General features: G+C 28.1%; 33 protein-coding genes across 33 annotated transcripts in view; 19 read left to right on the top strand and 14 right to left on the bottom strand.

Annotated features, from left to right (window-relative positions):
• Positions 1-15,555: 15,555 nt before the first annotated feature.
• GO595_003815 (Splicing factor U2AF 23 kDa subunit) lies at positions 15,556-16,050 on the bottom strand (the record flags this gene model as incomplete). The annotated part of the gene is made up of 1 exon (XM_067916877.1): positions 15,556-16,050. The coding sequence occupies one exon, from the start codon at positions 16,048-16,050 to the stop codon at positions 15,556-15,558; it is 495 nt and encodes a 164-aa protein (XP_067776102.1).
• Positions 16,051-16,294: 244 nt separating this feature from the next.
• On the top strand, positions 16,295-18,214 carry GO595_003816 (putative E3 ubiquitin-protein ligase UBR7; the record flags this gene model as incomplete). Its single annotated transcript, XM_067916879.1, has 1 exon — positions 16,295-18,214. The coding sequence occupies one exon, from the start codon at positions 16,295-16,297 to the stop codon at positions 18,212-18,214; it is 1,920 nt and encodes a 639-aa protein (XP_067776103.1).
• Positions 18,215-18,623: 409 nt separating this feature from the next.
• Positions 18,624-23,263, top strand: GO595_003817 (TKL family protein kinase; the record flags this gene model as incomplete). Its single annotated transcript, XM_067916880.1, has 2 exons — positions 18,624-20,692; positions 21,604-23,263. The coding sequence occupies 2 exons, from the start codon at positions 18,624-18,626 to the stop codon at positions 23,261-23,263; spliced, it is 3,729 nt and encodes a 1,242-aa protein (XP_067776104.1).
• Positions 23,264-28,458: 5,195 nt separating this feature from the next.
• On the bottom strand, positions 28,459-29,415 carry GO595_003818 (peptidyl-prolyl cis-trans isomerase-like 4; the record flags this gene model as incomplete). Its single annotated transcript, XM_067916881.1, has 1 exon — positions 28,459-29,415. One exon carries the CDS (start codon positions 29,413-29,415, stop codon positions 28,459-28,461), a length of 957 nt encoding a protein of 318 aa, XP_067776105.1.
• Positions 29,416-29,906: 491 nt separating this feature from the next.
• On the top strand, positions 29,907-31,019 carry GO595_003819 (uncharacterized protein; the record flags this gene model as incomplete). The annotated part of the gene is made up of 1 exon (XM_067916882.1): positions 29,907-31,019. The coding sequence occupies one exon, from the start codon at positions 29,907-29,909 to the stop codon at positions 31,017-31,019; it is 1,113 nt and encodes a 370-aa protein (XP_067776106.1).
• Positions 31,020-36,254: 5,235 nt separating this feature from the next.
• GO595_003820 (Myb-like DNA-binding domain containing protein) lies at positions 36,255-36,914 on the top strand (the record flags this gene model as incomplete). The annotated part of the gene is made up of 1 exon (XM_067916883.1): positions 36,255-36,914. The coding sequence occupies one exon, from the start codon at positions 36,255-36,257 to the stop codon at positions 36,912-36,914; it is 660 nt and encodes a 219-aa protein (XP_067776107.1).
• A 3,845-nt stretch (positions 36,915-40,759) lies between these two features.
• Positions 40,760-41,890, bottom strand: GO595_003821 (actin; the record flags this gene model as incomplete). Its single annotated transcript, XM_067916884.1, has 1 exon — positions 40,760-41,890. One exon carries the CDS (start codon positions 41,888-41,890, stop codon positions 40,760-40,762), a length of 1,131 nt encoding a protein of 376 aa, XP_067776108.1.
• A 985-nt stretch (positions 41,891-42,875) lies between these two features.
• GO595_003822 (muscle-specific protein 20-like protein) lies at positions 42,876-43,484 on the top strand (the record flags this gene model as incomplete). The annotated part of the gene is made up of 1 exon (XM_067916885.1): positions 42,876-43,484. The coding sequence occupies one exon, from the start codon at positions 42,876-42,878 to the stop codon at positions 43,482-43,484; it is 609 nt and encodes a 202-aa protein (XP_067776109.1).
• A 112-nt stretch (positions 43,485-43,596) lies between these two features.
• Positions 43,597-45,240, bottom strand: GO595_003823 (uncharacterized protein; the record flags this gene model as incomplete). The annotated part of the gene is made up of 1 exon (XM_067916886.1): positions 43,597-45,240. The coding sequence occupies one exon, from the start codon at positions 45,238-45,240 to the stop codon at positions 43,597-43,599; it is 1,644 nt and encodes a 547-aa protein (XP_067776110.1).
• A 448-nt stretch (positions 45,241-45,688) lies between these two features.
• Positions 45,689-46,384, top strand: GO595_003824 (uncharacterized protein; the record flags this gene model as incomplete). The annotated part of the gene is made up of 1 exon (XM_067916887.1): positions 45,689-46,384. One exon carries the CDS (start codon positions 45,689-45,691, stop codon positions 46,382-46,384), a length of 696 nt encoding a protein of 231 aa, XP_067776111.1.
• Positions 46,385-46,939: 555 nt separating this feature from the next.
• Positions 46,940-48,598, bottom strand: GO595_003825 (TPR Domain containing protein; the record flags this gene model as incomplete). The annotated part of the gene is made up of 1 exon (XM_067916888.1): positions 46,940-48,598. One exon carries the CDS (start codon positions 48,596-48,598, stop codon positions 46,940-46,942), a length of 1,659 nt encoding a protein of 552 aa, XP_067776112.1.
• Positions 48,599-49,985: 1,387 nt separating this feature from the next.
• On the top strand, positions 49,986-50,588 carry GO595_003826 (Casein kinase II subunit beta; the record flags this gene model as incomplete). The annotated part of the gene is made up of 1 exon (XM_067916890.1): positions 49,986-50,588. One exon carries the CDS (start codon positions 49,986-49,988, stop codon positions 50,586-50,588), a length of 603 nt encoding a protein of 200 aa, XP_067776113.1.
• Positions 50,589-56,640: 6,052 nt separating this feature from the next.
• GO595_003827 (putative transposase) lies at positions 56,641-57,243 on the top strand (the record flags this gene model as incomplete). The annotated part of the gene is made up of 1 exon (XM_067916891.1): positions 56,641-57,243. One exon carries the CDS (start codon positions 56,641-56,643, stop codon positions 57,241-57,243), a length of 603 nt encoding a protein of 200 aa, XP_067776114.1.
• A 2,352-nt stretch (positions 57,244-59,595) lies between these two features.
• GO595_003828 (putative 60S ribosomal protein L5) lies at positions 59,596-60,438 on the top strand (the record flags this gene model as incomplete). The annotated part of the gene is made up of 1 exon (XM_067916892.1): positions 59,596-60,438. One exon carries the CDS (start codon positions 59,596-59,598, stop codon positions 60,436-60,438), a length of 843 nt encoding a protein of 280 aa, XP_067776115.1.
• A 3,389-nt stretch (positions 60,439-63,827) lies between these two features.
• On the bottom strand, positions 63,828-65,621 carry GO595_003829 (WD40 repeat-containing protein; the record flags this gene model as incomplete). Its single annotated transcript, XM_067916893.1, has 1 exon — positions 63,828-65,621. The coding sequence occupies one exon, from the start codon at positions 65,619-65,621 to the stop codon at positions 63,828-63,830; it is 1,794 nt and encodes a 597-aa protein (XP_067776116.1).
• A 104-nt stretch (positions 65,622-65,725) lies between these two features.
• Positions 65,726-67,378, top strand: GO595_003830 (jouberin; the record flags this gene model as incomplete). Its single annotated transcript, XM_067916894.1, has 1 exon — positions 65,726-67,378. One exon carries the CDS (start codon positions 65,726-65,728, stop codon positions 67,376-67,378), a length of 1,653 nt encoding a protein of 550 aa, XP_067776117.1.
• A 2,669-nt stretch (positions 67,379-70,047) lies between these two features.
• Positions 70,048-70,632, top strand: GO595_003831 (small GTP-binding protein; the record flags this gene model as incomplete). Its single annotated transcript, XM_067916895.1, has 1 exon — positions 70,048-70,632. One exon carries the CDS (start codon positions 70,048-70,050, stop codon positions 70,630-70,632), a length of 585 nt encoding a protein of 194 aa, XP_067776118.1.
• An 811-nt stretch (positions 70,633-71,443) lies between these two features.
• GO595_003832 (uncharacterized protein) lies at positions 71,444-71,926 on the bottom strand (the record flags this gene model as incomplete). The annotated part of the gene is made up of 1 exon (XM_067916896.1): positions 71,444-71,926. One exon carries the CDS (start codon positions 71,924-71,926, stop codon positions 71,444-71,446), a length of 483 nt encoding a protein of 160 aa, XP_067776119.1.
• Positions 71,927-72,115: 189 nt separating this feature from the next.
• On the bottom strand, positions 72,116-73,477 carry GO595_003833 (Clan SB, family S8, subtilisin-like serine peptidase; the record flags this gene model as incomplete). The annotated part of the gene is made up of 1 exon (XM_067916897.1): positions 72,116-73,477. The coding sequence occupies one exon, from the start codon at positions 73,475-73,477 to the stop codon at positions 72,116-72,118; it is 1,362 nt and encodes a 453-aa protein (XP_067776120.1).
• Positions 73,478-77,681: 4,204 nt separating this feature from the next.
• On the top strand, positions 77,682-79,532 carry GO595_003834 (luminal-binding protein 5; the record flags this gene model as incomplete). Its single annotated transcript, XM_067916898.1, has 1 exon — positions 77,682-79,532. The coding sequence occupies one exon, from the start codon at positions 77,682-77,684 to the stop codon at positions 79,530-79,532; it is 1,851 nt and encodes a 616-aa protein (XP_067776121.1).
• A 1,174-nt stretch (positions 79,533-80,706) lies between these two features.
• On the top strand, positions 80,707-82,416 carry GO595_003835 (TBC1 domain family member 5; the record flags this gene model as incomplete). Its single annotated transcript, XM_067916899.1, has 1 exon — positions 80,707-82,416. The coding sequence occupies one exon, from the start codon at positions 80,707-80,709 to the stop codon at positions 82,414-82,416; it is 1,710 nt and encodes a 569-aa protein (XP_067776122.1).
• Positions 82,417-82,922: 506 nt separating this feature from the next.
• GO595_003836 (Sec23/Sec24 trunk domain containing protein) lies at positions 82,923-85,085 on the top strand (the record flags this gene model as incomplete). Its single annotated transcript, XM_067916901.1, has 1 exon — positions 82,923-85,085. The coding sequence occupies one exon, from the start codon at positions 82,923-82,925 to the stop codon at positions 85,083-85,085; it is 2,163 nt and encodes a 720-aa protein (XP_067776123.1).
• A 586-nt stretch (positions 85,086-85,671) lies between these two features.
• GO595_003837 (bacterial Ig-like domain protein) lies at positions 85,672-86,391 on the top strand (the record flags this gene model as incomplete). The annotated part of the gene is made up of 1 exon (XM_067916902.1): positions 85,672-86,391. The coding sequence occupies one exon, from the start codon at positions 85,672-85,674 to the stop codon at positions 86,389-86,391; it is 720 nt and encodes a 239-aa protein (XP_067776124.1).
• Positions 86,392-97,194: 10,803 nt separating this feature from the next.
• Positions 97,195-99,216, top strand: GO595_003838 (DUF5057 domain-containing protein; the record flags this gene model as incomplete). Its single annotated transcript, XM_067916903.1, has 1 exon — positions 97,195-99,216. The coding sequence occupies one exon, from the start codon at positions 97,195-97,197 to the stop codon at positions 99,214-99,216; it is 2,022 nt and encodes a 673-aa protein (XP_067776125.1).
• A 611-nt stretch (positions 99,217-99,827) lies between these two features.
• On the bottom strand, positions 99,828-100,988 carry GO595_003839 (DDE superfamily endonuclease containing protein; the record flags this gene model as incomplete). The annotated part of the gene is made up of 1 exon (XM_067916904.1): positions 99,828-100,988. One exon carries the CDS (start codon positions 100,986-100,988, stop codon positions 99,828-99,830), a length of 1,161 nt encoding a protein of 386 aa, XP_067776126.1.
• A 992-nt stretch (positions 100,989-101,980) lies between these two features.
• GO595_003840 (Kinesin-like protein KIF18A) lies at positions 101,981-104,026 on the bottom strand (the record flags this gene model as incomplete). Its single annotated transcript, XM_067916905.1, has 1 exon — positions 101,981-104,026. One exon carries the CDS (start codon positions 104,024-104,026, stop codon positions 101,981-101,983), a length of 2,046 nt encoding a protein of 681 aa, XP_067776127.1.
• Positions 104,027-115,375: 11,349 nt separating this feature from the next.
• GO595_003841 (uncharacterized protein) lies at positions 115,376-116,230 on the top strand (the record flags this gene model as incomplete). The annotated part of the gene is made up of 1 exon (XM_067916906.1): positions 115,376-116,230. One exon carries the CDS (start codon positions 115,376-115,378, stop codon positions 116,228-116,230), a length of 855 nt encoding a protein of 284 aa, XP_067776128.1.
• A 303-nt stretch (positions 116,231-116,533) lies between these two features.
• Positions 116,534-117,160, top strand: GO595_003842 (ras-related protein RABA2a; the record flags this gene model as incomplete). The annotated part of the gene is made up of 1 exon (XM_067916907.1): positions 116,534-117,160. The coding sequence occupies one exon, from the start codon at positions 116,534-116,536 to the stop codon at positions 117,158-117,160; it is 627 nt and encodes a 208-aa protein (XP_067776129.1).
• A 454-nt stretch (positions 117,161-117,614) lies between these two features.
• GO595_003843 (CAMK family protein kinase) lies at positions 117,615-119,279 on the bottom strand (the record flags this gene model as incomplete). Its single annotated transcript, XM_067916908.1, has 1 exon — positions 117,615-119,279. The coding sequence occupies one exon, from the start codon at positions 119,277-119,279 to the stop codon at positions 117,615-117,617; it is 1,665 nt and encodes a 554-aa protein (XP_067776130.1).
• A 5,130-nt stretch (positions 119,280-124,409) lies between these two features.
• Positions 124,410-124,805, bottom strand: GO595_003844 (uncharacterized protein; the record flags this gene model as incomplete). Its single annotated transcript, XM_067916909.1, has 1 exon — positions 124,410-124,805. One exon carries the CDS (start codon positions 124,803-124,805, stop codon positions 124,410-124,412), a length of 396 nt encoding a protein of 131 aa, XP_067776131.1.
• Positions 124,806-140,905: 16,100 nt separating this feature from the next.
• On the top strand, positions 140,906-142,879 carry GO595_003845 (Mob1/phocein family protein; the record flags this gene model as incomplete). Its single annotated transcript, XM_067916910.1, has 2 exons — positions 140,906-141,930; positions 142,303-142,879. 2 exons carry the CDS (start codon positions 140,906-140,908, stop codon positions 142,877-142,879), a joined length of 1,602 nt encoding a protein of 533 aa, XP_067776132.1.
• A 241-nt stretch (positions 142,880-143,120) lies between these two features.
• GO595_003846 (arp2/3 complex 16 kDa subunit) lies at positions 143,121-143,558 on the bottom strand (the record flags this gene model as incomplete). Its single annotated transcript, XM_067916912.1, has 1 exon — positions 143,121-143,558. The coding sequence occupies one exon, from the start codon at positions 143,556-143,558 to the stop codon at positions 143,121-143,123; it is 438 nt and encodes a 145-aa protein (XP_067776133.1).
• A 241-nt stretch (positions 143,559-143,799) lies between these two features.
• The window catches only part of GO595_003847 (uncharacterized protein), a gene marked incomplete at both ends in the record, with an annotated part of 696 nt that continues 316 nt past the window's right edge, over positions 143,800-144,179 (bottom strand). Inside the window, one exon of the mRNA XM_067916913.1 lies at positions 143,800-144,179. This exon is cut by the window's right edge and continues 316 nt beyond it. Coding sequence (XP_067776134.1) covers positions 143,800-144,179 — 380 coding nt within the window.

Below are 144,179 nucleotides of genomic sequence, written 5' to 3' on the forward strand. Positions count from 1 at the left end.
GTTGGTTTTTTATTACAATTTCATTGCAATACCAGAGTCATTAGTTAGCTAACTATCTAAAAATAAAATCGAAATGACATAATGAAATAAATTTATGGTCCATACCTTAATTATATGATTGAAATCAAAGATAATGTTAAAACAATTGAAAAAACAGAGGAATTCTCAAATTTTTAAACACACTCGCATAAATGTTACAATGCGAAGGCAGAATCGAATTTCATATACTCAGACTTCGTAAACCAAAACAAATGCTTTTATTTATTATTGGTTTTTGTGATTGGTCATTGAGTTATTTCATAGAATTGGTTAAAGGTGCACACATAAGTGTTGTCCAAAACAATTTATATAATTTCCAAATATAATTTTGTGATTTCTATGTCATAGAAATTAATATCAGATAAAACAAATGAATATTTCTCTCATTAACATCAATATCTTTTCGCTCTAAAATATATTTAATTAGTTCAGGATTTTTTAACATTAAAGAAGAACTCAAAATATCTTTTGGAAGAGTATTATTTTGAAGGAAATGCGTAACAAGATATAATTTACTAGTTTTTTCAGCTAGGTTTATACCAGAATTATCAATTTTCATTTTGTTTTCTTCAAGATATGATAAGATTTCAAAATTTCCATACATAATACAAAAACATCTCAAACGATTTACATTTTATTAATACAACATCCTATGTATATAAAATCAAAAATATAATTATAACAATATAATTTTGAAAATAATAAATCATTTTTATTAACTATTTCCCATCTAAAATTGACATAATCTGTGGATTTACTGTTAATTGTAATGGTGTTTTATTCCAAACATAAAATAAACATCTAACATATAGAAAAAACTTTATTTCTAATATTAGTTTGTATCTTTGGATTTCCAATAAGTAATTTTACTGATAAAACATTTCCTCCTTTTGCTGCATAATGTAAAGGTGTCATTGAATTATTATCTTTCTTATTACAATCAATTTTAGTAGATTTTAATAGAATCTCAATAATCTCTGGATTTCCATATTCACATGCATAATGTAAAGCAGTTTTAAAAGCTAAAATCGATTTCCAAATATAAAAAGTTCACATAAAAAATATAAAACAAATCTCAATAATTCTTAAATAACATCAAACGCATTAACATCGACTCTTGAATCATTTATAAGTAATTGACAAATTTTAGGTTTTCGCATATGAGATGCACATATTAATGGTGTCATTTTAGAATGAGTATTAAATAAACATTATTCTTTGCATTTAAATCAATGTTTTTATATTTAAGTAATTCTTTTACAACTTCTTCACTTCCACTTTTAGCAGCCAAATGAAGAGGAAAATCGCCATTATTAAATGGTTTCGTTACATCAAATTTTCCTGTTCCAATTATGAAAAGTGCTGTTTGTTCATAACCCATTTGAAATGCCATTTGTAATACTGACCAACCATCGCTAGTTAAAGCATTTATATCAATTCCTGGATATTGACAAAGAAGTTTAATAATTTCGTAATATTGACATGCAAAATGTATTGCTCGTTTATGATAATTTCCTTCAGATGGAAGATTTACATCAATATTTTTTTTACTTAATAATAATCTCACAATTTCAACATTACCATTTTGGCATGCAAAATGAAGTGCTGTCATTTAAATAAATATAAAACACCAACAAAAAAATTTAAGAAACTGAATTCTTATAAATAATATAGAAACTGTTTTGATATTTATATCAATATCTTTTCTTTCTAATAGTAAAATTAAGATTTTTTCATTTGATCTAAGTGATGCAATATGTATTGGTGCAAGATAAATAATGAAAAAAACTTCAATTTATATAAATAAAGAATATAAACATAAAACAAACCTCAAAAAATATCAAAAAATATTAATATAATTCACATTAATATTTTCAAAAGACAAAAGCATTTTAACAATTTCATAATTATTAACATTATTACATGCAATATTTAGAAGTGATGAAAAAGAATTAAAAAAACATAATCAGTTTCATTTTCCTTAATATCATAAAATTTACATAACTCTTGAAATGAATGAAGTTTTTTCAATTCAAACAAATATTTTAATAAATAATAATTCCCATATATTATAGCATTATTAATAAGATTATTGAATTGATTTGGTTCAATCCCTTCTTGAATAAATTCTAAAAGCATTTCATTTGTATTTTCTTCAATACATTTGATTTCATATTCTTCTTTTTTCTCATAAATTTTCGAGAAGTTATTTTCAATTAGATAATTAAAGACATTTAATGAATGAAATTTAATTGAACTTGAAAAATAATCAACAAAATTGATTCCGTTTTGTTCACATATTTTTATGATTTCGATGTTTTCTCCTTTAATAGCAAATTCTGCTATTTTTGGTTCTAAAATTGATCCATTTATAAATAAAAACCGAAAGCATTTAATTGATCCATAAAATGCAGAATATTCAATTAAAGATGGACAAATATTTAAAAGTGAATTTCTTTCATATAAACTTCTTTCTATTCTTTGTTGGAAATCAAAATTAGATTGCGATGATAATTCTTGAAGTTTATCAACATTATCTTCACGAATTGTTTTAGCAATGAATGAAGGATTAACTCCTTCATGACAATAAATCTTATGAAGTTTCCAATTATCATTTCTTAATTCATCATTAAATGAAGGTTGGAAACTATTATGACGATTTGAATACATTAAACATGAAATATCATCACTAGAAAGCAAATGAGCAAAATACAAATCTTTATGCGTTTCGTTCATTAGTTTATTTACATCTATTAGTGAGTGCTCAGAAAGATGGAAAATCAAATATTTGATCTCGGATGAATTCTGATTTTCCTGATAATATTGACGTACGGCTTTAAGAAAAGATGTTAACATTTGTTCCATTATAGGATTGTTGCTTTTTTGACTGTCAAAATGTTCAAGCAAATCAATGTATAATGGAATATAATTCTGTTTAGTCAAACAACCAAAGAGTAAAAGTTGACTAACATTACCGAAGTTGATGTCCTCGTGTTCTATCATATTGAATATTTTGTCCCTATTTTCTGGTGTGATATCAAAAATGAGTTTTTCTATCTCTACTGAGTTTTTAAACCCTGTACTTTGATTTAGAACTATGATTGACTCTTTGATGTATTTTTGGAATAATATGGCTTTTTCGTATACTTGATCCATTTCAAGATATTTGGAAGCAGAAATAATAAATGATATATTGCTTTTTGAAAAACAAATAGAATTTCCATTTAATAGATTAACAATAAAAGGAAATTGATTTGATTCATCAGAAATTTCTAAATTTAATGTTGAAATATTTTGATCTTGAGTATTTTTTGCTATATATTTGCTAACATATGATGCAGTATCTCTTTTGCAAATGTATTCTTTGTTATCATTAATTAAGGTTAACATTTGGAAACAAAATTATTGTTGTTAACCTGCTGATGCACAAAATTGTTGGGAACCGTTAAAAGATTTTATGGTTCTTTCACCTCATGTTTTAAACGGTCGCGAATCACAAAAAAGTAAATTCAATTACAAACTTTTTCAGAGAAGGGTCAATAATTATCAACATGTTGATAATTAATATTGAAATCATTCAATATCTTTAATTAATATTGAAGTTTCTTGTTGATAATTAATATTAAAATTATTTAATATCTTTCATTTTATTTGTGTTTTGTCATTTATTTAAAATAAATATAAATGATAAATGAAATGGTTCATTGATATAATCATATGAATATGTAACAATATTAAAGAATTCTAAGTAAAAAGTAAAGTTAATAATATATGATGTTGATGATGATACAATACAATGAATCAAAATATTAATATTAAACATAAATTCCTATTCACGTAAAGAAACACTATGATCATTTATAATCTTTGATAGAGAAAAAGAGAAATTCTGAAATATTTGATACAATTAACCATAACAAGTCATTGAATTTCAAGTGAATAAAATTTTATTAACAACAAATCTTTACAGCTTTCGAATGAACTTTCATTATATTATTTAAAAGTGTCTTTAAAAGCATTTTATTCTTGTGATTTACTTGTACACTTTAAATATTGATTAAAAGATTCGATGATTGAATTAAAAAAAATTCAAGAAAACAATAGGCCAATTATCTTATAACCGTGTGAATTTTAACTTTTGTATAGGCCGATGTGTATTTGGTAAAGGTCTTCAATTATATTTCATCTTGAAAAATGAAAATCCTTCAAATTCTTCTCATTTTGCAGGTCTCAAAGCAATTTATAACTCATATGAATCTTAAATCTTCATTTTTCAAACATATAAAATTTTTACATATACCAAAAAGCAGGAACAAAGAAGAACTTGCTCATGCACACAACGTGGATGATCCAATCTTTGAAACCATCATCAAAAAAAAAATTAATTTTAAGCAATATATCCACAGAGCTCACCAAATGTCATTTTGATGCAAAATTCATCTTAAACAATATACTTGCGATGCCAATGAACCATGTTTTAACCCCCAAACAAAAACTTTTCGAATCAGATTTTACAAATTCTCATGAACAATCAAGTGAAATCAATACATTTGATCAATGTATCCTTCCTCTACAAATATTGGATCGATATTATGAATATGTATCATTATTACATTGGAAATTTTGTTTTTCTTTTTTGATGCACAACGTCAACAATTTTGAATCAGTTGCATTCAATTGTTTACTTCACATTAACACAATTTTTTCAATGCTGTTGATAGCGGTTTGTATCAAATTTTTTCAGAAAAATTCAATGGTTCAGAAAGAAGTTTATCAAAAAGATGATGAAATGAAAACAAAAGATAACAAAAACGAAAATATTTTTGTATATGTTTTTGTTCTTTTTTTCATGAATTCTTATCAAATAATTTTCAATTATGATAACTCAACGCTTTTAATCGAAAATGATAATGATTTTAATAATATAAATTCTTATGCAAATATAACTGAAAATATTATTATTGGTGAAAATATTACTATAATTCCGGGTAACGCTTTTATTGAATGGCCAATAGTTTGTGTTAATTTTAGTAATTCAGTAACAAACATTGGGTCCGCAGCATTTTTAAATTGTTATAATTTGACAATTTTGACATTTGGCACAGGATTAACAAGTTTTGGAGATAATTCATTTGCAAACTGTATATCACTAATAAATATTACAATTCCAAATTCAGTAACAAACATTGGATCCTCAGCATTTTCATGTTGTTATGGGTTAAAGATATTAACACTTGGCACAGGATTATCAGTGATTGCAAATGGTGCATTTTCGCAATGTTATAATCTTCAATGTATTTATTTTTATGGTATTTCACGACCATGGATTGGAGAAAGTGCATTTTTTTCAGTTAACGCAACAGTTCTTACATATCCAACATATGATGATGAAAGATTTGGTCCATTTACAGTGAATGATTATGAAGGAGGAGTCTGCATACCATCGTTTACACATTCATTTTCAAGTTCAAATACATATACACAATCAAACACATATACACAATGAAACACATATATTCAATCAAACTCATTCAGTAAATCATATACATTCACTAGGTCGAATACATTTATAAAATCACTTCAAAGTTATTTAACTTTATCATTTTCTTATATAATAACCATTTCAGTATCTATTACTCATTCATTAACGATTTATGAAACGCAAATAAAATCATTTTCATTATTTTTAAGTAATTCAATGTTTTCATATATTGAAACTAAATTTATTTATTATGATTACACAATTGTTATTTATACAACATATTATAATTATTATTCAAATTTCTATACATATATTAATATAAATGAATTCCTCAATAATGATAATAATATCACGACAATTATTATTATTGTTTGTGTTGTTATTATAATTATAATTATTATAACACTACTTGTCGTATTATTGATTCGAATTCGAAACAAAAAATCAGAAAATATTAAAAACGAAAGTTCAGAAGAAAATGAAAATAAAAACAAAAAAGAAACCACGAATACATTTGCAACAGGAATTTCTATATCAACAATTGAAGAAGATCCTTTTGCTGATGATTTCAAAGAAGATAAATTTATTGTGCAAATGTAATTTTGTTTAAACATAAAAAAGCAATAAAAGAAATATATGCGATATTAAAGCCATTTTCTATTTTTAGAATAAACATTAAATTTCTTTTAGATATGTTTTTATGTCATTAATTTTAATTTCAATAAAAAGAAATGCATTTTAAAAAACACTGAAAGAATAAAAAAAATTGCGTTTCTTTTTTTCTTGTAATGATTAGAAATATTTGATTCATAGTTAGACATAACATTACATTTAGGAATAGAATTATCAACCTAATGAAATGAATACAATAAAAGGAAATAAATTTGTTTACATGTTTTGTTTTTTTATTATAGACATTTTTCGACAATGTTGAAAAATAACACAATAAGCATGTGTAAGTTAAATGAAAAAAGAATGCATCAGTTCATGAAATCAAAAGTGTTTCATGCAAACATGCAAAGAGGAAATTAACAATTATGATACAACATATTTGATGAAAATAAAACCAACAAAAGTTACCTGGTATTTATGTAAATATATCAAAAAGTTTCAAAACCTCGAAAATTTCTTCATCAGCCACACCTTGACAAATGATTTTCAGCAATTAATTTTCATGGAATGTATTCACCTGTTGTCAAGAGTTTAACTCCTGAACTTTTTTATGAATTTATCCCACATAAGATTTTTATAATGTGTTAAAAATTTAAACTTCAATTTCAAACATGACTTAGTCTAAGTATCTTTTACTCTTAATTTATTTATCAGTGTGAAAATCAAATTTTTTGATTTTTGGTGAACAATAAATTGAATCATCGAATAGAAGTAAACGAAAAGTTCAAATTTAAATTCTTATTTTTTTAAAAAATTTATGATATATAAGCGGATTAAAACTGTCTATCTCACGAAAACTCTTTACGAATATAAACTTAATGTGCTTATCATTTTGCATTTTCACTAAATTCTGATTTTTTTAGAAGGCATTTTACGTTGTTTGAAAACTTGTTTCTATAAATAGAAATATATTATATTATCCTAATTTAATGAATTTTTAAATTCAGAACAAATCATCAATGCTTTATGCTCCAAAGCAAATTTCATTCCAACTAGGATGGTGACACCATCACGGTGTGATCGAATATTTGAAAAAATATGATTTGTAATATTGATTTTTTATGTGAAAATTTTTGTTGTATTCATAAAAAACATTAAAATGTACATAGAATATGTGATTAATCTTTTATTTTTGGGACTAACCACAAAAAACTTCAAAATGTTTGATGCATTTTTCATGTTTAATTTCAACAATCGACATTTTATTTAATGATTGGAATATCATCCTTTAATTATTAATAAAACTTGTTGATATAAGATATATTTTTTTTTAATTATTTGTATGGTTTTTAATATTTGACAATGTACTTATTATGGTATTTTTAATCGAAAAAATATATTACCGAAATTATTACATCTTTTGATGTGTTAGTTCGATAGATATTATTATTCATTAACCCATTTCTTGAATTAAATAAATAAAAAATTAATACAAAAAAGCATTTATTCATTTATATCATAAATGATTAATAATATTTTCTTCTTCAAAATCTTTAGCAAATGGATCTTCTTCAACATATGAAAGATTATTACATATTTCGAATTTGTTTGAAATTTCATTTCCATTTCCATTTTCATTTTGTTCATTATTACTGTTCATTTCGTTCTTATTTTTTTGGTTATTTCGTTGATGAATTAAAATGATAATAATAACAATAATTATAATTATGATAATAATGATTATACTAACAATGATAATAATAATATAAATTTGATTTTCGTTATTATTATCATTAAATTCATTCGTAAAATAAATTATAAAATTCGTATAAAAACTAATTTTCGAATAATATTTAATGATCGTATATTCATAATATATAAAATTATTATAAGTAATAATATATGTTAAATTAGAATATGAAAAATAAATCGAATTCGATAAAAATGATTTATTTATTATATAACTTTCGACAAAAGAATATGTGAAAAGTAAAGTTTTTGTGAAATATCCATTCGATATATAACTTTGTAATGATATTGTTGATCTGGTAAAAGTATTCAAATTAGAAAATGAATTCGATTTGGTAAATGTATTTGATTGAGTAAATAAATTTGATTTAGTGAATGTATTTGATTTTGTAAATGTATTCGATTTAGTGAATGTGTGTGTTGGCCATTGATATTGTGCACATCCTTCAATTGATGAGCCTTTAGATACATCGAGTGTACCAAATGTTGCGTCTTCATATAAATCTGATGTCATAACATATTTTGCTGTTATATTATCAAAGACATTTGAATTTTGAAATGTTGGTGAAGAATAACCTTTATAATATATACATGTAAGATTAGAGCAGTGTTGAAATGCATAACTTCCAATTCTTGATACACTTTCACCAATGATAACTGTTCCTAAAGATTTACATAATTCAAATGCAGAACTTCCAATTGTTGTTACACTATTTCCAATTATAATATTTTTCAAGTTATCGCATGATTGAAATGCTGCATAGTCAATTGAAGTAACTGAATCTGGGATTGTAATATTTATTAATTTGGAACATGACTGAAATGCTGCATCGCCAATTGAAGTAACTGAATCTGGAATTGTGATATTTATTAATTTGGAACATGATTGAAATGCATAACTTCCAATTGTTGTAACTGAATGAAAAATTATTACATTTGTTAATGAAGTACATCTACAAAATGCATGACTTCCAATTATTTGAACTGAATTCGGAATTGTTATATTTGTTATTGAATGACAATGATAAAATGCGTAATCTTCAATTGTTATAACTGAATCTGAAATTATTACATATGTAAATGAAAAACATTTATAGAATGCATAACATCCAATTGTTATAACTGAATTTGGAATTTCAAATGTTTCATTTTTGATTCCCAATGGATAACAAATAATTGTCGTAAAGTTTTTGTTATATAGAATTCCATTATTACTATTTGAGAAATTATCATTTTCATCAGATACATTAAAAAATTGAAGATTTTCACATTTTATAAAAGAATTTGATGTAATTAATGTAACTGACTTTGGAATTGTAATGTTTCGTAATGAAGAACATGAACGAAATGTGTTGTTGCAAATTTCTTTGACATTTTCACCAATAATAACTATTTCTAATGAGGAACATTCGTAAAATACAAATTCATTAATTGCTGTAACACTTTCTCCAATAGTGGCTGTTGTTAAATTAGAGCATGATAGAAATGTACGATTACCAATTGATGTAACTGAATTGCCAATTTCAACAGAAACTAAATTTGACCAACTAGAAAAAGCATTATCTGCAATTATTTCAACACTTCCATTAATTATAAGATATTTTGTTCGAGTTTTATATAAATCAATATTTTCAAATTCATTTGAATTCGATATAATAAGTGTTTGGGTTATATTATCAAATGTTTCAAATGATTGAATGAAAAAAAGAACAAATAAAAATGGAAGAATTCTGAATTTAAACTTTTCTTTGCTGAAAATATTTCGATTTAAATTTCTTAAATAATTTCTTATTTTGATGATACAAAATAAAATAAACACTGTAAATTTTTGAAAAAAAGATAAAACATAAGAATAATTCTGTATAAAATCTAAATAATTATACAAATGTTTTAAATTTGTATTTGAAATAAGACATTCTTGAAGTTTTAAAATAGAATATTTTGAGATAAAAGTAGATAAAAAAATTGTTGAGATCGACAAAAATGAATATATTAAACATAAATAAAATGAAAAAGCATGAAAAATAGTATGGTAAATATAATGTGATATATTCTTAAAAAATTGATCAAAAATAAGGACTTTCAAACATGGGTGGTTGTATATTAGAAGCAAAGCGTGAGTCGGAATCATATTTATAAGTTTTGATGAGAAGAGTTAACAATGTCCCAAATTAGAATGGGAAATATAAAATTGAAGGCGGATCGTAACGGTCGTCTTTTTCTCAGTACCATAACAAGTCATTTAATTCCGAGTGAATAAATTTTTTTGACAACAAATCTTTGAGTAATTACTCGCTTAAATCTACCGACTTTTTAAATATAAACATTCAATACTTTATACAAACTTTTTGAATGAAAATTAGGTAAGTAAAAAACATTAATTTAATTTCAGAAATAAATATTTATAACTCTCAACAATACAACAATAAGAAATAAATATTTTATTCATATAATTTAACTTCTTTATACATTATAAAGTATTCAAAGAAATATTATTCTTCAACGTTCGTTCAATCATCAAATGACGACATGGCAATCCAAATATTTGATGCAACAATTGTCTGAAAAAGTAATAGAAAGTGCCAACTTTTCTTGTAAATCAATGTACTCTGAAGAATTATTGCCAGCGCATAAGAACCAATTTTATCCATGTCATTAAAATTCATTAACTGCTCAGGTAAATCTTCTTTTCATTAATGGACGATAATAATAGTCTTACACCTCTAATATATAATGCGCCCACGAGATTTGAGAGTGTCTGTAATTTGTGTTCTATTAGGTTTTTCAAAGAACCAAAGAAACCTTCAATACTGTTTGTAGTTACATATAATGAAATATAATGTTCTCGACGATATAATTGAAAATGAAAGAATTTGACTTCTTACATTTTCATCTTCAGATAAAATAACTAATTATGGCATTCCAAAAAAGTTTGTGCAATGAGTATCATTTATTATTCTAATATCTTTTGAATAATCTGTATGAGTAATTGGATCGTGAAAAATGTAGCATGACTCCATCTTCTTCTCCTTATTCACATTCATTAAATTAGACCAATTTATCCATTCTTTTATCTCATTGAATAAATTGTTAATTTCATTATTCTTTAATTCTGCTAGCAGAATTTAGAACATCTTTTGTACAAGTTAAACTTTCCTGCATTCTTTGTGCATAAGCAGAAACTCCGATTCTTGTAGCACATCTAATCCTCTCCTTTTGGGATACTGTTAAGTGGTTTCGAATTCGATGTTGTATAAGTGCTCCAATTAAATGTATATGCAAATTATCACATGAATGGAATGTTACAATCTTTGTTCTTGACAATAGTTAAATCTTACGCAAGCTTTGCAATGATAAATTGTAGTTCTATATTGACAAAAAAAGACATTTAGTTTGTGTGAATTCCCTGTTGAGCAAGAAACGAATCGAAATTTAAAATAATCTTAAACTTCACGAACTCTTGCAAGAGTTAATAAGTGAAGAAACATCCAGAAATATAGCACCATCTATATCTTTAAAAGCTGATAATAGAAGAAAAGGAGTTTGATAATCATCATTGTCCGACATAGATTCCGTACATGACAATAACGCCCTCTTTTAATGAACTATTTAGAAGTATCCTATCGGCTGTCAGTTCATCTCTATCGTACTTGATCGTTTTACATTCAATCGGTTGTCATCCAGGCTTGGGCAATTTCAATTTTGTGTTCCGTCACTTTTTTCAATTTATGGTTGACCAAATTGATTTATGAAAAAATTGGGAAAAGTGACTAACCGCAAATTACTCCGAAAAAGTTCGAAAATTGAAATAAAATAACCGTAAATTGAAACCGCTCAATTTACGGTTCGATAAATTGAAATTGGCCAACATTGAAAAAAGTGACTCGCCTTAAATTGAAATTGGCCAATTCCCAATTTACGGTTATTGAAATTGGTCAATTTAATTTGCGCAAGCCTGTTGTCATCCTTTCTGATTGTCCTAATTTACAAATAGAATTACTACATCTAATGAATTCAATAAAAGAGATACATATTAATATCAAACATATATTTGGTGTGGGAAAAAGTGCATTTATCCCATATAAAATTATCTAATTTTGCATTTTCTTTTGTTCACTGTTATATATTATGTCTTTATTTAGCTTCATAAGGTAAACAATATAATGATCCTTCCACTCAATCAACTCTATTTACCATTACTAACTATACGATTGTAGGGTAAAACAAATTTTACTAATATAGTTTAATTTTTATAAACATAACAAGGAAAATTTTTGGGGAATCGTTTTTTGCTACAGACAAACCTTGCCAATTTTAGTAGAAAAAATTGTGTAAAAAAGGCGGGGAATTCCCTGGGGTTTTTGGAAATGTGATATAAAAAATTGTTCTGACCATTCATCAACAAATATTGAAGAAACAACACCTGTTCTCTTTACCCCTATTATAGACTTTTTAGACATTTTCGTTTTTAATTTCAACTTCCAGTTCAGCTCATTAAATCATTCGGTCTCTCTCATTTGTGATTTAGTACACCTAATTTATTAATATAGAAATTTAATCATTTTATCCATCACATTTAGGCTTTCAATGTTTCGTATCTCATTTAATCATTACTATCTCATTTATCTCTCTCTTTCAAACATCTGTGATTCACTTAATCATTTTTTGCATTTTTGTCTATTTTGTTTAATTTTTTAGTATGTATTTTAAAATAGTTTTTGTGTTTTTAAATCTTTAGTTATATGTTTGAATTTGTGGTTTAACTTCCCCAGTTATTACTTCAGTTTTTGAATATAAATCCGATGATTTTTCATTCATTTGATTCTATCGTTGGAAATCTGCGTTGGGTTTTTTAAAAGTGTTCTCAACAATTTTTTCATCAAAATCTGACGTTTTGCTCCATCTATTTTTTATCTAACAAATTTAATCACAGCAAAATGACATCTAAATTATTTTTTTGCGACTAAAATTGACAAGGTTTGTCTGTAGCAAAAAACGATTGTCCAAAATTTTTTGGTCGTTTAAAAATGACTAAAAACAAAGGGGCTACGCTGTCACTTTTTGTAACACATCACTTTTTTGGTTCATTTTTTTCCTCCCAGAAACAAAAATGGGTAATGATCTAAGTATTATACCAACACACAAAACTGTGCAACCTTCTGAGCCCCAATTTACTCCAAATGAAGAATATATTTCTTATTTGAAAGATATTGAACAAATTCTTATCAGTTTAAGTGAAAGTAATGTTGAATCACAAGCTCAATTAGCAATCAGTAAGTTCGATGTTAATTTTCCAGATTCTTTTAATCTTATTATTAGTAGATTAATTATTTCATCATATATTTCACAAAAGAAAGATATAAATGTAACACCATATATTGAATTTTTAAAGACAATGGAAGAGAAAGAAAAAGATATTAATACCAGTATTCACACAATAACAGATATTTTTATTTGGTATCTTCAACATTCGGTTCAACAATCAAATTATTTTTTACAAAATATGTTAGAACAAAATTTGTGCAAACCAAAAATCATCAAAAACATCAACTCTCCTTATTTTTTTCATATGAAGACTAAAGAAGAAATTCATAGAATAGGTATACGCAAGCCACCACGTTTTTACCATGATTTTCTTTCAAGTATTCAAACTCTTGAAAAAGATGATTGGAAACTTCATAAAGAATTAATTCACAAAGGAGTTAATCCATCTGAGATTGCAATAATAATTCGAAACGATGATGTTAAAAAGCTACAAGAAATATCTTCGCAAAATAATTTTGATTTCAACCAAAAGGTGGAACCATCTCTTTATGAAAGATATAATTATATTAATTTTTCTGAAGTATCTCTTATTGAATATGCAGCATTCTTCGGCTCGATTGAATGTTTTAAGTTTTTAATGTTAAATAACTCTTCTTTGGATAAATGTGGTAAATATGCAATTGCAGGTGGTAACTTAGAAATAATTCATCTTTGTGAACAAAGTCATTCTACATTTGCAGATTCATTAGATGCAGCTATAATTTTTCATCGAAATGATATATTTAAATATTTATATGATCACAATATTGGGAATATCAAAAAATTGGAATTATATGGAAGAATTTGTATTGAAAATAATAATTTTGAGATTTTATCATATTTGGAAGAAAAAGGAATTAAAATTACAGAACTAATGCCTTGCATAGCAGCAGAAAATGGAAATTTATTTTTAATAAAACACTTTATTGGTGAAAATCAATATCCGAATAATATTTTGGGTTATTCTGCATCTTTTGGAAGTGCAGAACTTGTTAAATATATTCTAAAGCAAAATGGAATTAACATAAATACGAAACATGAAGTTTATTTAAATATTCCTATATTATTTAAAAATATTTGGAATTTTTTCATAACATTTAAAACAGCACTTATGATTGCTTGTGAAAAATGTCATTATGAGGTTGTAGAAGTTCTTCTTAAAGAAGAAGGAATCGATATAAATGCTAAAGATATTTACATTTTTCATTTGATTTATAATTGATTCCTTCAATGTTTTAACAAAATATTTAAACTTTTTTGTTGTTTTTTGGAACAGCACTTATGAAAGCATGTGAAAGTGGAAATTGCAAAATTGTAAAATTACTTCTTAAGCAAAAAGGAATTGATCTTAATGCTAAGAATGTTTTAATGGTTAATTTATATTTTATTCCTTAAATTTTATACTTAATAATATTTTTTGAAATTTATTCATTTTATTGATGTCAGCATTTCTGTATGCATGCAAAAATGATAAAATAAAATTAATTAAATTACTATTAGAACAAGAAGGTATTGATATAAATGCAAAAAATGTCTTTTAGTTTATTCTAATGCATTTTTTCCATTGTATTTGGAATACAAATATAATTCTTTTTACAGCACTCATATTTGTATCAGCTTTCGGATACTGTGATATTCTCAAATTATTACTTAAACAAAAAGGTGTTAATATTAATGAGAAAAATGTCTATTTAAATGAATTAATTTTTGTTAACAAAATTTTATATTTAAAGTTTTTATTTGTTTCTCCACTTATTATTGCATCTCAAGAAGGTAATGTAGAAATTGTTAAAATCCTTCTTGAACAAGATGGCATTGACATAAATTTAAAAAATGTTTCTCTGTTTTATTTATAATATGTTGATGTAACTTGATGTTTTAAGATAGAATTTGGAAATTATTCAAAACATTTGAAACAGCTCTTATAAGGGCATCTCAAACAGGCAAAACAGAAATAGTTAAACTCCTTCTTGAACAAAAAGGAATTGATGTTAATATTAAAGATATTTATATATTTTATTGAAAATTTAGCATATTAATTTTATGTTTCAAATTAATGTTTGAAATTTATTTAAATTTTTTCGAACAGCACTTATGTGGGCAACGCAAAAAGGCAATAATGATATAGTAAAATTATTCGTTGAAAGAGGAAATAATTAAATTTGGATACTTGGTGAACTTATTTTTGGTTCTGGATTAATAAATAAATTTTAAAATATATCAATTTTTTGTACATGAATTTTATTGTGTGATTTTTTCACGAGATGTTAGCAAATTTATATACACAATAAAGATAAAAATATAAATATATGTGAGCATTAAAATTTAAAGAAACATTAAAAGTTTAACATTTATGTAAAAATATTCAATTAGAAATTCTGTTGTGCAGGATATTTTGTTCTGCCGTATAAAGCGTCGACAGGTGAATCCAAGTACTTCTTCCTTGAATTTCTGAAGCACGCCGGATAAGACTTTTGACTTCTTGAAAAGACTTCGTTGAATATGTTTGGTGATGGTTCATATGGATGGATGAACATGCATTTATTTCCAATTTGACACTCTTTGTATTTAAGAACATTGTAGCAAATCGCAGAAGAGATACGCGCAACAGGTGATAATGAAACATGTATTTTTCTGCCGGCATAATATTGTCCATCAAGGGCCATCTGAGCAGCATATGCTGCGTCGGATTCATGGAAAATTGCAATGATGTTCCCGAATAAATTATCTGATTTGTTACCGGCTATTACCATATCATCTAATAATCCGAATTCCATTAACATAATAGAAACATCTAAAAACACCGCATCAATAAGGCGTTGCTTTGTATTATCATCAATCTCTAAAACACCTTTAGGAAGCATTCTTAGAAATAGATCGGGATCTGGAAAAATATGATGAAGAATGATTGTCCGACTTAATGGTGCATTTCTATGTGTTTTATTACACACATCTAGGTTTGGACAACACCCTATTTTTTCATAAAATTCGCAATATGTTGTATCTTTTGTATCATCTATTTCCATCTTCTTCTTTTTGGGGACGATAGAGGCATTCAGTTTATTTTACGGCTTCCTGATTATCAAAAAGTTAATCAGCACTTTTAGTATGACATATTTATTTTCATTGAATTTTTCTGCCTTTTCCCTCACAATGCAATGGGCGAAACCAGATCTTTCTCATCATTGCACTGAAACAACAATGTCTGTACTTTCTTTATGTAACTTTGGTGTTGAGAGTCCCCACTTATTGGCAATTGGTGGGAATTTAGGAACAATTGATGTTATTGATTTAAAAAACCGAAGCTCACTTGCATCTTTTGTTGAAATGCACCAAAGCAATGTCCTTGGTGTAGAGTTTCATCACAAAGATCATTTAATCAGTTATGACAATTTTGATTTTTTACATATTGATCTTGAAACAAGTAATAGATCACAAATATTTGGAACAGAAAAATCAGTCAATGGATTTACTTTTTCCTCTGCAAATTCCCCAATTATTGCATTTTCCAATGAAAACTTATATCTATGCGATTTACGCTCAGCTCCTACAGAACTTATGGAAAACCCAAGAGGCGAAATAACAGAGCTTTGTCTTCTTCCTGATGACTTTACACTTACTGCTATTCAAGCCAAAAGTCTTGTTATCACCGATTTACGACGACCAGACAAATTTTATTCTTTAAACCTTCCTCAATCCTTTGAAAAGCTTACGTGTAATTCTCATTATCTTGCAGCTATTTCTAGTGATCCTGTATTATATTCATTTGAACTTCCTCTTTGTCCAGCCATTCCTAAACAACTTCTAGTGTTTGATAGCGGATACATCATCAAACCATCCTTCTTTGGTGACTTAATTCTTACGCCTGACGCATCAGGAGCGATATACGCAATTGAGCCGGAAACCGTCGAAATTGATGTGCTAACCGTCGACCAGCAAGGGCCGATTGTTTCCATCACTTCTAATTCGTCTGAGATTGCTATTTCATATGAGGATGACATATATGTGTTTTCCTCATTTCCTTTTGAAGATAATTTAATTCGTCCACGTATTGATGATGAAGACGATTTATTCTTCCCATCAGATTTTGTCGAAGAGGAAGAAGAACAGTCTGATTGGACAACTCAGAACAATGAAATAGTAATTGAATCAGGTGAATGTACATATGAAAAATACGGATATTTCGATCAACAAATATTCGTTTGTTATACATGTATGGCTAAAGAAAATGGACGTCTTTTCGGTATATGTGAACAATGTGCTAAGATATGCCATGATGGACATGATGTTCATGCAATCGGATCTCGAAGAAGATTTAGATGTGATTGTGGAAATGACAGAGCACATGGAAATTGCCGTAATATGTTTGAACCAAAGACAACAGAGAATCCAAGAAATCATTATAATCATAACTTTAATGAAAAATGGTGTTATTGTGATAAGCCAGATGACCGAACTGAGCCTATGGTTCAATGCATTTGCTGTGACGATTGGTATCATCATACATGCATTGGGATGTATAGTGAAAACAGATGTATTTTATTGGAAATGTTCCCTCAATTGGACGATTGGGTTTTTGTATGCAATAACTGCTCCGATACAAGATTGAAGTTTTTAAACGGCTTCAGAGATGGTGAAATACCAAGTGAAATTCGGGAGTACGTTTACGAGATGCAAAGAGATTTTGGTATTGATCCAAATGATGGCGATGAAAATAAGGAAGGCGTAGGATTTAGACTTCTAGGTGGTAGGTGGATAAGCAAAGAACAATTTTCTTCATTTGCTGGAAAATATGAAGAATATGATAAAGAATTTGGTGATTTTGATACAACAGAAGAAGACCTTGCGTTACCAAAAACAAAGAAACAAGAAGCTTTTGCAAAGATTTTCAAGGATTTATACACAAATATGTTCCGAAATGTATCAGGAAATAATAGAACTATAATACAAAGGTCTGATGTTCAAGAGGCAATAAGCCAAAGTGTTTCAAGATTTATGAGACAACAAAGAGATCCCGATGAAGAATAATTATTAATTGTTAGTAAATTTAAATTAATTTTTGATGTTTTTCATGTAAATGTAAAACAATAGTGTGGTTTTCTTCTTTATCATATGTAATTAAGATAAAAGAAGATGTAAAGTTAGTTAAACAAATGTTTGGTAATTCAATGGTTTACATTTGTGTAAGCACGTTACTGTCCACATCACATGTCCCTTCTTGCATTGAATTTTATTGTAAACACAAAAATAATAAATGGAGAAAATTGATAAGGATCTCATAGTTTTCGAATCAAATAATACTGATAATCATCAAGGCACAAGGAGCGGACCTTCTCCCGATGTTTTTCATACAGAAAATAAATCAAATTTTGATTACAACTTTAAACAAAAGAAATCTGATGGAGACCAAGCACGGGTTAGTAGGACTCCCATTAAAATGCGCCGTAATAAATTTTTAGAAAAACCGCCAAATGCAAAACATCTCATGAAAATGGTTCCAAGTGAAGAAATATTAATACCATCTAATTCAAGTATGGAAATTAGTGAACCAGTTCCACCTCGTCCCACAAAATTTTTAGATAAAGAAGATTCTTTATTAGATTTATCCCTTATTGAAATTCCTAAATCACCACCCACTCAATCCCCGCAATGGGTACTTAATATTCTCAGTCGTATTTCCAATCTCCTTTCAAATCAAGCCTCGATTACCATTCATCGCTCCAAACTTTTTTCATTATTTGATGATTTCCGTTCACTATCACGTAATTTTTTCCCTAATACTTTACTTGATTCATCTATTTTAGGACCTGCGTGTCATTTATTTGTTGAAACTCTTGAAAAAGCGCGCCAACTTGTATACAATTGTTCTGCATCGCATTGGAGTCAATCCGCCATTATGTGGCATACTAATTATGCGTGCACGTCCATACGACGCATTCGCGAAGACACTAATGAATGTCTTATTTCATTACAATGTCAAAATGCCCCAAATTTCATTAAATCGGACGAAGAACTTAAAGCGCAAAACAACGTCGATTTACTTCGTTTAAAAGGCACATTAATGAATTATCTAACACGTGTTGATGAACAAGAGAACAAAACTCCGAAAATGGAACAAATTGAACAATTAATTAAAGAACGAATTCGTTCCATTGGACCAATTGAAGGACTTTATGATGGACCTGCAGTAGTATCGATTCCACCATTTTTACCCTCGAAACTTAACTTAGTTTTAAAGCACGAAGATTTCGAACTTGGTAAAATCATTGGGAGTGGAACTTTTGGATGTGTTTATCGTGGAATCTTAAAATCGACGAATCAGAAAGTCGCAATTAAAGTGTTAAACACGAATTCATTAGGCGGACGACAATTAGAAACATTTAAACGAGAAGTATGGACAATGGCCAATTTAAATCATCCGTCCATATTACGATTATTAGGTGTAACACTTACTGCACCATTTTGTATTGTTACCGAACTATTAAAATGTAGTTTATTTGATAAGATGAAATATCTCTCAGCTACAAAGAAGTCAATTATTGCATGTAAAGTCTCACAAGCTATGGAACAATTACATTCGGCAAGAATTATACATCGCGATTTAAAAAGCGCAAATATATTATTAGATGATGATGACCTTCCACGCGTTTGTGATTTTGGATTAGTCGGATTTAAAACAGGTGGAACTAAAACAGGTTTCATAGGTACAGCACAATGGATGGCACCAGAAATATTACGTTCATCACCATTTTATGATGAGAAAGTAGATGTATATAGTTTTGGGATTCTTTTATGGGAACTTTTGACATTATCTGTACCATATAATGGTATGACACAAGATCAAATGGTTATGTCTATCATTGAACATGGCGCACGACCTGAAATACCATTAAATGCAGGTCCGCCTAAATTAATTAACTTAATGAAAAGATGTTGGAGTGAAGATCCGATTGAACGTCCTTCATTTCAACAAATATCAATAATATTATATTCTCCTGATGTTCATTTCATTGGCACGAATGAAATTGAATTTTCGGAAAAGACTCCACATGAATCACTTTCATCAAGTATAATTTCTGCGTTTGATACATGTAATTGGAAATTACTTGATGAATTAATATTAGAAATTACTCCGGAAAAGTTCGACGAAGATAATGAATTAATTGATACTATTGTTTCATTGTTTCCGAACTTCGATAGTGAACGCCAAGCGAATATTATATTACATTTACCACAAATGGTTGACTTACAATCATTTTTATGTTTAAAAGGATATCAATTCATTGTGAGTTTGTTCTCTTATACAAGTATAGTGATTGAAGCTATAGTTAATACCTTGAAAACACTCGATTTATCATCGAAAGGTTTCCGACAAGTGAAACTTTTGAACACTATTGCGCATTCTAAAAACGAAGCTGCATTAGAACTATGTATTGACTTATGTCAATTCTTTGATATTGCGAAATATATCACCGAAAATGATTTACCAATACCTTATGAAGGATTGTTAACATTGTTATTATATAAACAATTGTTGTCTTTCCAAGAATTAAGGTCGAAAATTAGCCACTTTAATCAGCCTTTGTTCTTGGCAAGATTATACATATTACAAAACCCAATTTTGGTATGCGAATGTTTGATGAATTATACGTTTCTGATGGAACAATCAAATATTATAGTGAAGTTGAATTTGATCCCTTTGTTCATCGAAACTAGTAAAATTACTGATCAGGCATTGCATATATTGGCTAAAATGTTCGTAGTATGTACAATCGATCAGTTGTCGAATTATAGACAAATGATAGCGGAAATGGTAAGAAAACATAAGAATTTCTTCGATCAGGAAAACATTTTGTTGAAGTTACTGTCATTGGAAAAAATTAATGTTAGTAAATAAATATCATGGATTAATTGCGTTAAATGAGATTACATATTATGTGTTTGTTCCTTTTAAAGATTTACTGAAAATGAATAATTTTATATATCAATAAAATGAATAATATTCATTTGTTTCTAAAATATCTTTTATATATTAAACAAATAAAATGCAATTTTTCCTTGAGAAAACTTTAAAAATTCTGTGGATAACATTAAGAACGGATTTTTAAAGAAGAAACGCAAAATTCTTTCTTCATGAAATAAAAAGTGACGTTTTAACAGTCAGACCAAAAAAACACTTTTTTAAAGTGTAATAGAAAAGTGACGAATTGATAATTTATGTCAACTGCTGTTCCAAATAATAATCAATCAATTGTAAGACAGTACATTCACCCATCGCATTTTTGCTTGCCTGTGCAAAAAAGAGATTTACAAAAAATGAAAATTCCTTTTGTTATTGGTGTAACTCCATTTCCAAAAGGAGCTCCAAACCCTCCAGTAGCACCTTATAAATTCCAAAGAGCACCTATTTGCAGAAGATGTCACGGTCTTGCAAGTAATATGTTTATTCAATGTCCAGATGGTAATTATCTGTGTCAAATATGCTCTAAGAAATCTAAACTCCTTTTGGGTCCAAATATGGTTTCTGAGTCACCACAATTCAAAGAAAATGTTTACGACATTAATTTCCCAGATTCACCACAAAGAGAAGCCAATTTCAAAGGAGTTCAACTTGAAAGCAAGCTCCACTTACTTGTTATTGAAAAGACACAAGCGACATGTGATAATAATCTTTTTATGAATACATTAACTAACTTTAGTCAAAAAATCGATAAAATTGAAGATGGCTTTGTATCTGTTTTCACATTTGATGAAACATTAACTGTTCCTCTTGTTAAAGAAACTTCTTTTTCACTTCAATCATATTGTGATTTAGATGGTGCTATTCTCCCAGATGCTAAAAAGCTTTTCTTCGACCTTAGCCGACAAAAAGAACTATTCTTTTCATACATAAACCTTCTCCTTCGCCTCCAACCACGTAAACCGTCGCTTAACGTCTTCAATGTTGTCTTAACGGTCTCCACTTTTAGCAGCAAACTTGGAATTTCATCTTTAATCGTTACTTCTTTAAATCCTATTGGTACATCCGATAAATATCGCGAGTTAGGACTTCAATCTCTAAAAATTTCGTCACCACTTAACATATGTTGTGTAACTCCTCTACAATACCAACCCGATTATACTCCTTTATCAGAACTTTCATTGATTTCTAATGCTCATGTTTCTATCTATACCCAAGATCAACTTGATACGTTACCAAATATATTTGTTGATACATTATTTCGACCAAAATATTCCAATACCTTTATATATGCTGTTGTGCCACCACAGTTTAAGATCGTTGACATCAAAGGCCCAGGTCTTCGACGGTCTGACAAATCTTTTGTCATTCCATCCATTCAAGAGGACGACACCATCTACTTTTATCTTGACTATGATGTCTCCAGGCTTGACATGACCTCACCCTCTGTTCAATTTCAATTTCGATATTATGATGGATATCATCAACGAATTGCGCGAATCATGTCATTCAACTTTTCACTGTCAGACAACATGCATGCTACCTCCATTAACTGTGATTATGATGTTTTCATCTCGAGTGCCATTATATCTTCCATTGATAAAGCTCGTGAAACTGATGATCCGCAATCAGCGTTAACTGAACTTAATAATTTGCGTAATAATTTCTTCAATGATAACTTTGCCAAACTATTTTTATATAATCAGCCATCTTTTATACTTGAGAAAGTTCTCAAATCATTTAACAACGCTGTTAAACTTTTGACAAGCGATAACTTCTCATATTTGATGGGTAATTCACCATATAATATATCACTTTTCTTTGTGCCAATTGCATACACATTTAACTTAAATAGCGTCGAAATGAAAGGGCCATTCACATTACCAAGCGTAGGACTCCAAACCGGTGCAATATATGTGAAGTTGTCGAGCGAAAGAGCTGCGATATTACTCGCAAAGGATGAAAACGTGCAGCAATGGGCGGAGGCTGTGAACGCGCCACCAGTGAGTGAGCTAATAGCGCAGGTATGCCAAGAAAGAGTTATAGAAATATTGTCGCCATTGACATCGGCAAAACATCCAATGTATCAACATATAATGAAATGTATGTTACCTTAAAATAAATAAATAAATTTTTATGATGTAAATGTAAATCAGATTTTGATGGTCCGTTCTCGTTTTTTGCATTGTTTGTCATTTTATAATATTTTATGTTATTTCCAAAGATTATATTGAATCTTAATAATATTATAAAGTATTAGTATTACATAGAGGGCGTTAAAAAAAAAGTTGAGTGAAAATCAGTAAATTTTTTGTTTTTCTCAGTGAATATTCAATATTTTTTAAAAAATATCTTCTAGAGAAGTTGTTTTTACTATTTTCTACTGGGAATATAATATCGATCGAAAAAAATAGTGGCTTTTTGAATAGTATTGATCGGTAAGTGAGCGTAAACAAACACATATATCTTGGGAAAAAATCGAGTTCAAGAATAAAACATTGTTCCTTTTACTTCATAAGTACGTTAATATTATATATAAAATTAAAGCAAATTTGAGAAAATATTTTAATTTCTTGGAAAACATCACCTACATAACTACAACACAATGACTAACCTAATGCCCTCACTTAGTATTGGTATATATAAAATATAAAATATTTAATATCTTTGATTATGTGGATTTGGTATCGTTCAAAAATGCACGTTAAGAAAATTCAGTAACGTTCGAAACAGAGTTAAATGCCGAATGATGATACTACCACCATAAATACAGGAGATAAAAAGTTGAACGATCTATCAACCTGCTTGAAATTCCTAATTGAGCTTGAGAAAATTGTATTCAGTTTAACCGAAGAAAACTACCAGGTGTCGGTTAAAAAAGTATTGGAATTATTTGATACAAATTTTCCAAACACATTTAATATTATTATAAGTAAATTAGTTTATAATACATTTTCATCACCAAAACATAAATATGATATTTACTTAAATTTTTTAAAAACACTTCAAACAAAAGAAGAAGAAATTAATCAAAAATCATTAATTTAATATCAATTTTTATAAAACGTATATCTACAATGAGCACACAAGAATCATATTATTTAATAGAGAAAATGATTGAACAAAATTTAATTGATAAAAGTATTACTGAAAATATTAATTCAAAATATTTTGCTCATTATAAAACAAAAGAAGGAAATCAAAAACAAACCCACATGACATTTGGCTCTAATGGAAATGACCCAATTAAAAAATACTTTTTGGATCATTATGATGAACTTTCAAAGAATGATTGGGAACTTCATAAGAAATTAATTGAAGAAGGACATAATCCGATTGAAATTGCAAAAATAATTCGAAAAGATGAAATAGAAAACCTTCAAGAAATTTCATCACAAGCAAATTTTAATTTTAATCAAACAATTGAACCATCACTTTATGAAAGATGTTCATTTATTAATCATGAAAATGTTACATTAATTGATTATTCAGCATTTTTTGGATCGGTTAAATGTTTTAAATATTTACTTATGAACGGTGCAAATGTCGAAAATACAGGTAAATATGCAGTTGCAAGCGGAAATCTTGAAATTATTCATTTATGTGAACAAAATCATTCATTATTTAGGGGTGCATATTGTGCAGCAATTATGTTTCATCAAAATGATATCTTTAAATATATTTATGAGAATAAATTAGAAAAAATACAATCAATACCAAAAATATCTGAAGATAAAACTAATAATTTGATAAGTTTTTGTATTAAAAAAGATAATTATGAAACTTTAGCATTTTTGTCTGAAATAGGAATTAATGTTAATGCTGATGATATAAATGTATCAGCAAGAAATGAGAATTTATATCTCGTGAAATATTTCCTTCAAAATAATCAAATTCCAAAAGATATTTTGCCATTTGCTTCAGAATCAGAAAATATCGAACTTGTGAAATATGTTTTAGAACAAAAAGAAATTGATGTTAATGCAAGAATTATCCATTTGAAGAATTTAAAATATGTTTTAATAATTTTATATATGTTTTAATAATTTGAAACAGCACTTCATATTGCAGTTAGAAATAATAATATAGAAATAGTAAAATTACTTTTAGATAAAGAAGGAATTGATGTTAATGCAAAAAATATTCATTTGAATAATTTTATATATGTTTTAATAATTTGGAATATGTTTTAATAATTTGGAATATGTTTTAATAATTTTGGATATGTTTTAATAATTTTGGATATGTTTTAATAATTTCATATATGTTTTAATAATTTGAAACAGCAATTCATATAGCAGTTAGAAATAATAATATAGAAATAGTAAAATTACTTTTAGATAAAGAAGGAATTGATGTTAATGCAAAAATTATTCATTTGAATAATTTGGAATATGTTTTAATAATTTGGAATATGTTTTAATAATTTAGAATATGTTTTAATAATTTTGGATATGTTTTAATAATTTTGGATATGTTTTAATAATTTTATATATGTTATAATAATTTAAAATATGTTTTAATATTTTGAAACAGCAATTCATATAGCAGTTAGAAATAATAATATAGAAATAGTAAAATTACTTTTAGATAAAGAAGGAATTGATGTTAATGCAAAAATTATTCATTTGAATAATTTTATATATGTTTTAATAATTTGGAATATGTTTTAATAATTTAGAATATGTTTTAATAATTTTGGATATGTTTTAATAATTTTGGATATGTTTTAATAATTTTATATATGTTATAATAATTTAAAATATGTTTTAATATTTTGAAACAGCAATTCATATAGCAGTTAGAAATAATAATATAGAAATAGTAAAATTACTTTTAGATAAAGAAGGAATTGATGTTAATGCAAAAAATATTCATTTGAATAATTTTATATATGTTTTAATAATTTGGAATATGTTTTAATAATTTGGAATATGTTTTAATAATTTTGGATATGTTTTAATAATTTTGGATATGTTTTAATAATTTCATATATGTTTTAATAATTTGAAACAGCAATTCATATAGCAGTTAGAAATAATAATATAGAAATAGTAAAATTACTTTTAGATAAAGAAGGAATTGATGTTAATGCAAAAATTATTCATTTGAATAATTTTATATATGTTTTAATAATTTGGAATATGTTTTAATAATTTAGAATATGTTTTAATAATTTTGGATATGTTTTAATAATTTTGGATATGTTTTAATAATTTTATATATGTTATAATAATTTAAAATATGTTTTAATATTTTGAAACAGCAATTCATATAGCAGTTAGAAATAATAATATAGAAATAGTAAAATTACTTTTAGATAAAGAAGGAATTGATGTTAATGCAAAAAATATTTATATGAATAATTTGTAATATGTTTTAATAATTTGTAATATGTTTTAATAATTTGAAATATGTTTTAATAATTTAAAATATGTTTTAATAATTTGAAACAGCACTTCATATAGCAGTTAGAAATAATAATATAGAAATAGTAAAATTACTTTTAGATAAAGAAGGAATTGATGTTAATGCAAAAACTATTCATTTGAATAATTTTGGATATGTTATAATAATTTAAAATATGTTTTAATAATTTGAAACAGCAATTCATATAGCAGTTAGAAATAATAATATAGAAATAGTAAAATTACTTTTAGATAAAGAAGGAATTGATGTTAATGCAAAAAATATTCATTTGAATAATTTAGAATATGTTTTAATAATTTTATATATGTTTTAATAATTTTATATATGTTTTAATAATTTGGAATATGTTTTAAGAATTTAGAATATGTTTTAATAATTTGAAACAGCAATTCAAATTGCACAACAAAAAGGTTACACAGAAATTGTAAATTTACTTCATGCAAAAAAAACAAAAAATTCTAAATGTCATCTTCAGTAACATCAAATCATCAATTTCAACAATAAATGGTAATGAGGCATATATTGCTATTAATCAAAATCAACTCGAAGGTCGGATGTTCACAGAAAACAATAAAAAAAAATGTAAACATAATATAGCTAAACTCTTTCGTTGCCACCTGAAATTCTAAAAATATGGCAAGAACGTATATGTTTTTCGAAAAAATGACAACACACCTTTTTTAAAAAGTGACTACAAAAAAAAACTCTATCGGAGCGGTTATTTTCGTAATCACAAAAAGTTGTTGTCATATAAAAGTGACTTTTTTGAATTCTTCCCTCAAAACGTAATAAAATTAATGTTTGATTTCTGAAAGCTCTTTATGCCACCGCATGAGTAGAAATATTTTTTCTATTTTTTAAAATTGTGATATAATATTAGATTCCTCATTCGACAAACTTCGATATTTGACTGAGTCTGTTGCCATATTTGAGAGCTATCGTTACCACATTTAATATACAATTTAATTTACTAAGTTTGTTGCCATTTTGACTAATAGATTTTAAATTGCTATGCTTGCTCAGCGCGACTTAGTCAAAATGGCAACAAACTTAGTGAAAATTATTCAAATATATCAACAAACTTAGTTAAAACTGAACGATGAGATGTTGGAAATTGTTTTGGTTTATTCTTCAAAAATTAGCGTTTTTTTAATTAATGGAATGTTTCTTAAGGATTTGTGATATGAAAAATGAGCGTTGCCACATGGCAAAAGATTTTGGAAATGGCGTGTTAATCGGATCGAAAATCATAACTAAATACCCCAATAGTTCGATAAATTTCTTCATCAATGAAGGAAAGACTGTTTCTCCTCGTAACGTTGTTATGGTTTAGTTAGATCCAAAAATCGTTCAGCTCGATATTTTCCATGTTGAATTAATGTGTTAAGTTGCGAATGTAAAACTTGTGCAGGAATTTCAAACTTTCCATCCCATTCCGGGTGAAGAGATGATTGAGATTCAAGAACACCAAGGGTTCGAAGATGTGAAATTAATGAAATTAAGATGTCTGGTGATATGTAACTGTGATCAGGAAAATACATTTTACCAAATGTCACAACACGAGCAATTGGAATGCGCGTTTTCTCATTTTTTTATATTCTGGAGAATCAATAAAGAGCTCTTTATCTCCAACGAGACAGATCTGTCAATATCTACCTTACTAGAGAATTGTTTGTGGCGAGACATTAGATCCACAATAAATTAAGTAAATATCAATTCCTTTTTACTCAAGAAAAAATTTAATTTTATTTGATCTTTACATGTAGCTCTACATAGCAAAAATGTAACAAAACGCCTTAAAATAGTTATTTTCGATAAAGTGCTCAAGAATTGAATGGAGTGAAATTAAAAATGAAAAACAATTTATTTAATGTATAATCTGTTAGTTTTCTCGTTTTGGTCCTCTTAGCGATTGTGAAAAATCAACAAGCACTTGTCTATTATCTATTATTGCTCTACGCATTTTCAAAAAAGCATTTTCAGCATCTGATGCTTTTTCGAAATCTACAAATCCATAGCAAAGTGATTCGCCAGTTACTTTATCTCTAATCAAGTCAACTCTTTTCACTTCTCCAAATCTAGAGAATACAATTTTAAGCCCATCTTCTGTTGTTATCGGACTTAGTTTACAAACAAAAAGTGACGTATCAGGCGGTTTTTGATCGGCGTCGGGAATGTCACCTAACAATTCAAGGATTTGGGCATTTTGGCGTGCCTGGATTTTACTCATTTCTTCTTGGAATTGACTTTCACTCATATCTCGAATCACTTCATCATCTTCTAAACGATCTCTTTCTTTTATTCTTTCATATGGTTGGAAATTTAATGATGATAAATCAGGCGGATCTGGAAATGGATCATAAAGGACCCGCGTTTCGAGAATCCTAATATTACGAATTGGTCTGTTTTCTTTGTCAACGGCTTCTCTAGCAATACCTTGAATTAATTCGAAATTTTCTGAAACTTCACCAAAAATCGATCTTTTATCATCAAACCGAGAAAGATTTGAGCCAAGAGTAATGAAAAAATCTGATGTGTTTTTGTTTGCTCCTTCATTACATGTGCTTAAAATTCCAGCTTTTGAATGTGTTAATTTTTTTGATATTTCGTCTGGAATATATGCATTTTCTCCAGTCATAAGGGAGTATATTGTTGTTCCTCCCTTGCAAGGGAGTTGTTCTAATTTAATAAAGAAATTTTCTATAATTTGGCTGAAAATTGAATTTTTGTACCATCCGATTTTACATAATTTTAAAAAATTGAATCCAAGCATTGGGGCAGATCTTAAGTATAAGTCAACAACAAATGTTCCTCGTGTTGTAACAAAAGCGACTGACATCTCTGCTTATGAGGCCGTTTATTTGATAAACGTTCTCTTTGTCACTTTTATTAATAAACGGCTACAACATGAAATCGAATTCAGACTTTGTTTTACATTTAACAGAAGCACAAGTAAGAGAGGTTTTTGAAAAAATTATGAAGGATGAACGGGAAAAATTAATTAATGCTGAATGTGAAACTGAATTTGTTTCAAAATCTGATTTAAAAGAAATTAATAATGAAAGCAGTCACTCACAAAAAAAAGAAGAATATATAATTGAAAATAAAGAAATTTATAAACCAAAACAATCTCCAAATAAAAGAAAAATTAGAAGAAAAATTCCATCATCGTCTGCTTTTGATGATTATTGTCTACTAAAAACCAACAAGAAAACAAAAGAAGAAATAAATGAAATTGTAAAAAGACTTACTCAACCACCTCAGCCTAAAAAAATTGAAGATTCCAATATCAAGAAGCCTCAAAAAAAATCCAAACAATATATTGAAGAAATGTGTAGGCGTCTCTCTGAACCACCTAAATCAACGCAACAAGAAACATCATCGAAAAAGCAAACCAAGCGTAAATCAGATTCACAAATTTTTGAACGTCTCTATAATTCATCTGAAGAAAAAGAGAAAAAGATCAAAGAACTTAAAAGAGAACAAGAAGAACAAGAAATCAAAGAATATGTTGATACGAGACCAAAAAGCAACAAAAAATCGAAAGAAATTTTTGAAACGAAACTCATCGAATACTTTAATACCATTTGTGGTGAAATTAATGAAATTACTTTTGAAGACTTTCTGACTCTTATTAAAAAACTAAACCTTATACCTAATAATGTTAATTCGCTTCAAAATCAGCCAATAATTTATGAAGCTTCAAAGTCATGGATACTTAGAACTAACGATGATGAATCAATTATTTATGATGGACAAAAGTTTAAATCATCAACAATAGAAGCTATCCAACATGCAAATAAAGGGAAACAAAATAAATTCGAACTTTATGTTGTTCAATGTTTAATGGAATCGATTTCACAATCAAAAAAGAAAAAAACTGAAACCGAAAAAAACGATAAAACCGTAGAAAATAAACCAATGAAACAGAAAACGATTAAAAGACTTTCAAAAGCAAAAAATCCTCAAAAGAAACATTTATTACCGAAATACAAAGAACATCCAAAATATATCTCAATTGGTGATGAACCACCACCAGTTCCACCACCAGAAATGACAAATAAGATATTACATGACTCAAAATTAGGAAATCTTCCATTTGAGCAACGCGAAGAAGAATTAATGAAAAAACGAAGTTATAACATGCTTAAAATAGAAGAAGAAATGTATCATTTCGATGAAATTAAAGCAAAACCTGCACCAAAATTGTCACCCAAAATGCAACAAAAACTTGATGAATATAAAATGATGAAAGAAGAAGCAAAAAATAAAAAAGAATTAAATAGACCAAATATTACAAGTTATGAAGAATACCAAAACATAAAGAAAACATATGACATGGCAAATAGACCAAATGGTTGGAATGAGCATATCGAAAGAATTAGAGTTTCTTATCAAAAAAATGAAAATATGAAGAAACACAATGAAAATGATGAATTATAAAATCATTTAATGTTTTGTTTAATAAAAATGTTTTAAGTTTCGCATATTAAATTTAATTTTAGTTTAAAATAATTATTAAACAGGACATTAATTACAGGAAAAAATGTTCAATAATTTATAAAGTATTTCTTTTATGTTTAATACCCAAAAATAAACATTTTTATTGAGTGTGAAATTAAAAGAAGTTTTCAATACATTTTTATAAAAACATATTTATTCATGGTTATTAGATAATTGCACATTATTAATTTTTTCCATGCACAACTTAGCACTTAATCTTGTCGCATCAATTTGATCTGTTTCAGCATTTTTTATTAATTTTTGAAGCATTTCTTTAATATCATTTGGTGGACTTTTTAGTATTAAATCTGAAAACGTCATCAAAAAAGAACATTTTATAAATGAATTTCCGTTTTCGAATTTATTTATGATAAAATGAATAACATTTTCATTAAACCAATTCCAACCAAATATCGAAACATACTCAACAATAAATTTACCTGCTTCAATTCTTTCATTAAACGGAGCAGATATTGTCAATTCCAAAATTTTATTTTTAATTTCAAATGTTTCTTCGATAAAATTTTTCCAATTTTCTGATTTCATTAATTTTATACAAATTTTAATACGTTTAATTCGAAACAAAACATTTTTAGAATCTAATAATGAAATCAAAGCTTCTTTAATAATATCTTTATTAATACTTTCATTATTTAAATATGGAACAATTTTTTTTAGTATTAAATATTTCAAGTTTTCGATTTGATGTAATTTTAAAAAACTTAAATATTGATTAAATTTATTATGAAAAGAAGCTTTTGGATAATATTTTAATAGTGAAGACCAAAGTTTTATTGATAATGCTCGAATGTTCTCATTAAAATCATTCATGCCGTTTTGGAAAATCGAAAAAATATTATTCAAATCAGATTCCAAAAAATAATTCACAGATAACGAAAGAGATTTTAAACCAAGCGCTTTAACTTGATTTATTTTATCTTGACTCAATGCTATTAAAGGTTGCGCAAAAATTCGTGGCTTAGAAGAAGATTTAACAAAAGAAAAACAATTCTCAGCAAATGCATAACGAACATACCATGAAGTATCATTCGAACACTCAATTAAATGTTCGGCATTTGGATATATATGAAAATATATTTTTGGTATCTTCGATACAATAGTTATCGATTTGGTTCGTACTTTATAATCGTTGTGTTTAAATGATGGGATTAATATTGTTTGAAGAAGTTCTTCCGGATTACGTGATATACGGATCAAATATTGAAGTGATTCTAATAACTGAAAAAGTATAAATGTATTATTGTGTTTCGATAAGGTTAAAACTTTTTGTTCAATTTGTGTCGAATTATTATGTTTTATAAATTGCGATAAATATGATTCCATACGGATTAATAAAACTTGTGAATTAATATTGGCATGAGATTGGAGATCATTTAAAGCTGAAATAAAATATTTTTCGATTATATTTTGATCATATATTGTGGAAATATGTTGACATAATTTCATCATTTGACTAGAAATAAAAATTGGATAACCATTGATAAGATTATAAATGAGTTTACCAAAAGATAAAAAAGTTTTTTGAGTGCTCTCTTTTTTAAAAAATAAAGGTAAAAAAGAAGCAAACCTGACAGCAGAACCTTTATATGCTAGGTCTATCCATGAGGAAATGAATGGGATTAATTGATCATTAATCATATCTTCAGTCATATTATTAATAAAAGTCGGAATTGCTTCAATAAAGTCTGGCTGTGCACCATCTTTATCTTGTACTATGTTTTGGATAAGGAGTGGAAGATCATTGATTGTGTAAAAGCGAAATCCTAAAATTTCTCCCAAGTCAAATATAAGACGTTAATTTCTATTCATTGATTTTGGGGCGCTCCAATATTACGAAGTTTATGAAAAAGTGGTAATGAACAAAAATGAAAAATTTTTTTTGGACAAACTTGAACGAATTATATTTAACATTGATAAAGAAAATATTAGTTTAGCAGTCCAAAAAACAATGGTTTTTTTTAATCCCAAATATTCATATTCATTTAACTTTGTTATCAGTAATATGATTTATTATGCATTTTGTTCACAAAGAAATACTTTTGAAACATACTTAAAATATTTAGGATTAATTCAAATAGAAGAAAAATTATCCAAAAATTGTTTCAAAATTATTAACTTTTTTAAAAATTGTATTTGTAAAATCGAATCACAAGAAGCAAATTATATAATTGAAGAAATGTTTAAACGAGGATATAAAATTAAAAAGAGTATTCAGAAAACAGTTTTAAATCCTTTTACAGAAAATTATGAAGAACTTTCAAAGAATGATTTTGAACTTCATAAGCAATTAATTGATGAAGGAGTTAATCCAAATGAAATTGCCAAAACAATTCGAAATGATGAAATCGAAAAACTTCAAGAAATATCATCGCGAAGGAATTTTAGTTATAATCAAAAAATAGATAAATCAATTTATGAAAGATGTTCTTTATAAATACGAAAAATGTTACTTTAATTGATTATGCAGCATTCTTTGGATCAATTAAATGTTTTAAATTTTTGCTTATCAATGGTGCAAAATTAACAAACACAGCTAAATATGCAGTTGCAGGTGGAAATGAAGAAATTATTCATTTATGTGAACAAAATCATTCATCTTTTAATAATGCTTATGAAACAGCAATTGAATTTCATCGAAATGATATCTTTAAATATATTTATGAAAATAAAACTGTTGAAAACAATAATTTAGAAGAACTTGAGTTAGTAAATAAATGTATAGAATATTACAATTTTGAACTTCTCTTATTTTTGGAAAAAAAAGATTTGAGTTTACTAAACCTCATTATTAAATCAATTGTATCTGGAAATTATTTCATTGTAATTCATTTTCTCAAAAAATATCCATACAAAATATGTTTATCTGAAATCACAACATTTAATGGGAATGAAGAACTTTTTATTTATCTTGTACGTCATAATTATTTTATTAACAACAATAAAATTGTTTTCTAATTTTGTTCAAAAATTATTTTTAAAATTTGATATTTGTAAATAATATTTGGAATTTTTTTAAGTTTAAGACTGTCTTCTTAAATGCAATTCGCAATGATAATCATGAATTATTGAGATTTCTTCTTAATAATAATATGTATAATGTTAAAGCTACGGATATTTCTTTGTTTTCTTTGAAGTTTGTCTCATCGTTTTAATGTTTCGATAAAAAATTTGGGAATTTTTCAAATTATTTAACACAGCTCTTATTTTGGCTTCTGTTAGAGGTAATAGAAAGATAATCTCAAAACTTCTTGAACAAAATGGAATTGATATACTTGCAAAAAATGTTTGTTTGCTTTATTTCATATTTATTTTAATGATTTGTTATTTAACGTTAGTACTTGGAAATAATTTAAAATATTTGAAGACGCTCTTGTTATTGCATCTCAATATGGTAATACAAATTTAGTCAAATTACTTATTGAAGAAAAAATTATTAAATTAATTTCCAAAGATGTTTGTTTTTCATGTTTGATCTTTGTTTATTTTGTTTAGGGTGTGTTTCAATAATTGCTGGATCTTTTTTAATATTTAAATATTCAACGTATGGAAATGCTCTTTTAAAAGCATATAACAACAAAGAAATAGTTCAATTACTGCTTCAGAAACATATATTTACATATTTTAATATCAATCATCAAGATATTTGTTTATTTTATTTTATATTTATTCTAATTATTTGAAATTTCAAAATAATATTTGGAAATTTAATACAGCACTTATATGGGCAATTGAAAAATGTCGCATAGAAACAGTTAAATTACTTCTTGAACAAGATGACATTGATATCAATAAAGAAATTTAATTTTTATAATTGTATCTTAAATGAATTATCTAATGTTTCGAAATAATTTTTGGAAATTATTTAAATTATTTGGCACACCACTTATAATTGGATCGAGAAAAGGTTATGTAGAAATAGTTAAATTTCTTCTTGAACAAAATAAAATTAAAGTTGATATTAAAGATATTTATTTATTTTATTTTATATTTATTTTAATAATTTAGAAATAAATACTAATATTTGGAAATAATTTAAAATATTTGATACAGCACTGAGAGTAGCAACATCTCATAGGCATAAAGAAATTGAAAAATTACTACGTGAGAAACTTCGTATTTACCATCAAACGAAAAAAAACCGAAAAGGAAAAAGAATTCATGATATAAGGTAATAGATATTGAATCAATTAACACCAGTTAAAAAAGCTCAATCACAAAATAAATAATCAAAATCAATTAAAAATGTCATTTATTTTCATTCAAATAATTTAAATTTGATTGGGAAAATATAATCTAGTTTTCCATCCTTTAAAGTTATCTAGATATTTCTCATTGAATCATTTATTTTATTTAATAAAAAATATTTTACAATTTGTTTGGTTTGAATTTACACATTTTTCGGGCAACTCTAAAAACGATGGAGAACGTTAAGATAAAGCAAAAGAACTTTTTGAGTGATTGTTATGTCATAATCATGGTTTGAATGTTCAAAAATTGCAATGATAAAATAACGATACGTATTCAAACACCTGCCCAAACTAGACTTGGTTGAATTGTTTAAAATTAAAGTTCGATCATGTTTACCACGATTTATAATACTCACATAACTTAAGGACAAAACTGATGTTCAAAAAAATGCCTTTATCGTAATGTTTAATATTATCTGATTTACAATTTTTTTTTTTTAATTTTTCTGGAATGAATTCGTTTGTATTAAAACGCTTTTATTGTAAAATATCATTTTTTAAGATTGTGTCATATAATGTCACTTACTTATGTTGTTTCCTAAATTAAAATATTATTTAAATAATAAATAAAAGTTATATTCGACACACATGCTTTATATAACCTTGTAAAGAAAAGTTTATTTATGAATTTTAATCAAATAAAAAAAATTACGAAATAATTTTATTCGAAGGTGATTTTGTAATTTGAAAAGGAACTAAAACGATGAAAATAAAAATTTCTGAGAGCTCAGAATATTTACATTTAATTCAGTTTGAACATGTATTTTTTGAATGTATTGTCTTCGGCAAGACAAACACTCTGACTTGATTTTATCCAGCCAAGTATACACAGAAACCGCACGACCACATTGATAAGTTTTTGAATGGGTTTTATAGGACTGAAAAATCAGTTTAATTTGTTGTTGTGATGTCATGCTCTTTTAAAGCAAATACATTAAACAATGAAGCAAACCAAAAGCCAGAAGAAAGTACCCCTACTAGGGTTACACGTGGCCGTCCACATTGGGTTTCCGATTATGATTCATTCACTCAGGCTTGGACTGCTGACTGGCAAAAATGTTCCACAAGAAGAAATGTTGGAGGAACTCAGAAATGTAAGTGGACCCCTGAAGAAGATTTAATTTTGAAAAATTTTGTTGAAACTCATGGTACTCGCTGGTCTTTAATTCAAAGCTTTTTGCCAAATAGAACCGGAAAACAATGCAGGGAAAGATGGATGAATTACTTTGCACCTGGATTATCGAAAAACGATTGGACATCTGAAGAAGATCTGTTTTTACTCAAACGTCAATCAGAAGTTGGAAATAAGTGGTCATTAATTAGCCAACAATTGCCAGGAAGATCCTCTTCTGCTGTTAAAAATCGATGGAATTGGCTTCTTAGACGTGGAATTCCAACACACCTTACAGAGTTCCAAAACATCATCTCACAAAAAGGTAATGGAAGCGTTTCAACGACCAAAGAAGCACCCAAATTTTCATCATTTTTCGAAAAGGATTTATACGTAGATGTTGGAGACGTTGATTTCAACGATTTTCTCAACTTAGAAACATTCCAATTTTATTAAATACAGTAAATTGGATGGTTTAAAGCTATTTTATTTCATATTTTGTTTTCTGTTATTTACATCGTCCTCTTTATTCAATTTTTTTATCAAATATCTATCGGTTTTATTGAATTGAAGTAACGATGGACAACACATCACTTGTTATTTTACATGAAACTTTTTCACCGTATTTTATTTCGACTTTTTGTACTGCTATCAGAATTTCTGGGTTGCAAAATTTGTTCATCGTCAAAAGGAGTTAGGAAACTTTTTCAATTGTCAATTTTGATTTACTCACAATTTGTTGTTTATTAACAGTGAATTTCGGCCGATATTTCATAAAATTGAATAAAAATAAAAGTTATAACATGTGAAATGTACTGTAAAAAAACTTTCACAACAATTGCTACGGGGACTTCATATAAGGATAAAATGAATAAAAAAATTACTTAAAGCTAAGGTAATGGAAAATATTTCATGTAATTTTTCCTTTTTCACATCAGAAATAGTTTCAAAAAATAAATCAAAATCCTGGTTTAGATTTTATTATGAAGTATATATGATATGTTTTAGCAAAATTATGAAGAAAAAAAGCATTCTTTGAGGAAATGTTAGCAGAAGAAGACAATTTTTTACTTTGTTTCTGCTTTTTGAGTTATTATTTCGTCTATTAAATCTGAATTTTATCTCAATCAAAATATTTGTATGTTTAATTAAACTAAATTTTATTCTGGATTAAATGAAAAATGATCAATATTGAGGCTTCCCATTATAGGTAGTTTAAGTTTTTATTTAAAAGAAATTTTATTCTAAGTCGTCCTCACTCGACATACTTCATTTACAACCAAAGTTTTCCATGGCTGGACCAATTTTTATCATTTTAGTTTCCTTGTGAGAATTTATACACTTCAAAACAAAGGTCAAATACATAAACAAATATTTTCAACGTCCAAATTGATATCTTTTTTTGTTTATAAGTAATTTTACAATTTCGATATTATTATATTGACATTAAAGGTGTTTAAAACAATAAAAATAAATTACAATAAATTCGTAAAAACTGAAAACATTTCTGATAAATATCATTATATTTGCACCTTTTTCAAGAAGTATTTAGAATTATTTTTGCAATTTCATTTGGATTAACACCTTCTTTAACATATTTCTTATGAAGTTCCCAATCATTTGCTTTAAGTTTTTCAATATTTGCATCGAATATTTCTTCGATTTTCTTAATTGCATCAAATCAATTAAATAGACCTGAGCTTATTTTATTACAATGTATAAAATAATTTGAGAATATGGATTTGCATTTACTTTCATCAATTATCCCTTTACTAATCATTTTCTCAATTAAGGAAAATTGTTCTTGTGTATAAGGAGATATGTAAATTAAATAGTTGGAAAATATTTTTTTGATTTTATTTTTATCATTATCTTTGTACATTTGCTCTTCTTTTAACTGAAGTGATTCTAAATAATTGAAGTATATATCACTAGCACATTAGGTTGAAACAAATATAGAAAAAACTAATATTGATATAGCAACATTGTATGAATGGATAAAATCGAGTTCTATAAGTTCCAATGTTTCTTCAACTGAAGTATCAAGATTTTCATTTAACTTAAATATAATTTGCGTTATTGCAATTAGCTTTAGCAATTTCAGTGGATTGAATGTTGGTGAAAATATAACAACAATTGATGGATTTTCAACTTGCTTAACAAAACATATCATGTCATCAAATTTAATAAGAAAACGTAAAATATAAGGGTAATGATTTCAACGATACGTATTTGTGTACACAAATAAACCACAGAAATCAAACACCAAACGAAGTCATTGACTTTTTGATACTTATCGTTCCTAACCGTAAAATGTTTTGTCACTTTTATACGATACAGAGGTTATTTCCATTAAGTAAATCATTGCAAACTATAATCCACTTGAATAGCATAAATTTTCGATCTCTTAACACAATAAGCCAATCTGGTGTGTTATAAAAATGTTTGTTATGATGTTAAAAAATATAAGAATATTTCTTTGCATTTTCTTTGTTGCATCCTTTTCTATTTCATGAAAAAATTTGGAATTTGTAAATATAAACATAACAATATGACCACAAAAATGTTTCTATTTATTGGCATTATATTTTTGTTTCAGAAACCTTCAGATTATTTTTTTACATTTTCTAAAAATTTACTAAAATCCATTTTTTTATAACACAAACATTTTCTCAAAGCTTCAAATAATTACAAAGAAAAAAAAATAAAATAAAATTTTCTTTGTAACTATTAAAGTTTAAATTTTTCTTCTTTTTCCAGCAAAAAACATTCAAACAAAGCTTGTTAAAATTACGTTTAGAATTTCAAAATTTTTGTTGGGGATTGATGAACATATTCCTTAGAGATATCTCGTCAAAACTCCAAAGGGTACAAGTAGATCCTTCCGTGACTCCTCATGAGATCTCGAAAATGCTCAACATGATTCCATCAAATGAATCTATCTTAACGTACGTGAAGAACGGAGAGATCTTAAGCCCGTACCTAACCATAGGATTTCAAGGAATTGTGGAAGGTGATACAATCCATGTGATTTCCCGCAAATTGAATACGAAACAAAAGACATTCTCTTTTTGTAATGAATTCCAGAAAAGGATGAGAAGGTATGAAACGGAGAGCAACGACCAATTTAGGGAGATACTTCGGTTAGCAGATCTGTACCTCATTCAGTTTGAATTCGGAAAATCAATGGATAATGTCTTTCGACAGAACATTGAATCAAGCTCTTTTAGAAACAGTGAAGTGCAGCTAGGGTTTCAAACCAAAAACTCTTTCACTGAGACAGATGATAATATGATTCAAGATTTTATATCTGATAAGCCATTACCTACATGCTGGAATATAGACGACTGACTTGTCATGTCCGGAATTCGAAGCTGGTGACGAAATGCGCGAACACATCAAGAAGTGAACTAATTAACCTCACTTCCTCCAATTCAATTTTGTGTTAGATTAACGGTTTCTCGTAGAATGCCGCCAAACATATTATAACGAATGTATCATCTTTGGAAGACTTACATTTAATAAAGATAGAAATAGTTAATAAGTGTTTTATTAAAAAAATAATTTTTCATTTAATTTTTCATATTAAATTCGAAGTTGAATATATATGCGAATCATTGCGATTTTGGGCATATTGATGTTGTTGAGAAGCTTCTTGAAAAAGATATTAATATTAACTTAAAAGATATTAATTTTTTATATTTCGTGTTGATTCATATGTTTCAAAGTTATATAATAATAATTGGAGTTAAATCTTATAATATGGTTCAGCACTTTATGAAGCATGTAAATATAGTCATATATCATCTTTATCTATAAACACTTTAGTTATTTCTTCATATCTACTTTCAATAGCATTATAAAATGGTGTTTCAAAGATAATCAAAAAATTCCAAAAATTATACAAAAACATCAAAAATTAAAAACATATTTTAAATCATCAGCATTATTAAATAATGTTAGAAGACTATATTCAAGTTGTGACCTTGATAATTATCTGATAGTGTTTTATCCGAATCAAGAAGATATTCAATGATTTCATCTAACAACGCCTCTGATTTTGGCGCCAATATATTCTTTTTCAATGTTGTTGATAAGGTAATAATAAAATTAGCCATTGAATCATGAGTAAAATGAAGTTGTTCATGTGATTTAAAGAAGCTATAGATTTGTTTGAAAACCGCAAAATTAACATAAAAAGTCGTTTTTGTTGTAAAAGCAACTTCGTTTTTCAATGGATAACGATCATAACCACTTGCAAATACTTGAAAAAATATGTCAAATTAATGAAATAAAATTGTTTAGAAGCACTTGCGGTGGACAATTCCTGGACCGGCTTCGTTGTATTCGTCACGTGTGATAACCATTTGTGGGAATGTGGCAAGGGAGGCAAGGATGGAGCCACCGATCCAAACTGCGTACTTACGTTCTGGTGGGGCGACGACTTTGATCTTCATTGTTGGTGGTGCGAGGCGGACCATTTCCTTCTCCATACGTTCTGGGAGACCTTCGAACATTGTGGTACCACCAGAAAGAACAATGTTAGCGTAGAGATCCTTACGGACATCGATATCACATGCCATGATGGAGTTGAAGAGGGTTTGATCAATACCTTCGAATTCGAAGCCATTGAAGTGTGGCTTGAAAAGAAGTTCTGGGCACCTGAAGCGCTCGTTGGCGATGGTGATGACGTTGCCATCTGGAAGTGTGTATGAGATGTCGCATTCGGATGTTGTGGCGGCCTTGTTCATTTCTTCGTCGAAATCAAGTGCAACATATGCGTGCTTCTCCTTGATATCACGAACAATTTCCTTTTCGGCGGATGTTGTGAAGGTGTAACCACGTTCGTTAAGGATCTTTTGGAGGTAGGCTGTGAGATCACGACCGGCAAGGTTGATACGCATGATGGCGTGTGGAAGGGAGTAACCTTCGTAGATTGGAACTGTGTGGGAAACACCATCACCTGCATCGAAAACGATACCGGTTGTACGACCTGAGGAGTAAAGGGAAAGAACGGCTTGGATACCAACATAAAATGCTGGAACGTTGAATGTTTCGAATTGGAGTTGGATCATCTTTTCACGGTTGGCCTTTGGGTTCATTGGGGCTTCTGTAAGAAGAACTGGATGTTCAGCTGGGTCAACACGTAATTCGTTGTAGAATGTGTGGTGCCAGATCTTTTCCATATCGTCCCAGTTGGTAACGATACCGTGTTCAATTGGGTACTTAAGGATAAGGATACCTGCCTTAGCGCATGCTTCATCACCAACATACGTATCCTTGTTTTGACCACCTGCGATTGTTTGGACATACTTTGGACGACCAACAATGGATGGGAAAACTGAGCGTGGTGCTTCATCACCAGCGAAACCAGCCTTGCACATACCGGAACCATTATCGATAACTAATGTTTGAACTTCGTCTTCAGCCATGAAAACTAAAATGAGGTGATAAGCCGGTGATGTGAATTTGAATGGTGTAAAGCGGACAATATCAAATGGCGGCATATATTAACGGTCAGTGAAAAGAAATTTGTGTTTGGTTGGCGGTTTTGCATTCAATTCTTGGACAATTTTTATGTGTCTTGGAAAGAGGTTTAATTTCGTTTTTTATCTTATGAATAAATAATAACATTTGTTGCATTTGAATTAACATTTGGCTTGGATTTTAATATCGTTATATTCTATTGTTTTAAAATTTGGTTCAAAGATTAAGTTCGATCTTAATAAAATAATTTTTATTTTATCAGGAAAAACTTTATAATGACGCCTATTCTTTTACATGAATAATTTAGATGAATTTCCTGTTTTTGATTTAAAATCAACAAACAGTCGTGAAAAATGTTTCTGGAATAATTGAGTCCAAAATGATCGTTTAAAACGATAAAAAACTTTTGCAAATCTACAGCTGATTTTATATGATTAAATTTTCCTTCTTATTGATAAAGAAACGTAATAGTTTGGAAATAAAAAGTAGTATAAAATCTAAAAATTAAATCTTCAAATGAAAAGCACTGTCAACCAGCTTTCCCTCTTATAGATTTCTTTTTAATTTTAAAATTATTTGAACTTCAAGTATGTATTCAATTCTAAAGCCCAAAAAAGCATTTTGAAATTTTGGAGATTGCTCATAAAAAAATAAGATAACATAATTTGGAAAAGATAATTTTATTGAATAGAATGTGTATACTTATTTATTTATATTTTTTTTGCATTTAGTTCAGTGGAAAATGAAAAAAATTGATTTTCTGATTTGAAGCGACCGTTTATTTGGTTGAAAGCGTCTTGTTCGAACGATTTTTACCGTTTTTTGAAAGCACCGTTTGTCCTATCAATGTGACCTGACATTCAAACAGCTTTTCAATCAGTCGTTCAAAATTGAACGAAAAAGATTTTCAATGTTTTTATTCACTTTCTCATGTCCGAAAGACACGATGTAGGCATATACGCTGACTACGAAAAAAAGCGTGCAGAAGAATATGACTATGCTCTTGAAAAGCAAGTTCGTGAATGGATGGAAGCAGTTCTTGGAAGACCACTTGAAGGACCCTCATTCCGTGAAGCCTTAATGGACGGCTCTGCTGTTTGCGAACTTATCAACAAGCTATATCCTGGAATGATTCCAAAAATTCATAAATCACCATTAGTTATGTTCCGTCGTGAAAACTTTGGTTTCTTCCAAAATGCATGCGTTAAGATAGGATGTAAGGATAATGAAACAGCAGTTTTCGAGGATGTTTATGAAAATCGTAACATGAATCTTTTCTTAATCAATATTGTTTCTCTTGCAAGAAATACTCAATACAAACCAGGATACTCAGGCCCAATGCTTGCAGCAGCACAACCACCAGCAGCTGGACAAAAGCAAAACTTTACAAAGGAGCAATTAGCTAAAGGTTATTGCGGTCCAACTGCACAGCAAGCTGCAGCAGAACAAATGGGCAAGACAAAGGATCACTTCCGTTATGTTGAACACGGAATCGTTAGTAATCCTGATGAAAATCTTTATCATGGCAATAAGCATTAAACATTAAGTTTGGTGAAAATAGTTATTACTTGATTTTGTGGGTAAATTTTCATTCGTGGCGGTTCATTATGCCAAACAAAAAAATCCAATTATTGCTATATATATTTATAGTTTACACGATCACCCATTGGTTTAAATCTATATGCGAATACAAATGTTTTGATTCTTCTTCTGTTAAGATTTCGAGTCTTTTGATTTGCTTTTTGACATACTCTCTAATCGAAGGTCTTTTGGCTCCCATTGTCATTAAGAAGCTTAACAAAGCTGATTCGTCTGTTATTCCATTTGTTATTGTTATTGCCTCAATACATCTCAAACATAATTCATCTGAAACTTGATCAGTTAACAAGAACTCAGAAAACTCACGTAAGAACCCACGTTCCAAAGGAGCGCAAGAGGTTATTAATCTTGTTAATAACTCAGTAATAGTTGGCGTCATTTGAAGGAGTTTTTCCCTTAGAACGATCACCAACTTTTTCTGAAACTCGTCCGACTTTTTCAAAGATATCAGAACATTTAACGTTCGCTTTGTTGTTTTTTCTTCTGTCAGAATTGACTCAAGGAGTGCATCAGCCAGCATTGGCGCAGCAGTGTCTGATATCTGAGCGTTACAAATCTCAGGGATTGCTTCAGCAAACTCAGGTATGTTAAAGTCACAACCATCTAAAGAAGCAAAAAGAACTAAGTTATTTGGAGAAGGTGGAATTGAGCTTAAAAATTCTCGAATTTTCTCATGCGCTGATGGAAGCTTTAATAGGAACTTCGCAATGTTAATGTTTTGTTTGAGTGTTCCTTCTTCATATGGGAATCTTTCTGATATGAAACTTAGAAAAGGATCCAAATTAACTTTGGAATCAAGTTGATAAACGACATTAAGTAAATTACAAATACATGAAATAGCTTCACTCTGATCATCACCACCAATAAGTTCAAAATGAGCAGTAAGATTAACTAATAAAAGATCAATGCTTTCAAGTTCTGTGGTTCCCAAAGAACATTGTGGACGAAGACGATACGAAAATGTTGCATTTTTTGGAGGGAACAAATTTGGAAAAGTAAACTCCTTATAACTATGATATAAAGTGTTTTCTTTTGTTTGTGTGAATCGTAACATAACTTTAGAGATTACTTTTGTAAAGATAATCATGTCTTCAACTTTCATAGCATACTTTATCATTAAGGGAAAGAGCTCAAAAAGAGATGGAATGGGTTGGAGGTTTGGAAGAGATGCTATTTTTTCAAGTAGAAAGGCTGATTGTGATTTGATGGATGGATTTGGATTTGATAATTGAGCACTGATATGACGAACAAATAGAGACGCAAAGGGAGAACACTGCTGAGCAAATCTATTCATAATCCATGAAATTAAATTTTGTGCATGCTCACGGACTTTAGGATCGGGATGCCGAAGATGGTGTAATATTGAGGCAAGAATTTCACTTATTTTGGGTAAAAATAAATCTGTTGCTCTTGGTAAAAATGATAATAGACCTGTTAATCCAGATATTACTTTTTTATCGTTATCTGAATGACAGAGTAAAATCAAATCATTAAGTTGCTGTATATTTGGAAGTGATGGTTCTTCTTCAACATTTTCAAATTTTTGTTGAGTTGGAACACGTAATCTAGCAGTTTGTAAATCAATTTTTGTATGACTTAAATGCTTATGCTTTCCATGCCCGAGATTTGACTTCCTCCTCTTGAAATCTGCATTTTTATCTGATTTATTTTTCTTGTTTAGATTAACTTTACCCATTTTTTATGGAAGCGACCACAGTTTCTTTCTTGAAATCCAGATAAGTTTAAATGGAACTTAATAATTCTTGTTTGGACAAAGCCTTGTTTAGCTCAATTGTTGTGGTTTCTTTCCTCGCCTTTTACTAGGGAAGACTGCGGGCTAAATGGATGAAACTTTTCATCGGGCTCGAGCCGCAATTTTTTCGCGAGTTCGAATTACTGATGTATCATTTTTTTTGCTTCTAGAAATTTCTTAACGTTCTCTGGTTAAAATCACAAATCAAAAAATGAATATTATCTTAGATAAAATTGAAAAAAATGAAATATATAGAACCACATTAATGGACTTGTCATGTCCTATTTATCTTAAAGGTGACTCAATTTCTGGATATATTGTTATATCAAATCAAAAGGAAGAAAAATTTCCATATAAAAGGATTACTGTTAAACTCATTCCCCGCTACTCAATGGCAGGTAGCACGGTTATTGATGAACAGCAAATAATGGTCATTACGCCACCTATTCCAACTGGTAATGCAAAAGAATTCAAAGTCAAATTTGTTCTAAACAAGCCCAATATCAGAATTCCATCATATTTTGGTAAATTTTTCAAATTTACATATTATATTGAAGTCATTTTAAAGAAAAATATTCTTTATGAGGTAACTAAAACCTACGAAATTGTATTTCTTGATCCAGAGTCCATGGCTCTAGCATCAAATTATACAAAAACAGAAAAGATAGATTTTCGCCCAATTACCTTTGACTTAATTCTTGATCATACTCAATACAGCACGCAGGACAACATCACAGGTTTAATTAAGTTCCCCAAGAATGAGTTATCTGGGATTGAAAGTATTGATATCTCAATCTCATTAAAAGAAACACTTCGTGGAAGCAAATCGAACGAAGAGGAAATCCTCAGATATCAAGTTGTTGATGGCTGTCCTATGCCTGGGAGCAATATTTCCTTCATTATACAACTTGCGCCATATCAACTTTGGGTAACAAAATTCGATAATTCGAACAAATTAAATGCGCAATATTTCCTTCACGTCCTATTGTCCAGACATGGGAAGGATGGGACGTATGTCGAAAATGTGTGTAATGTCGCGTTGAATTTAATATATAAAAAGTTGGAAAATAAAGGAAAAAAATATTAACTAAAAATTTTATATTTGTTAACTTGTATATATTTGGCGTGTTATAAAATAAGTTTATAAAATGAGATTTTAATGGATAGCAATTTTAAATTTGGGAATATTTATAAAATTTTATGAATATGATAATAAAGTAATGATTTTTCATTCTGTTTCGTAATTTATTCCTTAAGTTGGGTTTCGTTCTTCATAATGCTCTGATAATTAACAAAGTTACATAAATATTGATATCTTGGATTCTCTTATATTGGATATTTATCTTATCACGATTTTTCATGCTGACATAAGTGAAAATATATCTCAAAAAAAGTTTTTATTTTTAAATGTTGTTAACTGTTTTCTTTTCTATACACATATCTTTGTTCATTTGCTTGAGTTTTTTTCCACATATTTCTAATTTTATGTATTCCAATATATCCAATTATGAATTAATGATATAAAATGGAATGGAAAGATAATTAATGCAATGAAAGATTAAAAAGTATTATAGCCAAAATCCTTAAAAAAATATTATATCGAAAATATATTTTATTACACATAAGTATACAATTAACACAATTAAAAATCCAGTTCACCCGAATCTATTGCGTATTGTTGAATTATCTGTACAATACTCTCTGCATCCGGTTCATCTGCCAAGATCCCAATAATTTCTGGCAATTTTTCAGCTCCTTCCTTTTTAGCCAAAATATCTCTAAAAGTACCAACTGCTGCTGCAATCATTCCTTCTTTGAGCTCAGGGCTCATATCATATTTCGACAGCACATCATAAGCTCTCATTGCGTAATAAAACTGTCCCGATTGATAACAATCAGCAGCGATAATATTGAGCAAAGCCTTTGATTCATCTGTAGTTGTTGCATCCAAATAAAGTTTCCATGCGTCATCAGCTTTGTTATTTTTGATGAAGCATTTACAGAGCCATTGTATATAATAAATCTCTTTCGTATATTGCGGAGATTTCACTGATAAAAAATATTTTTCAGCTTCAGAATATTTGGATAAAGCTGCAAGTGTCATAGCTTTATTATAATTATATTCATCTTCATCACTTTCATATTCTTCGATAGTGTTAAGAACTTTAAGTGCATCTGAATATTGTCCATTAATAAATTTGCTGCTTGCAAGTGCTTCTCTTCCAAGAATTGTATCTTTAACTTCTTTCATATTGCCGATTTTGGAGAAAAGATTTTTTGCTTCTTCAATCGATGTTAAATCTGATTGTAATTGTCCAATTGATAATAGTACTGATGCTTTAAGTATAGATTCATTAAGCTGAATCGGATTATAATCTTTTAGTAACGAATACGCTTCTAATGATTCATTCGATCGCATATGAAGAATCGCTAAGTTATACCGAGCTTCATTAAGTATTGGTACAAGTTTTGGGAGTATCGTAAACCCATCTTCGCCATTTTGAAAGATGCATAAGTTATGTGTAACAATACTATCAACGAAATCATATGATGAACTAGAAAACTTACGGATTTGAAGAAGTTGTGATTGCGCTATCTCAGAATCAAATAATTTGAGATAATCACATGATTTAAGGTTAAGTGCTATTGCAGAATCAGAGTTATCGCTTAGATATGTGTCAACTGATTCATTAGATTCTTCATATTGATCTAGCTTAAATTGACACATGGCAATGTATACATGAAGAGCTAGAAAATCGGGATGTTGGAGTAAAAGTCGTTGATAAATTTCAATGGATTCTTGATAATGAGATCGCATATAATGAACGGCTGCAAGCGAAAGCTGGTTCTCAAGTGTAGCGCCAAGTTGCGATTGTACTTTGAAAAATTCTTGCTCATCATTGGTTTGATGTGCAATGTGAAATAATAGACGGGTGCGAAAGTCGCATTGTGGTCCAAGAAATGCATAATGACGGGATTCATCAAAGTCTTTGTTATAAAAATGGCATGATGCTATATAAAGATTAAGAATTGTATTTTTTGGATCTTCTTTAAGTAATTTTTCATAAACTTCTATAGCATCAGAATATTGTCCTTGATGAAACAAACAATAGCCAAGCCAAAGGCTTTTTTCTTTTGTTAAAGGTTGTTTTAATTCTTCATTTATAAAATTGATAAATGTTGAAGCGCCTTTGTAATCACGTGCATCAATAAATTTTTGAATCATTTCATCATTACTTTCGATAACGCCTTTTGTTTCATTTTTTATTTTGTTAGACTTTTTTTTCGCTCCAACAATCATGAAAATTATACGTTAAGATTGATGAATTGACTATGTTTGCTTGTTTATATAAGAAAAGTGCCAATGGACGTTTAATTTCAAATTTCGGCTTGTGAAAGAAACAAAAAAGGTAAAATTAAAAAGAGACAATGCTAAAGAACTTGGTCAAATCAATGTCTCATTAAAAAAGAAGGTTCGTGATGCAGAAGCTCAAATTGATGAGCTCAAAAAACAAAATGAAATTTTAACTAATAAAATTAACCAACCAAATGAATCAAAAGCAGAAACGATCAAATACTTAAATGATCAAGTGAATACTATTAAAGAACAACAAAAAATATATTCAGAAAAAACAGAAACAATGAACCAAAAAATTAATGATTTAAACCAAAAGATTTCAGTTCTTGAAGAGAACAGAAGAACTCTCATTGCAAAAAGAACCGAACATGAAATGCGTCGTCGAAAACTTTCCGAAACTACACAAAAACTTCATAATCAAAGAAAACAAATCCAAAATATTATTAGTAATTTACTTAACACAGATAAAAAGCAAACGCAACTTGATGTATATGAATGGAAAAAGAAAAGTGTTTCGATTTCACATGAAATCAAAGAAATGGAATCCAAATTAAAAAATATTGAAGCCAAATCACAAAAAATTCATCAAAATATTTCTGACCTAAATCAAAGAAAAGAAAAGCTTCAGGTTATTATTGATAAATGGAAAGGAAAGTTAGAACATAAAATCACTCCATCTGAGTCTTTATCAGAGCTACTCAAAAGTTATGAAAAAACTTTAGCGGAAAACAAAGGAGCTCAAACAAAGGAGCTAGAAATCGAGCTCAAAGAAAAAATTGAAGCAAATAAGATGTTAGAAGAAAAAATAGCCAAACAAAAAAAGAGCAATCTCCAAAGAATACGCAAGACACAACAGTTTTTGGCTGAAATAAAAAATCAAAATTTGATAGCATATGAAAAAACAAACATCGAAGAGCAAAACTTATTGAACCAAACCAACGAAATTCAAAAAAAGCAACAAATGTCATCATGAATTGAGTGCTTTTACGAATAGTCAGTACATGCAAAAGTGACAATACAAAATATGTTTTGCTAAGCTTTTTATTCCCTTTTTCATTTTTTGGAAAAATTAAGAACTCTATTAATAGGACCAAGAATAGAAATACTTTCTTCTTTAAATAAAATTATAATTTGCGTTAATCAATTAATTTTTTTTTTCCTCTTAAGCATATTTTGATTTTTTACTGTTTACTAGAAAGTGGGTTCTTTTCACTATTTTGATTTCTTCTCTGTGTTGCAAAATCCAAATTTAGAATAATGGGAAATTAACCTTTTTATCTCGTTCAAATTTCAATGATTTACATGTGTTGTCACTTTTGGATTCCTGAGAATGGAACTAAACTGGGTCAAAAACTTCCTTTCCTTTCCATCTTCATATGTTTTTGTAGATGTAGAGGTTGCATTTTTGAAGGAATTCCTGGAAAATTTTACAACAGCAAATTCTCTTATAACGGATCTTGAAGAAGCAAAAAATTTAATATTAACTTCAACAGAAGAAGAGGTACAATCAGCACCCCAGCCTATCCAATTCCAAGCTGAAATCCTCTATGGACTTGCACATGCCAAATATTTACATACACCTGAAGGTCAAGAGAAAATGATTTCAAAACAAAAAAATAAAATTTTCATGCATTGCCCACGCCTCTCTTGCGAACGTACCATTTGTTTTCCGTGCGGTGTATCAGACATACCACAAGAATTAACGATCAAAATGTATTGTCCTAATTGTCATGAAATATATAATGTCTCAGATGAATTAATTTCTAAAATAGATGGAGCATACTTTGGCTTGAATTGGCTTGAAAGCGTTTGTCAATCACATCCCGAACTTCGGCTAAGCAATCAGACACAAGAATATGTTCCAAGGATTTATGGATTTAGAATATATCAGCCGCCTGAGGCACCACTAGAAGAGAAACAAATAAACGAATAAAAGTTATTTATATTAATTTTATGGAAAATATTTGGATCACTTATTAATTAACTTATGAGTTATAAAACTGTAAATTATAATTTATAATTTCCCTACAAATAATTTTTTTGATAATAATATAGATAATAATTATTCTAATTATAATAGTTTAATAATTATATTAAACTAGAAGTGGGTTAATAATGTTATGTTTCAGAAGAATATTTGGAAATTATTCTGAAACATTGAACACATCACTTATGAAAGCATCTAATAATGGTAATCTAGAAATAGTTAAATTACTTCTTGAACATGAAGGAGTTGTTATTACAGGTTACGATCTATGTTTATTATATAATGGGTTTAACCGTTTTAAATAAAAAGTGATATAACCTCAAATGAAACAAAAATATATTATTTAATAAACAATATTTTTTAAAATTAATCGAATAATTTATTATGAAAATAGCTTTTTAATTTTATAATATTATATTCAAAATTTGAAGAGGAAATCAAAAAATTAGAGAAATTAATTATTTATTTTTGGAGCTTCTACCTTCTTGCGATATTGATATGAATTAATTTCCAGATATTGACTTCAATCATCGAATCATTTATTATGATATTTTGTTTTCTTTATTTTTGATTTTGTGTGTAATCTGTAGTTAGAATATTTATGTTTTCCAAATACAAAATATTATTTTATTAATTATTGTTTACTCGAAGTTAATAAAATAGAATGTAAATTATATCATTAATTAATATTAAAAAAGTTAGTTAGAGCTTCGCTCAAAAAGTTGTATCACTTGTTGAATATTTTTTTGTACTGGCAATTGTATTTTCTCACAAATATTTTGGACATTTTTATTGATGGAACTTTCGAAATCATTAGAATCAATTGTCTTTAATCTCAACGAAAAAAATTTCGAAACATCAGTCCAAGAAACAATTAATTTATTTGTAGATAGGCTACCATATACATTTAACTATCTTGTTTCTAGACTTATTTATTCAGCTTTTGTATCTCAATCAAATAATGAAAATATATATATTAAATATTTATTAACTTTGAAAGAAAAAGAAGATGAAAAAGATAAAAACAAAAGTGAAACTGAAGCTAATCTTGTTCAAATCTTTTGTGAATATTTACTGAAAATAGAAAAGCAAGAATCATATTTCCTTCTTGAAAAGATGATCGAAGAAAAAATACTTGAACCATCTTCAGTGATGAACATGAACACATTATATTTTTCTCAATATAAAACAAAAGAAGAAATAAACAAACTAAGGAACAAATATCCAAAACCGCAATTCTTTGAAGAATTTATTTCAGCACTTGATGAATTATCAAAAGATGATTGGAAGCTTCATATGCAATATGTAAAAGAAGGAGTTAATCCATTAGAAATTGCAAAAGTACTTCGAAATGATGATTTAGAAAAGCTTCAAGAAATATCATCAAATAATGAATTTGACTTTAATCAAATAATTGAGTCATCACTTTATGAAAGATGTTCATTTATTAATACTAAAAATGTTTCGTTGATTGATTATGTAGCATTTTTTGGTTCGATTAAATGTTTTAAATTTTTATTATTAAATAATTCGAATATTAAAAATACATCTAAATATGCAATCGCAGGTGGAAACTTAGAAATTATTCATTTATGTGAACAAAATAATTCATCATTTACAGAAGCATATGAAACAGCAATAGAATTTCATCAAAATGAAATTTTTCATTATCTTTATGAAAATAAAACTGGGAAAATTTCTAATGACAGAAAAAATTCATCTCCAATTTTTTCTTTCACAAAATCGAATTCCAATATCGAAAATCAAGATAATTGCAATTTAAGTGAAGAAAATTTAATATATCTTGGGAAAAAATGTATAGAATTTAATAATTATGAAATCTTCATGTTTTTAGAAAAAGAAGGAATGAAAATAAATAATGAAATTATAGAAGAAATAGCATCAAAAGGAAATACATTCATAATAGAAAGTGATATAGAAAGTCAACAAATTCCAAAAACAATTTTACCATACTCAGTTAAATCAGGAAATATAGAAATAGTCAAATTACTTTTGGATAAAGGAATTGATGTTAATGCAAGAGATATTCATTTGAATAATTTGAAATATGTTATAATAATTTAAAATATGTTTTAATAATTTGAAACAGTACTTCATATAGCAGTTAGAAATAATAATATAGAAATAGTAAAATTACTTTTAGATAAAGAAGGAATTGATGTTAATGCAAAAAATATTCATTTTGATAATTTTATATATGTTTTAATAATTTTATATATGTTTTAATAATTTTATATATGTTTTAATAATTTGAAACAGCACTTCATATAGCAGTTAAAAATAATAATATAGAAATAGTAAAATTACTTTTAGATAAAGAAGGAATTGATGTTAATGCAAAAGATATTTTGAATAATTTTATATATGTTTTAATAATTTGGAATATGTTTTAATAATTTGGAATATGTTTTAATAATTCGAAACAGCACTTCATATAGCAGTTAAAAATAATAATATAGAAATAGTCAAATTACTTTTGGATAAAGGAATTGATGTTAATGCAAAAAATATTCATTTGAATAATTTGAAATATGTTATAATAATTTAAAATATGTTTTAATAATTTGAAACAGCACTTCATATAGCAGTTAGAAATAATAATATAGAAATAGTAAAATTACTTTTAGATAAAGAAGGAATTGATGTTAATGCAAAAACTATTTATATGAATAATTTGTAATATGTTTTAATAATTTTATATATGTTTTAATAATTTGATATATGTTTTAATAATTTTATATATGTTTTAATAATTTGAAACAGCAATTCATATAGCAGTTAGAAATAATAATATAGAAATAGTAAAATTACTTTTAGATAAAGAAGGAATTGATGTTAATGCAAAAAATATTCATTTGAATAATTTTATATATGTTTTAATAATTTTATATATGTTTTAATAATTTGGAATATGTTTTAATAATTTTGGATATGTTTTAATAATTTTGGATATGTTTTAATAATTTTATATATGTTTTAATAATTTGAAACAGCAATTCATATAGCAGTTAGAAATAATAATATAGAAATAGTAAAATTACTTTTAGATAAAGAAGGAATTGATGTTAATGCAAAAAATATTCATTTGAATAATTTTATATATGTTTTAATAATTTTATATATGTTTTAATAATTTGGAATATGTTTTAATAATTTGAAACAGCACTTCATATAGCAGTTAGAAATAATAATATAGAAATAGTAAATTTACTTCGGAACAAAAATTCTAATTGTATTCTTTTATGATTAGAATACATTTGATTATCTGAAGAAATATTAATAATTTGAAGACTTCCACATGAACTAAAAGTATGTGGTGATATTAATGTAACACTAGAATTGTTACGTTATTCAAGGAATAACAATTGTTTCCAAGTTTTATTTAAATGTAACATTTACCTATATTAGCAATCATATCTTGTATGCTCATTAATTTATCTCATATTGAAGCAGATCTATTTGCTAAAGATTTTGAAGAAAACAATTTAATGTTATTATTGTATTTGCTAATGATAATCATATTATATATAATAGAAGAAAACATATGATTTACCAAACAACAAAAAGGTTTATTAAATTAATAAACAAATTAAAATATTTTGTTCTTAAAATATGTTTACTTATATCTGACTGATAAATTTTTCTTCTTTGAAATCGTCTGCAAATGGATCTTCTTCAATATTTGAATTATTAATACCAACTGAAAATGTATTATCTATTTCATTAATTTTATTATTATTTTCATCTGAAACATTCATTTCTTCTTCATTTTGTTTTCGCTTCTTATTTTGATATTTAATCATAAATATTTTTATTATTATTATAAATGCAATAATTATTACAATTACAATAACAATTATAATGATAATTAATGTATTATTATCATCAGTGTTTATTATTACATCGATATAAGAAATATAAAAGAAATTCGAATAATAAGTAAAATATTATAAATAATATATAAAATCGAAACAAATATATTTAGTTTCAGATTCAATGAAAGTAATTGAATAAAATTTTAAGAAAGTATAATGATAAACTGATAAAGTTTCGAAACAGCTATTGAATTAGTTAAACGGTTGGGTTTCAGAGAAATAAAACAATTACTTAGTGAAAAAGGTGCCATTTAATTTAGACTTTGGTAAGTGTTCTACTAATTTATTGATAAATCGAGAGAAAACATAATATTTAATCAGAAGTTCTGATTCAGAACTGGTGACTAAAGTGGTTGCAGAAAGGTTTCTCAACGATAGAATCAAATGAATGAAAAATCATCGGATTCATATTCAAAAACTGAAGTGTTTGGGAAACCTTTCTGCAACCACTTTAGTACGTTTATCTTCCTAAGATTTCAACAAAAACAACTCTTAATTGAAAGATGATGTGACTCCAAAATAGGTAATTAAGCTTATACTATATAATCTACCGTGAAAAACATGTAGACCAACAACAAAGTTTTAGATAAATCATACATTTTTATATATTTTGTTAGCAAATTGAAATTTTAACATATATTCAGTTCCAAAAATATGAATTAATTAAAATATTTAAAAAAAAATCGAGAAAAAAGATTTCTTCATGTTAACGTTCTCCTTAGTGAAGTGAGTGAAAATTTGAATATTGTGAAAACTACAGACTAGTTTGTATTAAATCAAAAAAAATTTATTAAATGTATATTACTAAATATGTTCTCTGAATAATGCTACAGTGTAGACGTGGGTTATATTAAGGTGTCGATCTTCAGGTTTTTCACGGCAGTCTATATATTTAAGTTATGAATAAAATATAATAATCAGAATCTTGTTGATATTTTTCAATAACAAAGTCAAGTAATGATTTCTCTTTTTTAAATTTAAGTTTATCACAACTTAAAATTAACTTTAATTGTGGTAACGAAAAATATTGTTCTTTAATTTCTTCAAAATGAATTGCACAATATTCTATTTCTTTATCAATATTAGCATTCGCTTTCATTTTATTATTTATAAAATTTATTAAATTATCATTATTAATTTCTAGTGGTAATAATTCTATAAGTTCTGGATTTTTAAGCTCAGCAAAACATTTATAAGAGGATCTTTAACATCATTAAGATTAACACTTTGTCCATGAATTAAATTTTCTAATTTATATATTAGTCAAAAACCTATACAACATACTAAAACATGGACAGCACTTTTGTTTACACCAAAATACGTTTAAATAGCAATTTTTTCATTTTTTTTTGCCAAATGAGCCCCAAAGAAAAGCCCCAATTCACTGAAAATCAGTTAGAACATGCTTTATCGACAAAATTTTATAATTCTGATGTCAGATGCATCTTACGAAATTATCGAATGCAGATAAATGCGAAATCTAGAATGAAGCAAGCAATCGCAATTTATACAATAATCAAAGATTCTGATGTTATTACAACGACAAAGAGCAAAATTGCTTCAATTTTTAAGTCGATAGGGGAAATTTTAGTCGTGCACTTAATAAAAAAGCGAAAACTTTAAATGGAAGACCAACCCTTTTACCTAATGAATATGAAGAAGAATTATTATTATATATATACTTAAGAGCTGAATGTCACAAACCATGCACAAAAAAGATATTCGTAATTATATTTTTGAACGATTAAATATTACTGTTTCTCCATCCTGGTATCATAATTTTATTAAAAGATATCCAAATAAAATTGTTAAGACGACAGCCTATCGACAGGAAAAAGATCGAATTAATTTATCAAGGAGTTCTTGTTTAAAACTTATTTCCAATTTCAAAAAAATATGTAAGCGGTTTGCCGACAGAATCGATTTTTAATCTAAATGAAGTTGGTCAACAGGAATGTGCCAATAGAAAAACAAAAAAGGTGATTGTCCCTTCATTATTGAAAAATGCCAGAATTGAATATTGTACGAATAGAACAGAAAAAAAAATCTCATTAATTACGACTATTTCTATTCCTGGTGATGTATTAACACCATTGATAATAATGTCAAGAAAGACTCTTGAAAATGAAGTTTTGCAATCAGGAATCCGCATCGGAGAGGATATTATCATACGTTATCAAGAATCAGCTTATGCCTCGATGGAAATCATTTCAGAACATATTAATGATGTTTTTCTTGTTTACATACAAAATTTAAGAAATGATTTAAAATTTAGGGACAAACCAGCTGTTCTTATTTGTGACAATTGTGCATCGCATTTCGATAATGCAGTGGTTAGGAAATTAACTCAAAACAATGTACGATTGGTTACTATTCCTCCACATTCTTCACATTTATTTCAACCACTTGATTTAGTAACATTTGGAGTCTATAAAAATGAAATTCGTTCTACAACTTCAAAATATGAAAATGGTACCCAACTTGATCGAATTGCTCGTGTTCTCTCAGCTATTGAACGTGCAACGACTTCAGAGAACAATCGAAATGCTTTTTATCGTGCTGGCTTAGAAATTGATACCTCAAATGATCCACATACAGTGGTAATTTATGAAAATAAACTCAAGCAAAAAATCGAAGAAAATTGCTTGATTGATTCACCAATATCACCAAGTACAAAAACATTTGGATTCATCAATAAAAAATAATTAATTATTTTTTTTAAAACTTAATTTTTAAAATATACACTTGATTCTAATAAATTTGACTTGATATATCATTTTAATTATATATTTATAATATATATTTTATTTAATTATTTAATAATTTCAAGGATGTAATGAGATATTTTTATTTCATTAAATAAATTTCCTTAACGGTCGCCAAATAGTGTTGTCAAGGTTTTGATATGTTGACTAGGTTTTTGACTAATCTATATGTATCGTTTCTTCTGTTACAACTTCTGCAACTTTTAAAAATGTAATATTTGGATTTTTAGATTTCATTTCTGAAACTACAGGTGAAATAAATTCCGCAAGAAAATCAGGCACTTTCAATATTTTATTATTTTGAACGTAACTCGAAATTATTTTCATAATTATCAAAATTAATCCTTTTTAGACCAGCTGCTGAGAGTGAGAAATTTACCAAATATTTACTGTTGGAATTTTCTTCAAAAGGCTTAATCCCATAATTTGATTTCATGAAAATTTTCGTAGTAACGGAAATGGAACGGTTATATATGGGGCACCCTAAAACCGCTGATATAATATCAAATCACCCATTGTTCAATAAATATTAATATCTTTTTTAAGTGGTACTGAATACAAATAATATTTTTGCTTGATTTTGATTTAAATTATGAATACTTTTCTTATATAATGAAATTCTTTAAATTTTTAATTATCTATTTTCAATAATTACTTGTCTTTGCTTCATTAGCACTATTCATAATATTTTTTTAAAACATTTAATTGATCAAAAAATTGCAGCAAAGTAATTAATGTAACAATTGCTTTATTAATAAATGAAATCTTGTTGTTTGATTAAAATCCACATTGATTCAATATACAATATTCAATAATTTCTTGAAGTTTCCTATTTGGTCATTTCGATTTATTTTTGGGATTTTCTTTGGATTCATGAAGTTTCCAAACAATTGTTTGAAAATGTCAATTATTTCTTATCAATTATTTTGGAATTGAATAAAAAATTGTTTGCCATATGGGTATCAACACAAGCAAAAACATGGCAATACAAGAAAATCAGATACAATTGCTTTCTGATACAACAAGATTTTCTGTAGATGAAATTAAAATATTGTTCATGAAAATTAAATCAAAGAATTTATTAGCAATAGATACAAAAATTAAAAAAATTGAATTCCAAAAATGTTTGGGCCTGAAATCAAGGGAATATTCGGAATGTATTTTCCAGGGATTTTTTGGGGAAAACGTAACAATGATCGATTTTTCAGATTTTGTTCGAGTACTTTCATCTTTATCCACCAGATCTTCTATTCATGAAAAGGCACAGATATGTTTTCGAATATTTGATACCAACAAAGATGGTTTTATTGATCCAAATGAATTAAAAACTGTAATCAAGTGGGGTCTTTTGGAGAATCCGCTTGTAAAAATACAAGACAGTGATATAGACACAATTATTTCTAAAACATTTCAACAGATGGACAAAGATGGTGACGGACTAATTTCCCTCCAAGAATTTGAAGCCGAAGCACAAAAAACCCAAGAAACCCTTTCTTTTATAACATTAAATATTGAAGATTTGTTAAAATAAATTATTAACTTTCCTATACAATTTTGTTTTTCAAAAACTTTATCATATAAGATTACTTATGCTTATATTGTGCGCTATACAAACACAGCATAATTTTTTTAATATAACTATTCTTGAATCTCTACTTTGCAGTTTCTTTAAGTAGATTTGTTCCCTTACATTAAAATGAATTTACTTTAATCATTCGAAGTTTCAAAACAACATGGAAAATATTCAAATTTTATAGAACTGTATTAATATATGCATCTAATAAGAGTGGTAACACTGAAATAGTTAAGTTACTTATTGAACAAGAAGAAATGCAAAAACTAATAATAAATTTTTTATTGTGTTTGTTTCATCAAATTAATGTTTCAAAATAATAATCGGAATTAATTTTTATGATTTTATACTGCTCCTTCTCTGGCTACTTCAAAACTTTATGATGACATCGCAGAATTATTCAAAAGTAAAGGTGCATAATCACAAAAATGTTGCCAATTTTAGAAAGAATTGTCAAAAATAAAACTTTTTTGATCAGAAATCAATTGAAATCTTTAATAATGATGATGAAATTATTATGCTCAAATTGTAAATTTCATCAATTTATTCAAATTCATTTTTTAACTTATTAAGTGAATAAATTTGTGAGTATGCGCAATGTTTGGGACAATTATATGAAGTCTATTTTAAATTCATCATCTTAACGTCCTCCACAATATAAAAAGTGACATGTGGTCTGACGATCTGACAGCGGTTTTTTCTCCTGGCCTTTTTGCATAATGTCTGCAAAGATCATCAAGAACTCATCTTACTTTTCCCGCTACCAAACCCCATTCCGTAGGAGGCGTGAGTGCAAGACTGATTACGTTCAACGTTCATCTTTAATCCAACAAGATAAGACAAAGTATGGTGCAAAGAAATATCGTCTTGTTGCTCGTATCACAAACACAAAGGTCATTGCACAAATTGTTTATGCAGAACTTGACCACGATGTCACAATGTCACAAGCCCAATCAACCGAACTTGTTAAGTATGGAATCAAGCTTGGTCTTGCTAACTATCCAGCAGCTTATTGCACAGGTTTACTTGTTGCCCGTAGACTTCTTAAGAAGCTTGGTCTTGATGAAATCTTCAAGACAGCCGTCAATCCAGAAGAAGAAGACGAAGATGCTCGCCGTCCATTCAAGGTTCTCCTCGATGTTGGCCTTCGCCGTACCACCACAGGTGCCCGTGTTTTCGGTGTTATGAAGGGTGCTGTTGATGGCGGATTATTTGTTCCACATAGCGACACCCGTATTGCTGGTGGTGAAAAGGAAAAGAAACAAAGGTACTTCATCCTCGGTGGACACATCGCTGATTACATGAAGAAACTTAAATCCGAAAATGAAGATGCTTACAAGAGACAATTCTCTCGCTACATCAAAGAAGGCATCGCACCAGAAAACCTCGAAAAGATCTACACTGAAGCTCACAAATCCATCCGCGCTAACCCAGATCCAGCTCCAAAGGCAACAACACATTACCAACTCAAGAAGCCACACGCAAAGAGGCTCTCACCAGAAGAACGCAAGAGACTCCTCAACGAGCGCCTTGCTGCTGCTGGTCTTCCACCACGTCAGTAAAAACAAAATTTTATTTATCTTAAATTGCCATATAGATTTTTGTCATTTTGAGCCTCAAATATTTGTATGTATTAAATTGTGGACGTTTCAAAAATTTAACCTATCGGCACTCAGCATTTTTTAGAAACATTTTATAATTAAATGAATGTCAGCAATTTTACATCGATCACAATTCAGTGATAATTGATTGCAAATTTTTTAATGATTATACAATTACAGGACATTTTTACTGTTCATCATTGAGAAAATCGTTAGCAATTCTAAAGTTGTGCTGGAATCTAAAAAAATTTTTGTGAATTGTTGTAAACTATCTTTTTGGCTATTGTGCACTTACCACACAACTAAGGGACAGTGCGAAGAATTCTTCAAGATGACCGCAGTTTGGTCAAATGATTTTCACCTTTTATTATCCCTAACACAATTGGCTGCTGGGCATTTCAAAGAAACAGTTGTTTTTGAGGAAGGGATTAATATTAAAGAATTCTAAGATGGCATATTTCATAGTTGTGAAAAATTAGTGAACGTCCAAATTCCAAACGCATTTTGTTAATGCTCTAATATAAAGGATAGTACTATTCCGTAATCAGTCACTTTAATTGCGAAAACTCATTTCTTTCATGCAGGCAATTGAATTCATCTACTGTTGGAAGAAAAGTTCACAAATGAACGAGAAGCGTTTTCCTTTTGCGACAATTTACGAAACATAACAATACCATACTCTGTTGTTACTATTGGAGCTTGAGTATTCCATAGCACAGGCCTAACTTCAATTACAAATGTGATAGTTAATGATCGTGAAACATTTCTGAATTGTGAAAAACTCCAACGCATTCGTTATAATGGCTTCAAGAAGCAATAGTTTGGTGAAAATGTGTTTTCGGGTGTTCCTGCTTCATCTGTATATATGAGAGATGATTACAAAGGTAAAGCATTTGTTGAAATTACAGTTACTTATGATATTGGAAGAATGTCAGAACCATCCAATGATAAAAAGAAGTTAGCACAGTCAATAGGTACTCCAGCGGCAGTTGTTGTGAGAAGGAAGAAGAAGGAATTTTACTTATTTCAATGAAAGTAAATGATTACTTAGTTTTATATTTATGTAATTTATTACTGTATTTGAATCCTATTTACTTTATCTGAAATTATCTTAAGATATTTCTGGGCAATAAAATTTGATAAAATAATTATCACTGATTTATTTTGAAATATTTTTTCTTTAACTTTAAGCATCCGCGCTAACCCCGTTTTTAGGAAACTACATTACATTTATCAATCAGAATTTCATAATAATAATTTTTTGTCATTTTATCATGCCGAAAAGAAAAGTTATTTCGAAGTGTGGAAAATCTCCACTTAAATATTCAATGTGTTGTTCTCCAAATTGAATACAAAATTCAAATCTGCCCACTTCTGCCCACATAACCCCATTGATTTCTATAGCGTTGTAAATTTAATTTTTTGATTTTTCTGACCACATTTTTATCGGAGGTAAATGAAGTTAAAAACAGTTTTATCATAAATCTTTTAGGCTAATGAATGGTGAATACCAACGATTTGATGATCAAGGATATCCGAATGAACCATATACACAAATACCACAATATCCACCACCTTCATACCCGCAACAAAACCAAATACCTCCAACTTATCCACAACAAACACCACAACCATATAATCCATACCAACAAGTAAGTCAACAGTCACTTTATGTTGATGATTCCTATATACCAAACCCATACAATTATCAACCACAAACATCAGCTTATAATTATGATCTAAATCATATTGAATATCATGATATGAAAGTTGAACAATGGGCTACTATTCCTAATGATCAAACAGAATATTCATGTTATTGGGAAAATCAACAATCTTTTGAACCACAACATTTTTTTGAGAACACTAAGAAGGAAAAGAAATGGAATGATTTGGCATTCGCTATCATATTTATAATTAATTTTCTTGCCACCTTTATCATTTTCATTTATTTCTTAACTGCTGAACCTCAAATGTCTGGATATACAAATTGGTCATGTATTCCACATATTTTTATATCATTAGGAATTGGAATTGGACTTAATATTGTTCATCTTCTTTATATGACATTTCTTCCACATGTATATATTCGTTTAGGTTTTGTTCTGAGTTGTATTGTAGTTACACTTGGATTTTTAATTATAATTTTTGCTAGTTCCCTATTTATCTTTCTCATAATCCCAGCAATTTTCGTCCTTATAGGATTAATATTTGCATGTGTGTATTGGAAAAGATCTGAGTTTTCTATTGCTGTTCTTCAACAATGTTGTTTAATTTTATTACGTAATCCATCATTGTTTCTTTTAATGTTTGTACAAACACTAATCACAACAGTCATCAACTTTATCTTCTTTATGATTATTTATCTAATTTTATATAAAGGTGGTTATCTATTATTTTTATATTTAATATTTTCATATTATTGGATCTCATATACACTTGCATATATAGTATATAGTACAGGATGCGGCGTTGCAGGTAATTGGTATTTCCTAACTAATACTGAATATGAACCGAAATATTCTGTTTGGGAATCATTTAAACGAGCTACAACAACTTCATTTGGAAGTAATGCATGTGGCGCATTTTGGTTAGCAGTAATAAATGTTTGTAGAGCAATAGTACATTCAAATAGTGTTAATGGCCAAGGAGGTGCAATATTACAAATATTAAAATTAATTGCATTATGTGTCATAAGTATCATAGAATGTTGTTTGACATGGATTAATAGATATGCACTTATATATTGTTCACTATATGGCGTTCCATTTAAAGAAGGTTGTCGAAGATTTGCAGAATTGTCTTGCAATAAGTTTGCTGACGTTTTATTCGATGGTAGCATAATTTCAATATCAACTACATTTCATATGTTTACTTTTACTTTACTTGGTTTAATTGTAGGTCTTTTGGTCAGTTCTTTTGTGATTATTGTTGAAATCGATTTTGGTGTGTTTGTTGTTTTGTTCTCAACTTTATTTACATTTGTGATTTTCTTGGTAATCGATTTCCCATTGGAAGGAATGACTGATACACTTTTCATCTGTTTTGCAGAATCACCTGAAAAGTTAAAAACATCTGCATCTGAATTATATGAAAGAATGAGGAACTCTTATACAGAATCAATGAATAAAAGGTTAGGAAGAAATTAATAAAAGCAAATTTTCATAATTTTAATAATATAAATGAAATGAATTCAATGATAATGATTGTCAGTGCCAATAAAAAGGAAAATTATTGTATACAACAAAAAAAAAGTTCATAAAAAATATCATAAAATTTCACCATAAAAATTTTGACACAAATTAACAAAGTTATGAAAATTTCCTTTTTATAAGATAGTTTTATTTATTTTAAACACACCACAAACATATACCATCATCTGCAGCCGATACCAAATATTTACCAGATTTAGTCCATTTCACACATCTCACAGGTGTCGAATGTGCAGGATCACTCAATTTCCATCTCATATTATTATTAAAATCCACAAACGAAATATATTCACTCTCACCACCACAAGCCAACACTCTCGAATTCGGCCTTAAATCGATTGAATTAATTTGTAATTTTTGAGGCGATTCAGTTTGGAAAATTATTCCTTCCTTAGGCCAATCATAAGCTACAACTTTACCATCACCTTTTGCTACTAAAATTTCATTTTCACCATCTTTAAATTGCGCTATTGAAGTAAAAAGAATTCTCATTGAAGTTAATTCTTGATAAATTCTTTTTCCATTTGATACATCTGTTGTTGTTACTGTTTTATCTTGACTTACACTTATAATTCTTTGCGGATAACCAAACGAAGGAATTATTTGAAAGACAGGTCCATTATGTACAAGTAATTCATTAACTATCGATCGCGATTTATGCGTTATGATTCGTATCATTCCATCATCACCACCAGAGGCTATAAAATCATTTGTAACACATAACGAAGTAATTTTTCCTCGATGAACTCTTTCTGTTGTCCATTGTACTTTCCCGATGTTATTAATTTGTAATAATGTGCCATCATTACAACCAATAATAAAATCATTTAATGGTGTATTTGATATAGAAGTCGCTTTAATCTTAAAATGATATGAATCAAATAAAAGTTTCCCATCTTCAATGTTTAAGAGTGTTAATCCATTTTCGCCTAACGCAACTGCAATTGTATTAGATGAAATTGAAAAGGTTAAAGGTGCGTGTGTCGTACCTCTTAATAAAATTTCATGTGAATATCGTTTAGTATCAAAAAGATAAATGCCAGTGTCAACTGTACGTAAAAGTGCTATGCTATTTAAGACAGAAATAGAAATGATGGGTTTTCCAATGTCGATTTGTTTGATTAAATTCCATTTTTTATCTTCCCCTTGAACAATTGATATGTTTCGACCACATACAATGACTGTATTTCCTGAATCATTAGCTGAGATACATGAAATTGAAAAGTTATCAACTGGTATGGAGGCTCGAATAGTGGCAGATGTGGTGTTATATATGGATAATTCACCTAAATGTGTGCCAACAAATAAATAATCTGATGAACAAAAAATTGAATCAGAAGTACGCTTGTATCCTGTGGTTGGATTGGCATAAAATTTTGATTCGTTTCGATATTCAAATGTTCGTGGATCAAAAATAATTTTGAATTCAACTATTTTAATATTGGATACTACATGAAGATACCATTCATCAGTTCTTTGATCACTAAATGCAAGTGATGATACCGATTCTGGAGATTGTAAAATACATGCTAAATCTCTTTCTTGTATATCCCATATCCATATATTTCTTGTAAACTCATCTGAAATGGCTACCATACGTCCATCATCAGAAACTGCTATATGTGTGATTTTTGATTTGTGGCCTCGTAAAAGAAGTAATTGAGATCGTGAAGTTAAATCCCAAACAATTGCAGGTACTGAACTTTCTTCATGACTTTCTTTACCACATTGTCCAGAGACACAAATATTTCTTGATTTATTTAATGCAAAAGTTGTGATAATTTGAGAATGTCCTTCTAAAAATTCATATTCAGTTGGATTTTGAATTGATGCAATTGCAAGATTACATCCAATTGCTGTAATATAATGTGATGTATCAATCCATTGAACTGGCATTGCAGTTGAAGAGAGAAAAGACACTGCTTTTGCCATTTGAATAACGTATATATATCCAAAAATACGTTAAAAATTCCAAAATGAGCGAAATTTTTACTATAAACATACTCGGATGTACTGATTTAGATATACAAAGTCCTATGCTTAATGTTATTTTACGTATTTCTATTGTTAATTCAGTTACTGGGGAACTTTTAACTAAAATTGATCCAGAACGCAAATGTTTTTCTGCAAATGAAGATACACCATATATTCCACCTGTAGCTACTTCTAGTATTAAAATAGATAATTTAGGTAATCTTGCTCCATATTGGAATGAAAGTTTTATTTTCAATGAACCAATTGTTTCAATTCTATCAAATGATGTGTTAATATTTTTTGAAATTATTGATACATTTATTCATCCCTCAAAACATGCCTTTACACCTATTGCATGGGCATTTTTACGATTAAAATCACCAGAAGAATGTCGAAATCTTGGTCGTCAATGTGTTCTTCAACTTCATAGTTATCCATCATCTAATTTTAATACATCTTTAAATGGTGTTAAACTTCCTGTTGCTGGACTTTTACTTGGACGAAAGAAAATGAATGCGCGATTAACTGTTCAAGTTGATTCAGCTGAAATTCAGCCAACATATGATATAACAAGTCGACCAAAACATTTCTTTCAACATGAAATAGGTCGTGAACCACTTGAGAAGTTAATTAATAGAGAAGTTGATTCGGATAATGAAGCAACAGAAGTTAAAGAAGACAACAAACCTAAAAAGAAAAAGAAAAGGATCATTAGACCTGCAAATCGTAATTGTATTATTCCACGTAAACTCGCGGCTCAAATACCAGCTGGCGAAAGAGGTGCTCTAGCCCTTAAATTTAATAACAATGGCGATATTCTTGCCGTTGCTATTCAAGAAGGGAAAAATTATGTTATTCAATTATATAGTGCTATAAATTTTGATAGATTATCACATACGATTTGTGCTCATGTGGATCTTATTTATGAACTTTGTTTTTCACAAGATGATCGACTTTTAATGTCTGCATCTGCAGATGGAATGGTAAAAGTTTGGAAAGGTGATGGAAACTATAAACTCAAGTCAACATTACCTCATGCTAGTTATATTTATACAGCCAAATTTCATCCACAAGATGATCGTCTTGTGGCAACAGCTGGATTTGACGGTTTAATAAGACTTTGGGACCGCCCCAAAGGAAAAGTGCTACTTGAAATGTCAGGTCACAAGTCACGAATTAACTCAATAACGTTCTCTCCTGATGGGAAAGCTTTATATTCAGCTGATGCAGATGGAGTGATTATTGTTTGGGCAACAGATTTAGAGCCTGCTGGACTCGATGGTATACAGAGAGTGAAAATTGTTCGCGAAGGTGAAATTGCACAATGTCCAATTACACATTTAGAAATGGGAAGATCAAACTTTTCACTTCTTGTACATACACGTGATAGCATGGTTAGGATTTTTGAAACAAAGGTAATGGTTCCCTCCCAAAGGTATGGAGGAATTATATGTCAAAAATTCCATATGATGTCAACATTTTCACCAGATGGGAAATACATTTTAGCTGGATCCGAAGATGGGAGTGTAGTGTTATGGGTTACAAGAACAGCCGAACCAGTTACCGTTAAAGAATGGGTATGTAAATTTGATCAACCAGTTACATCAGTTGCATGGAACAGAGTCGAGAACATGATTGCCTTTTCATCATTTGGGGATGGCCAGCCGATCCTTGTGTTTTATGACCCAACCCCCGTAAAAAATCATAATGACTAGGATTGAAACAATATAGCAAAAAAACTAACCATATTTCAAACAATATAAATTGAAATATTATACAATATTGTGTCGTTTGATAGAATTCAAAGAATAATGTACATATATAAAGCCAAAAGATAACAAAAACCTATTTTTATAAAAATAATCTATCTCAAAATAAACAATTAATAAATTTCTTTCTTGCTTCGAAACAACAACAACAAAGAGCTCATTAATTCATCCTTTTTTGCATGAAATCAGAAATTGTTTTGTTCCTTGGAAACAATTTAAGGATTATCAAACAATTTTCTTCTTTCTACATTACTTCAATTTTACCTTATAAGAAAACATGAAGATTTATTACACTTGACAAAGACATTCATCTTATTGACAAAGGAAACAGGACTGGGCTTATTATTACCAGGATTTATTATCATTACAAATTTTTACATTTTTTCATTTACTTTTCAAATAAAAAAACCAAAATTAATAATAATATTATTATTGCAAAAAATATTTAAAAATACATTTTATTATTGCAAAAAATATTTAAAAATACATTTTATTATTATAATCTATTAAAAGTTCACAAAGAAAAAGAAGTTGCCAACGAACGGTTAATTAAATTCACATTTTTCCTTTTTAATGATTAAAACATTTGTTCGTAAAAAGAAATTGTCTTCCAATTTGTTTCCTTATTAGGAGGGATCTGCTTTGATTCTTTTTTACAATACATTTTCTTTTTGTCATTTTTATAATGACATATTGTGTACAATGACTCAGGATTTAAGTTTCTTACGAACTCACCTGTACCATGTTTCATATATCTTTCTTCTTTGTAATCATATTTATCATTTGGCATAAGAATCCCTTTCTTAATTAATTCATTATATTCCACATTAATAAATCCATGCGTCGGAAAGTTTCCTTGTAAGTGAAACAACGCACCTAAAGTCGATACAGGTTTTAATCCTAAAACATTTGCAAATTTTTGAATATTTACTTTAAATATTTCATTACTTACCCATTTAATACCTATTACATCTGCGTATTCAGGTTGTTTCTCCGAGAGAAGAAGAAGGTTATACAGTTTAAAAATAAAAATCGTATTTTTGTTTCTTCTACATTGAAAGAATTTTTTAACCACATTTTCGAAAGTCATTTTATAAGGCGTATTTGAAGACCAGTATTGAATTGGATAGAATCCAAGTTGTTGTGGACTTATTTGTAGGTTTTGATTAGCCATAGCTTCATGCAAACTACCCAAACTATTTGGAGGTGTTTGTTGGTTATTTGTTATCACATTAGAATTACTTTCATTAGAAGATATCTCTTGTACAAAGGTATCTTGAGGGAATATATTTTCATACGTGAAAAGCTTATCAAATTGGGAAAATTCAAATGAAATTTTAGGAATCGATCCTGAAAAATTTTCATCATTTTGCAATTCCATGGGATAATTTTGATAATTTTCACCACTCATATTTTGATATGTCTGATCTATCATGTATCAAAATGTGTTACGATAAATAAAACAGTCGATGAATAATTCAATGTATTGAATTTTTAATTTAAAATAAATTTTCTGTCCACATAAACATTTGGACAAATTTTTAAATACTCGAAAGTTCTTTTAAATTTTATCTTTTTGTGAGCGTTAACATCGAAGGCGCAAATTTTCTATTCGTTGTATTTGACAGTAATAGAAAAAAGTCCACAATGAAGAATACAACACTTCTCATTTCGATTGTCCTTATTCAAAACAAATGATATAGAAAAAAAAAGTATAAAAACAAATATAATGTTCTATGATTAATGAGCCTATGTCAAATTATGAAGTTATCTTGTTTCTTCAAAGGGTTGCATTAAAAAACCCGTTAGTAGTACTTTTTATGGTTAACCGTTTTGTCGGTTTTTGGCCGTACATTAACGTCCTCTTTAGTTCACTTGCCTCCCAAGCAAGTCGCGCGATGATGACAACATTCGCTACTTTCAGAAGCATGACGAAAATTTTGTCTGAGCAAAAACACCTTTAAGTATTGTAGTTTTAATCCATTAATGGATTAATTGGTTTGTATATATTTAATATATGATATGAATGTAATGAATATAGTTTTTTAATTTGAGGATTTGGTTTTGTATCTCCAGCTGTGTATATGAACTTTATTGGAATAGTTTGATTTTTAATTTTGAGTAAAATAAAATTTGAAAAGCATCAAAAAAAAATTGAAATTATTTTGTGGTGGCATTTCAGTGTCTTGAGGACTTTCTTTTTAAGTATATAAATTTTTTTTTATAACCAATCAGAATATATATATATGAAGTTTACCTGAAAACAGTTTCATAAAATTAACGTTTTCTGGACGGTTATTTTTCGTCGTGGCCAAAAACAACAACCGCGTGCATCTGTCAAAAAATGCGAACGATGAAAAATTATCGTTGAATCTTGATGAAGTGCCTCAGTTTTTTAAGGAAAATCGTACACTAGTATCAAAAAATGCTATGTGGGGTTTGTAGATGTCAGACTTTGATCGTTTTCCTTGAAATGATTGAAGAATAATTGAATATTACGACATGTTTATTCTGAAAATTGAGCGCTTTTAACGTTTAACGGACAAACCTTTTGCTGGCCACTCAAAAACTACAAATAATTTGACTCAAACCGCTTTGGTAGGTCATTTCTGTAAATGACTGACTGCAAAGTTGTTGTTTTTGGTGCTGGTGCCGTCGGCAAGTCCGCTCTTACAATCCAATTCGTACAGGGCTACTTCATCACTGATTATGATCCAACCATCGAAGATTCTTACAAGCGTGTTCTTCTCGTTGATAACGAAAACGTTCAGCTCGATATCCTTGATACTGCTGGTCAAGATGATTTCGCACCCATGAGAACCTCCTACATGCGTCAAGGAAAAGGATTCATCATTGTTTATGCTATCGACGACCGTGCTTCATTCGAAGAAGCTGAAGCCTTCCACCGTGATCTTACAAGGACAAAGGGAACTCCAAACGTCCCAGTTGTTCTTTGCGGAAACAAATGCGATCTTGAAGATAAACGTGTTGTTAGCAAGACCGAAGGTGAAGAACTTGCAAACAAGCTTCATGCTAAATTCTTCGAAACATCCGCCCTTGCTAACATCAACATTGAAAATGCTTTCACTGAGCTTGTGAAGGAAATCCGCAAACAAAATGCTCCAGCTAACAATGAAAGCAATGCCAAAGAAGGTAATGAAAAGAAGCACCGTAAGGGCTCACGTTGCAACCTTCTCTAAGGAATTAAACTAAAAAGCGATTCACCCCTTTTCGGTTTTTACTTTTTGTAAAGGCAAACAAATTCAATACAAAAACGCTGATTATTCATTTGATTTCAATTCGCATAATTGCATCCGCTTCACTCAATTTTGCGAAAATAATTATAACCGCTCTGTAAGTCAGGCAAAACAGCGCGAACGATAGGCCTATCTAAAATTTTGCACAAAAAAGTTGTGTTTGAGTAAGGGCGAAAAATGATGTTTGCATTTGGAGAATTTATACATAACAGTCAAGAAAGAAATTGTTTTGGAAAGTACTTCAATGACTATAAGATGATTACGCTTAACTTCTTTTTTTTACAAGTGATTAATAATTATTATCTACTCTATAAACAACGGGATTTATAAGTATAAATAAACTTAAGACAATCGGTAAGGTTGTGAACACATGAAAAATTCTTTTATAAGATCAATAAAAATAATTAGTCTATTGATAAATTTTCTTGTTTTTAGCAGTTGAATTTTTATTCCAAAATTTTCCAACATCACTATATTAGTTTGTTTGAAACGTTTTTTACAATAGCTTCATTTTATCACATATTTCATTTTTTGTAATTGAATCATATTTAATCATTTCTCATTCAATTATTTTACAAATTTCATAAAAATTTTCATCGATCGATGATTAATGTAAATTGTATAGTATCTCAATATGAACAATATTCTTTCTTACCTCACATGTTATGAATAATGCGCTGTTACCAGAATATAATTTGCATTTTAACAATTAAAATCGCGCACCACAAAAACAAATTTAACTGCTTCCTTAGCTTTAGATAATTTGCATTCCCATTGTTGTTGCATCATCTTTTTCTGCATTCATTCTCTTTTTTCTTAACACCAAAAACACTACAAGAGCTGCTATAACAATGATAACAACCATCACCAGCACTGTCAAACCGATTGCCTTCCCAGTGTTACTTGGGCAGTTTGCCTGACTTCCGCTTCCTGCATCTTGGTACACTTCTGGATTACGGCATATAGTTGAAGTGAAGTTTTCGACGAAACTTTTCACGACCGAAGTATCTCCAGCTTTACCGAATATCACTGGGAATATTTTCACGTCGCATACGTCGTAAGTATCCAATTCTATAGGCGAAACAGAGAACACTGCCTGCTGCGGTAATATGCTGTTACTTATTGATAATTCGATTGTCCCTTTATCTAATGCTACCCAAGAATGGACAACTTTCTTGTTAACGACATCATATAATTCAACAATCGCATTGATATATGGTGATAATTCAGGCATCATAGTTTGTCTCATGTAACGAAGTGTTACGACTGTTTCTGTTGTGCCTTCATCGATATCAATTCTTTGGAACTTCTTTGGTGAGATTTATCCATTTTCCTTATTAATTACTGTGAAGTTATAAATGAAAGTAACTGAACGTGTTTCATCTCTTGCAATGAATGATAAATCTTGTCCATCTTTAAAGATTGGTTATGTACCAATTGACATCTTTTCATTAAATGGATAATCAAATACACCTAAGTTATACTTACGTTGTGATGGTGTATTTTCAACAAAATATGTAAGAACGTTCTTAAGTCCGTCTTCATAACCTTCGAATGTTGTATTGACTGCAACCATTATTGGCTTCGTAATATCAACATGGTCATCCATCCCAACTTTACATTCAGGTACTATCTTAAAATTCTTTGTTAAGTCATATCCAACGCCACGTGGACATTCAGGTAATTCATTTGGCATAATTCCGATTACAGTAAATTTGGTGAATGTAATGTAATCATCTTCAATAAGTCCATCTCGATGGAATGTTATTGTCCATTCACCATTAGCATCTTCGCCAAAGAATGCACGTGCAGCACCAATGAAATGTGTTCCATTTGCAGCTTGATCAACTATAGTTGGCTGTATAACAGTAAACTTTGTACCTGATGGTGATATCATTTGCATAACAACACCCTGTACATTGTTACTCTTAAGTGTAAACTGAATAGAAACATATTCTATGAAATGTGAATCCGTTTCAACTTTAAATGTGAAATTGGATTCTTGTTGTTGGCCACATGGTAAGTAAAATTGGTTTTCGAAATTAATCTTTGATATACTACCATTAACTGGTTTCCATGTCTTACTTACGTTCACTGCACGTTCTGCATCAACTCGTCCAAACCCAAACATTGGATTATACTTATAACCAGCTGCGTTTGTCATCCATTTCGGATGATATGGATCTGTAATAGTGGCTGTCTTAATAAGAATTATTTGGACATCGCGAACCAGAAGCTCTGGATTTGCTTCAAGCATTAAGGCAACAACACCTGCAACAACTGCACATGAAACATGTGAACCTGTGACTTCGGTAAAACTTGTGTTATCTTCTGAGGATACAGCAATGGCCTTTGGAACGTTACCGCCTGTGCCTTGATCAGAAGATTGCCCTGTTGCAAGTGCGTTAACAAGAACATTCCCTGAGCCTTCGGAATAGTATGTAATCTCTCCACGAACATTGGATGAAGAAACTACAATGGGCTCGTATGAAAAGCCAGATGCTGTGCAACCTGCTACATGCGATTTATGTCCTCTTTGTCCTCCATTCAAAATAAGAATGGTGCCTTTGCCACCGCGGCCTTTACCAAGGAAGCCTGCAATTTTTTCTTGGGTTTCATCTGAATATTGATATGTGTTTTTTGAATTATATGTATAGGGTTGAACAATAATGTCGATGTTTGGTGCAATACTTTCTTCCCAGCTGTAGAATTTATCGTAATCAATCTGTGGAGGATCACCAATCGCGCCAACAGTACAAGATATTTGTGCATTATAAGCAATACCCATCATGCCAGTGTTTGAATTGGCAGCAGCAATAATACCAAGAACTGTAGTTCCTCGTTCAGGAGTGGTACCAGTAACATTCCCATCATCTGTAAACAAATTTTTCGTAAATTGTGTATCTATACGTCCTTGGAATTTTTCATGGTTAATATTAAAACCTGTATCGATGACATGAATATGTATCCCTTTTCCAGAATATCCTTGTTCAAGTGCTTATAGAATATTGTTATCGTCTCCCTCTACTGCTGATTTCAAACCTGCACTCATACCAACATTTTTAATCCAGAATTCCTTTTGGAAGACATCGGTGGGTACAAGGTTTACGAACTCAGAGTGAGCAAGAACAGTAAACAAGAGCCAAGAAAACATTTGACATGAAAAATAGACGGTTTGAACCAAAATATTTCACAAAGGTCAAAAATTTAATTTTATAATTGAATACCGATCGTACCGATACACTAAATTCAATGTGTGCACAGCTATTTTACAGTCAAGCAACCGCCCAATTTGACCGATTAATTAATTTCAATATTGAACCTACACAAAAATCAATGTCAAAAGTGACATGATTGGTGACAGATTTTGTCATTCTGACTTTTTTTCAAATTTGAGGGGGGGGGGGGTATCCTGGCAAAACTGCATTTCATTCATTCATTCAAAAATTGACTATTTCGACTATAAACGAATGCTGATATTTCCATTTATATTGGAAGAGTTTATTTGAAAATTAAATAGTTTATTAATAGAATGGAAAAACTATGGAAAAAATAGTACCCCTATAAAAAATTGTTAAAATTATTAGATCAAAATATGTGATAATCACGATTTTATAATTGATTTTAAAATCTCTTAAATATTTAGATGTATATCAAAATCAATCGTAACCAAATCCTTAGAACCATCAAGAACACACTCATCAATTGGGTCTTTCAAATCGCAAAAGATAGCCATATTCCAACTGAAACTTTTCATTTTGAATCAAACCTAATTGTTTTCTCATGTGTGTAGATCTATACATGTATATGTATAAATTCATCATTATAATAATCAAGAATATTAGCTTGATGAGTATCATAAAGTTGATTCTTTCTTCCATATGTTCCTTTAATTAGATTAGATAAGTATGAATCATGATGTACAACAAAACATGTTATTCAACCTAATCCAAGTCCGTAGCTCTGGACGATCATCAAATGCACATTAATTTGAATCATTAATGATTAGGATTGTATACAATTAATGTACACATTATTAAAGCCATTTGTGCTATAGTATCCGTGAGGGTTCCTTTTAGTAAATGATCTTTAAATTATAATTTTTGTGATTCGTTTGCATTAAGAAATCAAAAACCTTCTCAAATTATTCCTACCATATGGATATCAACTGAGGTTGAAAGCAGCTCCGATGACATAAAAGTATTATCCGATCCCTTTATATCTTTTTTTGTATGCGCATTTTGTATCATCCATTTATTACTAAAAAATTACCAAATCATATATAAAATATTTCAAATTTGAATATTATATCAAAATCAAAATAATTAATTTTTATTATACATCCATATTTGCATTATAACAAATTTTCTTCATCTTCTTTAACAATATCTGCAACTAAATAATTTACATTTTCATTTTGTTTTGTGCTTGATGTTGTTGAATCTTTGAAGTGTAACTTTGAAGTAGTTTTATCTTTTTTATTGTTATATTTAACTAAAAATATAACAATTCCGATAATTATCAAAACAAATGCAATTGATCCACAAATTATTCCAATTAAAGCTGGAGTTGTAATTCCATTTGATGATTCATTTATACTATAACTTATATATGTGTAATAATTTGAATAATAATTATAATACGTCGAGTAAATAACAATTGTGTAATCATAAAAAATAAGTTCCGTTTCAATATATGAAAATGTTGAATGACTTATAAACAACGAAAATGATTTCGCTTGTGTTTCATAAATGGCAAATGATTGCGTAAACGATAATGAAATAGTTAATATATAAGAAAAAGATAAAGTTAAATAACTTTGAAGTGATTTTGTAAATGTATTTGATTTAGTCAATGTTTTCGATTTAATGAATGTATTTGATTGAGTATATGTATTTGATTTAGTTAATGTATTCGATTGTGTATATGTATTTGAACTTGAAAATGAATGTGTAAACAATGGTATGCAAACTCCTCCTTCATAATCATTCACTGCAAATGGACCAAATCTTGGATCATCATATGTTGGATATGTAAGAACTGTTGCATCAACTGAAAAAAATGCACTTTCTCCAACCCATGGTCGTGAAATACCATAATAATAAATACATTGAAGATTATAACATTGCGAAAATGCACCATTTGCAATCACTGATAATCCTGTGCAAAGTGTTAATATCTTTAACCCATAACAACATGAAAATGCTGATGTTCCAATGAATTGAAATGAATTTGGAATTGTAATATTTATTAGTGATATACAATTTGCAAATGAATTATCTCCAAAACTTGTTAATCCTGTACCAAATGTCAAAGTGTCAAATTATAACAATTTGAAAATGCTGCGGACCCGGTTTTTGTTACTGAATTACTAAATTTAACACAAACTATTGGCCATTCAATAATAGCGCTACCCGGAATTATAGTAATATTTTCACCAATAATAATATTTTCAGTTATATTTGCATAAGAATTTATATTATTAAAATCATTATCATTTTCGATTAAAAGCGTTGAGTTATCATAATTGAAAATTATTTGATAAGAATTCATGAAAAAAAGAACAAATACAAAAACTTTTTTGGTTTTGTTTTCTTTTGTTTTCAATTCATCATCTTTTTGATAAACTTTTTTGTAGTAAATATAAAGATTTGTTTTCTAACAAAAATAAAGTATTTTCGGTTACGATGCAAAACGAAGTTTTTCAATGGATAACGATCGAAACCGGCCGACAGGATGGTGGATGGAGTGCCCTAATGTGGCATTTCTATTTTTCCTCAAATTTCCTATCATTCAAAAACCGCAAAATGGAGGGCGTTTTACATCAGAGCCGTATTTTCAAATGAAAAAAATCAAATCACACAAGACATTAACATGAATTTATTTTTATACTTTGCTATTTGTTCCATTAAAATTAGCAAAGTGCAAATCACTATCATGATAATAACATAATGTATGGTATAATGAATAAAACAAGTATCCCCGAAGTACAATAGGGATTAAGGTTGTTTCTAAAATTTAAAGATACATAAAGAAAAAAATGATTAATTTCATATAACAGATATTTTTTTTGAAATAAAATGTTTCCTTATTTTCAATTAAATTAGAAGAGATTAAATTTAATTTAGTTCTTTCATGGTTATTTATTTTACAAACGCACATTGTCAATTGATCAAAACAGTTAATTTGTATACTTTACAACAAAGGACACCCCGCTATATAACGTACCCTTAAAAAACATCAAATAAAAATTAGGAATGACGACACTAACAGAAGAAATGATATTAGCAAAAAGCACAAAAGCTTCTAGTCTTTCAGATATTCATAACTTGAACCTGTGGGGTATGTCTCTAAAAGATGTTTCAATTGTTAAAAAACTTCCAAATGTTCAATCAATTGCATTATCTGTCAACAAAATTAATACTCTTGAACCATTTTCATACTGTAAAAGGTTGAGAGAGTTGTTTTTGAGAAAAAATTCGATTTCATCACTTTCAGATTTATATTATTTGAAAGATCTGGAGTTTCTCCAAGTACTTTGGCTATCAAATAATCCAATAACAGAACAAGAAAATTATAGACCATTTGCTATTGCCATCCTACCTCATCTTACAAAATTGGATGAAGAGGATATTACAGAAAAGGAGCGAAGTGAAGCACAGGAACTATTTCGCAGGAAGAAATTAGGGGAGCTTATCAAAGATCCACGAAAACCAGTTTCATCAAAACCCTCAATTTCTAGTACATCATCAAATGCATCTCAAAAAAACATACTAAATGCGATTTACATTCTGCTTAATGAGCTTGATTGTGAAGCTCTTGAAGTATTGTATGATCAAATTCAACAGATTCGAAAGAAATGAATAAATATTTTGTTCATATCCATTTCATGATTAAAAATATACATTTTTTTTATAAAAAAATAGGAATAGGAGTTGATCTATTAATGATTTTTCAGATGCAAGAATTCATCAAAAACGAACGTTAAGAATATGTTTTTTCTTTTTTTCCAATTAATTTCATTACACATAATTGGAATTGACTTAGGAACTACATTTTCTGTTGCTGCTGTTTATAGAAATAATAATGTTGAAATCATACCAGATGAATCAGATCAAAATACAATTCCTTCAGTTGTTTCATATTACAAAGGAGATCGTGTAGTTGGTGACAGTGCTCTTAAACTTAAAACAATTATTCCAGAAGAAACAATTTTTGCAGTCAAACGAATAATTGGTCGTCGCTTTTCCGATGAATCTGTTCAACAAGAACTCAAACGAGTTCCATACCATATTGTTGATATTGATGATCGTCCATTTATTAAAATTTTCCAATCAGATGATGATGATCTAATTGTTAGCCCAGAAGAAATTTCAGCTCTTATTCTCACCAAGCTGAAACTCCAATGTGAAAAATATCTCAAAGAACCAATTACTGATGCTGTAATCACTGTTCCCGCATATTTTAATGAAGAACAACGAAAAGCCACACTCATTGCAGGCGAAATATCAGGCCTTAAAGTTCGTCGCATTATCAGTGAACCCACAGCCGCAGCATTAGCTTATGGCCTTGCACAAAAAGGCGATAAATATGTCATTGTCTACGATCTCGGCGGCGGTACATTTGATGTTTCACTTCTTGCTATGGAAAATGGCTATTTTGAAGTCATTGCAACAGGTGGTGACACACGTCTTGGTGGGGAAGACTTTGATGACCGCTGTGTTCATGAGATGCTTCAACGCTTTTATTCACAAACGAATCGCGATGTTTCACATGATAAAGTGTCTATTTCTAGATTAAAGAAATCGTGTGAAAAAGCGAAAATTGAATTATCAACAAAGAACGAAACTATAATTAATATTCCTTTATTTATTGATGATATTGATTTAAAGGAAGTATTTACGAGAGAACAATTTGATTCTCATAATATTGATCTCTATAATAAAACATTAGAAATCATTGATAAAGTACTTCAAGATGGAGAAATCACTAAAAACGAAATAAATGACATCGTAATGATTGGAGGGAGCACACGTATTCCAACGATTCGTGAAATTGTTTCCAATCATTTCGATGGTAAGGAATTATGTCTTAGCATTAATCCTGATGAAGCTGTTGCATACGGCGCAGCTATCCAAGCGTCGATAATCGATAATATGTCAACGGACTTAGTCATTATCGATGTATATCCATTAACACTTGGCGTTGAGACAGTTGGCGGGTTAATGTCGCCAATCATTCGACGTAACACTCGAATTCCAGTAAAACGAAGTAAATTGTTTACTACTTTTAATGATGACTCTGCTGGTGCACGAATAGAAATATTCGAAGGTGAACGAAAATTTACTCGCGATAATCGAGTACTTGGCGTTTTTGAGTTGCATAAGTTGCCAAGAGCTCCAAGAGGAACATTACAAATCGAAGTCATTTTCGAAATCGATGCAAACGCTATATTAACAGTTACAGCGAAAGAATTGTCGACAATGAACTCGGAGTCGATACAAATTGATACATTGGAATTTACGTTGTCGCAAATGGAAATCGAAGACGCAATTGAAAGCGCAAATTTGTTTAAAGAAGAAGACGAAAAAGATGTTAAAAGAGTTAAGGCAAGAATAGAATACGAAGGGGAAATTTTGGATGCATTGAGAAATATAAAAAATGAAAAAGAGAAAGAAAAAGAAAATTATAAGGAAATGAAGAAGAAATTAAAGGAAAGACAAAAGTGGATAGAGGAAAACCCAATGGAAGCACCTGAGATATATAAAAAGAAATGCGAAGAATTGAGAAGCGAATTGGCAATGATGTTCCGTGTGAAACAAATTGCTGGAAACGAACTATAGAGTTTTAATAAATTTATTATGTCAGTCAATTCTTTATCAGGATAAAACTAGGAATAAAATCATTTCGTTGTTATTCATCTTATTTATCAAAAATTCTTTTCAATATATTTTTAAGCAATGAATATTAAATGATTAAAGAACTGAAATATCACCTGTTATGGAGCCTTCAACATTTCACTGTGGCCAAAGGAACAACAATTAAAGAATGCATTCCAGAAACAATAACATTTACATAATCAAATATTTTCAGATGTCAAATTTCTTTTCACAAAGTAACACATTTATTAATTCAAAAACATATTCAGTGAAAGTATTGCTATAGTTTTGGTCATAACATTAATTAATGCATACACTTTGAGATATTGCATTCTATAATAAATTTAACATATTCAAACAGTTTAATTAATTAATTTAAAAATTTAAAATTTAAAATATTGGACCAGGAAATACATATATCCAAAATTTTGCTAATATATTATACATACACAATTGTTTTTATTCATTTTATCAAAGTTATAATAAAAATAGAACAAATTCAAGTAACAACAAAACATAATAATTATATTTTTAATTGTTATTTTGATGATTACAGTGTAGAATAAACAAATGATTCAGAACAAAATAAGGAAACAATTAACACATTTGAAACACGGTTTTCTGCCAAAAATATTGAAGAAGATCAATTTGCAAACGATTTCATATATGAAAAGTTTGGTGTTCGATTATAATTTTATTTTTAATAAAAAACAATAGAAAATATATTAAATTTTATTATTTTTATGTAAATCCTGTTTTAATTTTATTTAAAGCTAAGATTTCTATTTTCATGAAAATATAGATTTCCAGTTAATAAAGATATCAACATTTAAGAAGCTGAAATGCTTTAACAAAACTAGAACATTAGTGAAATATTATCTCACTTATTTTAATTATTTTAAGATATTAGAAAAGAATTAAAGAAGAAATTTTATTTAAAAAAAATTGTTATTTAGAATTTCAATATATCTATGTTTTCTCATATCTTTAAAAATCCACATTTACAACACATTCAGAAAACTCAACTTTTAGTATTTATTAATTTGGACAAATGATCCTTAACCACACATAGAACATATAAACCATACAAATTTCCACATCATGCGACCATATAATAATTGAAATCGGTTAATTGTAAATGATTTCCAAGAGAAACGATTTTCTCCAACTCTTTCCCAACTGCACAGGGTCTGCTCTTTACATAACCCCACAACTTCTTAAAGGTGCAGCTGAAGAAACCACAATTCATTCTGCTATATGGAAATTTTTCCTTGTCATAGCACCACAAGCGCCCAACAAAGCCATCAAATCAGATGATTGGGTACGTATTCTCAAAGAAAAACGTGATGAGTTTTTTAAATTGAAACAAGAGTATATCAAAGATGCTCCAGATGATGATTCCATTGATCCACTTTTAGCCAAACAAGATTCTCGTTGGGACCAATTCTTTAAAGACCAAGAACTACGTCGACAAATACGTCTCGACACCTCTCGTGCCTTTCAAGATATGGAGTTTTTCCAAAACGAAGCCATTCTTTCATTAATTGAAGATATTCTATTTCTATTTTGTCGCACACATCCCAATTATGGTTATCCACAAGGTCTTCATGAACTTGCAGCCTATATCTTGTATGTATTTCATTCGGAAATGATAGCTGAAGACAATGATGTTATATCATTTATCTTTAATTCAGCATCTGTCGTCCCCGATGCATACTTTACATTTGCCGCATTAGCCGAATCCATTGAGCCCTTGTATCAAGCGAGCGAGACATCAAAGGATGGCAGTTTTTGTTCAAATTTGGCAAATGACATTCAAAACAAATTATTACGGGAACAATGTCCAGAGTTATCTCGTGTGTTACAGCAATCTGGTATATTACCATCATCATATATGTTACAATGGTTACGATTATTATTTTTACGAGTTTTTGATTTCGAAAGTATTAAATCAATGTGGGATATTATCTTTGCATATTTACCGAACTTAAATATAATATCATATACATGTGTTGCAATGTTATTAAATGCGCAAAACAAACTATTAAATTCCGATTCAACACAAATATTACAATTTTTGTTCCATTATCCCGATTTACCACATCCAGCACGTTTTGTTGTTGAAGCTGCGAAAATTATTACATCGAAAGAAAAGAAAAATGAATCCGTTGATATTATAACTATAGTTTCCGAAAGATTAAATGAACTTTCAGGGAAATTAAACGAAATTTGTATTAAATTGGGATATGAAGAAGCTATGCCTTACGTAATGGACATTAGAAGAACAAGAGATGTGTTGTTAGGCATTTTACCTATTGAAGAAATGTTACCACTTGAACAAGCTGTCGAATTGTTTAGACCAATTTCGGTGGAGTATCAAGTGAAAGAAAATTTAATGGAAGAAGCAATATCACATAAAAATAATAACGAAAAAGAAAATAATTCGAAATTGGAAATGGTCAAAGCGTCGTCTTCAACTTCGACAATTGTTAATAATAACGAAGCTAAAAATTTGTTGTTCGAAATTGTTGACGATGATAATAATAACAGCACAAAAGAAAACGAAAACGAAAAAAATAATAAAAGTATAAACGCAAAGAAGAAAAACGTCGTTCATTTGTTTGATGACGATGTACCAACACCAAAGGTACAAAATGTAAATGTTCCTGGCGGCGATTTATTCGGCAAAGATGTTAAACCTATAAAAGAAACGCCATTAATAGGTCGGAAAGAGCCAAAGGGTTTGTTGTTCGAAGAGGAAAATATAAAGAAAAAGAAAAAGGGAAATAATAAAACAAAGAAAGCAAAGTTAACTCAGGCAAAGAAACCTGATGAACTTTTTGCATAAAAATAACATATATAGTAACACTACTTTTTTATGTCGTTTTGTTGAGACAAAAACAAAAAAGTTTTCGTTAACTGTCTAAATTATTTAAAGAATTTGGTTAACGATAATGAAAATGTGAAAGACGATGGAACTTTTTAATAGAGTATATCACTTTTGTTTGCTTTATTTGCACACAAAAACCTGATGTAAACTACGATATTAACAGTTAACTGTTGAAAAACAATAACAAAATTCTTATTTTGATTTAGAAATTATTTTTTTTTATGCGATAAATGACTCTAAATTAAAGTACATTAGAAAAATATGTAAAATATGAATAAACAAAAAATTAAATTTGTTAATATTAATATTAAAATATTAAAAATATAAATTTAAATATATCCAACCTTAAACTTAAAATAATAATATTGGCCTTTTTATGATTTGTTTAACTGTTTTTTGCATTTTGGCCAATTGAACTTTGGTCAGATGCCGCCTATCGTTAACCGACAGCTGCATATTGCCAAATGAGGCCGCGCAGATACAAAAATCCAGAGATGGAGACAAACCAACAACCACCACCACCAGTAACAAACACAACTCTCCCAAGTACAAACGTAGTACCAAATGCTGTTGAAAATAGAGCTCAAATTACTTTCCCATGGGCAAACCCAAATCTTTTAACACCAAACTTACCACAAGGAACTTCTCCATTCCTTCCTTACTTTAGAACAGTAACACCGATTTTCCCGTCAAGTAAAGAAGTTGCTGCTCAAGCTAAAGTTCCACTCGGATTAATCATTTCTCCAGCTCTTGTTGATGGTGTTCAAGAAATTGATTCGACTCAAGAAAATGTAACCCGCTGCACTACATGTTTAGCTTATCTTTGTCCTCAATGCAAAGTATCTCCAAATGGAAGAGAATGGATATGTGCAATTTGTGGAAAGGCTAACCCAATAATCTCCAAGTCATATTCGATGGTACCATTTGCAGCAAGGCCTGAGTTTTCAGCTTCAGTTTACCAATACATTGCTCCAAAGCCATACATACATATCAACTCAGGTCCAGTATTTCTCTTCTTAGTTGATATGTCTTACAACACTTATGCAACAGGTCTTACAACTCAGATGCTTAACTCAATCAAAGCTTCATTACCAGATATTCCCGATCATTATAGACTTGGATTAATGACAATGGCAAACACAGTTTCTGTCTACGATCTCAAATCCCAATCCGAAATTATAATAGCTGATCCAGATGAAGCTAATCAAATTGTATTACCAAATTTATTCCAAACAAAAGCCAAATGTCGCGAATCTCTTGAAGCTATTCTTGATTCCCTTATTTCAAAAGTTCCAGATATCAATATTCCAGGACATTGTCTTGGATCTGCATATCTCGTAATTTCTAAGATCATGCAAGGAACAGGTGGTATTGTTCTTGCTAGCTTTACAGGACTTCCTGTTTATGGCCATGCAAAGCTTAAGTCACGTCAAGCTAACGATGAGCTCTCATTACTCAAGTTGCCACCAGACGGCAGCGGCAAGTTCTATCGTGAAGTTGCATTTGCGCTTAACCGCGCCTGCGTATCGGTGCACATTTTCACCGCTGGAAACGAATTCAAAGATTTATCGACGGTTGCGGTTCCTTCCGGTTTGACATGCGGTGAATGTCACCATTATGGGGTATTAGATGAAGCACAACTCGCCAAGATGCACTCAGATATCTATGGCACATTAATGGATAGTTACTGTTGGGATAGTAGTGTAAGGCTTCGATGTTCAACCGGAATTAAGATTTCTCGACCTTTCACTAATTGTATTATTAGTCAAGACCTTGTATCTTTCCCTGTCATAGCACGTGAGAACTCTATTGCTTATGGCATTGAAGTCGAAGGAAATGTATCAAATGCAATATTTCAATTATCATTCATCTTTACTGATTCTAATTGTCGTCGTATGATCCGTATCTTTACCTTTACATCACCGTTATCCAATTCTCCACAAACCATTGGAAGTTGTATTGATGAAGCAGCTCTTGTCACTTTTATCTCACGCAAAGCTGCTACAGCGGTGTTGTCAACGGGTCCTTCCGAAGCTTCAGTTACCCTCAGGAAGAATATGAGCCAAATTTTCTTCAATCGTATTCAAGTGTCATCTGCATATCATTTACTTCATTCATTATTATGTTGTTCTACTATTCGACCAGCGCAACATCCATTAGGGGTTGATGGCCGAATGTCCGAACTCATTCGATTACGTTCCATTGACCTAACTGACTTAATCATATATTTATATCCGCGTATGTTTGTAACAGATGCCGAACAAATAATGGTTCTTCCATTAACAGGGCAATCATTTGCAGCCGGGCATTGTTTCCTTGTTCACACTGTCGATAAGATATACATCTGGTTAAGTAGCGAAGTCACACCTGAGTACCTTCAAAACGCGTTCGGAGTAAGCTCGTTCGATAAAGTGGCTGAGCAATTACCGAAATTGGAGACAAAGGAAAACCAACAGCTGCAGCAGCTGCTCACCGAGTGCTGGGAACTAAGCGGAAGGTACCTCCCAGTAGAGGTGATACCGCAAGGAAACCCGAAGGAGGCAATATTCGGTGAAATACTGGTGGACGACTCGGCGGCGTGCGGGGCACCCCTGCAGCAGTGGATGAAGGAGTTTCAGGCAATTTGAATAAATAAACAAAATTAAATGATATCATTTCGATTGCAGCGCGCCGTGGCATGCGTTTCTTTAAGGATAATCAGCAACGGCACTGTGTTGTGTGTGATTCGCTTTTGTGTGGAAAACGTTCAACGATTATTGAATTTATCGGTAATAAAAATGACGATCGTAACTTTGGGTTTTTGAGAACGTTGAACATACATTTTTGATTGAAATTGTAAACAGATGGGTTCAAAAACGATATCGTGCATTCAACGCATTCAAAAGCTTTGGTTTTGAAATTAACGTCTTTTCCATGGGGATTAGCGGGGTTTGCAAATATATAATGTTATCGATTTTATTCTGTTTTACCAATGCGAATGAAATTAACTTACGAGTAAACTTCGAAGAAAACCATACTTTGTTGAATTGGACTGAGTTTTCTGTTGATCAAGATATATCTTATACTGCTTACTCTAAAAGTAATATATCTGACTGGATGCCACTTAGCGCATTCGATTTTAAGACAACAAAAAATATCAGTGTTCTTAATGTATATCCTGATGTTAATGGGGATCACTATTATACAACAATTAATTTTATAAACGGTTCATCTATGTATCTGCCACTAACTGCTGTATTGAAGATTTGGATGGAAGGAGGTTATTATACTTATGAAAACATATCATATAACTTCACTGCTTTGGGTACAAATCACACCTCAGGAGAACAAATTATTCATGTTACACCTGTTTCTAAAGGTGATTTTGATAACATGAGTTTAGACGAAATGAAGAAGTACGATGTGATCGTAATTGGATTCATGGATGCAAATGGCGACTTTGGTACATGGTTCCCTGAAGATGAAACTGTTCAACGCGTTTCAGAATATATTGATCTTGGTTATGGAGTTCTGTTTGGACATGATGTTGTTGGATATGTTTTTGGAAATGAAAAAGGATATGGACAAGTTGCATCAAAATTTGGAATATTACTTGGAACGGAAGAATATAATACAACTTATTTTAAGGCTGATGACTGTTCAAATGGTACATTTTCAACAGGATGGATGCATTATAGTGATGAATTTCGTGTTACGAAACGTGGATTATTAACAAATTATCCATATTCAATTCCAGATGGTAATCTAACATGCTTTGAAACGCACACATGTTCAAATGCAGCATTTGGAGATGTATGGGCAGAAATGGGTCGTAATACTCAAGCTGACATATATAATTATTCTAATTTTACAGAAGCAGAAAATTATGCATGGAATTTAAGTGGATACACAGAACCAAGATATGGGAATCCGCATTATTATTTGACAACATAAAAAAAAACACAGCAATGATTCAAACAGGTCATACATTTGCGAGTGCGACATTATATGAACGACAACTTCTTACGAATACTATTTATTATTTATATCAAAAGACGTCACATCAATATTTATATGATAATTCGATTGAAACGCCAACATTAAAATCACCAAACATTACTACATGTGGATATCGAAGTATTGAAATACAATGTAATAATAAAACAGAAACAATTTTTTATAAAGTTATTGGAAATTCTACGAATGGTACAATATATGAATCAGAAGAAACAAAATTTAATGTTACATCATTTGCGACAAGATATTATTATATTATTGATGAAAACGATTCAACAGTAATTACATATGAAAATTTAAATGAAGCAAATGAAACGAATGGATTTATAACTGATATTCCTAATGACAATGTTTACATTCATGTTGCATCGTATGATAATTTTGGGAAACTGAGTGATACATCACATTTTTATATGGTAATGTCTACAAATACATTCTCGAATACATTTACTAAATCAAATACATATTCACAAAGTAACACATTTACTAAATCAAATACATTTACTGATTCAAGCACATTTTCTAGTTCAAATTCATTTACTTCATCAGTTCCATTTGATGCAACTCTTTCACATACATTCGTCATTAGTTATTCATATTTTATTACACAAACAATTACAATTCAAAGTAAATATATGAATACGTATACATTTTCTATGTTAGATTCGACATTCATTTATATTAATACAATCTTTGTTTATTATGAACAACATGTTATTACATATTCAACATATTATTCATTTTATTCCGATTTTTATCTTATTCTTTCACGAACGGAAGATACTAATACGAAAAGTCAATATTTTAGTCAAGGAGAACTTGTTGGTATTTCATGTGGATCTGTTGCCATCATATTAATAATTGCTGGTATTATTATTTTTGTTGTTAAACATCGGAAAGCACCATCAGAAGCGAGTCAAGCATTTGATTATGGAGAAATGAAATTGAAAAATATTGATGATATTTAATGACATAATAATACAAAACACAGAGATGCTTCAACTCTAAATTCCTCAATATTTTTTCGTTGGGCTTCATAATATATAAAAAAATCTCGGGTATTGAGTTTATACATTTTTAGACAATTTCGACTGCTGAGATCTCCGTCTGATCAATTTTTCATAAGTGTTAATATTAGCTTTAAAATGTTTATAATATAAAAAATTTTAAACACAAGATGAGGTGATTTCTAAGGATATACTCCACTTTCGATCAGATTTCACTTTTTGAATCAAACCGAAAAATGATAAAAAAATCTTTTGTTCATATTTCGATAAACATTGAAGATATTTATAAAATAATAATAAAACTTGTTTAAATAGATCGCAGTCTTTTTGTACAATATGTTTTTTTATAATATAATTAAGTAAATATTCGGATAACAAATTCGTTAATTATTTGAGGCCTATCATAAATATAAAATTAAAATAATTATAAATTTTTATTATCACGATTAAATTCTTTATTAATCTTGTGTATTTTTGATGCAATACGATGACGAGACATCAAATCAATAAATAATAAACTACATTAACATGGAATATTTTGAATTAAAATTTTCAATTATAATTTGGTCATATATTGACGAAGATGAGTAGTAAAAAATCTTGCAAGATTTAATAAAGATTGAAAATTCGAACTCGTTGTGATATTTTGAATTAAATTTTTACTGAAATAAGGTGTTCGAGGTACAATTTTGTATACACTTTAATGCCGAATTGAATCCAACTTTTTTATCATTGTTGGTGATGTATTCACCATTCAACTTTTTTGATATTATAATATCAAATGATTACATCAACGACGAAAATTGCTTTAATGGAATCAGACACATTTTCCAATTAGTTGATCTAAATATGCTGTTCCAAAGCTCCATGTTTGATGACTTTTATATATATTTGCAAGATACATTGTTGAGTATTTCGAATATAGATTTTGTTTTGCCATTGCAATCACTTATAGATATTCAATGAAATTAGAAAATGAAAAATACATTATTAATTAATTAATTACATCACATTCGTAAAGTTTTTAATTTTTCGAAATAAACTAGTAAAATTTTAGAATATTAATATCTCATGATTCACAATAATAACTTCCACGATAACGTATTACTATGAAGCAAGTATATATGGCATCATGAATATAGATATCAATAATTAAATTTCGAAAAATAAATTCGAGGTGAAAATCTCTAAAATCGATTTATGTAATAATGATGATAGAACAACGTAACTATCAAAAACTAAATAATATAAACACATTTCCGCACACATTCGAATCGAGTACTATAAAATTATATCAATTATTATTTGATAATTATATTTTATCGCAAAAATATATTGGGTTTAAAAGAACTCCACTTCAGATCTCACACTAAAAATTGTATGTTAAATTTTACTAGGAAATTATCGATAAAATTTTCTCAAAATGATATCAATGAATATATGCCTTGTTTTGTTATGTAAATATAAATATATGAAAAAAATTCAAATATTTTTAAATAAAAATTTTCGAATTAATGAAAAAATTTGAATAATGAAAAAATAAACGCTAATTTTTTTGATATTCTATATTTTTGATTTTCAATTCGAATATATGATCGAATAGGCATTCGTCTGAAGTTGTGCGGAAATTACTCATCATTTAAAATTATTTAATGCATTTAGATAAAAATTAGAAATATTAATGTTTTTTTCTCACTTCACCAGATTATTTCAGAAAATTGTATACTCTATAACGTATGTATTTTTTACAATAGGAGTAGATTCCTAAGATACTGTCAACCACCCTCCCCCTCATAGATAGCTTTTTGATTTTAAAATTATTTGTAATGTATTTAATACATATCAAATTTTAACATATAAGGACAGTAGACAAATTCTTATTAAGATATAATAATTTTTAAAAAATTTCCTCTGAATTTAGTCACTTTTCATTTAAATTAGTGTACGATACAATACACAAACGGTCATCTAAGCAAAGACTGGACATCCCAATTAACCACATCTAAACCAGTATATACAAGTATTGTTGAAAAAATGTTTAAAATATTTTTATTTTCTGTTTAATCTTGTGATTCTTTTTTGTGAGTATTGCTCACTCGTGGCGGAATAAATTGTTTCTATAATCATCCTATTTATAGAACAAACAAACTATAAAAAATTGCAATAACATATTATTGAATTTTTGCTTTGGTCGATGTGTATATTGAAAATCTTGTATAACTTAAAAACAGAATAAAAACTAAATATATATATATATATATATATAAATTAATATTGAATATTATTAGTTCTATATATTCATTTAATTTAAACTTTTGTATTAAATTCTGTAGCCCAAAAAAGCATCTTGAAATTTTTAATAAATGCATATGTTATTAAATAAAAGAAAAATCGTACAGAAAGAAATCTTTATATACCTCATTTAATAGAGATACAATCATAAAAAAATTATTTTTTACTCAATGAATTATATAGACAATTTATTGAAATTTAATTTCAATATAATAATAACAATATTATATTCATACATATTCATAATGTAATTTGGAAAAATTTTACAAAATAATTGAGAAAAAATATGTATTTCATTATAATTTCGATTTTTCATAAGAAATCATTTTATCAAAACACTATTCTGTCTCTTCAATACAATCCATTTTGTGAGTATATTTTCTATATATAAACTCGAATAACACATCCTTTAGGAAGATAATTTCATTTTAAAATCGGAGAACGTTAATTCACTTCACGTTGCCTCATGAAACAATTCAATTTTTCCCACAAAAACATGTTTTGAACATTTGATTTACTCATTCAAAAATCAAGTCGAAAAAAAAAAAAAATGCCGCATCATTGTGTACTTGGCGTTTTTTTGTCCAGGGCATTTTCAATTTGATTGTACATTATCATGTTTCCATTATTACTATGTCTCATCAATGCAAATAAAATTAACTTACTAGTAAGCATTGAAGAAAACCATACTTTGTTGAATTGGACTGGGGTTTATGGTGATCAAAATATATCTTATACTGCTTACTCTAAAAGCATTATATCTGATTGGCGACCACTTAGTGCATTCGATTTTGCGACAACAAAAAATGTCAATGTTCTTAATGTATATCCTGTTGTTCTTGAGGATCAATATTATACAACATTTAATATTACAAATGGTTCATCTATGTATCTGCCACTATCTGCTGTATTGAAGGTTTGGATGGAAGGAGGCAATTATACTTACAATAATATATCATATAACTTCACTGCTTTGGGTACGAACCATAACTCAGGAGAACAAATTATTCATGTTACACCTGTTTCTAAAGGTGATTTTGATAAGATGAGTTTAGACGAAATGAAGAAGTATGATGTGATCGTAATTGGTTTCATGGATTCAAATGGCGACATGGGTACATGGTTCCCTGAAGATGAAACTGTTCAACGCGTTTCAGAATATATTGATCTTGGTTATGGAGTTCTGTTTGGTCATGATGTTGTTGGATTTGTTTTTGGAAATGAGCATGGATATGGACAAATTGCATCAAAATTTGGAATATTACTTGGAACAGATCAATCGCTACCTAATCTTACATCTGAAATATTTTCAAATGGTACATTTTCAACAGGATGGATGCATTTTAGTGATGAATTTCGTGTTACGAAACGTGGGTTATTAACAAATTATCCATATTCAATTCCAGATGGTAATCTAACATGCTTTGAAACGCACACATGTTCAAATGCAGCATTTGGAGATGTATGGGCAGAAATGGGTCGTAATACTCAAGCTGACATATATAATTATTCTAATTTTACAGAAGCAGAAAATTATGCATGGAATTTAAGTGGATACACAGAACCAAGATATGGGAATCCGCATTATTATTTGACAACATATAAAAACACAGCAATGATTCAAACAGGTCATACATTTGCGAGTGCGACATTATATGAACGACAACTTCTTACGAATACTATTTATTATTTATATCAAAAGACGTCACATCAATATTTATATGATAATTCGATTGAAACGCCAACATTAAAATCACCAAACATTACTACATGTGGATATCGAAGTATTGAAATACAATGTAATAATAAAACAGAAACAATTTTTTATAAAGTTATTGGAAATTCTACGAATGGTACAATATATGAATCAGAAGAAACAAAATTTAATGTTACATCATTTGCGACAAGATATTATTATATTATTGATGAAAACGATTCAACAGTTATTACATATGAAAATTTAAATGAAGCAAATGAAACGAATGGATTTATAACTGATATTCCTAATGACAATGTTTACATTCATGTTGCATCGTATGATAATTTTGGGAAACTGAGTGATACATCACATTTTTATATGGAAATATCTACAGAAACATTTACCAATTCAAATACATATTCACAAAGTAACACATTTACTAAATCAAATACATATTCACAAAGTAACACATTTACTAATTCAAATACATTTACTAAATCAATTAAATTTTCTCAGTTAAATACAATAACAAATTCATTTCTACATAATATAACTTTGTCTTTAACAGTTTCCTTAGTATATTCACTATCAATTACACAAACATTATCATTTTATGTTACGCAAAAAAATTCATATTCGATTTGTATTGTTAATTCATCAAATGTTTATATTGAAACGGAATTTATCTTTTATGATTACACAATAGTTATATACACAATGATTTATAGTTATTACTCCAATTTCTTCACTATTATATATACAAACGAACAATTACAATCTGATAATGTGAATAAAAATATAATAATTATTTCTGTATGCGTTTCCATTATAATAGTAATTGTAATTATCGTTCTCATTGTAATAATAATTCGTATTCGAAATAATAAACAAATAAGTAATGACATAATTTATGAGAATGATAATGACGAAGAAAAGAATGAAAGTACAAATACATTTATAGGCGGAATGTCAAATAAAAATATCGAAGAAGACCCATTTGCAGTTGATTTTAATGATGAGAAATTTAATGTTCAAATATAATTTTAGAATAAATGAGACATTAGTAAAAATAGTAAAATGATTTTTTTTCCTATTTGAAAATTTGAAACTAAAGTAGGCACCTATAAATAGTTTTTAGCAAACAAATAAAAGATCATATTTTTAATATAGATACGACTGTTTTCATTTGTTGAATTGTAATTGCAGTCCTTGTAAATAATCATAATATATATATAAACTTACCATTTATCAGCCATAAGCTTTGACTTAAATAGTAATTCCCGAAAGTTATGATTTCAAGCCAATTGACAATTAACAAGTTTTCATTAACGGTTAATTGAATAGGGGTACCCCTATTATGTCTGGAAAGAAATATTCCAGAAATTAATTAATGCCTTTGTCTCATCTGACTTCTCTGATGACACAGATCAAATGAACAAATAAGTAAATTTACCTTAACAAAAAAAATAATTTTTCACTAGATCAATGGAAAGATATGAACAATGGCATTACGGTAAATCGATTTTATGTTTGTAAAAATAATTTTGAGATAAGTGATATAGAGGTTTCTACACCTATAGAATGCACAACATTGAATTTCATGGCATGCTAAAACATAAAAAAAAATTGTTATTACATATAGCTTTTATCAATTTTCTTAGGAGATTATTTTTATAAAATTACTTCTTACATAAATAGTTGAACTATTTCATCATATCCTTTCGAAGATGCTATCATAAAAGCTGTTTCAAATTATTAATATTAATACCAAATATTATTTTGAAATATCATATTATAAAAATAAATTTTAAATAAAACATATAAATGTTTTTAATATTAATATCAATTTCTTCTTGTTTAAGAAGTAATTTCATTATTTCTATCTGATTATTTCTACATGCAACCATTAGAGCTGTTTCAAATTATTTTAATTAACTCCAGAAATTATTTTAAATTATTAAACGAATAAAACAAAATTTAAATAATACAAAAAAATATTTTTAGCATTAATGTCAATACCTTCTTGTTCAAGAAGTAATTCACCATTATCTATTTCGTCAATATCAGAAGCATATTTAATTACAGTAAAAAATATTTTAAATAATTTCCAAATATTTTATCGAAACATTAATAAAACAAAATAAAAAATATTTTTAACATTTTCATCAATACCTTCTTGTTCAATAAATAATTGAACTATATCTATTTTACCATTTCTAGATGCCCATATAAGTGCTGTATTAAATATTTTCAATAATTACCATGTTTCATTTAGAAATATCAAAATATTAAATGAAGTTTTAAATAAAACAAATTTCACATCTTTAGAATTAAGATTTATTCTTTCTTGTTCAATAAGTGATTTAACTGTTTCGATTTAACCATTTTTAGATGCTTTAATTAATGATGTTTCAAATTATTTGAAGAAATTCCAAATTTTATTATGAAATATCAAATTGTAAATATAAATTTTAAATTAAGTTTTTAAATATCTTTTGCATTAATATCAATTTTTTCTTGTTCAAGTAATAACTCTAAGATTTGGATAAAACCATTTTCAGCTGCATACATTAGTGCTGTTTTAAATAATTTGAATTATTTCCAAATTTTATTATGAAACATCAAATTATTAAAAATAATTTTAAATCAAATTTTCAAATATCTTTTGCATTAATATCAATTCCTTTTTGTTCAAGAAGAAATTTAACTTCTCTAATTTTATTATTTTTAACTGAATTAATAAGTAGTGTTTCAAATACATGAAATAATTTCCAAATTTTATTATGAAATATCAAATTATTAAAATAAATTATAATCAAAACTTAAAAACTTTCCCATTAATATTAAAATTATTCCCTTTATATGTAATAAGTAAGTTAAATATATCAAAATGTCCATTTTGAAACGCATATTTTATTGCTGTTTGAAATTTTTTGAATAATTTCCAAATTTTATTGAGAAACATCAAATGGTTAAAATCTATTTTGAATGAATTTCTTAAATATCTTTAATATTAACATCAATTTCTTTTCTTTCAAGAAGTAATTTAACTATTAAACCTTTACCATTTTTAGCAGCATGAATTAGTGCTGTTTTAAAAATATTAAATAATTTCCAAATATGAATTTGAAATATTAAATTATTAAAACAATTTTTAAGTAAAACAAATAAATATCTTTCAAATTAATGTTTATTTCTTTATATACAATAAGTTTTTTAACCATTTCAACGTTACCAACTTCAGATGCGATCATAAGTTTTGTTTTAAATGATATGAACAAATTCCAAAACTTAATTTAAAATATCAAATAACAAAAACAAATTTTAAGTATAACAAATAAATATCTTTTTCATTTCCATGATTAACAATTTGATTATGTTCAACAATTAATTTAAGGATTGCTCTTGACTTAACTCTTGCATAATCAATGGCTGTCATAAATACTTTAAATAATTTCCAAATATTTTTTTGAAAATTGAAATTATTATAATAAACGCAAAATAAAACAAATAAATATTTTTAGCATTAACATCAATTCCTTTTCTTTCAAGAAGTAATTTAACTATTTCTATATAACCATTCATAGTTGCCCATGTAATTGCACTTCCAAAAATTATGTTGAATCACAAATTATTATATTGGAATTTGATAATATTAAAACATATTAATTATAATATAAAAAAAAAAACATCACTATAACTCCAATCAATTCCTGGTTGTTTAAGAAGTAATTTAACAACTTCTGTATGACCATTCTTAGATGCTAAAATAAGTGCTGTGCCAAATAACTTAAATAATTTTCAAATATGATTTTCAAAATTGAAACAAAATGAATTAACATCAAACATAACAAACAGAGAATTTTTTGATTAATATCAAAACCTTTATGTTGAAGTAATAATTTAACTACTTCAGTAAAACCATCTTCACATGCTAAGATAAATGGTGTTTTAAATAATTCATATAATTTCTAAATATTATTTTGAAATATAAAATCATAGATTGTATTTATAATAGTTCACATAATGTGAAGAAATTTTGATCAATAAAAAAAATATATTAAATTCCGTATCATAATTCTAATATTATAAGTCGGATGCTTCTTAAAGTACTCATAATTTGTCATTTTTTTATCTGATAAAATTGTTATATTCAATACTTCTTCATTATGTAATAATATATAAATAGTAAAAAATGTTTTTCATGAATATTTACTGTGTAATATTATTTGTAATTTGTAATTTATATGAAATTAATGAAACAGCACCTCATTGCAGGCTTGGGCAATGTTGGCCAATTTCAATTTACGGTTGTTGAAAATTGACCAATGTTGAAAAAAGTGCCAAAATAAAATTGAAAATTGATTAATTTAATTAACCTTAAATTGACAATTGGCCAATTTTAATAACCGTGAATTGGGAATTGGCCAATTTCATGTTTGTGTTCCGTCACTTTTTTCAATTTAGGTCAATTTACGGTTCGATAAATTGAAATTGACCTGGTTAACCTTATTAATATGATGGCACTTCCCAATTTACGGTTATTGAAATCGGTCAATTTTCAATGTGGTTATTCAAATTGGCCAATTTAATTTTCAACATTGCTTGCTTGCCTGCCTCAATACGACAAGTTCATTATGCAGTTGCAAAAGTTCTTTTTATACAAAAAGGAATCGATAAAAATGCTAAAAATATCAATTTGTTTGATTCAGAAAATATTTTAGTAATTTTTTCTAAAATATTATAAACAGCACTTTGAGCTTTCTTAAGTGGTCATGCATAAATAGTTAAATTACTTATGGAACAAAAATATTATGATATCAATACTAAAGATATTTATTTCATTTTGTATTAATTTTAATCATTTGGTATTTTCAAATAATATTCGGAAATATTGATATGATTTAGAACAGCACTCATTGAAGCATCTGAAAACGATTATACAGGAATAGTTAGATTACTTCTTGAAGGAGAAGGAATTGATATTAATATTAGAGATATTACTTTGATTTATTTAAAGAATTTTTGAAAAATTTGATATTTCATATAAACATTTGGAATTACTTATAAACATTTAAAACAGTGCATATGGTAGCATTAAAAAAATATGAATCCAGATATAACCCAAATGACGTAATACAGTTTTTCTTTTGAAACCTATTGATCAAATTATGGTTTACACATTCATAAAGTATTCAATAAATTGTTGTGGCGGGCATCACTTTTTTAATCGGACTGTATTTTGCCAAACCGTTTTTCATTTTATATTTTCATTTAAAATATATGTCATTTATATTTTTATTGAAAATCAAATTGATAGGATAATGATTTCTTTTAAAAAGTGAAATCATTCTCTATCGTTCTAAATTTACCCTTCAAAAATCGATTGAGAGGATTTGAAGGTTTGGTCTGCGGTTGATCCATAGTTAATTGTTTTGCTTTATTTTTTTTAGCTGATTCCCAGCAAGAAATTCTAAACATTTGCAATGATTCACAAAATCATTCGAACTCACAGTTGTTGGTTAAGATGCTGCTGCCCCAGATCCAACAGCAAAGAATAAAAAAAAAGGTGAAAGAATTTATAGAGGCAGAATTTTGATAATCTCAATTTTTTCCACAAAAATTGTATAACTATTGAATATGTGATCTCACTTATTCAAAAACCAAGTAAAAAAAATGCCGCATTGCGTTTTTAACGTTTTTTGTGTGTTCGCTGAATTTTTAATTTCATTCCTGAACATCATGTTTCCATTATTACTATGTCTTATCAATGCGAATAAAATTAACTTACAAATAAGCATTGAAGAAAAACATACTTTGTTGAATTGGACTGGGGTTTATGGTGATCAAAATATATCTTATACTGCTTACTCTAAAAGTATCTTATCTGATTGGCGACCACTTAGCGCATTTGATTTTGCGACAACAAAAAATGTCAATGTTCTTAATGTATATCCTGTTGTTCTTGAGGATCAATATTATACAACATTTAATATTACAAATGGTTCATCTATGTATCTGCCACTAACTGCTGTGTTGAAGGTTTGGATGGAAGGAGGCAATTATACTTACAATAATATATCATATAACTTCACTGCTTTGGGTACGAACCATAACTCAGGAGAACAAATTATTCTTGTTACACCTGTTTCTAAAGGTGATTTTGATAAGATGAGTTTAGACGAAATGAAGAAGTACGATGTGATCGTAATTGGTTTCATGGATTCAAATGGCGACATGGGTACATGGTTCCCTAAAAATGAAACTGTTCAACGCGTTTCAGAATATATTGATCTTGGTTATGGAGTTCTGTTTGGTCATGGTGTTGTTGGATATGTTTTTGGAAATGAGCATGGATATGGACAAATTGCATCAAAATTTGGAATATTACTTGGAACAGATCAATCGCTACCTAATCTTACATCTGAAATATTTTCAAATGGTACATTTTCAACAGGATGGATGCATTATAGTGATGAATTTCGTGTTACGAAACGTGGGTTATTAACAAATTATCCATATTCAATTCCAGATGGTAATCTAACATGCTTTGAAACGCACACATGTTCGGATGCAGCATTTGGAGATGTATGGGCAGAAATGGGTCGTAATACTCAAGCTGACTTATATAATTATACTAATTTTACAGAAGCAGAAAATTATGCATGGAATTTAAGTGGATACACAGAACCAAGATATGGGAATCCGCATTATTATTTGACAACATATAAAAACACAGCAATGATTCAAACAGGTCATACACTTGCAAATGCGACATTATATGAACGACAACTTCTTACGAATACTATTTATTATTTATATCAAAAGACGTCACATCAATATTTATATGATAATTCGATTGAAACGCCAACATTAAAATCACCAAACATTACTACATGTGGATACAGAACTGTTGAATTAAGCACAAATAATGAAACTGAAACAATTTTTTATAAAGTTATTGGAAATTCTACGAATGGAACTATATATGAATCAGAAGAAATTCTTTTTAATTTAACATCTTTTGCAACAGGATATTATTATATCATTGATAACAATGATTCAACAATTTTAACCTTAGAAAATTTAAATAATGCAAAAATAACGAAAAGAATTATTACAGATATTTTAAATGAAAGTGTTTACATTCATGTTGCATCGTATGATAATTTTGGGAAACTGAGTGATACATCCCATTTCTTCATGGAAATATCAACAAATACATTTACTAAATCGAATACATTTACCAATTCAAATACATATTCACAAAGTAACACATTTACTAAATCAAATACATTTACTGATTCAAACACATTTTCTAGTTCAAATTCATTTACTTCATCAGTTCCATTTGATGCAACTCTTTCACATACATTCGTCATTAGTTATTCATATTTTATTACACAAACAATTACAATTCAAAGTAAATATATGAATACGTATACATTTTCTATGTCAGATTCGACATTCATTTATATTAATACAATCTTTGTTTATTATGAACAATATGTTATTACATATTCAACATATTATTCATTTTATTCCGATTTTTATCTTATTCTTTCACGAACGGAAGATACTAATACGAAAAGTCAATATTTTAGTCAAGGAGAACTTGTTGGTATTTCATGTGGATCTGTTGCCATCATATTAATAATTGTTGGTATTATTATTTTTGTTGTTAAACATCAGAAAGCACCATCAGAAGCGAGTCAAGCATTTGATTATGGAGAAATGAAATTGAAAAATATTGACGATATTTAATGACATAATAATACAAAACACACGTAAATGTATTTGGAAAATATGAATGGATTAAACATAATGAATTCATTGGCAAAAATATTTTTAATGATAGAACAGAAAGTTTTAACAAATAAACGATATTTGAAAGACAGAAAAATATCTTTTTCTGGAAATATTAAAAACCAAATCAATTTTTTTAATATGAGAAATATTTCAAACATCGCGTGTATAATGTAAAAATTATTTGAAAATAATCCTTATCATATAATGAATTTAAATGAAAAGATTGTTTGAAGTAATTCAATACAGAAGGAAAGAATCACATTTTCGAAAATTACTTTGCATAAATAATGTGAAAATGTATAAAATTCATTAACTAACATGAAAAATATTTAATAGATACTCAAAGTTACAATACAAAGTTTTGATTTTTTTTCCAATTGTTTTAAACTAAATAAGAAATATAAAAAAACATAAAAATTAACCAGAAATCATATAAAATATTATGAAAGCTTTAACATTGAAAACTACCCTGATGTCTTTCCAATTCGCGATTTTTACGACCGTTAAAAACCGTTTCTCTCAATATGAATACTTTCTGTCTGAAAGAAAATTAATGAATAAATGTTTTATTCATAGATTGACCAAGATTCTTGGATTATATTGGGTTGCAGGTGTTCCCATGCCCAAACCATGCATTGTGCTTGTAATTTGGTAAATTTTTTTTCATTGTTTTGATTGTACTCTTTTCGAAACAGATAACGTGCTGTAGCCTTCAAACACCCGAAGACCCTTCGATCTAATGGTTGAAATTCATCAGTCATACCGGGTGGTATGAAATATAATTTAATCTTCAGAGTTTCTGCCAAATCGATAATTGATTGACATTTGTGGGCTTTATATGAGTCAAGTAACAAATGTATAGGATCTTCGTCATTGAAGTGTTGCCGGAGGAACAGTAAATACTCATAAAACGTTTCCTCAGTGGTCCATCCGTTTTCTGAGTGGGTGGACATGTGAGGTGAAACATCACCAATTTGTGTTGTTTCTACAAGATCACTCTTTCCTTTTGCTATAAAGTAAAGGGGAATTTTGGTTCCATCTGAACGTATGCTCGCCAGGACAGTTATCGATGCCTTCGGTGAAGAATTTAAGTTGATCGATATTCCATCAGATCTTTTTTCTGCCCAAGTTACCATACCATTTGGAAAACACTTCCAGCATGTTTCATTTACATTGACAATTCTACTATGATCAACAGAAGTAAGAAGGTTTTGTATTGTATCGATCCAATTAGATTTTTCTTTATCAGTCACATTTGGTCTCCTTTTAGGATGTAAAACTCTAGAAGAGAGATGGTTTCTCTTCTTAAAATCTGCGATAAATTGGTGTGAAACTAAAAAATCTTTCGTTTCTTTAAAATTAGTTATATCTTGATATTTTGTTAGATATGCATTCATAGCGATTATTATGAAGTCTTCATTGGTAAATACAAAACTTGGTTGTAAAAAACAATCGACAATAAAATCCTTAATTGATTGTTCTTCTATGTCTGTAAATATCCTATGACCACTTCCATGATCATTATTCCATGGTCTCCAAGCAGGATTATGCTTTAATTTATCTTTCCAGGATCTTAGTGTGGAATCAGGAATTTTACTTGTTTGTGCAATCTTAGAAATTCTTGGGTATCCTCTTGAAATTTGAGTTATAACACATTCGAGCATTGGCCTTTTTTTGTAATTCGTGTAGTCTTTATGGGGTTTTCCTGGAAATATATTGCTGTGCATAGTGGCCACACTAGGCCGTTTACTATTTTTTGAATACTATAAACGGTCGTAAAAATCGCGAATTGGAAAGACATCAGGGTATTTTGTAATATACATTTATTCTTTATTTAAACAACGGTTTTGATTTAGTTTTTGGCCCATGTTTTGGCTTCTTAATTCTGATCTTCACAGTTCTATTCAAAAACGACCCCTGTACATTTAACACCGAGTGATTCGACTTCGCAATGAGCGAATTTAAGACGTTTTGTTTTTGTGGGTTGTTATGTGCAATTTCTTTTTTTGGATCTCTGTAATGAACTCTTTTTACCATTATTTGATCGTTTACTTCATAGTCATCTGGTGGCTCCATGTGATTTATACCTAAATCAAAGCTAAGTTTGAGTATTGTTTTTTGATAATCACTATGAATATAATTAAGTTCTTCTAACATCATTGGAACAATAGATGTATCTATTGCCATTGCTAAAGGCAAAATAAGTTTTATCGTTGATAATATTTGTCGATATTCATTCTCTGGAAGTGGATCTTCAATCATATTTTTATTTTGTCTGAAAACAGAAAACATAACTGCAACTTGTAGCAGGACTGCTTTAACCTTATGGATTGTTGGCGGTATTTGAATTAAATCATTATTTTCTAATAATAAATTTGAATAAGAACCATATGCTTCACAAAATGGTCTAACATACGATGTGTAAATTGCGGATACAGATTCATTATTACTTAATGAAATGTGTATTTTTTGTTTTAATTCATCTATTGTTTTTGGGATCTGTTCCATTACTTTTATTTCACATCAAATGTCTATTCACATGTTAAAAATATTTACCCTTTTAAAGGGTAATTCCTCAGAGCCCGCCAAAATCGATCAAATAAAACTGAAAAATAATTTTCTGAGTGTGACATTTTTCTTTTTTCTCAAAAAATATGGCAAAAACAAATTGTTGTTCATATTTTACATAACGTATATTATCTTGAGCGCAATTCTATATTTACCGCCCAATTCTTGTAAGTAAACGCGAGCTTAGTAATATTCCCGTGGGTTCTTCATTTGTTGGCATGTTCATGTTTACAGCAGCAACTCTCTGAGACAATTGATCCATCAATGAGCGAATTGGTGGTTTCGACAACCCAGAAGTTGGCATAATGTTTCCATTTCCTAACTTAGTTTCCAATGGTTTCCTGATTTCCATATGCATTCTCTGCGCTTCCTGGAACTTTTGCTTGAGAATCCTTGTTGCTTCTCCAGCAGGTGTCACAGGTCTGTTCGCATCAGCAGAAAATGTTGTTTTACGTGCAGAAACAGGAACAAATGGATATCGCGAAGTAATAGTATGTTCGATATCTGTAATCGTTGTATCTTCATTTTTATCTTCATTTTCAGTAACTGGTTCAACAGGTGTTTGTTTTGTGGTCTCTTCTTCTTTAACAGGTTTCGGAGGAACACTAATAGTTATTGGTGGAACAGGAATCGATTCCTCATTTGAGTTTTGATTTAAATTACGTATAACATTTTGTTGAAGTGAAATTTGTTGTTGTGCTATTTGAAGTTTTCCTTTTAATGCCAAATTTTCCAATTCCAATATTTTCATTCTTTCCACTGTTTCAACCATTGATGACGAAGTTTTAGGTCTACGCTTTCCACATTCTGCAACAAATTGTTTGATTTTATTATCAATTTGTGAATTGAAATCAGAATTTGATATTCTTTGCAATGCAAGTAATTGCTGTTTTGTATCATTTTCAGATTGAACTGAATGTAACTCCTGGTCAAGCATTGTCTGTAACGCATTTTTATGATTAACAAATGGCTGTTGAATAGATTTTTGGAATGTTTCAACAACTGCCATATTTCCTCCTTGTGCTTGTAAGATCTGAATTTGTTCTCTAAGTTCAGCAATCATTTTCGGATATTGAGAAATCCGTGCTTTAACATTTAGAGTATTCCGTGTAACATTAGTTCTGATGTTTTTAGTTTTGTTTGCATATTGAAGGGTGCTAAAAGTGTCGTCGTACGTTAAATATGACGACGATACACAACTCAAACAAACGGTTTTACAATTCCCTCCAAGAGAATCCTTCAGCAAACGAGTGAGCTTTGATTGACGGAATGGAATGAATGAACTTTGCGTACATAATGCATTAATACAATTAGAAAGTGCAAGAAGGGAACAATTAATTTTTGCACTTTCTCGAAGCCTGATCCCAGTGTTTGAAGTGGCGCGTTCGCTTCCAGCAAGATCAATAAGACTAAGCTTGCCAACCGGATGTGATGAACTAACGCCAGGAAGATCATCACAATTCTCAACTTCGATCTGACAAACTGCATGGGAACGTGAAGAAACAGGATTAGATTCAGTTTGTGCTTGAGTACGTCTGTTGTTTCCAATTTGAATAAGTTCGAGAACTTCTTCTGTGCTCTCTGGATAACAAAATGATAGACCAGTAACCGATATTCCTTTCTTTGGATCTTCAACAATTTTGAGCTCTTTTGATGGGTCATCTGATGGTTTAAGAAGGTCTCTAATTTGCTCATTGTAGATCTCGAGATATGACATCTTAAGCTTAGGACGACGTCCACCTTGTTGTTCAAGTGTTGTAAATATGCACTCTACAGAGCGTGCCATTATTCCAGGATTTTCAGAGTTACCGGCCATTGAAAATGTTTTACCTGATCCTGTAGCACCATATGCAAATACGGTACAATTGATTCCATCAAGAAGTCCACCTCGTTCAGGAAAAATTGCGTTCTTTACAACCTCGAAAACATCTTCTTGAGTGGAATTTGGACCCAATACTTTGTCAAATCCGAAATGTAAATTTTTTGCTCTTGATTGAGATGTTTGTAAAAATGTTTGTTTACGAGTTCTTTCTCCTGGTGGATCAAATATTAATACGCGGTCATCAACAACATCAATTAAGCTTCCTTGAACCGCAGATAATTCTCTTTGATTTTGTGGTCTAACACGCACAACAACGGTGATTCTGGTTCCTGCATCACGTGTTGCTGATGGCGCTGTTCGAGATCTCAATGCCATTTTGAAAAAATTAAACGTATGTTAAACGTACGCAATTTTGTGAGAAATCAAAACTGCTTCAAACGAACATCAAGTAACTTAACGTCTTTTTTCGGAATTTCGAACATGTGTTGATTGTTGGAAGACTAATAATAATAACATCGAGAATAATATTATTTTTTTTAAGAAAAAGATTTGATCCTAATTAGGACTTAGCCTTTAACTTTCAATAAAATGTTTGTATATTTTACCAATTTAGAGATCAAAATAAAAATATCTAGTTTTATTTTCCATGCATAGAAATTCTATAACAAACCAAAAACATTCATATGTGGAATGGGGCAATAAAATTTCAAAATTATATTAATATTCATTGATACTTCTGATTTACAAAGAAACAAATTTCATATGAAAAATTATGCCATCAAAGCTTACACATACGGATTATTAATAATATTTTCTTTTCTCCACAACAATTTTATATATTTCAGTTTATTAATAAAATCAAAGACTTCCACTATGTTCTCCAGACGAGCTCATATTTGCCATTTCTTCAGCAGCCAAGAAATCGGATGAATCTGATTGATCTGCCATTATCTTGTCCAAAGATATTGATATATCGCCAATTGCTTCATTATTTTTCTCCAATTTTTTCTGATTTATTTCATCAATTTCATCACTTTTATTTTTATCCTTTTTATCGCTTTCATTCTCACTTTCATTTTCCTCATTACTATTACTATCGATACAAATCTTTGGACCATTAATTCTTTTTGCACCAATTACAGTCATTATTTCTTGTAAATATCTCACCACCTTATTATTTTGCAAATGATATGCAATATCAATTGGTAAGAAACCTTTGTTATCCGGTATCATCGGATCAAGGCCAATGCTATATAACAACTCCATAATCGCTGTGTTATTTAACATCGCAGCTATATGCATTGCATTTCGACCATTGTTTTCTACGCATGATAAATCAACGTCAGTTTGCTCAACTAAATAATTAACTATCTTAGTATGGCCTTGTTTGATAGCTAATAAGAAAGGCGTATAACCATAACAATCTTTCAAGTTCAGATCAACAGATTCATCTGATACTAAATCCGAAATCAATTGTAATGACCAAATCTCAATTGCTATATGTAAAGGTGTTTGATAAATATTAAAGAAACTCCAAACATGATAAAAAAATATTATTATTTTGTATATTTAAATTCATTCCGACATTCTCTTGTATATATTCAACAATTTCAATGTTTCGATATTTAGTAGCGATATGTAATGGTGTGTTACCATTAATATCTCCTTCTTCAAAGAACGTTTTAAGCCCTTTATCATTATAAAACTCAACAATGTTTTGTTGATCCCATTGAGCTGCAATATGTAATGGTGATTTCCCAAATTTATCTTTCATTTCAAGTAACTTCGGATCAAATTCATATAATACTTCAATGATTTCGATTTGCCCAAGTTGTGCTGCATAATGTATTGGCGCCCAATGTTTATAATCTTCTTCACTTAAACATTCGTTCGATGCATTCGATAACAATTCGAAGATTTCAATGTTCTTATCAATGATCGATAATGTAACTGGTGATACACTATCGTTAGGAACAATTGATATATCTGCGTTATGTTTAATTAATAGTTTTAATGTTTCTAAACATTGGTTTTCACACGCTAAATATAATGGCGTTCGTTTTCGTTTGTCAACACAATTAATATTAACTTTATCTTTCTCATTTAAGATTATTTCAACTATTTCATAATGATTATTCATAGATGCATAATGAAGTGGTGTTAACCCACGATCATCAGTATCATTAAGATCGATTTTAGTTAATAAGAAATTAAATATTTCTTTGTATCCAAGTTCAGCGGCATAATGAAGTGCATTCTTAAGTTAGTTTAAAATAAATATCAAATTTGTCTTTGTCTTTGTAGATGTTATAACCTGATTGATCAAGTAATTGAATCATGTTTAAATGTCCATTAATAGTGGCATCAATTAATGGCGTCCTTCCTTTATGATATTTCTTACGTATCATTTCTTCATTAAATGAAGGTTTAAGTGAATTGAAAAACGTCTCATTATTAGTTGAAACGATATAATGAAGAATACTAATGCCCTTTAAATGATAAAGTTGATTCATCTTTTGAAAGGCATTTGTGTTGTTGGTCGCAATAGCTATATGAAGATTCGATATGATTTCACGTGAATCTTTGGTTGGTGGAATTGAATTGGCCTCTAACAAAAAGTCGACGATTTTGTGATGTTTATGCTTGATGGCATAATGAAGAGGTGTAAAGCCAACCGAATCCTTTAACAAAAAATCGGCTCCTGATTCACGAAGTATTTTGATTATTTCAAGGTTGCCATTTAAGGCTGCAAAATGTGCAGCTGTAAATTTATTCTTATTACAACATGAGATGTTGGAAGAAATTGAACATATTTTTCTAACAATTTCCGTGTTGTTAAACTTGGCTGCATATAATAAAGGTGTATATTCACTTTTATCAACTTCTTCATATAACTCAGGACTGTTATCAAAGAACGAAAAAATTTTAATGTTTCCGCCAGCTGCTGCAAAATGAATTGCGTGTCGAAATGAAATAAAAAAACTCCAAAAATAATAAATAAACTTGGAAAAAAATTAATAAACTTGATCTCTCGCATTTATATCAATTATTTTCTTAAAGTAGTTGAAACATTTGATGGATCCATAATATGCTGCCACCATTAAAGGTGTTGGGATATTTAATAATAATTGTGGTGAATCTTCTGGTAATAAACCTTCAAGTGGCTTTTCGAACCTAGAAGAGGTAACGAAGGCTAAGTCATCATTTTGGATTGCTTCAAGTAGATCGCAATCTTTAAAGCGCATATTTTATAAACGCACGTTAATCATATAAACTATTCAATTCATTCCAGCTTTTGATTTTGTTCAAAATAAACGGTTTCGGCCGTTATAATTATCAGGTCAAATGTACTTATAGGAGTCACCCAACATGTTAACCGGTTGCATTTTTTGTCAAATTCAATTGATTGAATTATTTTTGTCAAATTAAATTGGAGAAATGCAAAAGGAGAACTCCAGCAACGAAAACGAAATCAACAAGAATCAATCGAAATATTTAGATTCACTTGTTAAAATTGAACATATAATTTTCAATTTAAATGAAAATAATCTTGATTCATCAGTACAACAAACAATGGAATTATTTGATTCTGAATTTCAAATATCATTTAATTTAATTATAAGTAATTTGATTTACTATGCATTTTGTGCACAAAAAAATGTAATAGAAACATCCTTAAAATATTTACAAACAATTCAAGATAAAGAACAAGAAATAAACAAAGATAATCAAAAGGTCATTGATATTTTTATTGATCTTGTTTTAAGAATGAGAACAACAGAATCAATTTATATCATTGAAAAAATGATTGAAGGGAAATTCTTTAATGATGAAATGGCTAATCAAATTCAAAAATATTATTTATAAAACACATCAAAATTATAATGAACAGAACAAAATTAATATTCTAAATAATTCTGATGATCCATCAAAGACTGGATATGAACTTCATAAGAAGCTAATTGAAGAAGGAATTAATCCTGATGAATTAGCTAAAATAATACGATATGATGAGATTGAAAAACTTCAAGAAAAATCAACGCAAAACGAATTTAATTTTAATCAAAATATTGAACCATCAGCTTATGAAAGGTATTCATTTATTAATGAAAAGAATGTTACATTAATTGATTTTGCTGCATTCTTCGGATCAGTTAAATGCTTTAAATTTTTATTACTTAATGGCGCAAATGTCCAAAATACAGGAAAATATGCAGTTGCTGGTGGAAACTTAGAGATAATGCATTTATGTGAACAAAATCATTCAACGTTTGAAAAAGGATATGAAATAGCAATTAAATTCCATCAAAAAGATATCTTTAAATATCTTTATGAGAGCAAAATAAAGAAATGTATTACATCTTTTAATTATAAAATATTTTTGTTCCTTCAAGAAAATGGTATGAATATTAATGATGATATTGTTAACGAATCAGCAAGAATTGGAAATTTATATCTTGTTAAACATTTTATTCAAAACAATCAAATACCAAATAATATATTAGTATACTCTTTAGAATCAGGCAATATGCAAGTAATTAAATTACTTCTTGATCAAGGAGTTGATGTTAACGCTCGAAATATTTATTTGTGTTATTTGAAGTTTATTTCAATAACTTTCAATTTCCAAATAATATTTGGAAATTATTTTATTTATTTGAAACACCACTTATCGTTGCATCTAAAAATGGTTTTATAGAAGTGGTTAAAATGCTTCTTGGGAAAGAAGGTGTTGATGTTAATGCTCAAGATATTTTTTTGTTTTGTTTGATTTTCATTTTAATAATTTTCGGTTTTATATAAATATTTGAAATTTGTTTAAAATATTGAATAATGCACTTATTTTCGCTGCTGAATTTGGTCGTACAGGTATATTTAAATTACTTCTTGAACAAAAAGGTATTGATATAAATCATCATAATATTTTTTAGTTTTGTTTTGGATTCATTTTAATGATTTAGAGTTTCAAAGTTATGTTTTTAATATGTTTAAATAATAATGGTCACCACTTATGATTGCTATTGAAAATGGTTGTACTGAAATGGTGAAATTACTTCTTGAACAAGATGGAATTGATACCACTACTACGAATGTTTGTTGATATAATTTATGGTTTATTTATTTAATTATATGTTTAAAAATAATTTTTGGAATTGGTTTAAAATATTTATGAAACCTCGTGAAATCGCTATGTATCAATTTAACCCAGAAATAATTAAATTACTCGATGATCATGAAAAAAAAAGCAAATAACAAAAATGATAAGAAAAAAATTTATTAGTGAGATTTTGTGAACAAGCGTAATAATCTAAAAAATTAGTAAAGTCACATTTAGTTTCTTTTTCTTTTAAATCATAATCGATATTGGCGATAAAAAAAATGTTATATATGTTTTAAACCAAAAATTGTTTGTTTTGAATAAAATGTCTAAATGAGTCTTGTTAAATTATTGGTTTGACTCTTTTTTACAGTATCTATATATTTGAAATTCAAGTACTTTGTACTTCTGGAATATGTCTTGTATTATATAAAATGATAAGTAGGCTTCCAAAAAAAAACAAATATAGACAAAATTACAGTGATTACAATTTTAAAATAATTATTTATATGATGTGTACATTTAATAAAAAATGATGTTTTTATAAATTATGATTTTTTTGTTTCAAAATTCGTATTTTAATGTTTTTGACATTTCATCTATTTATAATTTAATGATTTACATACCCACTTTTTTCCCTACAATTAGAAGAATTAAAAATTTAAAATTCATAAGAAAATTTTAGTAGGACCCGTTCAATTTGAAAACTGAAAAAAATATGCATTTTGAAAATTATAATAAAGAAAAAGCTAAAATATCAAGAACTTTATAATGGAAACAAAAGAAAGAAGTGATTTAGAATACAATAAAAATTGATTTTTGTAAAGTTTTTGGAGGAAAAACGTAATTATTTAAGAACGTTTTCCAGAATGAAGAAAGAATTAAAATGATAGTAAAAGTTTTGGTAGTTCGTGAAATGAATATATTAAAGCATAAAAGAACACTAATGATTAATTGTACTCACAGCTTTGCTTGCATTTTGGTATAAAACCGTAAATCTTGTGCGACCGTTAATGGAATGAAGAAGTCTAATTCACCTTTTTTATATCTCAATATTGTCCATCAGATTTTCCTTGATAATTGTGGGGTAATTAATACATGGTAGCTAACAAAAAGTATGGGTTGTGTCGGTATATGAACCAATCGATTATTAGTAATAACAATTGGTGGTGTCACCACTCATTGTTTTCACAACATTGAAATACGTTCCTTTGTATTTTGCTTTAAATACTTATTAGTTCATTTGGTAATTCATATTGAAAGATTATTAATTCATAAAGTATAGATAATATTAAAATTATAACAAAAACAATTTTTTAGTTAATGTTAATTTTTATGAATGCTTAACAGCAAATAAACAGTTTCAATATTTTATAAACCCCATTATCTCTTAATCCAAGAAAGGGTTGGTTTGATATTCAAATACAACAAATTAGACAACTTTGGCATTAATATCAATATCTTTTTGTTCAAGAAGTAATTTAACAATTTCTGTATGACCATTTTCAGATGCCCAAATAAGTGCTGTATTAAATAATTTTAATAATTTTCAAATATCATTTTGAAATAAGAAATTATTAAAATAAATTCTAAATAAGACAAATAAATATCTTTAGCATTAACATCAATTTTTTCTTGTTTAAGAAGTAATTTAACTATTTCTGTACGACCTTTCCAAGATGCTAAAATAAGTGCTGTTTTAAATAATTTAAATAATTTCCAAATATTATTTTGAAATAATAAATTATTAAAATAAATACCTAATAAAACAAATAAATATCTTTAACATTAATATCAATTCCTTCTTGTTTTAAAACGTATACAACAAGTTCAATATTTCTTGATCCTGCTGAAAATACCAATATATCATGCGGAATTGAATTCTCTTTAAGAAAATATTTAACTAAAGAAATATTTCCAATAATTGCTGCTTCATTAATAATATCATCATTGATTTTCATTCCTTCTTTAAGTAAAAATGAAAATATTTCATAATTATGATATAAAATACAAAGCTTTCCTAATTCTTCTAAATTATTAATTTCTTTTAATTTATTTTCATAAAGATATTTAAAGATATCATTTTTGTGGAACATAATTGCTGTTTTATATACTTTATCAAATGATGAATGATTTTGTTCACATAAATGAATGATTTCTTTATTTCCACATGCAACTGCATATTTACCTGTGTTTTCTACATTTGCATTGTTCATGAGTAAATATTTAAAACATTTAACTGATCCAAAGAATGCTGAATAATCAATTAATGTAACATTTTTATGATTAATAAATGAACATCTTTCATAAAGTGATGGTTTAATTGTTTGATTAAAATCAAAATTTGTTTGTGATGATATTTCTTGAAGTTTTTCTATTTCATCATATCGAATTATTTTTACAATTTCATTTGGATTATGTCCTTCTTTAATTAATTACTTATGAAGTTCAAAATCATTCTTTGAAAGTTCTTCATAATTTGGTAAAGCACTTACAAAATCATGTTCCCTTAAATGAATTGATAATTTATCTTTAGACATATAATGTACAAAATAAGCACTATGATTGTTTTTTACAATATTTGGTTCAAGAAAATTATGTTCAATCATAGCTTCAAGAAGATAAGATGATTCATCTGTATTTTTATTATTAAGAAATTGCCCAAATATATCAAATATATTGGATTTGATTTTATTACTTTCTTCAAATGCTCTTATTTCTTTTATAATATTCAAAAATAAATTTGCATTATTATTTTTTATTACAAAGGAATAATATATCATTTGAATAATAATTAAATCATAAGATAAAGGATGAATTTCATCAAAATTATTGATTATTAAACCTAAAGTTTTAGTGAAATTTTCTTCATTCAAACCAAAAATTGCTTGACTTATTGATAGAAGTGTTTCCCAGTCTCTCATGTGGAAAATCCCTTATTGAGTGACATTTCCACCATATTCAAAAACTGGATTTCATAGATGTCATTTTATACCAATAAAATTTAAATATTATATTAGCGGTAAAAAAATCAGTAGTTTTGACATTTATGCGATCACTTCATTTTAAATAAATACGTATCAAGGCACATATTGCAACCAAAAGTAAAACGAAAGGAAAATATCGAAAATATAGTGAATAAAATGGATTCATTAGATATTTTATCAACAGTTGATCCTAATATAGGTTTAAATACTGAACAATCATTTTCATCACTTAGCAATATGCAATTAATCAATTCCTTCTTGTTCAAGAAGTAATTTAACTATGTCTGTATGACCATTTTTAGATGCTATCATAAGTGCTGTATTAAATAAAAAAAAATAATTTCCAAATATTATTTTGAAATATAAAATTATTAAAATAAATTTTAAATAGAACAAATAAATATTTTAACATTAATATCAATTCTTTCTTGTTCAAGAAGTAATTTAACTATTTCTGTATGACCTCTTTCAGATGCCCTCATAAGTGCTGTTTCAAAAAATTTAAGTGGAATATTTAAATATTTCCCGATGAAAAAAGTATATTTAATAATTTTGAAGAAACACATATAGCAGATAGAATATGGTATTACAAAAAGATTGAAAAATACTCAAATCGGTTAATCAAAAATATCATTGGAGCTGGTAAACATACAAAGCTTCCAACGAACGTTAAATCATAATTGCGAACGTTAATTTCCCTAAATCATATGAATAGGACAAAAACAAAAATAAAATCACCTACAACAAAAGAACTGGGGCAACAAATTGCTCATTTATTTGAAAATCCGGATGCAGAAATTGAATCAATTAAAGTATCAAGTGAAAGACAATTAAATAAAGAGATTCAAGCAATTTTAAATTCAACATCAACTAAAAGCTGGGACGACAAATTCGATGGGATAATGCGTCTCATGTCTCTTGTTAAAGGTGCATATTTATTTAAATCGTTTATAACATCTATTGATAGTTTTTGTCCTTTAATTTCAGAATGTATTCTCAACTTTAGAAGTACTCTTGTTAAGTATAGTTGCCTCCTTGTTGCACAACTTTCTAAAGTTCTAGGTGAATCATTTAAATCAGCTGTTTATCTTATACCAATTTTGTTTCAACCAACAACAAATGGCACACAAGTTATTGCTGAGTCATGCAAGCAAGCCATTTTTTCAATAGCAAAATATTGTAAAAATCCCAAAATATTACGAACAATATTAGATAAATCAAAATCAAAAAGTTCAGTTCATCGTACTATTGTTGCTAACTGTATTTTCATCGTTATTTCCAATAGTAGTGATGAACAAATTCAAATAGTTTTTAAATACATTAAGAGGCCATTAATTCAACTTCTTTCTGATGCATCACAAGAAGCTCGTTCAATTTCTCGTTCTACCATTGATCTTTTATATGACAAACACCCATCACAATTAAGTAAAATTTTTGGGGGTACCCAGACGACCGTTAATGGATCATTTTCTAATCAAACTCGCACTTTTTCCTTTTCCAAAGTGCCACGACGATCAGCTTCTGTTGATAATAAACGCGTTAACCAAACCTCTAACTTTCAATCTTCACCTAAAAAAGAGCAATTTCTTGAAAACACAGAAATTCTACTAAAGAATGGTGAAATTGAATCAAATTCAACTGAAATTGTTGAAGCCATTATTGATGCAATTACAAGTAAAAGCCCATCTGTACTTAATCGAGGACTTTCTGTTCTAAATAAAGCAATTCAATTAATTCCTGATGCTTTTAAGGAAAGTTTATCAACTATAATTCAAGTATTATTACGCGAAGATAATTTTGGAATGATAAAAACTAAAAAACTTTCGTCCAAAATTCTTAATTTTATAATTAATAATTATGACACAAATGAAATTATAAAAATCGCATTATCAATACCTAATTCTATTTCATTAATTACTTTTATTCAACAAATTATAAATCATTCAATAGAAGTATTAAATAATAGGCGAATAATGAATAAAGTTTTAAGTAATTGTTGTTTCATATGTAAAAAGTTTCCAAAAGATAGACAAAATGCATTAGAATTAATTATGTTAATTTGTGATTCATATCCAAATGAATTTAATGAATTTATTAATTCATCAAATGAAGAATTAAAAAATGATTTAATCGAAATGGGCGTTATAAAAGAAAATTCTTCAAAAATATTTGCAAGTTCAGATGTTGAAAGTATTCCTGAATCAGACAAATCCGATGCTGAATATTCTGTAAATGAAAATAATGAGAAAAATGTATCTGAAAATTCAAAAAATAAAATGAATTCGAAATTTGAATTTAATGACAAAACAAACGAAGAAGAAGAAAATGAAGATGAACAAATCATAAATAATAAGACAAATGAAAAAATTATTTCTAATCAAAAAGAAGAACAAATTATTGATAATAAGCCAAAAGAGAAAATTAACTACATTAATGCAAATGATTATCAAGAAGAGGAAGAAGAAATTATTGATGAGAAGCCAAATGAAAAAATTTACAATCAGAAATCTCAAATTAATGAAAATAAAAATAAGCAAATTGAAAAAATAACATATAATAAAAGAGAAGAGCAAATTGCTGAAAATAAAAATAATCAAAATGAAAGAATTATTTATAACCAAAAAGATGAACAAATTATTAATAACAAAAATAAGCCAAAAGATAAAAATATTTATCAGCAAACAGAAAATGAAGTTAAAGACAATAAAAACAAAACAAATATTAATTACAATAACAACAAAGCACCAAAAGAGAAATTCTTTAATAATTCTAACACAAGTAATAAAGAGAAATTCTTTAATAACAAATCAGACATAAGCAATCAAACAACAAAAGACAAATTCTTTACAAACACAATTAACCCAAAAAGCGAAAATTTCTTTCCGAATAATAAATATTCACAACGCGAAGAAGAACATTCATCAGATGAAGCGCCAACGAAACGAAACAATTCTTCTACAAAACCAAATTCACATTACGATAAAGATACAGAAGAACTTATGAATGCATTAATAAATAACAAAGATCGAACAGACGCAATCCGAAACATATGTAAATATCTCGAAGAAAACTCATGTAAGGACATTGACATCATATTACCGAATTTGATTTTGTTGACAAAAACAAAATATGCAAACGAAGTAGAAAAATGTTTTGATGTAATTGGGAAAAGCTTAAGTTCTCATCAATTATTTGATATTGTGATACCGCTTTGTAAGCGGAAGAAACCATTACCGTTTGTTGACTTCTTAATCCGAATTATTGCTGCTTCAAGTAAATGCGAATTGGAGCCAAACATCAAGAAAATTTTGCCAATTGTATCAAAATATTTGACAAATGAGTTACCAGCTCTTAGGAGATCTGCTACAATGATTTATGTTGAGATTTATAAATTAATCGGTGACGATTTCATTTCAGAAATCTCGAAATTAAAAAATGTTCAAAGAAAAATCATTTTGCACTTTTATCAAAATTCTAAAAAAAGTGTACAAAGCCGATAAGGAAATCAATAGATAATCGGTCGTTTAATTAAACGATTAAATTATCGGTTTTGCCTGAAAAAATTATCGCCAATAACCCATACTTGGGGTGCTCCAAATTTGTTGTGCTTGTATAGTTTACGCACCTCCTGATTAAGCAATGACAGAAGAAGAAAGAATTGATGAGTTAATTTCGCAGGCTTGCCAAAAATCTGTTGCTGTAAAGGATTTACTAGAAGACAATGATCCGAATGCTTCTTCTGCATTCAATGAATTATATGAAATTGCAAATGAAGCTTTGGAACTCCAGGAAAAGAAATTAACAAAAACAACCAAAGAATCTGAACAGATTAGTAAGACTTTGGAAGATGATAAATTAAAAATTAAACATTATGAAGAAGATATTATCCAATTTCAAAATGAAATCAAAACAATTAAAGACTCAATAGAAAATATTAGCTTCGAAATCATAAAAGAAACCAACCATTCAAGAGAACTTCAAGAAAATGTCGAAAGTGATTCCGAATTAAAGAATTCCATTTCCGAATTAACAGAAAAAATTGAACAGATCAAACGAGAAACTGAACAAGTAGATCAACAAATCATAGGCGAAAAGTCCAAACAAACAGAGCTCACAAAAAAGATCGAAACATATGAAAAAAAGTTAAATGACTTATCTGTACATTCAATGAGTAGGAAGAAAAAGAACCAAATGAAAGCCAAAGAGCTCAAGGACAAAATACGGAGAAATTCATCCCAACCAAATTTGAATAAAAATAAAGAATGTGAAGAGGAAGTAAAAGCTCCCGTAGGACCTTCAATGATTATACACAGAACACAGGACCCACGAGCAGATGAGCTCCGGACTCTTAGAGCAGAGATGGAGAACTGCTTGAAACAGAATTCTGCCGTCAAAGCTGAACTTAGGAACATCTTACAGGACCTTGAAGCAATGCACCTCGAGAATGCATCTCTGAAGACAATAATGAGAAGTTTAATGGATAATAAAAAATAAGATGTTATCAAAACATGCAATATCTGAATTTGCAACTAGTAGAAATTACAGTAAAATGATGAATTTTTTTTGTATTTTATTTTTCATGAAATGTTGGTCAAATAAAATAATTTTTTTAATTTTACCATTTTTCATTTTTCAGGATGCCCCAAATATGTGTTTTAGTTTTCAATATTTTCTATAGGATGTATCAAACATCAGCACCTAATACCGTTTGAACTTTTTCAACGTGTTCTATCAAACCGATGATTTTTTTAGAAAATTCAATGTGTGCATGGGAAAAGTGTCACATTAAGGACCTACATGCAAGCAAGCGATCCAGACTTCCTTTTGAAAATCGTTCTCATCGGTGACTCTGGTGTTGGTAAGACCAACCTCCTTTCTCGTTTCACAAGAGACCAATTCAACCCAGAATCAAAATCAACCATTGGTGTAGAATTTGCAACAAAAACTATGGAAGTTGAAGGCAAAACTGTTAAGGCACAGATTTGGGATACTGCTGGTCAAGAACGTTATCGAGCAATCACTTCTGCTTATTATCGTGGCGCAATTGGAGCTCTCCTTCTTTATGATATTTCTGCGGCATTGACATTCAACTCTCTTCCAAGATGGCTTCAAGAACTTCGTGAAAATGCAGACTCTAACATTGTTGTTATGCTTGTCGGAAATAAATGCGATCTTAGCGAACTTAGAGCTGTTACCACAGAAGAAGGAATTGGTTTCAGCAAGAGCGAAAACCTTCTTTTCATCGAAACATCTGCTCGTCAAAATTCAAATGTTCAAGAAGCTTTCACAACTTTAATCACAGAAGTTGTTCACCGACTTTCCAAGAACGATCTATCTAAAGGCAACACATCTCCTTCTCAACCTGAAAAAGGTGTATCAATCACAAGCCAAGAAAAGCCAAAGAAGGAAGGCTGCTGCAAATAAATTTCCCAAACTTTTATTCACTTTACCTTTGTTTTATGCTTTGATTTATTCATTGTTATAAATTTAGTTCCCAGAAATCATTACGATCAATATTTTCAATAGTTTACCAATATTTTTATGGGAAACCTTTTCATAGATTATTTGGCCAACGATTGGATTTTTGCTTTGAATTTTGTGATGATCGTTGGGCAAACAAATTTGAAAACCTGATTTTTTCTATTCAAGTAAAGTATTCAATAGCAAAGATTATTGAATAAAAAGTCATCGTATTTATATTCAAAAACTGATATCAGTTTGATTCTATCAAAACCGATCAAAAAGTGCTTTCCAAAATATTTTTTCAAATTTGTTGCAGCATTTATTCAGGTTTTGTGTTTATTTGATTCTTCTTTGACCTGAATTGATGATTAATTTTGGCTAAAAAAAAATAAACAATGTCATAAAAAACATGGTTTTACTCATTAATATTAAACCTTGGCATTGGTTTTGTATCTATTGGGTATTCAACAGCACTTTCCAAGAAAGTTGCCTTTTTAGCGATTCCCAATATTTCTTGTGCTTTTTCACATTCCTCATCATTTGGTTTCAAAATCCTCACAAACTTATACGCATTCGCCACTTCATCAACGAGTGGCTGCAACATCACAAGAAGCGAAAAATCGTCAGTTTCAATCGCACGATTAATCACAGGTTCAACACATCTATTCACAGTATTCAAATGTACTTTTGCTGCATCGCACATTGCCGGTATAATTTGCGATTTACATGCAAAATTTCCTTCTAAGTCAGGATATTTAACATGAATATCCAACTTACTTCGAAGGACTGTTCCTAATGCTTTTATTAGAGATACCCAAATACTCTGTTTCTTGAAGTAATTTCTAACTTCGTCAATTTGATGCATAAAAGTGGAAATACTTCCAGGATTTTCTTCAAATTGACAAATCAACAAAACAAGGTAAAGAGTTTTTGCGGCTATTCTGTAATCTCCACGCCAGTCACGCTCTGTAAGCAAAAATTTGAGAATTTGTGTTGTTGATTGAGTATGACGAGTTACTGCGAGAATAACTCGACGAACATATTTGGATTTAGGAGGATCAGTGGAGGCATACGTAGCCTTGATGACCCATTTAGGGACACCAGAAGCCATAATGGATCTGTATTTTTCCTTGAACTTGCAGAAGACTCCTACATCATCGGTTTTTGTCAAATTTGACTGGACGTGCGGCGGTTGTGTGATGGGTTCTTGGACGAAGTTAATTCGCTCAAGTCCACCTGTGAGAGGAAATATCATGTCAAGGACTTGAGAAGCAGTTGGTCTCTCAGAAGCATTTACTTTGAGACAAGCTCTTATAATACGAGCAAAATCAGGATCAAGACCAGGTGGAAGATTAATACGCCCTTGAAGAATAGGAAGACTTTCACCTGGATTGAATATATCATTTCGATATATTAATTTGTATAACGTGCACCCAAGAGCCCAGATATCGGATTTTATATCAATCGGTACAAATTTGTAAAGATCAATCATTTCAGGGGATCTGTAGTTTTCTGTAGTATTCTGTGAAATGTCATCCTTTATCATGTTATGTTGTGAGGTTTTTGTTGTATCATAAATTTGAGTTGTAGCACTACCAAAGTCACAGAGCTTAGGAAGGCCATCGAGACCAACTAAAAGATTTTCTGGTTTTATATCGCGATGAATAATTGGTGGATTTTGTGAATGAAGATATGAAACTGCTTTAACAATTCCATTAAAGAAAATAATAATTTCCTCACGTGTTAAAAATCTCTTACTCATAATTCCTATGGCTGTAGCTGGGCAAAATTCAAATAAGATATTGATGGTCAAATTATTTTCGTTAACTTCTGATGCATATAATTTAACAATGTTAGGATGTGGCTGAATAGAAGTCAAAAATGTAACCTCTTGTTTAAATTGCAGAAATCTGTTTGGAGTTGTACAATTTATAGTCTTTAATGCAAATTCATTATTATTTTGGTCAACGCAACGGTACACATTTGCATATCCACCTTCCCCAATCTTTTCTTTGATTGTAAGATTGTATGAATTAATTTTGATAGGCTTTCCTATAAAGCCTTCTGTTCCTCCAAACATCCACAATTGGTTAAAAGTGCCATTGTAAACTCAATTCAATTTATATCGTCTATCAAAAAATTGTGAGTAGGGGTGAAAATTGAATGGATAAAAAACTTTTTGAAATAGAGCCAAAATCCCAATTTTTACTAAAACGTATTCCGATGTCTCTCCAATTCGCGATTTTTACGACCGTATATAGTATTCAAAAAATAATAAACGGCGTTGAGTGGTTACAATGCACAGCAATATATTTCCAGGAAAACCTCATAAAGACTACACGAATTACAAAAAAAGGCCAATGCTCGAATGTGTTATAACTCAAATTTCAAAAGGATACTTAAGAATTTTCAAGATTGCACAAACAAGTGGAATTCCTGATTCCACACTCAGATCCTGGAAAGATAAATTAAAGCATAATCCTGCTTAGAGACCATGGAATAATGATCATGGTAGTGGTCATAGAATATTTACAGACATAGAAGAACAATCAATTAAGGATTTTATTGTCAGTTGTTTTTTACAACCAGGTTATGTGTTTACCAATGAAGACTTCATAGTAATCGCTATGAATGCATATTAAACAAAATATCAAAATATGACTTATTTTGAATAAACGAAAAATTTTTTAGTTTCACACCAATTCATCGCAGGTTTTAAAAATAGAAGCCATCTCTCTTCTAGGGTCATACATCCTAAAAAGAAATCAAATGTGACTGATAAAGTAAAATATAATTGGATCAAAACAATATAAAACCTTCTTACTTATGTTGATCATAGTAGAATTGTCAATGTGGATGAAACATGCTGGAAGTGTTTTCCGAATGGTAACTTGGCCAGAAAAAAAATCTGATGGAATATCGATTAACTTAAATTCATCAATTATAGCATCAATGACTGTCCTGGCAAGCATACGTTCAAATAGAACCAAAATTCCTCTTTAATTTATAGCAAAAGGGAAGACTGATCTTGTAGGAACAACACAAATTGGTGATGTATTATCTCACATGTTCACCAACTCAGAAAACGGATGGACCACTGAGGAAACATTTTATGAATATTTACTGTTTATCCGGCAACACTTCAATGACGAAGATCCTATACATTTGTTACATTACTCATAATATGAAGCCCACAAATGTCAATCAATTATTGATTTGGCAGAAACTCTGAATATTAAATTATATTTCATACCACCCGGTATGACTGAGGAATTTCAACCATTAGATCGAAGGGCCTTCCGGTGTTTGAAGGCTACATCACGTTGCCTGTTCCGAAAAGAGTACAATCAAAACAATGAAAAAAAATTTACTAAATCACAAGCAGCACAATGTATGGTTTGGGCATGGGAACACCTGCAACCCAATATAATCCAAGAATCTTGGTCAATCTATGAATAAAACATTTATTCATTAATTTTCTTTCAGACAAAGTATTCATATTGAAAGAAACGGTTTTTAACGGTCGTAAAAATCGCGAATTGGAAAGACATCAGGGTAATTATTCCATCCAATTGATATTTTAAAATGTTCATGAATCATTTGTACTATTTCTAAATAACCTTTATTAATTGCTAACATAAGTGCTATATAATATGATTTTAATATTTCCAAATTTATTTGATATCAAATTTCTGGTAACAAAAAAATACAACATGGATAAACATCTTTAGCAGTGATATCAATTTCAAATATCAAGTTTTTAGAGCGAATAATTTTATTCATCATTTTTTTGAGCATCAAGTCTCGCTATCGGATAATGCAAACCGATTTATTGCCAAAAAGTTTTATTAGAAATTAATTATGTCAAAAACCTCCATTCAAAATATACATTTTCTTCTAATTCTTTTATGGGAGGAAGTCATAGTCATATAAAACCATCAACCAAACTTAGGGACAATCTTCGCATATTGCAGTGCGTAGAGCAAATTGTTTTTAATTTAAATGAGAGGAATATTGGTGAATCTGTTGAGTCTTCATTAAATTATTTTACAAATTTACTTCCTTATTCATATAATTTAGTTATTTGCAGGATTGTTTATTCATTTTTTGTATCAAATAATCTTTATAAATTATGTTTCAACTACTTAAAAGAGCTTGAATTAAAAGAAAAGGAAATTGGGATTAATACACAGAACAAAGTTATCAGCATTTTTACGCAATTTCTCTTAAATATTCAAACGCAAGAATCAAATTATCTTATTGAGAAAATGATAAAAAACAAAATGATTGATCCGATAATTTTAAAAAACAAGAAATCATTATATTTTGCACATTATATTTGAAGTGAAGAACTTAAAAATTTTGAAGAAGATCAATTTGGTAGAGAATTTTTCGAACATCTTGAAATGCTCCAAGATAATGATTGGGAACTTCATAAGAAATATATTGAAGATGGCGTTAATCCGAATGAAATTGCACAAATAATTCGTAATGATGACATTGAAAGGCTTCAAGAAATAACATCGCAAACGAATTTTGATTAACCAAACGATTGAGCCATCACTTTATGAAAGATGTTCATTTATTAATCAAGAAAATGTATCATTGATTGATTATGCAGCATTTTTTGGAGCGATTAAATGTTTTCGATTTTTAATATCAAATAATTTTACACTAACAAACACTGGCAAATATGCAGCTGCAGGTGGGAATGAAGAAATCATTCATTTATGTGAACAAAATCATTCATCATTTGAAGGTGCATGTGAAGCAGCAATTATGTTTCATCGAAACGATATCTTTAAATATATTTATGAAAAGAAATTAGAAATGTATATATTAGAAGAATTAGGGGAAACATGTGTTGAATATAATAACTATGAAATTCTTTTAATCCTTGATAAAGATGGAATGAAAGTCAATGATTCCCTTATTTTCAAATCAATTTCATCTGGTAACATATTTATTGTACAATATCTTCTTGAAAAAAATCGTGAAATTAAGGGATATGTTATTTTAAAAGTTTCTACTGTTTTTTGGAACAAAGAACTTCTTAATTACATAACACATTATAAATTTTATGATACAAAAATTAAAACTGTTTTTGATTTTCATTTAATATTTCTTCAAATAATTAAATGTTTTTAAATGTTAGTTGCAATTTATTATTTTTATTTGAAAATTTATTTATATATGCAGCTATGAATGGATCTTTAGAAATAATTAAATTGCTTCTTGAACAAAAAGGATTTAATATTAATACAAAAAAAGTTTATTTACTTAATATATAATTAATTTCTTTGTTTTTTTATTTCAAAATAATATTTAAAAATTATTTAAATTATTTCAAACACCACTTATTGATGCATCTCAAAATGGACATACAGAAATAGTTAAATTACTTCTTGAACAAGAAGGAATTGACATCAATGCTAAAAGTATTTATTTGTTTTATTTAATATTTATTTTAATAATTTTGGAATATTTCAAAATAATATTTGAAACTGCGATTATGAAAGCAGCTGAAAATGGTCACATAGAAATAGTTAAATTGCTTCTTGAGCAAGAAGGAATTGATCTTAATATTAAAGATATTTATTTATTTTAAATAAATATTATTTTCATAATTTAAAATTTAAATATAATAATTGGAAATTATTTGAATTATTTAAAACTGTACTATTAAGAGAATCTGAAAAGGGTAATATCGAATTAGTTAAACTATTTCTTCAACAAAAAGGAATTGATCTCGATGTTAAAGACGCTTTCTATTTCAATTTAAAGTTTCTTTAAATGGTTTAAGAACTCAAAGCAATATTTGGAAATTATTTTGAATATTTGATACTATTCTTTCATCTGAATCAGGAAAAGGAAATATAGAAATAGTGAAATTGATTATAGAAATGAAAGATAATAATAATAAATCAAAAAGAATTTTTTTATTTTATTTGATCTTTATTTTGTTAATTTTATTTTTCTATATAATATTTGGAAATTATTATAATTATTTTTAGGACTAATTAGAGCATCCTCGTGCAATCACATTGATATTGTAAAATTGTTTCTTGAACAAAAAGAAACCGATATTAATGCTGAAGATGTTTATATATCAGAACTAAAATTTATTTCAATTGTTTTCTGTTTTAATTTAATATTCGGGTGTTATTTAAATTGTTTTGGTCAGCACTTATGAGTGCATCTTTTGGTGGTAGAGTAGATATCGTTAAATTGCTTCTTAAGCGAAAAGATATTAATGTTAATGCTCGGAATATTTTAATATATTGTTTAGAATTTTTATTGATAGTTTTTTATTTCATAAAATATTATGGTGATTAAATAATTTATTTGAAACAGCACTTATATATGCAACTGATAGGAATCAGATAGATATAGTTAAATTACTTCTTGAGCGAAAAGATATTGATGTTAATGCTATAAATATTTATTCGTTTTGTTTAATGTTCATTTTAATAATTTAATATTTCAAAATAATGTTTGGAATTTTTTTGAAATATTTCAAACAGCACTTATAGAAGCATCTAAAAGCAATCACATAGAAATAGTTAAATTACTTCTTGAACATAAAGGGATTGATATTAATGTTATAGATGATTATTTATCAGAATTATTATTTATTCCAATTGTTTAATATTTAAAAATTATATTTGGAAATTATATTAATTAATTAATACAGCACTTGATTTCGCAATGAAATATCGTAACAATGAAATAGTTGATTTACTTAAAAAGTTTTCATAGTTTTCAAAATTAATAATATACCAACTGATTTTGTAAATATTTAATTTACAATAATAATCATTAGATCAACACAATTCAACAATGAAGTCAAAGTGCTCATACGCACCTCCGTGTTGGTTTTTTGAAATTCAAATTTTGATTATTTCACATGAATAAAGATTATAATCAAAATTAATGAATAAAGTAATCATGAAAACCATATCGTTAAAATCATAATTGAGGTATTACCCAAAGGCATTTTACATTATTAACAAATTTAAATTCCGAATTAGTTAACATATAGTTGAATTTCATCATTTGATTTTTGTTCAAAAATAAATATTAAAATACGACTGAATATTATATAATTATTGATCGAATTTCTTCTCAATTAGTGTACAAACATTTTTACATTCACAAAATGTTTATAAAGAATTTTAAAATGATTTTATTAAAATTATTTAAATAAAGTTTATTCCTTATTTTCATCAATTATTTCATTATTTTCGACAACATCATTTCCATTTTCATCAATTATTTCATTATTTTCGACAACATCATTTCCATTTTCATCAATTATTTTCTCATTATTTTCGACAACATCATTTCCATTTTCATCAAATATTTCGACGCATTCTATAACTTCTACTTCTTTAATTGAAGGTGCGAAGTCATATTCGAATTTGTTACCGAAGTTATCTTTTTCGATATCATTATTTACTTCTTTTTCGAATTTCATTGTCTTCATATTCATAGTATGTAAAGTCTTAGCAGCAGCGAATGTATTATTCCATTTAGAGAAAGGGTTTATAGTTACCTTTGATATCAATAACATATTATGTGATACTGAAGGACATGTGACAAACATTCTATCGAACAACCAAAATGGCAAAAACTCGGAAACCTTTGTTAATTTTGTTACATTCCTATAATTATTAAACTTAAAGAATTCTTTTTTGTTGACGTTATTTACGTAAATATTTTCGAGTTCTTTTTGATCGTCACCGTTATTCAATTGAATATTTTGATCTTTTTGTTTGACGGCCGTTAAGAACGAATGTATTGAAAACGAATTTTCAGGACGATGATCGTCATAAGTGGCAAAGTTAAACAATTCAGAAAATATATTAATTTCGAATTCATTAAATTTCAACATTTTTGTCGCGAATTCATAAATATATGAAGAATTATCTTTTGGTGTTACTTGAATTTTCGTCAAAATTGATATAATAATTTTTGCTTCTTCATTATTGATTTTATTTAACATATATTTAATGAATTCATTCTCATCCATTTTATCAAGTATTTGTGGATCTTCGAAATTTTGTAACAAAATAGTTAATAATTTACGTGAATTACTTAAGTCATGGAAAATATATTTCATTGTAACTATTAATAAACAATTTATTGGTATTGAATTTGATGAATTTAATAAAAAGTTTAAGTTATTTGATATAATTGCTTTTAATATTATATCATAAATAATTCGATATGAATCGATTTTAAATGTATATTTCGATATAATCAAATAAAAGTCATTTAAATTTTTCGATTCTTTTAACATTTCGCAGATATAACTCTTCGATAATAAAGTGTTTAATAAAGTAAATGAACTCATTGATATGTTTTGTTCTTTATAATATATACATTTTAATGTTAATTCGATTAATTCGATTGGTGGATTTTCGATTCTTTTAATGATTTCATTTAATGTTAATAAACTTTCGGAGATATAAATATAACTATTCTTTATAGGCTCTGGTATCTCAGAGAATGTAACAGTTTCATTACGTTCATATATACCTTTCGATACATCAATTATCGAGTTCATAATCGTCCATATAATATCTTCATTAATTGGGGTTAATATATATGAGAAATATTTCATTGCAATTGATGATATATCTGTAAGTCCACACATCGTAGCCCATGATAATAATTGGAATCCGAATTCTTCTTTTTGTTTATGATTAAATGAATTAATGAAACTAATTAATCGTTCTTTATCAATACCTATTTGAAATGGTGGAAATATTTTTATTAATATATTATCAATATCTTTAAAATAATTTTTCATTGCTAAACAAAATTGTAATATATAATGATAATTATTAACAAATATTGTTAAGTTATTATTTAAATTCTCTCCAATTATCGTCAAGATAAATAAGATAATATTTGTATACTTTTCATTCATTGTTAAGATATCTAATGATAATCGTGATGAATATTTACTACGTCGTGTAGATTTACGTCGACCTGTATTAGATATATGACTATTATGATTATGATTACCAGGCGTATAAATAGTTGTACTTCGTTGACTACTTTCTTTAGATAAATGTTGATTACTTTCTTTACCTAAATTATTATGATAATATAACCATGAAGAAAATCGTAAATATTTTAATAAGATATCAATTGTATCATCGGTTTGTGATGATAATAAATAATTTATAATGTTTTTCCCGGAACGATGTGCGGATAAATGAAAGATACAATTATTAACAAATAATTGTAATATGTTTTTCTTTTTATTAGTTTTCATATAATTCTCAAATATGCGATCAATGACTGGATAAGGATTCCTTAACTTACAAACATTTTCAACAAATGAATAAGTATCTAAAAATGTATAAAATTGCCATGAAGTTCTTCGTAATACACAAGGAGAACTTTCTGTAAAATCTAATGAATTAATCCATGGCACTATAAAATGTACTTTATTTTTAAAGTTATTTGGTTCATTTTCGATTAATTTAAACATTGTATTTACAAATTGTTCACTACAAAAACTATGTGTTTGACTTAATACTAATGATAAATTAATTAATATTTTATCAAATAATTCCGAAAATTCTTGATTTTTAATCAATAAAACTTTATCAAATTCTTGTGATAATTTTAATATTGTGTTTTCATAACTTTCATATTTCTTGATTAATAAAGATGAATAACAAATGTTTTGTAAAAATGAAAATGTTCCAATGATATTATAACCATTCGACATATAATATAATGATAATGCTATAAATGTACCTGTTTGTAAAAAGAAACTTTTAGTAAATTGATCATGAATATTACAATTTGATTGATAATCATTTTCTTTAAGATTTTGATAAAAATCATTTAATGTATTAATTTGTATGAATTGTTCAGTAATTGCATTAAAATATATTAAATTATCTTTGATTGATTCATTAATAAATTTCTCTAAAAGTGTAGAATAACATCGATATAATATACAATATAATGATAATGATGAAATATTCATTGTTAAGAATTTATCAATTAATTGTTTATCAGTAGGTTCTGTTATTAATAATAAATAACCTAATAATTCTTTCGATGATTTAATGATAGTAAATTCTTTATCAATAAATGAAAACCATTTATCTTTTTGGAAATATTTAATGTTCTCTAAAATAAATAAATGTTTTCGTAAATATGGTCCAACAGGTAATGAATTATTTTGTTCAAATAATATTTGTAAGAATTTAATCGATATATTAATTAAATTCTTTTTAGCTAATTGATATATAGTTGAATCATCATTACTTTGATCAAATTTTAAGATTAAATCATTTATAAACTTCCAAAAGATTTGGAATGTATCTGATAAATAATTATTCTTTTCAAATTCATTATTAAAAATAATATTTCGAATTCCAACTAATAAAGATAATGAAATATAAATTGATTGTAAATCAAAATGTTCAATAATTTTAATTAATAATTCTTGAGGAAATGTAAAGAATAATGCTTCAAATGTACTATTTAAATGTATATCATTATCTTTCTTTAATAACTCAATGATATTTGTTGTATATTGATTACAAAGTGATAAATCTAAATTAAATAATGATATTATTGAAGAATTAAAGACAAAAATCATTAAATTAGAATAAAATAATGAATCAATTAATATTTGTGACATTTTTCGTATGTTTAAAACATTTTGTAATATTTCTTTAAGTTCATTAATACCTAATTCATTAATTCGGTCATTATTTTTAAGTTGTAAAGCAAATGTCGAAATATAAAATTGATAAAACCCATTAACATTAGAACTTCCAATTTCTTCAAATGTAATTAATTGACATTGTTCAATTAATTTATTTGATTGTGAATATTCTTTTAACATATTATTCTTTGCAGTTTCTGAAATTATTTTTTCATTTTGTTCCATAAATGTTTTTAATGAATAATTCGATTTCGGTATAACTAAATCTAATTGTTTAATAATAGAAAACGCTAATATTCGTACTTGATAATAAGAACAACATAATGATATTATTAATATCGCTTGAATTTGATTTCGTTGTTTTTCATCTAATTTACGCCCTAATGAAATTGATATTTCGATTTGTTGTTGAATGAAAAATAAGTTTCGCATTAAATTCGGTATACATAAACCATTAACTTCATTAATGTTTTGATATATTAAATCAGTAATTAGTTTCCCATTATTTTCATTTTGATAATGTATTAACTCTAAAATTCGTGATGCAAATGCTGATGAATAAATATCAGTTGAATTAATTGTCTTAACTAAATATTGTAAAATTATATCATTAACTTCAATAAATGGAATAATTTCCATTGCATATATTGATACAATTTTGTTCATTTTTGATGGAATCTCAAATTTAATTTGATTCTCATATTTTGTTAAATGAAATTCATCATTTTCAATTTCTAATTTCTTTATCCATTTCCTAAATAAATTTGTCATTATCTTCGGATTTAATATTGGTGGTTTAATAGGTTTCGTTAATTCTAAATTGTCATTAAACAATAAAAAAATATCATTTCGACAAATATTTAATGATTGTAATGTTGTCGATACTTTTAATATTGTTAAATCATTTGTGTTATTAGTGGTTTTTGCAGTTTCTTTAATGATTGGCATGATAATTTCTTGCGCAAAGTCAATAATATTCTCTTTAAATGAGATATCTTGTGGATAACCACTTCGCGACGATAACATGATTTTAATTGATGATAAAATTGCACTAAAATTATTCTCTTTAAATTGTTGGTCTTGAAGCTTAGGCAAAAGATGTTGTGAAAAACTAATGTTTTGATTGACGGAATATTGTAATAAAAAATCAGATAATTCTTTTTGACATTTATCGAAAAAATGTGGTGGTGCATGAAATACAGAAGTATCAATGAACTTCTTTACATCTTCATTATATAAATTTGGATCGGTTTTCCACTTATAATTATCGCCGGTTAATTTTAATAATGTGGTATGTTGATAATTCTTACCTCGCAACAAGACAATTAATGACTGTAATAAACATTTAGCGTAATCTGGCTTTTCTTTAAGTTTTTCGAAATAAGTTTTTATGAATTTACTAACAGGTACTTTAGTGTTTTTTTGTAATTTTAAGGCATATTCGAAGGTATGCAATGGATAACAAAAGCCATTATATCCTTTTTTCTTGAGAAATGCTTTTGTATATTCACGAATATTTTCAAGATCTTCATTAGGTTTGAAATTCTTATCTAGAATTGAAAGGTTTCCTATCCAGTTATATAGGAAATGGGTCGAAGCTTGATGGAAATAAGGATCATCAAGAAAAGACCTTTTCTTGGCGGTTTTAGCAATTTTGTTGATAACTTTTTTAACTTCATTAAAATCAGAGAAATTCGTGGGAAAATTAAGTTCAGAAAACATAAGCAAGAACCTTTCAAGACGCAATGGATGAATTTTTTCTTTGGTAAGTTCATATTGAATATTTGGATAAAATGTGTATTTTTCAATATCGATTTTTTTAGTAAGTTGGCAAATGGTAGAGGAAACGTATTCTGCTGGTTTTAAATAAGCAATATCAAAAAAGTCAGAAACGTTTTTAGATAGTATATTAAACTTTTTTGTAAAGATTTCATCAAGATATTTCTTATTGAAGTCTGCTTGCTCTATAATGAGTTTGAAATATATGGATGATATCATTAAATTCAATGAAAGAGCACATAATCGATTTTTTTGATTTGTCATATCAACATTATTTAAGAGATCTGTATAATATGTAATACCATTTGTTCCTTTTTTCGGTACTACATTTTCTTCTGTGTTAATTTCTGGAAGATTTGAAATAAAATTGTCATAACTTCGAGGTGGGTTGTTTTGACTTAATATAATACATGGAAAGACCTGCTGTATTAAAGAATGATCTGATGACCAAAAATTTTCGAGAGATTCTTGAATTTCAATCAAATTTGATAAAACCGAAGAATCTTTGTTTGTAATATATTTTGGTTCAGGCACGACTTTAATGAGCTCCTCAAAGACGGAACATACATTTCGACTGAAAGATGATTTGTTGAGTATTAATGATTCTATATTTTTATTCTTTTCTTGCATCTGAATAAAATTGCGACAATGTTAAAAAATTGCCGCCCACTCTTGAATCATATTAAAAAGTTTATTCTCTCAATTTGAACTTACCTTATATTGAAATTTTGGTGTTTTTTAAAAGAATTTTTGAGGTTAACCTTCAAAAAAATAATGCCAAAAAACCGCTTCATCACAAGCCCCTCATTCATGCGTGATATCTCCAGAATCATTATAAAAAATCAAATTTATTTCATGGAGCAAATCAAATATATCAAAAGGAAATCATGTATTTAAAAAATTTTTTTATTTCACTAAACCTGAACAACCGTTTGCTTTCGATGTTTGACTAAGACACAAATTATTTTATTACAACATTTAACATCTATAAATAAAATTTTTTATTAATAATAAAATAATTTATTCTTTTAACAAAAAAGTATATAAAACTTTTTAGAAAAAGTTTAAAAGTTTATTTAATATCATATTTTGTAGAAATATTAAATTTCACTATTTAAAGTGACCACCAAGAAAATTATGTTAACACCAAAAAAATCGAAATAGAAACCTAAAATCAATGAAATATTATGTTAACGTTATTTTCAATATATTTACATCATGATATTGGTTTCACAGGATCTTGTGTTGACACTTTTTATTTTTGATCGTAATTAAATGGCACTTTAAATTATTCTTTTTTTAAATAAATAAATAAAACATTTGGTAAAATATTTTTTATTATATTTTTAAAAAATTGTTTGACAGATTTTCTTTGCAATTCCGAAGTCCCTTTATGTCAAGTCCATCTGGTCACAATTATATATTCCTAAATCCAATTTTTCTTTCATAATTTCTTTTGTTTCATAAGCTGGAATATAAATTGTTTTAAGACATGTAGATGCTACAGGCAATCTATCTTGAGGCAACTCCGTATCGAAATGTACAATAATTTTAAAGTCTTTCACTATGTTAAAGTTAGGATGTGAAGGTTGAGCTAATAGGAAAATTAAGAATTTTTTCATTTGTTCTTGATCATATTGTCTTAATATTTCAATGAAGAAATTCTTTAATTCTTCAGTTTCATTTTCAAATTTCAAATGATTAATTAATCCGTCTATATCGATAGTACTACAGCAAAGGAATTTAATTAAACCACCAGATATTAACTTATTATCTTTGCAACCTGATTGATTATTATTCAATCCATTTCTTATTATAGTAAGCCATTTTTCAATCGATTCAATCCTTAAAGTAATTACAATTTTCTCATAAACATCAACGAAATTTGAAGCAATCGATTTATCAGTCGGGAATCCGATTATAGGCTTTTCAACTGAATCCCAATCTTTATATGTAGAAAAACATAAATTTTCATTTGATTTTCTCATTTCTTGAATGTAATTCTTTAAACCTATATCATTTTCATACACGTCTTCCTTAGTAATTCGTCCTCCAGCTAAAAACTTCCAAACGAAATTTGGAAAGTGAATATTTTGTAGTAAATTTAATCGAATTATTGCGCCTAAAATGACACCAAATGCGAAAAATGCGTCTTCAACTTCTTTACCAGAATTTGTTGGATAAGGAATCACATCGAAGATTCCATTTTTTTCATCAAAATTCGGTGATCTTTTACATAAACCAGTTCGAACATTTAAAAATGAATCAGTTATCATCATAATGACATCATATGTTATACCATCCATATCATATGATATCTTATCTTTATATCTAATTCCCCAATTAGGAAGTTTATATCTTAAAAGATTAAGTTTTTTGTTTTGTATTCCTTTGGAGAATTGATATATCATTGTATCTTCGACTTTGACAGGTGCATTTGCTTTATCTTTGTCTAAAATAATTCTAAAATAATACAACCATTCGATCGAAAATTGTTTAACGAATCCATTTGAGCACGTGTCATCCCTCTTGTAATATTAAATATAGATAATCGTGATTTATATTGTAATAAATGTGAATTTTCTACTATAAGTTTTAACATTTCTTTTTCATCATTTGATTTTTCTGTTTTATCATGAAGTTTTATATAAGTTTTGTTAATAATATATATACAAAATGCTTTGCATTGAAGTATTTCAATTCCAAATTTTTGAATTAACTTTTTCATTTCAAATGTTTGGTAATTAAATGTTTCAAAGTCTTTATCATCAAAAACAGATGATGAAGAATATGTAAGAAATTCATCAGTATCAATATCTTTCCAATCAAGTGCAAATTTATTTTGTAATACAGAATTATTATCAATCTTTATTTCATGATATGCTTTAATACAAATTTCTTGATTTACATTATCAAAGTTAATAGTTTCAGTCTTTCCTGATTCTAGAATATATTTATCAATTTTTACATTTTTAAATATTATTACAAATAATATCTGTTCATTAGTTTTATTTGTAATATTAATGACATTATCTTTAATTTCATATTCATATTCATCTTTTAGACATGTTTCATAAAATGAATTAATATTTTTAATCGTATTATAAACTTTTTGAAATATTGAAGACGGGAAATTATTAATTGTTTCATATTGATTCATTAACTGAATAATTTGATATAAAATCTTTAAGTTAATGTTATTTTCTATTTCATTAATATTAAATTTTTCAGAAATTTCTTTATCTTCTATTCCAATAAATGTTTTTAATTGCTCTTTTTCTATTTCATTAAATGAAATTAACTTTCCTTCTTCTGTTTCAAGAAATAGTTTTAATTGTTCTTTTTCAATCTCAAGGAAAATTTTGAAATTTTTATTATCCGAATTCTTTTTATAGAAATATAATAAATGTTTAATATAAGTTTCATTAAAATCATCTTTACAGAAACATACCTTGTTTTGAATATAAGCAAAGAATTGTGGAATATATTTTATTATCATTGGCGAATTTATTAACCAACAATCGATTAATGAAAGTTTTGCATTAATACGTTGTTTAGATGTTGAACAATTTTCAATGTAAATCCATAATAATATCAAAAATACTAATGGTGTATCATTAATCCAAATATCATTTTTATCAATTTTCCCTTTAGAACCATCAGAGAATGTTATCACATAATTATTCTCATCAGAATCAATATTTTTTCCTGGTGGAATATATATTAAATCTCCTCTATAAAGAAGATTATGATATTTATAATCACCTGCCATTTTAATTAATTCATCTCCGATATCATCTAAGAAATGAACATTTATAAGTTTTTTAAGTGCAAGATAAATTATTTGTACATTTTTACTTTGTAATAACCCATATGAAAGATTCTCGAAAAATCCTGAATTAAGATCATATGGGAAAACTTCATTTCCGATTAACTTATTATCAGATCCTATAAGTGAAACAATCGCAGATTGTAAAAATGAAAATTTGATATTAAAAGATTCTTCTTTATCATGTAATATATGTAATGCAATTAAAACGCTTATCAATTGATTGGTCATATCTTTTTCAAGATTAATTTGCATGTTAAGAAATGATTCTTTTGTTAATATAAAATCTTTTGTTTCATCAAGTTGAAAAGAATCAACGTTTTCGCATAAAAGTGTATTATGTGTTTCTCTTTCATCTTGTGTTATTTGATTAACATTTAATTCTTGATTATCATCGAAACGAATGTTGTTATTATATGAAATAAATGAATCGCCATAAATATTTGGAATATAATCATATATGACATCAGAAACTATAATGTTACTTTTATAAGTAATGAATTCTATTATTGTATCACTATCTGCATAAAAACTATTTCCATTAAAATTAATCTTTTTTTCTCCTATTTCAAATGTAATATTAATATTGTTTTTAATACCATTTATTATTTTTTGAGTTCCAAACATTTTCCCTGTTGGTATTTCTATATAAATATTATTTTTATTTCTAATCACAATATAACCATTAAAAGGTATTATAGAAATGTTTTTAATTTTCATTGTAATATATATATAATAATGATTCCAATCACCTTGTTGAATTTTACTTAAAATTTCGTTTTCTGAAAAAGAACCACTTGGTTGTTTAAATATTCTATTTTTTAATTTATTATTGTTAAAATAATCCATATAATAATTAGTAAAAGGTTTTGCTGTTTTTACTATTTCATCGATTGAAAAATCAACATTTTGTTCAGAAATATAACGAATTAATGTTTGAATATATAACTTAATTAAAAATATATTATTCGATTCCATACAAACACTTTTGAATTTGATGACATCTTCGAATTTTATTGATTCCTCTAAATTAAGTTCTACTTCTTGAATTGTTTCATAAATTTTTGGTTTATGAAAGCGATAAAGTTTACTATGTGGAGTAAATGGTGCTTTAAGATATTTATTACCAATGTATTCATTAAAACTTAAATATTTTCCTTCTTCATTTTGAAATGTAAGTATATCATTAAAATCAGATCCATCTGCAGCAATTATTGCAAAAATAAGGATAAGATAATGCTCAAAAAAATCAACAGGAATTGTTAATATAATTTCTTTGGTAAATTTTTTAATTAACAAATTAGAATTCTGATTTAATATATTTCTAAATCCATAAATAATTTGTGGAAATGTTGTAGTTATTGAATGCAATTTAATTATTTCGTCATTAATTTTAGATTTAACTGCATTTAAATAATCTTTACATTCATTTTCATCAAAGATTTGATATCTTAAAATATCAAAAAATAGTTTAACTGATGACCTGTGTATTATCCAATCACTATTTTTCAAAATTCCTTCAAGAATATTTCTTGAAATTTTAATGTTTAATATATTATTTGGAATGTTAAATAATATGAATTGCATGAAATATTCATTTTCACTCTCAAAATTATATGTTATGCTTAGAATTGTATTTGTCTCAAGTGCTAATCCTATATATGTATAAAAAATTGGATCATTTTTATCAATACATCTTTGCGCAAATTTCGTAATTATATTTATTGCCTTATTATGTAAGTTTTTACAAGTTGCAAGAATTGTAAATAAAGTCTCTAAACCTGGATATATGTTAGTTTCTGATTCCATTAAAAAATCTATAAAACTTTCTAATTTCTGAACATGTTCATCATTCATTGGTGTTGATGATAAAAAATAATCAAGTTTTTGATATGATATATTTGTTGAAATTCCATTCACTAATATTTCTTGATTATCTTTATTAATTATTTTATAAAGAGATTCAAATCTTTGGAAACCATCAAAAACATTTTGAATTTGTTTTGGTAATATTTTAATAAATAAATCAGGATCATTATATTGAATGAAATTTTCTATTTTTTTAAGATATTCATTTTGTTTATCACTATTTTTTGAGAAGTCATTTAAAGATGGTATAAATTTAATTAATATGATGATATTAGAATAAATTCGTCTTAATGTTTCTTTCTCATCAGTTCTTTTGAGTTGAAAAATATCAATACTATTTCTTAATACCCATGATTTAATTGTGTTTCCAATTCCATTTGCTTTGATTTCGGTAAAAAGATTTGTTTGATGTAAAACAACAGCTAATAAAACTTTATAAATAGAATTTAAAAAATTATTATTTAATAATTTGTTTTTAGGTTTATATTTATCATAATCATTTTTAAAGAATTCACAAATGTCATTATCATCAATTAATTCATATAAAGATTCTATTTCACTTGTTATTGATTCCAAATTTATTTTTTTATCATCAATTGGTTGAATTAACCATGAAAATTTTTTTTCACATTTATAAGTTCCTCCTCCACAAATTAATTTAGATATTGCACATATTTGAACCATTAAAAAGTAAAATTCAAAAAGATTATTTTCATTATATTTGATATATATTAATAGTTCTGATATTGTTAATGAATATTTCAACGTTTCGCTTGCAATATCACATGAGGAAAGTAAAGGTGGTGCAAGTGCTAAGAAATTTGTAAACAATTTGATTTTAATTATATCAATTTCAGTAATTTGATATTCAACAAAAGAAAAAATTTGTTGAAGAATTATATTTGAAATATTTTCATATAACATTTTAATATATTCAAGTATTGTTTTAATGCATTTTGATTCATTAAAATTCATTGGATCTTCTTTTATATCTTTTATTGAAGAATCAATTAAACTTTCTTGACATATAAGTAAAAAATCTAATAACCAGTAATTATCTTCTTCATTCGCAAACAATTTTTTGATAAATTTGTTATTAATTTTAATTTTAGATATAAATGTTGAATACCAAAGTTGTCTTAAAGACCATTCAATAAAATTAATATTATTTTCTTTATTATCTGAAATTAGTTTTTTAAATAAACCAAGAAAATCATCAATTTCTGTTTCATTATAAAACAAATCGACATTATTCACTATGACACCATAAATTATATTTCGAGTTTCTTCATCATCATTTTCACTTATTAACTTTTTTAAAAATGGTTTAATTATTTTTGTAGATTCTAAAATGTGTTCATCTAGATGATGACATGTTAAATTTATATCAAGTATTAGTAAAAGTGCTTTAAATAATTCTGATTTGGGTTTATTTACTTTAATAAAATGAACAAAAGTTTTTAATTGGTTAGGTGACATAATTAATTTTTCAGGTATTACATGAGAAAAAGCTAATGATTTCATTTTAGTAAATAAAACTTTTCCATAAGTTTCATAATCCACATTTTCATTTTCATTTCTTTCTTTAAAATAAGATTTGTTTATTAACATATTCGATGCACTTTTATAAATATAAGAAGAAATTATATTTTTATTATGAGATTCAGTTACAATAAAAATAACTTCATGTAATGAATTAATTGTTGCTTTTAGTATATTTTCTTCTAAATTTTCGAAAAAGTTAAAATTAGACATCCTTTTCCCATCTAATGAATAAGTGTTACATTCTCTCAACTTTATTACAATTATAGATAATCCATCAGTTACATAAATTTTTTTTCCTTCTTTAGGAAATAATTTTTCATTTTTAATATAAATATTTGAACATTTTTCATTGAAATATTTTATTGACTTATCTTCTTTATTGAATAATATATAAGATGAACCATTTGAACATGCATCAGTAATACCATTATATACATCTTCATTTATTTCATTTGGAAAAATATCGTTTTCTTCTATATCTGTTAAGCCAATTTGTAATAAATATGATTTAGTTTTTATATATAAATGTTGTGTAGAACAAAACATAAATGTATTATCATCAATGTCATAATCATGTAAATTATAAGTTTCGGAATAATCTAAAACTTTACCATAGTATATTGGATATAAAAACATAATCTTATCTTTGCTTAATACAAATAAATAAGAATTACTACTACAGATACATTGTACCGAAAAATCAACTTCAAATCTTGAAAGTGGCTGAGAAATATTTATTGAAGCAGGAATATCTTCATCCCAATATCTTAAGTTATCGAATATTTCAGAACATTCTTGGTCAGAATCAAATTGTATCTTTTTGTTTGGAAATATGAAATTACATAACTCATCATCAATTATGGTATTAATAACTTGAAAAAATTCGGTTTCTTTTTGTGCATCGTTATTTTTGATTTCATAATTTTGATGAATTTGTTCAATTAAAGATTTCATTTGTTGGATAAGCTTGTCATTGTTATGAAGCCAATACCTTCTTAAAAATGTTAAAATGTCTTTACTACAAAAAGTTGATTGAGGTACATCAGGGTTTTTGATTTTCAATGAAATTGTGGATGGATTTTGATAATGTTGAGATCTTACTCTTTGCCTGTGATTACTGCGTTTAGATGCATTTTTTTGACAATCGTTCATGTTTCTGCTAACAAGGTATTTTTCAATGTATTTCTTATCTTCACGAAATTTTTCCTGATTTGCAAGACGAATTGACCCACGAATCATGCCGCGAGTTGATTCGCAGAACTGAGGCGCTGTGGTTGCAACAATAAGTAGACCTAAGGAACTTATTTCATACTGTTCAAAATCGAAAGTATTTTGATGGAATTTTATTTCTTGGTATTTATTGTGAATGAATTTTTCGTGAGTTTTTGCTCTTAATTTGTCCTGAAAAATTATCGATAATGAAAAATTTTCATCCAGTTTGAAACTCATTGTGAAATGAAGACACGTTGAAAAAATTGAATACAGTAAACTTGCGAAAAAATTGTTTGAATGTAACTTGTCAAAAATTGGATCCAAAATAATCGTTGAAATGAAGTAATGTTTCAGTTTTATGGAATAATTTCATTTTTATTAAATTTGAAACAAGTATTTATATAAATAACAAAACATTTAAATAAATTTATTGGCAAAATTTAAAAAATTAATTTCTAATTTATTAGACAACACACCTCATTACATTATTATCATTTTTAATAATTCAAATTTCATTAGATGAAATAACATTAATTATATTTTTGAATCAATAATGTGAGTATGAAATGATCTTTATAATATATTTTGTGATCAAAATCATCATTTTTCTGGCAGCATTATGTTTTACACTCCTATGACTCAATTAATTTACTTGAAATCCTACGTTAAGGATCATTAAGTATCGAAAATTATATCAAAAAAAATAAAATACTTTTTTTCATCTATTCAAATAGATGGGTGTGAAGCTTGATCGTTACTTTAGTAGAGCCTCAATTCATCGTTAGCAATTAAACGTTTAAAAATTATATCTAAATTTCAATATGCAACTAAGGCAGTGATCAATAGTTAAACACCTCATACAACATTGACTTTTTCACAAAAAGTAATTCCCTCATTTTAAACGTTCAGGAGAAAATGATCATTCAGAGAGTATTAATCGGTATTCATTCAATCTTACAAAGTTTATTTGGCTATTCAATAACGGTCAAATCTTAAACAAATCTCCTATTAAAATGGCTCAGTCTTGGGCCAAAACAATATCAGACGACTTAACAGACATTAAACTAGGTGCATCTAGTCTTGACGGTATTCCAGGGCTTATCAGTGCAACTTCAGATTTGAAATACGTTAATACAATTTTCATATTTATTTGTTTTATTATTTTACAATTTGTTAACTGTATAAAATCACCAACAGAAGTTATTTCAAACAGTGAAATGTATTCAGTAGAGAAAACCTCATCACATGACAAAGATTTTCGAATAAGAATTTTCATAAAACAACTTCAGAAAGAGCATCGTTATATTACTGTTACGTTTAATTTAATTCGTTATTCACCTTTAACCAAAGTTGAACACGTATACTTTTTTGATACAAATTATACCATTTTTTTTAATGACGAAACTGTTAGGACCAATCTGAATGAAGGGAGAGATGTTACATTTAAGTTTGATCCCACACAAACCGAGTCTACTGATGAAATTGTAATATTTTCAGGACAGATTAAAAACTTTGATTCCATTTTACTAAGCGTTCATTTAAGAGGGGACATTGATAACATTGGGCGTGTTCAATTTAAGTGGAAACATATTAATCCAAACTCTGAACAACATCTGAAACTTTTCAGTTTCATCATTTTTCTCTTAACTATATACATTTTGTTTTACTATTTATTAATGATTAGTTTTAACCCATGTACAATGAAACGCAAGCTTTCCATCTTGCTATGTCTCTTAGCATCCTTTGCATCGAATCCATATAAATCATATGACATTGAGAACACATCGATGAAACTCTTTGATTATGTAATACTTAGTTTGTTTATATCATTTTTTCGATTCTTTTTGCTCGATTCGTTTAACTTCTTTAAGAACAAATTCACTGAAACTATTTTTATTATCATATTTTTGTTTCATGCAGTTATAAACACTGCTGCATTAGATGAGCGCTCATTCGTTTTCCCTAATTCTCCATACATTACAAAGAATTTATTCCCTTCGGAAAAGATTATTATGTTTTTGGATGTGATTTATATTCCGATTCTGTTTAAATGCTCTTTTTTGTTCATAAAAAAACATCAAAGTACGCGCATACATATTTTTTGGTTCATAATTCTGATTGTGATAATCATTGCAACAGTGTTTGCTGATATTTGGTTTTTGTTATCGGGTTTTTGGCTTAAAAAAATTGTGCACCCATTCATTAGAAATTCGCCTCAAATAACTTGCGCAGTGTTTTTGATTTTGTCTTCAAGCTTTAGATTTACATCTGGTTCTTATCAGTTTTCAGATACTTCAGCACTTGTGAGTAGAAAGGAGCTGTCGGGGTTTGAATGTGATTGAAATTATATTATATTATTCTTTAAATAAATTATATGTTTTAGAATTCTTTAATTAAAAATATTTTTAAGTGGCAACGATAGAGTAAAATGAACGAAAAATAATCGAATTTATATTCAAAAATTGAATGGTTTGGATAAGGACGTTTAAAATTAACGTGTTTAGTAACGGATTTTTCTGAAAACAAAATGAAATCTGTAATAAAAAATGAGAAAAAGGATGAGGATGATATTGCTTTCGATTTTTCAAATATAGATGATGATTTAGAAGATGATTCACCAACACTTTGGGATGTATATACAAAAATTTGTTATTCTCAAACACCGCCAATTCCAACATTATCATTAATGAAACCGATTTTATCTGGTGATGAGACAAATGCAATTTTCCCACATCAACAAATTTCCAATCATTTGCCAATAATTTTGCAAATGTTAAATCGTGTAAAAATTATTTCTGTATTAAATTTAAGTAATAACTCTTTAACATCAAAATCTGTAGGCCCATTAGTTTCTTTTATTACAGAAGCTGATCAACTTTCTTCTTTAAATATTAATGATAATCCTTTAATTGGTCCAGAGGCTATGAATCAACTAATTCAAGGAATCAAAGAAAACAGTGTTCTTGAAGAACTAATGATTTCCAACACAGGATGTAATGCATCTGTTGGGAAATCAATTTCTGAGTTAATTATTGGATGCACTTCTCTTGCAAAATTAGACATTAGCCATTGTCAGCTTGGCCAATCAGGACTTGAAATTGCTCGGGCAATAGGTAGTTCACCAAAACTTCGGCGAATCAATCTTTCTAATAATGAGCTTCATATTGGCTCAAAAAAGTTTGGAGTTCTTCTTGGAACTAATGTTGCTAAGTGTACAACTCTTTCCAGGATTGATCTTTCGGGTAACTTTTTATCTACTGATCAAGTGATTTCAATGTTTCGAGGATTTTCGAATTCAACTTCATTAACACGATTAGACTTTAGTAGAAATAACATATGTGAACCTGCTGGGAAATCAATTGCAACATTTATCACAAAATCAAAAAGTATTAAACATTTAAGATTAGATCAAAATCCAATCCTCAATGTGACATTAAATAAAATGAAAGGACAAAAGAAGTTACAAGAAGAACAACAAAAACCAGGCGGAAATAAAAAAGATAAAAAACCTAAGACATATTCACCTGGCTGTTACTTAATCTTAAATAGTTTAGCAAAAAATCAATCACTGGTAGACATTAGTCTTATTGGCGTTATCGCTCCAACTTTAGAATGGAAAGGCAAATTAGCAAATTTGGCAAATATAAATCCAAATGTACATGTGATTTACCAAGAAAGTGAAACAGAAACATTTAATTTTTCAAATCCTAAAACAGCACTTGCATCAACTATTGCTCAGATTGATAAACCTTCATCTTCAAGAAAGCCTGTTCGTTCAGTAACACCCAAGAAATAGTTTATATAAAAAAAATGTTTTCTTTTAAGAGAGAATTTATTTTTTAATAAAATAGACAGCATAATAAATTTGATCAAAAAAGTTTTGTGAATGGCAGATATGGAATTGAAAGAAGAACGATTTAAATGTTCAGAAAATTGATTATCGGTCATAAAAAAACATTTCAAAATTCTGTGATTGGTTGACAAACTGTGTTCAAACACCATAAGCGGATGAAGAAAATTCACTTGGTTTGGCTGAAATAAAAAGCCACTTTTATTTCTATCAAAATTGAATAAAATTGACATATTAATATGAGTTGGTTGTATGTTTTCTTTCTAACATCCCAGTAAACGTGATCAAGGCACCTTCCGCCCTAACAAGAAGATTAGCCCAGAACACCGTGGTTATAAATTAGCCCAAATTTCTAAAGCTACACTCGGAACTTGTGATTTACGTAATGCCGTCAAGCTCCCTGCTGGTGAAAACCTCAACGACTGGCTTGCAGTTAGCGTTGTTGATTTTTATAACCAGCTTTCATGCTTATTTGCACCAGTGGCCGAACATTGCACAAAGAAATCTTGCCCAGAAATGACTGCAGGACCAGCTTACAAGTACTACTGGCAAGATAATGTCAAGTATAAGAAGCCAGCAATGCTTCCAGCAAATGAGTATATAACAAATGTTATGTTATGGACAGAAGGTTTCATCAACAATGAAAAGTACTTCCCAAGTGATCCAAGCGTTCCGTTTCCAAATGATTTCATCAAGATTGTCCAAAACATATTCAAGAGATTATTCCGTATTTATGCCCATATTTACCACCATCATCTTGAAGATATTCGTGCAATTGGTGCTGAAGCTCACCTTAACACATCATTCCGCCATTTCATTTTCTTTTCACAAGAATTTAAGCTCATTCCTGAAGAACAGCTTGCACCATTAAAGGAAATCATTGATCAACTCTAAACTGGCTTGGTACAAATTGATTTTTTCTTTTTTAATTTGATTTTTTTGGGATTCGCAAGGAAGAAACGATAAGAAATTGAATTCAACCAGATTTTGTCTTGAGCAGCTTTTTTACTGGTTTATTTCATACAGCTTTGCTTTTTGAATAGATTATTTAAATCAAAACGGTTTTGTTAAGTTTATACAAAAGTGATAACGGATCCATTTGTACAAATGCAAATGATTAAACCAGGGATTTTATTTATACCTCGAGACGGGTATGAATTGAACGAATAATTGGGCCGTTTCCATTGATCTTTGTGATTTCATCATGAGCCTTCAAAAGAAGATTGCAATCATATGTGCACTTTGGCTTTCCATCAACCATTTCACGTTCAGCGAAACCACGGTAAACAAATTTCATAAGTGTATCACGTTCATCATCTGTTAATGCCTTGATTGCAGCAGCAAGTTTAGCTGATTCAATTGAGCAAAGGATAGAGCAGACAGCCTTAGCAGCAGCATCCTTTGCTTCTGTCATCTTGCGAGCTTGGACATCTTTACTATCACTTTTTTCGACAACATGCTTTGGACGAACTGGTAATTCTTGTAAAACTGTTTTGAGGGCATTTCCTGGGTTTGAACGAACTTCTCCTTTTGCTTTCTCAGCACGTTCATTTATTGTATCTACGTAAGACATTTCCAGCCAAGTGACAAACCATCAAATTTTCAGAGCAACCGATAATCACTTTTTCTTAAATTATATTTTTGTCATTTTTTTTTAATAAATTTAACAATGTCAATAATCATTCGCTTCTTAAATAAATCAATTTGATTATTACTAAATTTAGTAATTTATTATACATAAGCAAATATCTGAATGACTAAAATGTATCACAATGTAAAAGAAATCGAAAATCAAGAAAGCATTTACACGAAATTTATATGTAATTTGAGTCGGAATCAGAATCAGAGTTGTCCCTTCTGCTAGTAGTCGGCTTTTTGCCTCCCCTTGCAATACTGGATGCGCGAGACCTGTTTCTTGTTTCCATCTGTGCTTCATTTGGATTTTCTGGATCATAATCATCATCTCTAATGGCAGCACCAGAGAACGAATCCATCGAATCTGACTGTCTTTGGTGTTGTGCATAAGTTGGTGATCTTGATCGAGAATGATTTTTCTTTTTAGCTGGACCTTTTCCTTTGGTTGGTGCAGCAGCACGAACAACTCTTCCTGGTTTTCTGCAACATGAGTCATATAAATAGCAAATAATAAAAAGAACAACAAATGTTATACCGATTAAATATCCGGGTTTGAATA

This window comes from Histomonas meleagridis, assembly GCF_020186115.1.
Source record: "Histomonas meleagridis strain 2922-C6/04-10x chromosome Unknown contig_23, whole genome shotgun sequence".
In the NCBI taxonomy this organism is placed as follows: Eukaryota; Parabasalia; order Tritrichomonadida; family Dientamoebidae; genus Histomonas; species Histomonas meleagridis.